At 37.8% G+C, this 144,179-nt stretch overlaps 1 protein-coding gene across 2 annotated transcripts; it reads left to right on the top strand.

The window, feature by feature from the left end:
• Nucleotides 1–29,917: 29,917 nt before the first annotated feature.
• LOC114475608 (roundabout homolog 2-like) lies at nucleotides 29,918–141,434 on the top strand. Of its 2 annotated transcripts, XM_028466574.1 has the most exons (28): nucleotides 29,918–30,467; nucleotides 35,849–36,175; nucleotides 92,887–93,044; nucleotides 93,144–93,264; nucleotides 93,364–93,502; nucleotides 96,052–96,188; nucleotides 98,184–98,195; nucleotides 98,652–98,776; nucleotides 101,750–101,921; nucleotides 106,378–106,583; nucleotides 111,202–111,283; nucleotides 111,399–111,564; nucleotides 111,882–112,048; nucleotides 112,144–112,265; nucleotides 115,855–116,086; nucleotides 121,027–121,151; nucleotides 122,108–122,279; nucleotides 125,303–125,479; nucleotides 126,294–126,320; nucleotides 126,439–126,478; nucleotides 129,689–129,816; nucleotides 130,466–130,738; nucleotides 132,849–133,011; nucleotides 133,262–133,519; nucleotides 135,501–135,703; nucleotides 138,058–138,213; nucleotides 138,359–138,610; nucleotides 139,679–141,434. In XM_028466574.1, coding segments are annotated over exons 1-28 (4,248 nt in total). In that variant the 5' UTR covers nucleotides 29,918–30,361; the 3' UTR covers nucleotides 139,681–141,434. The 2 variants fall into 2 exon arrangements, with proteins under 2 accessions (XP_028322375.1, XP_028322376.1); XM_028466575.1 differs by lacking the exon at nucleotides 98,184–98,195.
• Nucleotides 141,435–144,179: the final 2,745 nt, after the last annotated feature.

The raw sequence follows: 144,179 nt of genomic DNA, 5'->3' as shown, positions 1-144,179 counted from the left end.
TCGCCTCACTTTCATCAGGCACAGCACGAGTCATTGAAGCTTTCAGCGTGGTTTGTTTCGGCTGCGATCAAAGGAACAGAGCGAGAGAAAGGCAGGGAGGTATAGTAGCAATCTAGCCCTATTCTATATCTCCTAGATAAATGTATCAATATTTATTTAAAACTCAATATATCGCCAGGTGCGTGTAATTGTCTGTGAATGTGACCAAAACAATGAGACCAAGTCCGTTTTAGGTTATTGCTGTTATACGGTATAGGCTTTAGCAAATATGTAGGTTTTGAGTTTAGCCTTAAAGGTGGAGAGAGTAGCAGCCTGCCGTACAAAGACTGGGAGCTGGTTCCAAAGGCGAGGAGCTTGGTAGCTGAACACTCTACCTCCTGTTCTACTTCTAGACACTTTAGGAACTTCAAGAAGACCAGCAGACTGAGAGCGGAGTGTTCTGCCCGGATGATAGTGCACTAAAAGATCATGCAGAGGTTTGTAGGCTAACAAGAGGATTTTAAACTCTATTCTAGATTTTACAGGAAGCCAATACTTCAGGGCACAGTTGGTCACTACAACACCCCACAGCTTAGATATTGATGAGGGACCTCCGTCCAGGGTGTTTTCTAGTAATTCCCGTGAAAAAAATGCAAATGACGAGTTACCTCGTCAATGGCACTGAGTGTTTGTATTTGAAATGATGAGTTATCTCGTCAATGGCACAGAGTGAGTTAAGAAGGAGAAAGTAACAGCTCATCCAAGATGTGATGTCTTTAAGACAAGCCTGGAGTTTTAATAACTGATAAGTTTTGTCTGATTTCATTGAGAGATAAAGCTGTGTATCAGCTTGGTCGTAATGTTAAGAAAGCTGTAAATTTAGCATGTTATGTGTGCGTCCCGTTTTTCTCCATTTCATCTTGAAAGGTATCAAAAGTGTGCTTTTCTGAATTTTGGATGCGTTCCTATCTACAATTTGTTTGATACTTTAAATGTGCTTTGATAAGAAAATTGGATAACTGCATATAAATGCTAAATTTGTGCTCTATTTTAAAGTATTTGCCTTTTGAAGAGGATTCACTTGCCTGCAGATGCAATTTGGCTTATTAAACCTCAAAAATTTAATCTCATAAAGACAGAACTAGATAGGGATGGATGATACTGTCCGATTGCTGTTAACAATGTTCAATTGGGGGGGAGTCTTTCAATTATACTGGTATTTACTAGATAATAAATGTTTGAGTTGTGGACAGCAGAGAATATTTGACCAAAATTGCACGACCTTAATTTGTTTTGACAAAGGTGTTTATGAAGACGATACTAAAGCTCACAAGTATTCTGGGTTTTAGCAACAAAAAGCCCTGCAGCTGAATTGGGACTCTTCATCTGCCAGCTGCTTTAAGCCTCCCTGACAGCTTAGTTTTATAGTATTAGAACCAGTTCCTGTTTACATTCGGCAGACAATCGCTTTTCTTCTTCTCTTTTCCACCCAGTCATTTACTTTTGATGCAGCCTGGTCCTCTGACAACTTGACGCCAAAGTCTGAGGCAATTTTCCTCATCACTAAGTTACACGTTGTGTTCACTGCACGGTATTTGTACGACCATGACAAGTAAATCCTTCTGCTTGTTTGTCCAGCAAACAGCGTTCTCTCGGTAAGTTACCTGAGAGTCCACCAAATGAGGATATGATTTATTTAAACCATAAGAGTTTGTATCCTTAAAGTAGAGTAATTGCAAGGTTTTTTTTTGTTTTTTTTTACCCTCAACAGTATTCCAAAATAGGAAGCGACATTACAGCAGGTGAATTCCTTTTGTTCCTGAAGACAACACCATAATTTATTTATGAGTAAAAACATTTTTTTTTTCAAAATAACCCAAGAAAAGAACCTCTTTTGCAGTGAGCACCACCTCTCCTGGGAATAGATGCAAATGCCTTGAATATATTCCTTTGTATCTTCGCCGTCTATGAGTGCCATCTATTGTGTATGATGTGTCGGCTTTTCTCCTTTCTGTTTGACACCCCAAGTCTGAATAAGGTATCTGGAGGGCTGCTGGAGACTTTGACGGCTCTTGTTTTATTTTTACTTTCATACATTGTTTGGATGAAAATCATTATTTTTCATTGGAATATGAAGAAGGCTTGAATATTTAAGCATAACTGCAAACAAAGCCGACAAACTGTTTTGTTCAGCTTAGTGAACACTGAGAAGGCAGTGGCAGTGGTGCGTGCATTTGTTGCAGAAACAGATGTTTTTCCACCTACAGGCTGTCAAACGCCTCCTATAGACTTTGCATCCCACAGCTTATAAGTAGAGGGCAACAGCACAGACATTAATGCTAATTGCAGCATTTGGAAGATGACAATCAAAATCTCAAAGGGGGGAAAAAAAAACGGACAAGGCAAGATAAAAGAATATGTGTGGGTTTGTGTGCAACTGCGACAGGAAAATGCAAAATAGCTGGTGAATTTGTACGCAGATGAACTGGATAGCAGTGATGTTGGATACGAACAGGCTGCAGTACCGTACATGCCACTTCAGGAACCCAGTTGAAGATGAGAGGTAAAATTGCGTCTGAGCACGGTAAACAATTGGACACAAATATCTAAAATATGCAGTTCTAACAGCTGCCTTACGCCCACAGATGCAGAAACAATCACTTTGATTACCTCCAATAATCTTCCATGTGTCACACAAATATAGTAACTACTTCACCGTAAATGCACCTTAAGTGGCTAAAACCACTTTCTAAGTCTACGGCCAACTGTGAAGCAAAAAACAATGTAATGAATGATTTCTCAGCAGATGCTTTACACTAAATGGAAACAATCTCAATATGGCCGACTCAAACTGTGATCACACGTTCTAAACACGGTCCCTGCATGCTATACACAGGAAGTGACTATTCCACCGTGACTAATGGCAACATTTAGCGAACATTGATGTGAGGAAAAAGTACTGTAGTTGCAACCAATAGTCTTATGCTTCAGTTATTCTATTGATTTGGTTTTCAAATACATTTTGATCAATAACCACACATCCTCGTTTTTTAGGTTAGAGATTGTGGCGGTGAGTGTTTCTCCCCCACCAAAAGATTTTGCAGACAAATGCCACTTTTTCACCATCACCCTTAGAAATCCATCAATAAAGCCAATGCTTTGCATCAATACAGCTTCAATATCGAGGGGGGAAGAAATCTAGGAAATTGGAATAATCTGAGCTTTCAGTAAATCATAGACAGATATCCTCCTCCTCACTGTGGCTGGGTAGAGTTTAGTGGGAAAATAATCCTTAGCAGAGAATTACATCAATTTTTTACAATACAATACATTAATAGCTCTAAATTTGTCTGCATTTCTAAATGCTTCATGGAGCTAATCAATTCTCCTACTAAACGACACGTATCCATAGGGCCTGCATGAAATGAAAGTCACAAAATTGCTTCATAAAATTCAAAGTGAGCTGTCTACTCCACAGTTGGTATTGTTTTTTTAGTCGCACTGATCTGTGTGTGTAGCGATTGAGTCCTAAGAGTACCAGCTGTCACAATAAATCTGCCTAAGGCCTATTTTCCACACATACAAATGTTCTTCAAAACAGTGAAATTTAGCTCAGCATGCCAGCACGGGGAAATTGGAATGATTGCAGGGTGCACATTCTCCTTCCTACTGTTCACTTTGGTGATGGAAGTAATCACTGCACAACACGCGGTTTGTGGGTGTGCAGGGACAGAGAAAGGACCACTCACACTCCCCAGGGTTAAATTGGCAGGTGCAATGCATTTACCAACTGATGAGCTGGAGCTTAAGTAGGCAACAGGGACTGTTAGTTCGATTGAATTGAGGTTTGCACAAATACACGGTAACAGGATTTTCAATATCATGCATATAGTTTTATTTGCAATACAATCTGCTTTCTGAAACACAGGTAAAAGTCAAGAGTCATTTATACATATAGATGTATAGCTATATAGATATATTAATATTGCAACAACACATCATCAGTAGGGTAAAAGTACCCTGACTCACGACGACCTATTCACTATATATAAGAACTAATATGTTATCTATAATATCTTATAGACAGTGTTGTGCTTGTTACTGAAAAGAGGTAACTAGTTACCGTTACTAGTTACTTCATTCACAAAGTAAGTTTCTATTTTGATTACTTACACCAAAAGTAATGCGTTACTGGAAAAAGTAACTTTTGAGTTACTTAGAATTAAAGAATGTGTAATTTTTTTCTGGGTCATTTGTGTCCATACAGCTTCATATCAGTGCTGTAATAATATGATAATCCATTGTTGATCAACTGTGCCACTGTATTAACATTGCTTTGGATGAAAGCCTCTGATAAATGTTACTGTATCCAACCCTACAGTTTCTAATCATTTACATTCACTGTACTAAACACTGCTCAGTATTAGTCTTTACAAACACCAATCTGACTGAAGCACTGAGTATTTTTTCAACACCAGTTGAATTACCCGAGACCAGCAGAAACTGAAAATGTTACGAGGAATTGTGAAAAAAAATAAGACACAAAACAACCTGAATATTATTCAAAATCAAAGATCAAAAATTAAAGTGGCTTCAGCATCATAAAACAATTGTGTTTAGCCTGAGAATGTTCCCTTACAACTTAAGTACAAAAACTAGCAATAATGTTCAACATAAACACAAAAAACCTTCTAAAATAAATAAATGAATGCAATCTGAATAACATTTGGAATACATTTTGACCAACTCTGCTTTACAAAAACTGCTATAAAACAGCCAAAAATGATGTGCATGTAAAGCACAAAACAGCTGTTGCAAAATGAAAACTGTAATTTTTCAGCCTTAGCACAGTAATGTAAAGTATTCCAGGTGCACATTCTGCTGTTGAAAATGCTTATAAAAATACATGTGGAAAAACAAATTCACAGCATTTTTCTCAGCTACACAATGTTAAACATATCAGTCTAACGAGCTGCTTTTAGCGTTGACTCGGCAGTAGCGACTGGCTTCTTATTTACAACAACATACCGTTTTGCTGATCTGTCCCTGGATAACAGTCACATTGCGTTAAAATCCATACGCTGTTGTTTCGGTGCAGAGGCTTCCCTCACGTCCACCAACGCAGCGCTAGCTTAGCTTCACCAATGCGTCTTTTGGAGACAGATGAGTAAAATAATATGCGTATTTCCACTCTGAGAAGCACTTCCTGCTCTCGCATTGACTCGCCATGATTGGTGCATGTGATGTAAACAGAGACACGCTGACAATGTTTCTTCTTTTGTTTTATTGTGTTTGGCACGGCGTCCCGCAAAAATATGTAGCGCCACTGTAAACAGGAAGTACACTGCAGCTTGCAAAGTAACGGACAAACGCACCATATTGTAATGGTAACTGTTATTTTTTTTAAAAAAAATATTGCATTACAGTACTAGTTACTGTCAAAAGTAACGTTGGGGTGGTAACCGCCCGACACTGCTTTTAGATAACACATTGCAGGCATTTAATTCACCAGTTTAATTCTAAAACAATATACATGCATTTAATGTACGCTTTGTGTGTTTGAATGAATATCAGTATTGCGTTGAGTGGATGTGGACCCAAATGCAGAGACATTTGGAGGCAGCAAGCAGGGAGAACGTTAGTAGTAGGAGTCCATTTTTAATTAAAAAAAAAAAAATCCAAAAAGGCACAAAGAAACCAGGGAGTAGGGAACAAAACACAGCAGGACACGAGGAGGGAAACATTGACAACAAACAGCAATCATTCTGTGTCCGAGCACTCAGCTAAATAGTGCAGGAGGCCTGATTGGGAATGGGCCACAACTGGGTGCAAAACATGAGGAAGCTAATCACTCACAATCCAAACATACTGACATTACTGGGAGGTGGAGACTCGAGCCGCAATACTAGTGCAGCAGATTAGTAATCTCAAAGAAACTAAAAGAGGACCACAAGGGCTACACACAAAGCAATCACCAATCAGGAGGATTTGTTTTTTGTGATTTTTTGGAAATATATGATAATGAGCGACAATAATTCATGTTTTAAAAACAGAAATCAGCAGTCTGCCTAAAAAAAACAGACATTTACATCAAATGTAAAGCCAATTTTCAAGAGGGAAGGCTACAAAGGCAGAGATAATTTAAAGGCACACCGTGGATGGAATTTTTGACCTAAATTGTTGACCCATATGAGTTATTTTAAATGATTCCTCAGGCCAATATACAGCGCTTGAAAGTATCAATGCTCCGAGCGGGGCTTCCCTCTTGAAATTCCAAGTATGTAAGTTTGGAGGCGACGGACTGTCTTTCACCAGGTCATGTGACCTGGTGAATCCCTTCAGAATGTTTCACTTTACGGCAGTCACGTGACCACAGGCTCAGATATATGTAGTTCCCATGTGACGTCACAACCTACGGGCATTTCCCGACCCCGCGCCATTGCTGTGGGCAGCTGAAACGAGTTTAGCCTCTGTTTACACCCAAAAGAGCACAATATGGTAGTTTTGTGTTGGGCTAATGGTGCACTAATCGCCGCGATAGTTTAGTTAAACGTGGATGCTTTAGTAAGGAAAGTTGGCAAGTCAGATCCGTAACTTCGGGATAAGGATTGGCTCTCAGGGCTGGGGTGCAAAGCGGGTCAGGGCTCACACCGTGACTCCGCTTGTGGCCACTAGGGGCGCTTGCGTGAACGTTACCGGTCTAGCGCCCCTCGTGGCCGAAAGTTACACAGTGTGCCTTTAACTAATGTATGGACATCAGCTGAAGCAAGTTTGGTGATAATAATAAACAGGCCAAACATACACGTCTTTGTAAAAACTAAAAGTTCCGGCGGTAGTATGGTCAACCCCAACCACTGGGCCACAGACCAGTCTCTGGACCATTTCGCACCGGGCCAAGAAAGAAAAAAAATATATACACATTTTTTTTTTAATTTTCATTCATGTTCTGGTATTCTTTATTTTTTAAATTATCACTTCCACTTTTGTGCTTTCAACTTCTTTACTTGACTGCATTTAATTAGACTTCGACACCACCGGGAAGCGTTTTTACTCTGCGGGAGACGTTAGGATACGTCCCCACGAGACCTAGCAAAGACACGCACACGCACCGGCTCCCATCAGAGTAGCACACTTTGTATCTGTCTGTATCAAAGTTTTTGCCTGCAGTGTCGAGTTGTTTAACTCATAGTTAGCATGCTATTAGCTGTAGCTTCATGGAGCAGAGCCACAAAGCCAAGACCATCAACTCTACTGTATCCACAAAACAGGAACAGTGTTTCAAAGACCAGTGTACTGCCTAACTAGTCTTCCTTAGGCGGTTGTAAATAAACTGGAAGTCCTGTGGCTTTAAAGCTAAGTCTGCCCAAGCAGAAAGCTGTGCTAAAATGGCACTAACGCCATGCTAACTCCGCTTAAGAGACCAGTCTGCATCCTCATGGCTCAGTGTGAGCCAATTTTAGACAGTAATCTGTTAGACAACAGTGCCGGTATATGAGAGACTACAGACCATTTCCACAGTCAGTTAAACAGTGTCTGTTAGCAGCCACTCAAATGTTTATCTGCAATCATCTCTGAGCTTCAGGGCTTAGCAGCCATCATGGATGCCACTCTGCTGAGTAAACAACACTGTATGATGACGTTTACAACATGTACCTATATGTGAAAAATATAACAGCTGCTAAGTTAAAAAAAAAATCAGACAGACAAATGAACAAAACCTCACTGTGGGTCCGCCTGTACCGTTTTTGTATTTTAATTTAGTTTTGAGGTTGATGCTTTGTTTTCATGGCAGTGGCTTAGCTGAATTCAACATAGCATCAGAGCTTTAAGCCTAATGAAAGCAGAAGAAATAATCAATCTGCATGCTCATGTTATTGTCTCGCACAAAAATATCCTAATCATTGTTTGTCATACAAGTCGACTGTTACATATTTGTAAAGAGTGTTGATGAATTGCCAACATTCACTGAGCCAGGATTTAATATTGCCATGCACGGATAGGAATGACATGTTATGTTAACAATACCTGACAAAGCTCTTTGCTAGAAGAGGGTTCCTTTGTTCCTGTGCTATGGGACATCACTAAAGTTAGATGGATAAAGCTTTAATAATCCCAAAGGGATGTTGACAAAATATGCCTAAATTCAGCTGTAATTTCAGTATATCATACGCAAAAGCATCTTTGTATTAAATATGTCACGTTTGCATTCACTGTGTGCTCTCACAATGCTCTCCAAGGAAATCATTGTCTGGTCAATTTGACTTGATTTGATTGAGCACCGAGATAATGAACTTCTTCCCAAACATTGATCTCTATATTGAAGTTTTACCAAGACCTGTCTAATCTCTCCTGACCGTTCGCTATCCTCCAGCTACCTGACAGACTTTTCTATTTTGAGTTAATTGTCTCACGGAGCATACACCGTAAAAGCAGAACCCTGGGAATGACAATAAATACAGTAGTAAGAAAAGACTGTCAGCTCTAATCAATTTCAACAATAAATTATTTCCTCATTTGGGCTAATGGTAAATGTGAGCAACTCTTCTGATTAATGGCAAAAGTGGCATTGAAGTAGTTTCATTCATTCCATTCATCACATTTGCATTTTCTTTACAGGGAAATATTGTTAAGATGAGATCTGCTTGTTTTTCAGTGAATAAAACACACTTCTAAAAATCAATGCAACATTTTCAACAACAAATACAAACTGTTTACTGATCACCTAAAGTAGAATGTGCAGATGTTTGCAAAATTCTAACTTTTGACATTTGAAAAGAAAACAGTTGAGTATGAAGTGCTTGTCTATGTGCCTCCATCAGTTTAAACTGTAAAACCCTGCAGTTTAATGGGATTATTGGCCTGGTTTCAATGAATTTGTGTCATCACACTGTTTGCGTCAACATGGCACAAAACCATTTGCCTTGGGTGTCGTATGTCATTCCCTGTCCTCGAACCCACAATCCCCCCCCCCCACACCACCCTTCTCTCTATCTGTTTACTTTGGTCCAGCTCCAAAATCAAAAATGACCAAGTGGATGTTGATGATAGTGAATCGGGCTTCGTGCCATGTAAGACAAACTGGGTGTTGGTTATGTGACAGAATAGATCAGATGACATTTGTCAGCACAGCATCACAGTTCCTCAATACTGTACGTCTTGGGACGAAAAAAAAAATCTACAATACACTTCCTTTAGTTTTAGGTCAACCAAAGCATGTGTAAGGTCATCACACGCTATTAAATTAGTTACTTTTTGCCAGTGTCTTTTTGCCTTTAACAGCCTTTTTTCTAGACATTGATCCGACAAGGTGGACACCTTCCCCAGATATTTCAATACATATTGACACGCAAGTCTGTCCATGATACAAATTACTAATTTCACTCAGTTTCAAAGGTGTTTATAGGATTAAGTAAAATCTATTAAAATAAATATCAGTAAAGATGTTTTAAATTGATACAATAAACCAGTCTCATAGCCTGTGTTATATTGTAAATGACCGGAGAAGGCTAGGGAGCACAATAGATGCTTCTAATAGAAAATTATTTTATTTTCTATAAAATTATTTATCTGAAACATTGTCAAAATTGCATGTGTGCATATTATTGGTGCTTTTTAGTACCAAGGTTTGACAAACATTTTGTATTTTTATAATCCTTGAATGTTGATGATCTGTAAAAAGTGAGATATTGTTTTCATACAGTGCATGTGAAACTCTAATACTGATTTAGTTGTTTTTTTTTTTTTTTTAAATCCATGACAAAACATGAGTAATTGCCTTTTTTAATGAAAGACTGGCAATCTTAATGCAAATTCAACACAATTGGGACAATCTGTCACCAAAGTATTGCTGCCTCAAACACCCGAGTCGTGGGTCACTGATTTCAACCCGTTGAGATGAGACTCGTCTGAATGGGTTGCTGTAACAGTAATTAGGTCGACCTGACGTGTCAGCCATTATTGTTGAATAACTTGTCATTGGTTACACCGCATCCAATCATATGCACAGTCAAGGATCACAGCATTGTCTGGAACCAGGTAAGAGACACATGCTCTACAGCAGGGGTTCCTAAACACTGGTCACAGCTCAGTGCAGGGCCCTGGGACAGTACATTTTGGCCCAAAAGGAAAGCACATATTGGTTACTTTCTGTCCAATGCTCCACAAATGGAAACCTTTGACCTTTCTGTCAGTTCACATGAAATGAAGTTTACATATTTCCAGGTTTTCGAGACTCAGCCTGCTGTCTAAGAAATGTAGGCTCTATTAGGTTAACTGGAGTTTCATACATGATTAACCCTCCTATTATTCTCAAATATTACATTATCACATTTTACCATTGGGATCAATCTGACCCCAGGGATATTTGCCTTCCAAAAATTGTTGACCAAGTTTCTGTGTCAGGTACTTTGTTTATTTGTTGAATACATAAATAATCCCTTGATACTGAAACCTTCACCTGTTCTCTAGCGCCATCATCAAGGAAAACTTTTAAGTTAGAATTACTTTATCTTGAATAGTTTTCATCCAAATCTTCTAAAATGTACTGACAACATTATTGACCACAATAGTATGAACCATATTGGCTGTGGCGATGATATGACCTTTCCTGCAGCACAACCATCAGGTCAAACCTTCAGTTTTAGAGTTAGTGTATCTTCAAAATCTTTCATCCAAATCTTTTATAATTTGGGGTGCACAATCATAAATCTCTCAAAATATACCACAATGATTGATGTTGGTGACCCCACTTCCTGTCATAAACAAAACATATTTATTTCCGACTTAAGATGAGAATGCCTCAAAATCATGGTCCTCCTCAACACAATCCTTTGTCTCAGACACATTCTCCTCTACGCCACTTTTACTGTGAAAGAGCTGTTCCAAAACCTCATTAACAGTAAACCTTTTCCTAGAGGACAGTTTCAAGAGAGCGTTCAGATTGTAATACACACAGAGCACAATGAGGAATGATTTGGATAAAGTGGTACCGTTGAAAGCATTTATATTTGTAAAACATGTTTAAAGTTTAAAGAGAGAGAAGAGTGAACTAGACATAAGAGTGATTTTAAATGAAGGAGAGGAAACAACTATGCTCCTCATTAATTATTTAGTATGGTTTTTTAATCCCAAACTAATTATGACTCTCAGTTCGCTCAGTTAGCTGGTTACTGTCTTATTATCTATTATGTTAAACTTTATATTACCAACAGCCTCCTAAGAACAACAGCGTATGTGTTTGGTAGGTTTTTTTTTTGGTAACTTTTCAGCACATAACTATATTTTGCTCTCGATTTTGTCAAAGCAGTGTCTTTATGCTTTTTCCTGAGACTCAAAAATTCAGCAATTTTTTTTCCCTTAAAAATGAGAGATTTATAGACATGTTTGTCTATCCTTGCATATTATATTTATCAGTGTGTCTGTAGAAGCCCCATGTGAGAGCAGCTTGAAAAGCCTCCGAGTCTTGGCCAAAGTAAAGTAACAAATATACAGAGGTCATTTTGGATCACTGGATTCATAACTTTATCACGCACGTTATCCCGCAGTAACATGCATTTACAATCTCTGCTTTTGGGTCACTACCCATAACCCTCGTGTCCACAGGTTATAGAAAACATGGCTGACCAGAGAAGGAAAATGCTTCAACTGATTCAATAGTTCAAACTTCTATGCTTCCATTTCCTGACAGACCTAAACTTTGCTTTATGTGACCACTGAAATATGCAGTCAAGAGTTTCTGAGTAAGAATCATCTTTAGAGAAGCTGATTGAAATACAAATAAAATGTGTTCAAATGCAAATTCATGTTGCAGAAAAAAAAGATATCCTGCAAACTTGTATCGGATGTTTTGCAAAAATTAGAAACAAGGTTTCCATGGGAATCTCGTGGTGTAAATATGTTTCTGGTATTTCCTTAAGGCTTTGACTTCACATAAAGATGCTAGAGTGGTCATAAAGACATCAATCGCAGTAGAACAAGATTTTTATCCAATTTATTCTGCTCTTCTTATAAAGTGAAATCCCCAGGCTACACAATATGTCAATAGAATGACCAGGACAGCACTGTTAGGGTGTGATGGAAAGCATGAACTTCAAAGGGCTCGCTGTACTTTTAGGAACTTTATAATATTTGAAATTACTCCCATCAATCATCAACAAATCAATGTGAGACCTGCACAATGGATAACCTTCTTTAAATCCATCGCACAAAGTAATAGCTGTAATGACGTGTAGTAGAGTTTCTATCTGAAGTCCTGAAGCTCATCACATTTGGGGAATTGAAATTGTTTAAATATTGAATTCAATTAAGAAAAATAAAGGTCATCTGTAATAAATTTACGAAAACAATTGAAGATACATTTAAGAATAATTTAGCAGAAAAATCCAATGGTATGAATGTAAGAAAAAGAGGGTAAACATTAAATATACGGTATCAATATCTCATCGTAATAATAGTTTATTGTAATAACTTAATTATACAGAGGAAATCATCAAAAATGCTTTTATTGTGTAATATTTAATGTTTCCTGTATTAATGCAAGTAACCTAAATACTTAATCTTTTTGTACCAAACATAAAACTACGACAGAGATCTTGTGCATTGAGTCAATATATTTACGTTTATCCGTATCTTGGGCTTGATCACATATTTTCACATTTTTAATTATGAAGGTTCTCTCATTGAGGAACATTGTTTTTGGCAATGTGCACCACAAACACTCTCCCACCCACAACATTTCCATTTAGCACAAAAACTGCTGCTATTTTGGAGCCATCAAATAGGATTAAGGGATGAGTTCTGTATACTGTAATTCTCTCACCCAGGACTAACTGTTTGAAAGAGGCCATTTCTATGGAAATGCACGGTTTTCACGCTTGGCAGATGTTTATTATCTGCTATTTTCAAATTGTTGGTGTGCACATAGTGGTTCTGTTTTTTTTTTTTTTTTACCTTCAATGTCCCTTAGTGTTTTCCTCCTTGTTTTTCTCCTTTTCCCACCCATGCTCATCCAGAGGAACACAAATAGTGTAAATGTCCTTGCGCTTGATTAAGCACAAACCCTTTCTCTCTCTTCTATGTCTATATACTGCTGATGAGAACTCTCACTAGTGTCCTCTAAAGTACCTCTTTTTAAAGGCTGAATGGGGCCTTTTTCAACTTGAAAGCATTTAAATGGAGCAAGTGGAATATAGTTCTTCCCTGTCCACTCTATCAAGGTGAGTCAGGAGTTTAGTGGTGTTTTGTGGTGCGTGAAGGTACACACAGGAAGCAACGTGTCCACTGCAAGAAAAAAAATTAAGTGATAGTAATGCATTGACAACACCACTCATGTCAAAGGATGGAAAAACTGCATCCCTTGAGTGGAGCCGCAATGTTTAGCTTTGATTTTAAAAGTTTTTCTTGTACGTCCCCCAGAGAGACCTAAAGGACAGTTTTGTGTAAGAAAAACAAAGACATAGAAATCCAATAGCTGCCAATCATTCCTGCAGTTATATTGTTTTGGTGTTCACAGCTGGAAGGGACAAAGGCCACATACCTCGCACTTTGAAATCAGCGAGGCGTGCAACAGCATTTCATAACGTGGTCCAAGGATCTGTGAAGAAGATCAATAGGAATACATATCTATTTTTCTACTCACCTATTATAAGGATAATTGCACATGTACAATTTTAAATCCAAGTTAAAGGCACTCTTTTTCTCTACTGCGTATGTTTGAGGGGGAGATTTTTAATCATGTTATTGATTTAATGTTCTTATTGATTTTTAAGCTGTTGAATGTTTTCTGTTGAACTATTTGATCACGTAAAGCACATTGCATTGCCTTGTGTATAAAACGCGCTATACAAAAAAGTTTCCCATGTCTTGCCTTTGCTTTACAACTTTTGGCATAAAGTGCACAACCAGCAGCTAGACCACCTCAGGCAGTTAATCTATTTCATCATCAGTTGTATGAATAATCTAACATCAACCATTAAAGCTGCTGGAGTTTCTGAGAGGACATCTCGATGTCCCGCCCTCAACAGCACCAACTTCCTCCCACTGCCTCTGCAATCTACCAGAAGCCACGCCTCTACTTTTCTGCACGCTCATCGCGGAACACAACAAGGTCGCATTGATATAGGTCTGTGGGTCAGGTAAAAGCCAAAATCATATTTACCTGTTTGCTTTTGGGACGCGCGGCCTTGTTTCCGTGCACAGTTCCGCATTCACTTTGATTGACAGTGTCAAACACAGGAAGTCAAAGGCCTTTTTCTGCATTTCAAAAGAATCATGCATAAACATACATTTCTCAGAAACTCCTGATATCAGCTTTAATGTCTGAAAGAAAATCTAATGTTTTTTCCCATTATAAAAATAAAGCATTTTAACAGAGAAAAAAATAAAAGTGCCTCAAGACAAAAGGTGGTAATATGTGAAACTAAAGCAATGACATAGTGTAGAATTGTTGTTATTGTTTGTACGTGTAGTGGTAGATTCCTTCCAAAGTGTTTTAAAGTCACCTGAATGATACAACAGTAACCATTATTCTGATGCATGTCCACCTTCGTTAATAAAATACATATTTCAATTACTCACAGGTCTGTAATTGATGTTCCATTTAATTTGACAGATGCAGATTCCTCGAGTCATCTGCCAACTCATTTTTAAAAACAAAACAAAAGATGTCATAAGGGTTCAATTTAGTTCATGTTGCAAATTTCACTCATTCTTTCCAGGGTTGCGGGGATCTGCTTGTGCCAATCTGCAGCTCTCAACTAATTTACTTAATTTTAAATCAATATACTTACATTCATTCTATCCTCATGATTAGTCATCCAAAGTGATGTTGTAATTTGTTTTCTGAAATAAAAACATTCAAATAAATTTGAAATGACTTCTACAGCAGGCAATACTTTTCTGTAGACGACCTCCCTAGTGGGGCTCCACATTTATGTCAAGGCAGGAGATTTTAGGACATTTTAGATGGAGGAAAAAAATTGTAAAGAAGGTTGTAGGTATTATTAACATTGCTGGTAATCTAATCATCTTTTTGCGATTGGGAAAACCAATCTAAAGTTGTAAAATATATACATATTTGTGTGTGCCACATTCAATCCTAAATATTTCATTGAAAAGACTGGGAGCGGAAGCCCTACTTCAATTTTTGCCTGGGGTACCAAACCACTCTAAAAGCACCACTGGCCAAAAAAAAAAAAAAAATCAATGTGACACAAATAAAAAAAAAAAAGTACCATTTTTCCTAAGATGATCATTTCATGAGTACTTGATATAAAGATTAATGGCCTTGTAATAGTCATCCTATCCCAGATCATTCTGAGGTCATTTGTCCAACACAGGACTAACACAGGCAGATAGAGGCATGCTATATTCAATTTATAGACTTTCCCAAAAACACATACACGTTTCAAGACTACAAGTAGGAGTGAAATTACATTACAGATAAGGGAATAAGGGAAACTTACTCATTATCAAGATGAACATGCATAGGAACCAAGGATTTAAACCATGTTTTTCCAGCTGAGAGGCAGCCTCACTGACCCATGCTCCACAGTTTGGTAACATCTCACAGCTTACTCATTTAATCGTGTCATGGTGATGTCGTGACTACAGGCTGCTAAAGCCTGCATTAGCCTTTTACAAATGGGCCTATTTTATTAATAGAAAATGAGGCTTGCTTACACAGGTGTACAATGTTGCTCAAATTGTGTTTCACACCCATTAGTAAAGCTCAAACCCTAGAATGGATCCCTACTGAGTGTATATTAATTATCAGGACTGTGAACCAACCACAGTTGTAGAAGTAATAATTACATAATCACGTTACTGTAATTGAGTTGCTTTTTTGGGTACATTTCTAAATCTGTTATTAGGCCCTAGTGCCACGAGCTGGCTATTTCTGATTTAAAAATTGCAAAAATGTGACGCGCCGGCGCCCCCAAGTACGGCAAACATGCATTACGAGATAGGAATTGTCAAAAAAATTAATTCATCGTAGAATCATGAAAATTGACACAGAGGTAGACCATGAAAAGACAAGTAAAAAAATATTACTAAGACCATGCCAAATAATACACAAGAAGTCCAGAATCCTGAATTGAAAATTGGCTTTTTTCGCTCACGCATTTTAACGAGTGTGTTTCACTGACGAGGTTCAAAATCACTGGAGATCAGCTAGAAAAGTGGGACACCAAAAATTCTCCATGGATTTTTGATAACTTTTACTGTGTTTGCAAATGTCAATCAGTTGTTAAACTCCGGCCCTAAACCAGCTCAATGTGGAAAAACAAACATTAGCGCAGTGCGGGAAAGTGGCAAGGCGAAGGCGGCGCAGGAACAGGCGGTGCGGCGAAGGCGAGGGCCGTTTATCGCCACTTGCCGTTATAATTTGTAATTATTGTTTTTTTTCCGTTTCATGGCAAATTGAACATAATATGTTTTTAGTTGTGCCATTTCTAATAAATTTCCAACCACTGTCTTAGGTTCAGGTTGTGGTTTCTACCTATTATGTTGTTACCCGCATGGCACATTTGGCATGGTACTGTTTTAGAGTTCATAACTGTAGTTATACTTAAATCCTGAGGATTTTTTTATTTTTATTTCCAGGGCTTCTCAACCTTTTTGACCTCGGGACCCAATTTTCCAAATACAAAGTGGCCCAGCGTCCATTTAAATATTAGCACTTTCATTTCAATTGATCCGAGTCTTTGCTTGATATGTATTCAATAACTAAATCAGGTTCACTTACAGTTAAACAAGCTAAAACCTCATCTCAGACATTTCTTTTTATTGTGTATGTATAACCTGCACATACAACAACACTGAACAGGTGAGCAATTAGAACAAACAAAGTTGCTACAAGAACAAATATAAAGGATCAAGTCAATATTATTAACGAAAAAAAAATCAGAAATCCCAAAATATTTTGATTTTAATACTCCAAAAACTGAAGAAAATGTTTGATAAATAAAGTTATTTGGTAATAAAACAAATACATTCAAAATAATAACAAATTAAATAAATAAACTGTAAATAGAATTTAAATAAAGTGCAATTGAAAATATTAACTTACGACCTGCTGGTGAATTTGACAATTTAATTTTGAAGGCTTCAGTGCTTCGTTGGCTAGCGTTATCCCACACTCAACACACTGGGCTCACTGCTTCACTGTCTCCGTTCACAAAGCTAAAGCCCAAGAATGTGCCGCGGCCCTATGGTTGAGAATAACTGTTGAATTGAATTTATTGGTGTTATTTTATTTATAAAAATAATTGTACATTTTGACAAACCTTTTATTTCATACAGATGCCTTTGTGGAAAATTAATTAAGTTTCAATTGTGCAAGATTTGGTCTCTTCCTTTTTAAGTTTATACATGAGATGTTTACTGTATGCAGATTTATTACCAAAAATAAGATTTATTACCAAAAAATAAATGAGGGGCAAAGTAACTTTGAGTACTATTTTCAACACATTTTTACTTGCACATGACTAACTTGTACATATACTTGAGTAGGATATATCAGTACTCTTTACACCTCTGTCTATAGATAGCACATGCAAAAAGACTATAGGCTGTTGAAATATACGGGCTCAAATATCCATGGAGGCCCTACAGAACTGCCCAAGAAATGTTAACCTGGCACTGACACTTTGTAGCTTTGTCAAGCTAATGGTGGGACTTGCTTGACATTTTGCGAGCAAATGAACATGACCTTCAGTACATAACTGAGAACTTTCACAGATGAAGCAGAGACAGGTTTCTCTCCGAGATTCAAGCATAGAAATACCAAGATAGGTTTCATATCTTTGATTTTTTTTTAAAGTTTGGAACTTAATTAGTTGTGTGTCCAAAAGTTTGTTGAATGTACAAAAAAAACTTTACATTATAGTTGTTTTTTTTTTTTTTAATTCAATGCATACAAATACATAAACACAGGGCTTGGCTACATGCACAAATTAATCTGACTTGTAATTTCTGAGTAAAGTTTGGGTCTTTGGTCACACATTTGAATCTTAATAACTACCTAGGTCAAAAATTACCTTTAATTATTCACTACTCTGCATCTTCATGGTATGGTATGAGTTTTCCTGAATATAGAGCGAGTCATTCAACAGTCAGGGGTTTGACAATTTAATTACCAAGAAATCTTGACAGGACACTTTACATATCACCCCCATGATTATGCATATGTGTAAAGTTTGCAAAAACGAGTCTACTCTTTTCAATTATGGCTGCAGTTTGATAGAATAATGCTGTTTGTGCTTTAGGTTTCTTAAATGCATGCCATTAATAATATTATTGCTTTCATAAAAGCTCAGCCGTACTTTTTCTAATATCCATTAAAGTACAGACAAGGGAAAAAGCCAAACAGAGTCTAGCCACAGGGACCAAAACCCCTTCTTCAGTGTAATACATTAAAATATCAATTATCTGAAGAGTAGACAGCATGATGCATTTTTTTTTTTTTTTTTTTTTTTTTTTTTATTGGTTTCTGTAATATGCATCCTGAAAAAATATGGCTGAACCAGCAAGTCAAAAACTCTTTAATGCATTATTATATTGTGTGTGAGCACTTCATAAAAACAATTTTCCTCCAATATCTAATATAAATCTTTGACTTTTGGGTATATGCAGACTGAATTAAGCCATGTGGTCACGAGTGGGCTTAAGAACCATAATTGTATTTATCTCTTTTTCTAATGCTGTATATGTATTTAGTATTACTCATTAAACAAATAATAATTCAAAGTAAAAGCAAAAACAAAAAGATATTTCATATCATGTATGCACACCAAAAGATAACTTGCAAAAAAAGGTAAAGTCCCTATAGTTGTGTAGTAAGACCAGTGTTTGGAATAATGGCATTTAAAATACCGGCGTTAGGTGACGGTGTTATTCTTTCAGTAACGGGGTAATCGAACTAATTACTTTTTACGCCATTACAACGCCGTTATCGTTATTGAATGCAGTGCGTTACATGTATCGATTGAATAAACTATGATCTGAAAGCACCCCTGGTTTCATACGCAGCTGTAGTGAGGAGGTGGGTTAAAAACAAGGTGAGCGATTATAATTGGCTAAGGCGGCGTCACGTTTCATGGTAGCCAATCAGAGCCAGTGTTTTTACACGTGTGCCAGCACACGCGCCACACACACACACACACACACAAAGTTGTCATTTTTAAGGTGGCGATACAAACACTACTTTAAATGAATTGTGGTCAAAGGCAAGAACGTGCATGTGAAGTGTTCATTATATCCAGGAGTGAAGATTTTGTCGACATCTGTTGTAAGCAACTCAAATTTAATGAAGCGCCTCACAACAACACACGCATTTAAAAAATCTGAATTCTTTGACATATAGCAATTTTTTTTTTTTTTAACAGTAACGCAAATAGTTACTTTCCTTGGTAATGAGTCACTTTTATAGAGTAATTCAATTACTAACTCCGTTACGTTTTGGATGAAGTAGTAACTATAACTACAACACTGATTAAGACAATGCACTACACTGAGCTGACCACACTAACCTGTAAGATGGTAGTTTTTGCACTTGTATACAGGTTTAGACTTTGTGGTCAGGACACATGTCCACCCTGTCTACTCGCAGTACACCAGTGCAAGCCTGGTGTCAAACACACTGTCACACACACCATCTGTTACCCTCAGCGCTGTCGGCTTGGACAAACACAGCCATGAGTAGGTAATGGCGCGCACTAAACCTGTGACCTTGACACTTGGTTCTGGCTGTGTTGATCTCTGCGTGATCAACCTGTGCAGACAGAGGCAGATTGATGAGACGCAGTCTTTCCCTTGATTTTGGTTTGTGTGAGAAATGCAATTAGTCGCCTGGAAACCTCTCTGTCTCAGGGTGTGATGGGAGATGAGGTCTTTCTCTACCTTTCCTATCTTATTCAAAGAGAAATATCAAATCTGCTCAGTCGTACATTTTCTTTACATAATGCTTGACAAAATGCTGATACGAAATTAGGTCTACGACTTATGTCAAAAATACTTAACAAATTTTGGCAATTTTTAGAAAAATGTTTTAATCAAAGATAGACCTTATGCCATGGAAGATTCCATTACATTTTAGAGGAGATCTGGGTCAATATTATTCTAGATCAGTTTCAAAAATGTAAAATCCCTATCTTTTATCATTTTATCAAATCATCAAAAATTCACTTCTCAGTATTGGATGAACACAACTTTATAAAATTTTACTCATGTCAGGTTTGTTCCTCAATTGGCCATCAGAGTTTCATCAAGATTGGATCCGGATTGCGCATTTCAAAGTAATTTCTCAAAAAATGGGGTTGCCAGCCCATACATTTGGACCTTCTGTATCATTAATAATGAGGATTAGAAATGTCTTCCATGCCTTCAAAGAGTGACTAAACCCCAAAACCATTTTTTTCCCACTGAATACAAATGCATTTAGGTATGAAGTAGTGCTGTTGATTGATCCTGGTCCAACTCTCAACATTTTAGTAAAAGTATTTCAATATGGAATATTTTGTTGTAAAACGTTAGTGACTTCCCTCTATAGTTTGAAACCCAGATATTACAATTGATTTTTGCTATTGGCTGAGAACAAGAATATGTGATGTTTTGGAACCATCTTGAGTCACAAACAAGCACTGTTAGCCCCTCCCTTTTTATAAAAAAACTAGCACCTGTGGGCTCTACAATCTGTGGTGAGTAGGTTGGATTGAGAGAAGAGTGAATAGAGGTATATTGAGTAATAATTAGCTAGTTAACATAGCACAGATTGTTCAATGGAGGTTTTATAGTATAGACTGGGTGTGTCTTTACTACTCCAGGAGCCCCGCCCATAATCAAGGCATTTTTTTAAAATTATCCTCCTTGTGGCAGGTCAGAAGAAAGCAGGGATTGAGTTACCCTCTAAATCAGGGGTCACCAACATGGTGCCTGCGGGCACAGGTAGTCCACATCGGACCATGTGAGGGGCCCTCAGGGACACCAATGAATTCCATCTGAAATCTGATTTACTTTCCAGGATTCAAACTGACAAAGACAAACACATATGATAAATTTAGTCAGTACTTAATAGAGGTAAATACTGCTCCAAGTGATAAAGTTTTAGTATCAAATTAACCATCTTTAAATGTTTATTTTCTCTGAAACATTGTTACTAATGTTTTTTAAGTGATGCAGATTTGGTGTATGGGTTGTGGTATGTAATGATATTAATATTAGATACAGTGAGGAACATAAGTATTTGAACCTTCCGTGCAATGCATGATTTTAACCCATGACGTTGTAGTGTTCTACCTTTTGAAACTGTGGTTCCAGCTCTCTTTAGGTCATTGACCAGCTCCTCCCATGTAGTTCTGGGCTGATTCCTCACCTTTCTTATCATCAATGATACCCCACAAGGTGAGATCTTGCATGGAGCCCCAGTCCGAGGGAGTCATCTTTAGCCTCTTCCATTTTCTAGCAATTGCTCCAACAGTTGATCTATTTTCACCAAGCTGCTTGGCAATTGCCCCATAGCCCTTTCCAGCCTTGTGGAGGTCAACAATTTTGTATCTGGTGTCTTTTGACAGTTCTTTGGTTTTGCCCATGGTAGTAGTTGGAGTCTGACTGGCTGTGTGGTGGACAGGTGTCTTTAACTCAATGACTGCCAATGACGTCTCAAGACGTCATTTGTGTTTTTCAGCTGGGGTTGCTAGGAAACAGTGTGACGAAGCTCTCCCATAAATATTGAGCTTGTGCCATGTTTCTGAGAAGTCTGTTTATGTATGATTCTTTTCAAATGCGAAAAAATACCTAACTAGTCTTTTACTATGGTCTTCTGCCGGTGGTCATTCATATACATTAATGTACATTAGTCCCGCTTTTGTCCTATAGACCCCTATACAAATAGAAATGATTGCAGAGTGCACCCAGCCAATAGGCTTCGACTTCCTGTTTTTGAGACTGTCAATAAAAGTGCACGGAAACAAGGCCACGCGTCACAACAGCAAAAAGGTAAATATGATGTTGGCTCTTACCTGACCCATAGACCTATATCAATGCGACCCGATGCAACCTTGTTATGTTCCGCGATGCACATGCAGAAAAGTAGAGGCGTGGCTTCTGGTAGATTGGGAGAAGCAATGGGAGGAAGTGAGGCTGTTTAGGACATTTCTCAGAAACTCCAGATAGCAGCTTTAATGTGGCTACAATTCTGAATGTTTTAAAACGTTAAAATTGCAGCTTTTCTCTTCAAAAAACAACTTCATCATGCAGCATAGTTGTGTAAGGCTGAGACCACCAGATTTAACTTGTTAAAAAAACATCTTACATTGTTTCCTTTAGCAAATTGCTGAGTGAAGATTGAAGTGCCAGAGTTTTGTGCAGCCTATGTATGCTCTAATCGCCGTTCTGTTGGAACCAGAGCCCATGGGATCACCTTTCATCTAAGATATTACAATACTATGACTATATTTAGGATAATCATTCCTTAGTGGAAGTACAGTATGTGCAATACAGGTCCTGTTACAAAGGAACAACTGTGCTGACATAATAGAATTGCAAAATTGTTGTTTACACAAGGCTTTTTAGAATATGATTGTTTACACAATCACTGAATGTTTCTTTTGGACACATTTTTATAGCTATTTTAATTCATCTTGCTTTTGCGATGGCAGGTCCAAAACTCTGGAAATCATTTTCGCATGAGTTACGTGCCATCAAAGCCCTGCCCCTGTTCAAAGCAAAACTAAAGACTCACTTGTTTAGAAGGGTGTTTGACACATAGTTCTGTGGCACTTGTTGTAAATGTGATAATGGTCTGTTTTTAATTATATATTATGCCGTTTTTAAATTGTGTTTTTATTATTTGCAGCACTTTGGTCAACTTTGGTTGTTGTGAAGCACTTTAGAAATAAAAGTTGATTGATTGATTGTGTTGGAATATAATCTATTCTTATTCCAGCATGTTCGTTGAATAGGAAGGATCACAGTTCAAATTCTTACTTGACCTTTTATTTTACCTGTTGTGCAGGAAGCAGTTCAATACGAGATCTCGGGCTCAAACATCAGAACAAACCAGCAAAATCACAAAAAGCTTGAACAGCTTCAACCACTGAGGGATGAGTCAACTACAATGTTAGAGTTTATTACAGTGAACCCAAAAACAATAGAGGAGACTGTTCAGCAGCTGAATCCATCAACGTGTTGCCTTGACACAATACCCTCAAACTTCTTTAAAACTGTTGTAAAGTCAATTGTCACTGATTTGTGTCAGATAATTAACTGCTCATTCCAATCAGGCACCGTACCAAAATCCCTGAAAGTAGCTGCTGTGAAACCGCTGTTAAAAAAGAGAACACTGGATGCCTCTATACTGGCTAACTATAGACCAATCAGCAACCTTCCATTCATGGCCAAGATCATTGAGAAGGTGGTCTTCAACCAACTGAGTCAATTCTTAACATTCAACAAAATATTTGATAAATTTCAGTCAGGTTTTCGTTCTCATCACAGCACTGAAACTGCTCTTATCAAAGTGATCAATGACATAAGGTTGAACACTGATTCAGGAAAAGTATCTGTTCTCATTCTGTTGGATCTAAGTGCTGCATTTGACACTGTAGATCATACAATTGTGTTGCACAGATTGCAAACATGGGTTGGACTAAATGGAAAAGTAATGCAATGGTTTAAGTCATACTTGGAGGAGCGAAGCTATTTTGTAAGCATTGGAAACTTTGAATCTGACAGATTACCAATGTCCTGTGGGGTTCCTCAGGGATCTGTTCTTGGACCCCTTCTGTTTAACCTTTACATGCTTCCTTTAGGACAAATTTTACAGAACTGTAAGGTTGATTATCAGAGCTATGCAGATGACACACAACTATATCTATCACTGAACCCAGATGACAATGGTCCCATTGAGGTGTTGTGTGACTGTTTAGAAAAAGTAAACTGCTGGATGAGTGAAAACTTCCTTCAACTAAACCATGACAAGACGGAGGTGATTGTCTTTGGTAACAAGGAAAAGAGGACTGCTGTCAGCAATTATCTTGAGTCTCGATCTTTAAAAGCTAAAGACCAAGTCAAAAACCTTGGTGTTCTGATTGACTCAGATCTTACATTCAGCAGTCAGATCAAATCTATCACAAAAACAGCCTTCTACCACCTAAAGAACATCAAAGAGTGAAAGGTTTAATGACTCAGAAAGATCAGGAGAAACTGGTCCATGCTTTTATCTCCAGCAGACTGGACTATTGTAATGGTCTTCTGACAGGAATCCCCCAAAAGAGCATCAAACAGCTACAGCTGGTTCAGAACGCTGCAGCTCGGGTCTTAACCAGAACAAAGAGGTCAGAACACATTACTCCAGTTTTAAAGTCTTTACACTGGCTCCCAGTCAGCCTCAGAATAGACTTTAAAGTTCTGCTGCTGGTGTATAAATCTGTGAATGGGTTTGATCCAGAATATATCAGTGACATGTTAGTCAGGTATGAACCCAGCAGGTCTCTCAGATCTATGGACACAGATCAGATAGTGGAGCCCAGAGTTCACAGTAAACATGGTGATGCTGCTTTTAGTTGTTATGCTGCAAAGAAGTGGAACAAACTGCCAGCAGAGCTGAAGTCAGCATCCAATGTGAACATTTTTAAATCAAAGTTAAAGGCACTTTTTTTCTCTACTGCATATGATTGAGAGAGAGATTTTTTGTCATGTTGTTGATGTAATGATGATTTTACTGATGATTTTAATTGATTTTACTGATGATTTTAAATGTACTTATTGATTTAAATGTTCTTATTGATTTTAAACAATTGAATGTTTTATCATGTAAAGCACATTGAGTTGCCTTGAGTATGAAATGCGCTATATAAATAAATTTGCCTTGCCTTGCCTTGCCTTGCCTCAACCACACCCTTCTAAGAAAAATGCCCAAGACAGAGTCTTATGCAAAATCAAAGAGGAAGAGCCCCAAACTTCATGTGCAGGGCTAATGTATGCTTTCCACTCACGTCATCCGTTTATCAGTTATTGTGCTCTTGTGTAACCTGACTCCAATAACTAATACAGACATAAAGTGTGGTTGAGCCGTTATAATCTTTTCAACATGTTATTCAACAACATCACAGTGTTACAAAAGACATCTCAAGTAATTCAGAAAGTGAGTTTTCAACTGTTTACACAAAGATTTCAATAATGCCAGATATGGCATTGACCTTCCATCAAGTCCATTTACCATTTACCATTTACAGGGAAAAAGAGTGAGTGGCTGCAATAGCTGCAAGTGGAAAATTACAACAAAATGTTGAAACAGGACATGTTTACCTGCTGCACTTGTCTTTGCCTTCAGCAATGGTTTTAGCAATGATTATATGGTTAGATCAACACCCAATTGATTATTTAAAATCTTCAATTGATTGCCCTGCAGTGAGCACTTCAGAAGTGAGGACTTCTTGTTTGCCAAACACACAGGCTGCCAGATTGATCGATCGATCTATCTATCTATCTATCTATCTATCTATCTATCTATCTATCTATCTATCTATCTATCTATCTATCTATCTATCTATCTATCTATCTATCTATCTATCTATCTATCCATCATCTATCTATTCATCTATCTATCTATCTATCTATCTATCTATCTATCTATCTATCTATCTATCTATCTATCTATCTATCTATCTATCTATCTATCTATCTATCTATCTATCTATCTATCTATCTATCTATCTATCTATATGCCTGCCTAGTCTGTGCATGGGGCTGCTTCTGTCCCCACGTGTTTTGGCTTTTTGTTTGGTTTTACAGCACTTATCTTTGCACCACACTTTTGGTTCCCTTATAATTTATACATGAATTTATATTCCTCTTTAGTTATTGTTAATCCTTATCATGTAATAAATATTTATTATTATTGATTTCACTATGTTTTTTGGGTCATTTCTTATCTCTGTCCTCCATGTGTAAACCTCCACAGTAGTCTAGTTCTCTGTAGAGGGATTTACACATGCAACATTTCTTGATGTATATTTGCAAAGGGAAATCTTGTACCTGTTTTTTTTTTTTACTGCAAATAAATGTTACATTTACTTAATAATACTAATATAATACAATGATTTGAATTATTACTTGTTTAAACTAAACATTTAATATTTTATCATATTAATAATATTCCTATAATAAAAGTATACATATATCTGCTGTACGTGGCGTTTTAGTAGCTCATATGTTGATTTTACATAAATAACATATGTGTGTGTGTATTCAATGCACCTATCTGAAGTCCAATGGGGAAATAAGTAGGTCATCCAAAACTATTGACCGAAAGTGTGTTTCGCGTATGAACGTGCATTGTGTTCTGCATCCTGATTGGCTAATGCTGCGTTCACCCACCAGCGACACATCCAACTCGGTGAGTTTCGCTGCCTGCTTAAGCGAGGAGCTGCACTCCTTTTTCTCCTCTCATAAACATAAACCACCAGTGAAAAAATGCCGGTGTGATTAGCGGCTAATGCTATCCTGGCTCAGTGCTACAGAGAGAACTTTTACCTGCTACTACCACCTCCTCACTGATTTTCCTCCACGCCAAATCCTTCCTAGTGCGGTCCCGGTTATAAAGGCCGTGTCATACAGCTCCAGGTGGTCACACACAGCTTCTACTCCATGGTTGAATCGGTGAACAGACCGGTGTCCGTGTTGACGGCTTGACGTCATCGTCAACAAAGACTCTCAGCATCAGCGTGACTCTGAAGTGCTGTGTGTTTGAAAAAGGTGTTGAGTTTTAAAATCTACGAAGGTTTGAACTTTGAGAGTGTTTAAACAAGAGAGAAATGTTAATTCCTGTCTAAAAAAAGTGTCTAAAGTTGTGGTGAGGGGTTTTACAGCCTTAAAACAAATAATTGTAAAAAATAAAGCTGACTATTTCGCAGATTTCCCCCATTGTGGGTTATTTTTTGAACGTAACCACCGCTATAAACGAGGGACTACTGTATAATTTTCCATAAGTGCAGTGTTATAACGACACCTCTGATCTTTATAACAAACCAAACCGTTTGAAAATGGGTAGAAAATTGAGCAAGTTATTGGTATTTAATAAGTACATGCACCACTACTACACAATATTACGGCTGAGCGAGCTGACCGGGACAAGATGGCTGCCAGTGCGAACGTGCAACTCCATTGCTTTAAAGTTTGCAAAGAGGATATTTGGCACTTGGCGGAGTTGTGCACTCTATGTGCTCTTGTTTTCCTATCGGATCTTGTACTCCATGTCTATTGTCAGCTGTTGTATTAGATATACAAGGGACTTCTGTGATGTGTCGCGTTTATTCTAAACTGCTTTAAAAAAATCTCATTTTCTGAGCTGCAAATGTTGCATCTTTACTCTTGACACTTCACCTCTGAGGATCAAATCCAAATTGAACTTTGTGTTAATCGTTAAGGTGCCATTGAGCCTGCGCACCGTCCCCAACACTGATACTGACATTTTTGTGATGATAAATGGCCTCATTACTGTGCATCAAGTCCATCGGTACAATTAACACTCACAGTGTTCCCACCTCTGCGTGTTATTAAAGTTCACCTTGATGGATTTAGTGATGTCATTAAATTCTTGAAAAGCCAATTTGTGGTCACCTCTTTGGAGTTTGTCAGGGACAGGAGTTGTAGTGGTTAAGGTCACAGCAGCATCAAATGGGAAATTTTTCTTACCAACAATCCAAATGCCACATTCTCTGTAGCGCTGTCAGAGAGGATGAAGAGATCTCACAAACACTACCACTACTGCTGATGCCATGGGAACAGTTGGACCAAAAAATAAAATGAAATAATGCAGTGGAAACATCTTTGTGTGAGATCAATCCAATTTATGAAATAGTGTCCACTTTACACCCCCTTTATATAGACTCAATTTAGTCAATGCCCACAATTATTATTCGATCCACTGCCATGAACGCAGTGCCAAAAATGGTTTAATTTCACGCTGTGGATCAATAGCGTCTGATACGCCCCCTCTCATTCTCATCTCACGGTGACGAACTACATTTATAATCTTATTGACGTTATTGACCAGTATTGACAACATGGCTGTAAGCACTTGAGGCAGTGGGCAGGCATGAAATGCCATTTCTTCACAGCTGTGCACCTTTTTAATGGCCTTTTCAACCACAAGCATGGGGTGGTTTTTATCCTTGGACAGAAATGGTTGAGAATAAAAGCATCGTCTCTGTTTGGTCATATCGGTAAGCTGTAAATGTGAGTTCCAGAAGGCCACAGACTAAAGGTCGGATCGTAAAATTGTGTCTTTCTATTCAGTTTATTCACTAGCAAACAAAGAGTCACATTGATTATGAATTATTTATATTAGATTTAGCAACGCTGTACATTGTTGAAATCAAATATACACATTTAGATGTTGCAGAGTTTGTCAGTTCATAAGTTTTACTAATCATGTTTTATCTTTTCTCTTTGAATTACCTGGTGCAACGTTGAGTTCCTTTTTTTATTTTCTGTTATATTGGTTTTGGCCAATCAATTATGTATATTTTGCTCCCTTGTGGTTCAGTTTGTTTGCTCATTTTTATTTGTTTAGCCATCTTTATTTGACCCTTTTGACCTATTTGGAAATACTATTCGCCTTGAACTCGGAGTATTTTATTGTTTTAAAAATACACTGGATGATTTTTTTTGTGTCTGTGCATGACTTCCTGTCCTGTTCGAGTCGATCTTTGCTGAATTTATGCATCCAGAAAAAATAGAAGCTCCCCCTTCGATGTGTTGCAGAGGGCGCCGAGCTGGTTCCGCAGCCGTGACGCACCGCATACCCAGGCGGTGGTAATTAACACATTGACTAGAATGGAAACATATCAGCTCCATTGCTGTGTCGGAGCAGAACCACAGCCATTACGCATCCATTGGAAACTGGGGGATAGTAAAACAAAAGCATGGGGTTTTTTTTTTAAAACTGCAGGGCAGGGGTCTTTTTTCTCTTTCCAAAAATACTTGTACTGTATCTTTACCATGAACCTATAGTATCGTCTATTGTATTGTATCGTGAGCTTAGTGTTTTGTCCCACACTAATTGCTATACTTGTCATGACTGGCAGTACACTCAGCTTTCCTCCCCCTCCTCCAGCCACAGACTGTGTGATTAACCAGCTGCAACCTAATGAGGTTGTAAACAACTTTCAAAGTCGTTACTTCACCTTAAAGCTGATATCCCGAGTTTCTGAGGAACGTCTCGATGTCTGCCAATCTACCAGAAGCCACGCCTCTACTTTTCTGCACGTGCATCGCAGAACATACCGTAACAGGGTCGCATCGGGTCGAATTGATATAGGTCTATGGGTCAGGTTAGAGCCAAAAGCATATTTACCTGTTTGCTGTTGTGACGCGTGGCTTTGTTTCTGTGCACAGTTCTGCATTCACTTTGATTGACAGACTCAAAAACAGGAAGTCAAAGCCTATTGGCTGGGCGATCACGGCGCTAGTTTCCATTTGTACAGGGGTCTATAGGACGAAGGCGGGACTTATATACATGAATGTATATGAATGACCACTGGCAGAAGACCATAGTAAAAGACTAGTTGGGTATTTTTTTGCTTTTCAAAAGAATCATACATAAACATAGGATTCTCAGAAACTCCGGATACACAATTAAAATATTTTGCACTGTTTGTTTAATTGCTGTGTGTAAAAATTGTGAGAAACCAAGACAATGAAAGGAAACCAAGCATAAAATCTAGAAACCTGTGATAAATGAAGCACTGTTTTACCTGAATAAAGGGAAAGTATTGATCACCTGATCGTTTTATGATCTGAGCCGCTGAATTCAGAGTTTCACCGTGCACGTTGCTCGTCCGTGTCACAGTAGGATTAGATAGTGGCAGGAGAGGAGAGGAGGGGAGGGGAGGGGCTGGGCTGCGTGTGCTGCACCGCGCATCCACTCACCTCTGACTGACTGACTGACTGACTGACTGGATTTCGTCTCCACTCCACCTTCCATCCACTGATGTGTTGCGCTGTGAGGATGGAGGCGTGCGGCTGCGCTTGGAGCCGGTAGGAAAAGAGAGAAGGACGCAGCAGCATGGAAGCATGCGACCACAGGGAAGAAGTGTGACTATCCAAAGCGTTTCTGGGCGTCGGTGATGTTTGGTGATGTTGGGTGAATGCAGAATTTCCCAACGTGCGTCGGCGGATGGACAAACCACAGCTCACCGGTGCGCTCTTGGAGAGGAATAATAACGGACACGTGAACCTGATCGGTTTCCCTTCCGCGGATGAAATAAATACATTTGGAGTGGTTTAGGGATTTAGCTTGAAGCACTCAATTGTTCTTAAGTCGCACAAGTTTAAAACAAAACGAGAGAGATTGACGAGTTAATTGTTTTCCGTTTTACGCATGAGTAAGAAATCGTGCGTCTATAGCTTCATCCGAGGTCAATATGCCAGAATGGGTCCTCTACAATATCTCTTTCTCTGTGGACTTCTCTTCACCAAGATCAATGGTAAGTTTACGATTCACTGCTTTACTTAAATCAATGTTTTTTGAAGTGAGTGGAATACCAAACACTCTCAGATTTGACCGGAACATGCTGCCATTCTTACATCTCAAGTGCGCCAAAGAAATAGCAATGCTTGGTTTGAAGTGCAGAATGCCTTTGTCCAGGGGCTGTATTTTTGTCCTTGTGTAAGATATTTGTATTCCAGACAAGGTTTAAATGGTAAAGTTGTGTCATAAAGGTTCAACTGGCACTTATTCTGTTTAACAGTCCAGTACCTGTATTTATTTATAAAAAATATAAAAAATAAAATGACACCTTTGGACCTTTCATCATATTATATTCCCAATGTAATAATTTTGTGGTAAGCCAGTGGTTTAATGGTTAGCACTTCAGTGTTATAGGCAAGAAGGCCTTGGGTTCAAATGGTGGGATACACCTAGATGGGATGTTCTCCTCTGTCCTTTGTTAGTTACCTTTTAAGTTTTTCCCCACCAATAAAAAAAGCCAAAACTGTTTTTTTTTTCTTTTTTAATTAAATTGTGTGTGTGTGTATATATATGTGTATATATATATATATGTATATATATGTGTATATATATATATATGTATATATATGTGTATATATATATATATGTATATATATGTGTATATATATATATATGTATATATATGTGTATATATATATATATGTATATATATGTGTATATACATATATATGTATATAGGTTTGTCAAATGATCCGCCATGCTATCTGATGTGTAACTTCTGTTATATGTTCTGTGTTCTATGTACAATGACAAATTATCCAAAAACAAAACTGTTTGATTTAATATTTGTCTCAATGTTGCCTCATTGTTTTAGTTTGGTTAGTTCAGCTCATTTACCCCAATAAAACCAAAGGTGTGACCAATTAAGCTTCAAGAAAAGAGTTGTACTCATCATACAGTAAAGTGTTGTTATTTTAATATCATTATTATTATTATTACTACTTTTCAGGTCAAAGCACATATAGTGTAGTGTTTATTTGGCAATATAATAAGTAGGTTCCTGTTTCAATTATGTGCAGCCTGCTGTGCCGTTTTGACAACACAAGGTCGAGCCTATACTATTTACTCTCCCTTTATGGAGCTGCTCGAGCTTCATTTTTGTTGACATAATGTCTTGGAGATGATAAATTAACTCCTACGCTCATTTTGGCGGCTCCAGTTTACATTCCTGTCAGAGGTTGTGATTAATGTCTGGTGGAATAAGCACAATTTGACCATTATCTTGGTGATCAGTTGTATTGTTGGTCGAGTATTCCTTATTATGTCGTTTTAATCACTTCTGCTGATGTATGTAGCATCTATTTGCTGACCTGACAGATTCATTGTCATGTCTGTCCCACATTTGTGGGAAGGCGTTATTAGAAATCTTTAAATGTTATTGTGTAAATCAACATTTAGACTAGCTAGTGATCTAGTGCGGAGCCTAAGTGTTGTTTGTATTTATTTTTTTTTAGGTTTGCTGTTGTCAGGCTGAATTTTATTTGAATCTACAAAATGGTCATGGCTTTTATTCTGAAAGTGGAATGAGTTTTCACTTGCTAACACATATTGAGCTGAGCTGAATTGCTGTGGAAGAAAGTTGTCATCATAAATGGACTTGAAGGGAGTTGCCCTTGTTTGTACAAGTCCTTAAATGATGGGTTAATCTTCTACTTCAGCACCATGGACAGATCCCCATAAACTGGAATATGTGGAGGAAAAATAATGATTCTTAAGGGTTGGAATTGATTGTTTTTTTTGCTATTTAATACAGCCTTTACTATGCAAATATCTGTTTATGTAGGCAAGTCAACCTTACAGCAGCAGCCAAATCTACATATTTATTTAAAGGAATTGCATTAAAAGTTATTTTCTCTTCCACTGTTTTTATTCATTTACATATCGGGTCATGGCTCATACACTACATGCATTAAGCAGAATGTAGGCAGCAGCAGCAGCAGCTTTGCCAAATGGGATGCCAGTCCATCACAGAGCCCACAGAGTGACAGGACCCCACAGGACCCCCATCGCTGTTTGATGACAGTACCAACCACCGAGCCAGTGTGTGCCAACATAGGCCATCTAATTGAAATTCTGTTGTATGACAGCTCAGGAATCAAACTGTAAATTAGATCCAGTGCAGGATACATAATGGGACAACCAATTTGAATAAACAAGTTTGAATAAACTTGTTTGTATATGTCTTGCATAGATCATTACTCGGGGGACAAATTGAGTTTTAAAAGCATTTCCAGACATTGTAGCGCCACTGTTTGTCAGAACAGAGCCAACAAATGAAATTCAACGTTATGGACTGTCATATTAATTTGACTCACACCTGTGAGCTTATTTTATTGCTGAGTAGCAGCCAATCATCATGGCTGCCTATTTCAATCTGTACAATTTGTCTCTATCAAAGGCTCAAGGATGAGAGAGTAGGACCAAAATTCATATTTCAATATTTTTTTCTCCAAATTGTGATATACAATATAAATCTCAATCATTTTAATTCAAATAAAGTCTTACTAGAAAGACAAGTCTGTGTTACGGTAAATTTGCTGATGCAAAATGCCACACAGGCTATAATAGCATCACGGAGCTTGGTGTAAAAAAAAAAAAAAAAATACGTGTGCATTTATCACAAACATGGGAAACTATAGAGGCCCCAAAACACAAATTAACAGAGAAATACGGAAATATACACCAAAAGAGAAAAACGTGCTCAATGGAATGACAAAAATACATAAAAGAGCAACAAAAATACACAGAAAGAGAAAAAAAATGCATCATAAATATATAAAATATCAAAAATAAACAAAAGGAGAGAAAAAGACACAAAAGGAGGAAAAATACACAATGGGACAACGAAAATCCAAGAACAACATATGTACCAAAAAAATACACAAAACGACTCAGAAAGACATCCAAAAATACAAAAAGGAGAAACAAAAATACAGGAAATACACAAAAGGAGTAAAACAAATACACAATGGCACTGGGACATTAATGAACAAACAGCTGAACAATATGTGCCACTTTTGGCTTTTTCTGCTCTAAGGGACAGCACGTGTGAGTGAGTTCTGCAGTGTGGCTCGTTTAAGGGAAAGTCTGGGTTAGGACGCACTCAGTAATCCATCTATCTGAGCTTTTTAATATGAGTTTTTTTAATACAAAATAGACTATGAAAAAAACATATTTGTAATTTTTTCATATTGCCAAAATAGAAAACTCAAAATATTTTGAATCTCAATATATCGCCCAACCCTACGACAGAGTATATGTAACACCATTTCTTATTTATTTATGTCTCGTACCTCACTAACTCAGATAAGCCAAAAAAAATAATCTACTTTCAGTTCTCGGCAGTGAAACATCACAGCTTGTTGTTTTGCAAGCACACAACAGCCACAGAAGACCTTTTAACACAGATATTATTATGGTGCTCATTCACCATGAAGCAGATGAGAGTCGTGGTGCTGTAATGTTCACAAACAAACACTTTCAAACAGCGTTTGGGTTATTCCTCGGTGACATTTAGAGCAGGAATTTATGTATTAGCTTTGAACCAAGCAAAGGTGTTAGCGTGTCTGCATAAATGAGAAGAATACGACTAAAAAAAAAAGGTTGCTTGGCCAGAATGTGGTGACACAAATTATTCTTATCGTGGCAGTCAGGGATTCTAAATTCTCTTGACATTTGCTGGAGATTGATGGTTGAATAATGTGGACAGAATTTAAATATTTACTTTTATCATAATGTAAAAAAAGAAAAAAAACTCAATTATTCTACATCCCTATAGCATTACACAAATAACACGATACAGAAGTCCTCAAACAGTTCCTGAAACAACATGGTTTGATGATGTCTGTATTCATGAAAAAGCTAATGAGATGTAATGACGGAGAATGCAGTTGGAGTTTGAATGCAGTCACCACATACTGTATCATGCAGGCAGTAACAACTAACAACAATTGGTTTTTAAACCTATTGGCAATTGTGCATTAAGTAAAGATATTGGACAGTTGTCATAACAATTCTGTCCTTATCTTACTTTAATTAAAAGTTGTTGATTTTTTCCAATTTCTATATTGCACAGACCAGAGATGGGCAACCTCTATCACAGCGGGGGCCACAAAATGGGGTGATTGTCTGATCCGAGGGCCACTTTATAAACGTTCATGAAGCATTTAGAATAATGACCAATCTGAGTATTAATACAGGAAATAACAAAGAGTTTTATCTGGAATATCTGCATTTCTGTTGGTTTGTCTGTTTATGGATCATTTTGTATATTTTTCTCTACATTTTTGTGAATTTTTGCTGTTTTGTATATGCTTTTTTTTGACATTTTTGTTGTCTTGTTATTTGTGTTTTTTTCTGTACCCTTACAGTATATGTTTTGTGGAGTCTTTTTCTGTAATTATGTATACTATTGAGGTTTCTATCACAGCGAAGGCCAAAAAAAGGGGTGATTGTCTGATCCGAGGGCCACTTTATCGACATTCATGAAACATTTAGAATAATGACCAATATGAGCATTAATTCAGGAAATAACAAATGGTTTCATCTGCATTTCTGTTGGTCTGTCTGTTTATGGATCATTTTGTATATTTTTCTCTGTTGTTTTGTATACGTTTCTGATATTTTTGTTGTTGTTTTGTTATCATTTGTGTGTTTTTCTGTAACCTTATGTGTTTTTTGGAGTCTCTGTCTGTATTTTTCTGTAATTGTGTTTGCTCTTGAAGTTTCTGTCACAGCGGGGGCCAAAAAAAGGGGTGATTGTCTGATCTGAAGGCATTTAGAATAATGACCAATCTGAGTATTCATACAGGAAATAACAAAGACTTTTATCTGCATTTCTGTTGGTTTGAATGTTTATGAAGTCATTTTGTATTATCTTCTCAAAATTTTTCTTGCTTTGTCATCCTTTTGTGTGTTTTTCTGTACCCTTATATGTTTTTTTGGAGTCTTGTTGTATACTTTTGAAGTTGCTGTTATCATTTTGTTTGTTGTTCTGTTATTTTTTTTGTTATCGTTTTGTCAATAGTTTTTTATTTTTTATTGCTGCTTTTTGTATTTATTTATTCATTTTTTTTTGCATTTTGTACATTTATCTGCACAAAATCAGATGAAGGGCCAAATGTGGCCCCCGGGCCACCAGTTTCCCATGCGTGTCCCAGACTAATAATAATTCTGCTGTAACAGCTTCTATCTAAAGTCACATAAAAGTTAACTGCCCTTGCCACAAGCATTGCGTGCTCCTGCTACCTCAGCAAATCCATGAAATCATTATTAGTGTGTATGTAAACATAAGGGTTATTACTTCATCACTTCATTTCCCTTTCCTGTGCCTTCCAGGATCTCGTCTCCGCCAGGAAGACTTCCCTCCCCGCATTGTGGAGCACCCCTCTGACCTCATTGTGTCCAAAGGGGAGCCAGCTACTCTCAACTGTAAAGCCGAGGGCCGCCCGGCCCCCACGGTGGAATGGTACAAAGATGGGGAGCGAGTGGAGACCGACCGTGACAATCCACGCTCCCACCGTATGCTCCTACCCAGCGGGTCACTCTTCTTCTTACGCATCGTCCATGGAAGACGGAGCAAACCTGATGATGGCAGCTACGTGTGTGTGGCCCGAAACTATCTGGGAGAGGCCGTAAGCCGCAACGCGTCACTGGAAGTAGCATGTAAGTCTGATTTTTCAGGGCATAAAGCTATAACTGGAGTCAAAGTAATCTTACTGTTGCGTGACGGTAAAAGGAGAAAAAATCGTCCTGCAGTGTGTGTTGTGCAAACAGGGTTGGGTTGCATTTATCAAGGGTCAAGTTTGTGTTAAAATAAGCAGAACATGTTGGTGCTTTTTAGCTACAGGATCTACATATACAATGTCATCTGTCATGATTTGTGCATCGTCACCTTTCCACTGAACCCACACGTGTGTTTGTGTTGTACTGTAAGTGTGCACTGTGCAGCATGTGTGCACATATGTGTGGAAATGTGTTTTCAGACTGGCGGTGAGACCTGTTTGGATGACCTGTTCTGGTAATATGCAGGCAGAGCTGTGAATGGCTCGAGGCTGGGAGGGAAGCGAAGGCAGCGTTTTTAACCTAGCTCACTACCTTTCACTGGTTAGACTGGGAAAGATGCAGCCAGCTTCCAGCCAGTTCTCTCCCTGTGTGGGAGAGAGAGAGCTGCTCTGGGCTATTCACATTTCCATTATGTGCTAAACTGTGTTGATTTCTTGCCATGAACAAGATACGCACGCACACACACACACACACACACACACACAGTGAAAGATATTCGAGCGTGCACTGCACACACGGAAACCCACACTGTCGTTTCCTGAAGTTTTTTGTGCTCTACCTGCAGATTGGGAATTTCACGGAAGCATTTTGCTTACATTTCATATATATCTATCTTCCTTATCCTTTTAATATTGCTTATTGCTTATTTCAAAATAGGCTTGTGTAAGAAATGTGAGATTTAATAACACAACGGCAATGTTACCCCAGCATGTTGAAATAAGAGAAAGAGCTGCTCAGCTCAGATTTATGGACTTCTTTGTGGTGTGGTGACTTTGATGATTTGTCAATGACTCTCTATTCGCCTTCAAGGGGAAATTGTGAAACATAAAATATATATATATATATCGGAATAAACCATAACCTGAACAGGAACTCAGCACAAGACTCACAATAATCTATTGGCTTTCTGGTGCACCACACTATTTGATGTTATATTGCTTTCTACATTAGACCATTGTCGTGTTTTTGTGGTGATTTTTCTTTTTCGTTTCAAAATAGAGCCGTTACCTGAAAAAAAAAAAAAACAAATACATGAAGAATTACTGCACCTTTGAGAAGCCATAAAAATGTATTTGTCAGGGAATAGACACATATAGGAAGATATATAGGGGTGCATTATGTTTCATCTGTTTATTATTCATTGGTGCTGTATCATCTTATTTGAGCCGCTGTGCATTCTAGCTGCACAGTTCAGTTTGAAGATGTATTCATTTAATGCAGACAACTTCTTATAATGTTGTGGAAAAAAGCAAAATGGCTGCTTTCTTAAACTCCTCGATTAAAAAGAAGCTTACTTTACAGACATAATAACAACACACAGAGAAAGCTCTTTGTTCCAACCAGCACTAGATACATTTTTTAACAAAATGACAAAGGATTTAAATGAAATGGTAGGTAAATGTTACATTAGCTAAATCCTATTATCTCTTAGTAAATGTGTAATGGGCTTTTATCATTCCTCCAGACCTGCTTTAATGTTCGCTAAAGTAATAAGAGCCAAGGAGGATGTTTCTGCATGATGTACAATAATTTATGTATAGTCTCTTTCCTTAACAGATAATAAATGGCTTGTGTTATAACATTTTTGGCTTTGTGTAGGCTGGAGCTGATTCTTCTTCAGCTAGTGGTTCTCTAACATTGTTTCACCTGAGGTATACAGTATTTTTTAATTTCCCAACATTCCCCTAACTCACATGTGTCAAACTCAAGGCCATGGAGCCAAAACCAGTCCTTTAGAACATCAAATTCGGTGCGCAGGATAAAATCGGAATCATAGAAAACATGAATTATTGTGTAAAAACACTAAGTAATTCAGTTGTAGATATCTCTGCCCTTCCAAATACATAAATTCAATGAATATTCACAGAATTTGCCAGGATGCGCAGTTTTCCAACACTTTTATCACATGATGGCAGTCATTTATAATTGTGAAGTTTTGAAAAAGAATAGTTTTTCTTTTCAAAATCCTGCAATTTTATTAAAATTATTTCACAAATTTTGCCAAAATTGGACACAAACTAGGGCTGGGCGGTATACCGGTTCATACCAAATATCGGTATATATATTTTGGTTATGACACTAATTTTCAATATACCGTCATATCGGTACATTTGATTACACAACTTTCGGAACGCTACGCTACGCCATGTTTCAGACTGGGCCCTTTTCAATGTTGCTTTTCTAAATAGGAAGGTAAACAGTAGCGCTCTGTTGTTAGTTGTGGTGTAAATCATATGTGTAAATGGATAAGAAAGACACGATTGAAAACAGCACTCGCGGACACAGAGGCACGGTTAGCTTAGCATGTTGGCAGTAATAGACAAAAAAAATAGCAAAGGATCGCAATTTGTAATTCCTGTTTCACGAAAATAAGTCCTGGTGGAGCTGCAAACAAAACGCTTCCTTATTCACCATAACAAACCACCACACCACTGAGTATGCTGCGTTTAAAGCTAGAAATCAAGCTAATGCTGAAGCTAAGCTAGCGCGGCAAAGAGCCATTGTGCTGCTGTTGCAAACTTGTATTCACTCATCATGACAGTAAAATCGACCATCTTAAGTCACTCTACTGCAGTAACTCCTCTCTCAACCTGTAGAAAATGCCGTAAACACCTGATTATGCTTAAAAAAAAAAAAAAAAATCAACCCGTCATATACCGTGAAACCATTAGAATTTTGAAGAATATCCTGATATACATTTTTGGTCATATCGCCCAGTAGCAGTGTGACGATATCTCGATACGGCGAGATATATCGCGATATTTTTTTGCACGATTATTATCGATATGCTCGCGCTTTCGATTTTTTAATTTTTTTTCTTTCTTTTTAAATTTATTTATTTTTTCAAAACCTTTTCTGATTTTTCACTAAAATGTGCAGGTAGGTCTTCACAGAAATGTTGTCACTGTTTGTTGATGTAACCAATATATTGTTTACTGGAATATTGCACTATAATGATGTCACTGGTAAGAAAGACCTTAATATTTCCAGAAAGCACTATTGGAGATACTTATTCATTTACATTGGTGTGATGACACTTAATTACAAAAAAATGTCGCACTAAAATAGTGTCACTGTTCATAGGAAACTTTTTCAATTTGTCTTTCAGAGATAGAAAATAAAAATGGTATTTTTTCACTTAATCTTTTTTTTTCTTGTTATGTCATAGATTATCGTAGATTGATTTCTGACCAAGATATCGATAATCGCAGTATCGTCATGTCGTGAGATAATCGCTATCGTGAGCTTTGTATCGCGTATCCTATCGTATCGTGAGGTACCCAGAGGTTCCCACCCCTACCGCCCAGCTCTAACACAACTTTACAGACAATTGGATATTGTCTGTAAAGTCTATTACATTACATATAATTTTAGGGCAGAATGATGTTAAAATTGCTTGTTTTGCCGCCTAAAATTTGCGGCACCCTCCAGATCAAACTGGTCCGAATTTGAACACCCCTGCCCTAACTAAACCTAACATTAAAACTCAACTTGATTTGCCCATTGATTTGTATTTTTTTTTCAACTACTGTATATCCTTAATAGTTTTTAACAACCACGGTGCCGTGCACATGAATGTGCTGTGCAAGATCACCAGGTCTGCAGTTTAAAACCAACCTTTGTTCAAAGATGTCATTGCAACCATCAATGCAGTTATAATTGGAGGGAGGGGGGATATGGGTTGCTGCTCACCTGCTAATGACGTTGGAAAATGTTGTGGGGTCAAAGCCAGTTATCCACACCCTAACTGGCTTGTGGCAGCCAAGCGTTTATAGCAGCTTTGTGAAGCAGAAATCCCCAAGAATGGCCCCCAATTAGGAAGATAGTCTTGGACTCGACTGTCATGAGACATGTTAATTTCACCCTACTCAATAAGTGTTGATGTAATCATGTTCAAGATTTGAACAAAAATACATGTTAAGTATGTATTTAGTCATGGTTCTTCAAAAGTGGATGCTTACTTTGTTTCAGTAGGTAAGGAGTAGCATTACCATTACTTGTGTTATATGCCCCAGGAAGTGTCTAGTCTTGTTTGTGGAATGCAGGATATCATGATTGCAGAAATACTGACTGGAATCAGGTGAATTTGCATGACTGTAGCCATAGATTTCTGCAAAGCTCCAGGTAGATATAGAAAGTGGCCAGATATTAGCACTGCGGGGATAGTCTGATAGCAAGTCTGGCTCAAAATAGCGTGAGTCCACATACAGTCTCAAATTTTCTAATGGACTGTAGCATTGCGTCTCAACCAGTGGCTCAGAAAATAAAGCTAACAAGAGGGGAGCTACTCTCGAGGGTACATTTGTGTTGTACAAGCTCAATTTTGGTGGTCCGTCATGCATTATGTGAGCGTCAGTCTGACTGAAATTTGAAAAGGCATTATTCACTCTGTGTGACAGGAAACACTTGAGTGGTTAGAGATGACAGGAAAGCTTAAATTATGTAAATTATGCAGATACGCATTAAAAATCTACAGCTGGCAGCCCAGACCAGAAAGAAAAATCACCTCTTAACATTTGTATTTCCTGAAACGATTCCACATTACGACATATAGCCTGGCAGAGCATTTAACATCCAATAAATAGAAGTAACCATTAATAAGGATTACATTTTAGCAGGTCATATCAACAACAAAATGACATTTGTTTTCTTTTCTAACAGGTTTTACCATCTTAGACAGACTGATAGACAGACAGACTGATTAATTTACCTAATTCATCCAAAGATAGTTAAATATTTCACATAAGTAATTCACAATGAGTAACATTTGGTTGGAAATTGATGCAAAAATCGCATAATTTATAGTTTTGTTTTTTTTTTTTTTTTTTTGAATTTGAACCAAATTACAAAAAAAAAAGGTTTTCATTGGGCATCATTTCAGAGACAAATACCTTCTTGCTGTCTCAAAGGAAGAATGATGTTAACATTAGACAAGCCATGTCTCAAATTATAGTCCACAATACATAGTCATGAATCACCCCTGTTGGTCCCGCCCCTTTTAAAAGACTAGCATCTATGGATTTGACTCAGTTCTATTGGGTTGGTTTCTCAATGAATCTGACCAGGAATCTGTATTTCATTGCGATCTTTTGAAAAAATGGGGGTACCCATTTACCTTTTGACTTACTGTACCATTGTTCAATGGGGTAAAAAAAAATCTTCCAAGCCTTTAAAGAGTAACTAAACTCCAAACCACTTTTTTTCTTCCACAAACAAATTTATTTTGCTACCTCTGAGGCCGGTTCTGCTGGAGATTTCTTCCTGTTAAAGGGGAGTTTTTTTCTCCCCACTGTAGCTGATGCATGTTCATGTGGATTTGTTGTTTTTTTTCTTTTTTCTTAAAAATTTTGATTGCACTTCAAGGTGACTATTGTTGTAATTTGAGCTATATAAATAAAGTTGAATTGAATCGAATTGAATTATTTGGGTATGAAGTACCCCGCGACCCTGAAATAGGACAAAGCAGGTCTGAAAATGGATGAACGAATGGTTATGAAATAGTGTTATTGATTGAGAGTCTAACTCTTGACATTGTAGTCAAAAAATATTTGGGATATTGCTTTTCTAAAATGTAGATCTTACTGGTTGAAACCATGGCTATTACAATCAAATTTTGCTGTTGTCTGAGACTGGCGGTTCGTGAGATTTTGGTGGCTTCTTTACATCACAAACCACCACTGTTGGCCCCGCCCTTTTTATAAAAACTAGCACCTGAGGCGAGTAGGTTGGATTGAGAGAATTGTGAATAGAGAGGTATAGCAACTGTTGAGTAGGTAGTTAGCTTAGCAAAGCATCGATTGTCCTTTGGATACTTTGTAGCATAGGCATGTTTTAACTACTTCAGGTGCTCCGCCCATAATCAAGGCAATTATTTTCAATTTCCAGGCCTAGACGTACATCAGCCTAAACCTCAGTGTTTAGTTACTCTTTAAGGTTAGATTACTTTGATTAATGTACATGAATAGTATAATGAGTCGGAGTATCCAACCAGAGAACAGCAAATTATGCACAGAAAGAGCGGATCAAGGTTCGACTGCTTCACGAGCTTAATATCCCCCGTCACAAAGTGTGGAAGGGGGATATAGGTTTGAGTACCGTTTGTCCGTCTGTCCGTCCGCATTAAAGGGGACAGCTTTTCTCAGAAACTGTTTAAGATAGGAAAACTAAATTTGGTGTGTGGCTTCAGGGTATCAATACCTTGATGGAGTCCGAAAATGAGAAGCGCGCAGATATTTTTCTCGGAGTTATTGCCCTTGTTCCGTTTTTTGGACTCTATTCGAGGTATCTGCAAAGGGGACAGCTTTTCTCAGAAACCGGTTAAGACAGGATTACCAAATTTGTTGTGTGACTTTAGGATATCAATACCTTGATGGAGTTCGAAAATTAGAAGCCTGCAATTATTTTTTTCCTGAGTTATTGCCCTTGTTTCGTTTTTTGGACTCTGTTTGAGGTATCTTCAAAAGGGACAGCTTTTCTCAGAAACCGTTTAACATAGGATAACCAAATTTGACGTGTGGCTTCAGGGTATCAATCCCTCAATGGAGTTAGAAAATGAGAAGTGTGCAATTATTTTTTCCGAAGTCATTGACCTTAATTCTTTACTCTGTTCAAGGTATCTTCAAAGGGGACAGCTTTACTTACAAACCGTTTAAGATAGTTAGTAATTTTATATTCTGATGTGATAATCTTTACTTATGTATACATCTAAGTTCTTAGATTTAGGGCATTTAGGAAAATATTGTGAGTTATAATGACAACCAATCTGGCAGGGATGTCGTTGACTATGTCTTCTTGTTGTGTTTATTGTGACTCCTACTGCCAGCGTTTAATTCCATTTCCACCTCAATGTATGTCACCTGCTGCCAATAGGTATGACGTCTGTTGTCCAACCACAGTCACTTTCAAAAAAATATCCTACTGCAGGTGGGTACCGAGGCTGAGTGCTACTTCTTACCACCATTTGACTGGCACTAATGAGTGGAGTGAGTGGATGTTGATGGAATTCAAACGGCATCCTCAAACTATTAGGAATGGAAAGTAAGCCCTAAACAGTGATGCGTTAAATGGTTGTGTAGGCAGAGCGACAACGGATGCAAGGGTGTTTATTAGCCTGGAACTCAAGAACAAGATGAGAGGCCCTTTTGTTGACTGCGCAAAGAGAATTAGAAGTATCGTCACTCAGGCAGACAATCTTCAATTAAATCTTCCTGGTCTGAGACAACCAGCACACTAAGCAGTCACAATACCAGATAAATCCAAGGTCTGCACTGGATTTGTTAGTGCTTTCTATAGTGATTCTTTCCGATTGAATTGTAAACAGAATGGACATTTATTTCTAGTTTTAACCAAAAATAAATCAAATGAAGCTTTTGAATAATTATTTTGTGAAGTCTGAGCCATGGTTTACAATAAACATCCTGCAATTTATTACACTTCAAACATATTTTTCAAGCTGCTGTTGCTGCTTAATATGCCAAATAAAAGTTTGTGGCAGAAACACAATTTCTAGAAACAAGTTGGAAGCCAGATAGTAGGATGGATGTTTGAGGATTTTTCATAGTTAAGTCAAAATATTCTGAAGAACCTGAGCCTATTCATCACAGAAACATTCCGTTTACATTTTAAAATATTGCTGTAATAAACTGTAGTATTTAGTTTAGCCCCCAAGTCCAACTTTCACAGTTTCTAAAGGCAATTATGAATTCAGGATTGAGATACAGTATATGTATTAAAAAGGTTTCAGGGTCTGTTATCAGTGTAATAGTTTAGACAGCAGACGGACAAAAAGACATCTGAATCCATTCAGTTGACCATCATAGTCAACAACTTGGCAAAGTACCAGAAAAAAGAACAACTTGACTTTGTCCGAGTGAACACTCCTTCAGTCTGATTACTATTTTGATCTCCAGACAGGCGTGTAAAACTTTTCATGTTAATTAGGAACTTGCGTTATCTTTGGCCACCAGCAATATTTGTTTCTTCACTTGGCAAAGGTTACTCTCAGCAAAAATGTCAGCAAAAATGTCCGTCAGATAAGAATATGTAATCAAAGTAAACAATTACTTTGATTAAGACACACTGGGCAGCGATAGCAAAGATAATTAGACCTGGGGCCTGATTTTTAAAATCAGGGTTAATTTTCTCTCACTCATTTTTACATAGTTCTCTTGTTTGATAAAGAGCAAAACCATGACACATGTAGGAGGCTGCACCGGTTCTATCCAGGGATCAGAAAGCTAACACTTAGAAGTAACATATTTTAATATTGCTAGTAGGGCTGTGGTAAAAGATTATTTTTTAAACGTTTCATGTAGCAATTATTTTTTCGATGCATTGATTAATCTCACGATTAATTTTTCCAGTTCGATTCGATTACCGATTATCTCTCCATTAATTGACTAAAAGTGATTTATACATATATGAATTGTAATATATGTTTATTGCTCTTCAACTCAATATTCCAAAATAAAGTTCAAGTAACAGTATAAAAGGTAGTGGGAGTCGACAGCCTGTCAAGGTGTCCTTCCTGAACCAACAGAGGTGTGTGTGCGTGCGCGCGTGCGCTGATGTCACGGCGGGTGTTTCTTCCTTGTCCCGTCGACACACTGCCATCCGGTCACACCCAGGTAAGAGGACGAGGGTTACGGGGAACAGCTACCTTCGACGAACGAGTGCATGCCTTCACTGCCTTGCATTTTTGAAACTCGGAGGAGCCACTCGCGTTAGTTATTCTCCGGCGCCGCCATCTTTGTTTTGGTCGGACATATTTTGCGTTGACGTATTTTTTTTGCATTGACATCATCGATCACGTCGACGCGTTGTCCCGGCCCTAATTGCTAGTCTTCTGGAATCCTTTCATTGTGACTTAGTAGGGTGTTGTTTTTGTTGCATATGATACTCATTACTGCATTGCTATGCGTTCTTTAACATCACATGGAAGGAATCATTTCATCGCGTCTTTATATTTGTGCCGATTCAACACTAGTAGTTAATTGGAAGTGTATATTTACCCCTCCAATCAGCTCTGGAGATTCATAGCTGTGGTTTATGTTTTTACCTCCGACAAGGAGGGATATATTGTTTTTTCACCAGCGTTTGTTTATCTGTCACTGTCAGCAGGATCAAACCAAAATTATTTAAATGTAACCCAAAATAGACCGTATGCAATGGAAGATTCCATTACATTTTGGAGGGGATCCGCATCAACATACTTGATTCTGGATCAGTTTTCAAAAATCCTAAAAAAAAAAATACCCTCTCGTCGAAATTTCAGATCATTCATATATTTGTTAATAATTGAACAATCTTTACTAAATTTGACTCAGTTATGTCAGGTTTGTTCCTTATTTACCCCACAAACTTTCGTCCAGATTGGGTGTCCATGAATTTGGACCTACTGTGTTGTTGTTAATGGAGATAGAAATCTGTTCCAAGCCTTCAAAGTGTGAAGTGCTCTTGGCAGAGGTTTGCACTGTCTGAGTGCTCTTATTCCTTTTGTTTTCATACTATACGTTTCAAGTGAGCCATTTTAACAGTTATAACTTTCATTTATTTTTCTAGTATTATGTGTAGTGGCCTTTTCATTGAAAGCGTTATTTTAGATGTAATTTTCCTTTAAGCATGAATATCCCTCAGTTCATCCATCCATGTACCCCCTTATGTCCAACTACCACATTTTGCTCAGAATACTATGAAAAAACAACTTTAGATCATAATGATGGAATGAATGAGTGATAACACACATTTTAAAGAATCTCGTTTTGTAAATAAGTGGAAAGAAACGGTATTTAGTGTCTCATGAATAGGTTTATTTTGATAGTTTTTATCATTTATGATCATCTCGCTCCTGATGTGGGACCAGGAGAATGATTCTTGTTTTTTCAGTTAGTGTTCTAATCAGTATCATTTCTATCATCATTTTGTGTGTTATCTGTGTCAACGTGTGTGTTTCTGGTTTCATTTTGTGTATTTTGTTTTTGTGTGTGGTTGGTATTATTTAAATTATTCCATCTCAGTCTGTTTCCTATGTCATTTTGAATGTTTCTCTGTTATGTTTGTGTAATTTGTAGCAATGTGTCTTTGTTGTCGTTTTGTGTGTTGCTGGTAATAGTAAATTTTGCAGATTTTGTTGTTGGTTGTCTGTTCTTTTTATTATTCAGTATTTTTTTCTATTATTTGATGTTTTTATTGTCGTTTTGTGAATTGCTGGTAAAATTTAGTAGTATTATCATTTTGAACTAAAGAAATGAACATTATAAAACCCCATATTTTTAATGCTTTCATTTGTTAATTTTCCTTCTCTCTCTCTCTCTTAGGTACCCCCTGTAGTGCCATTGCGTACCCCTAGGTGTACACATGTACCATAACTTGAGAACTGTGGTTGAACGAAAACAACTTCACTCATCATCATTATTATCTATATAATATTTATTCCAATTATCGGAATACAGATATACATTTGTTTCGTAGTATTTTTAATTCATTATTTTTTTTTATTATTTTAATATCTCACTCAAACAAACATGTTAAGTGGTGGGGCGGCGCCCTAGCGCCCTCTATTGGCCAGCCGCCACTGGTTCTGAGGCAGTCCCTTAGTGATTTTGGATGAGTGAATTTGTTGGCTACTTTACAAGGTCTGTTGTGGTTTCAGGAGCCCTCCCTTACCTGTATTCTTCTGCCGAGCTTCACTTAAGACTCATTTAGTACATTTTGGTGCCAACCAAAATGTTCAATTTTCTGCACAAAACAATGGTTGCACAGCCACACATTTCAGATGCCAATACTCAGTCTTCACATTTGAAGAAAAACACAAAAATATTTAAAAAAAAAAAAAAAAAAGGTAATATATCTTTATTTACAATTCAAATATTTATTTTTCAAATGAGGGTATAAGTACGCTCAAGGTACAAGAAGTCATTCCAGGGAGTAGGTGAGAGCTGAACAAAAGATGGAAATAAAAGGGGCCAGAAAAGGTGTAGTAAGGGGAACTTTTGGTAAAAAAAATAAATCCTATTTCACAGTGGAGTGTCCACATAAAAAGCTTCAGTAGCACAGATTCCAAGGGTAAACCGCAGTATGATACGTTAGCAGTATACCAAAGCTCGGGCTGAATATATCTTTGACGAGGTAGTTATTATTACACAGGAAAGGGAATTGCTTCAGATGCTTTCTCTATGCAGTGCCAGCATCTTTGTGTTACTAGACAGCCTGTAATCAAACCTTCGTTCCGAGCGTCTTTAAGCATAAAACACCAAACATAATAAATAAATAAGTGACCCAAATGTGCCATTAAACGTTCTGTTTTAAAATGAAAATAACATATTATTGGCCCTGTGAGGAATTAGAGGGAGTGTGTTGCTTTGTGTCTTGATTGAACTGGAATAGGCTTCAATCCCATTATCGTGACCAGTATAACTGTATAAAGAAGATAGATGAATTGGGTTGTGTGTTGGCTGTTCTGTAGTACGGAAGAAGACTGTCAGTTTTTTTTTTTAATTTGATGAATTTACTTGGTTAGGCACACAACCCTTGAAAGGTAAGGATAAGGTTTGTTTTTGTGAAGCTTAATTCTTTAAGGATCGTCTTTCGTAAATGTGTTGAAGGCGTATCCTATATTATTATCATCAGTGGATTTTTATATTACATTTCCTGCAGTCAGATATGTTTTTCTCTGATTTAAATTGGTCTTAACAGCAAATGCAGAGGTGGCCAATCCATTCAAGCAAAACTAAATGATGCATATTTTTTGGCTGAAGACGGTAAGACGAGGGACTAGCATCTGGTGCTAACTGGACCATGCTCACTCCTTGGAGGTCTGTGCATTACGAGATTTAGTAAGTTAGCTAAGGGCTAGCATCTGGTGTTAATTGGACCATGCAAACACCTTTAAGAGCTCTGGTGCACTTTTTTACAGTTGGTTGGAAGAAACATATGCCTGGCATGAAGGAGTGCACTAACTCTAACTAATGTGGAGCAACTTAGGCGTGTTGTCTCCGTTAATAACAACTTTGTTTCTGTTTATAGATAGATAGATAGATAGATAGATAGATAGATAGATAGATAGATAGATAGATAGTAGGGATGTGAATCTTTGGGTGTCTCACGATTTGATTCCAATTTTTAGAGTCACGAGTCGATTCAAAATCGATTCTCGTTTTAACCGATTCTCGTTTTAACCAATTCTCGTTTTACCCGATTCTTGTTTTAACCGATTTTCAATTCAAACAATTCTCGATCCAAAAATGTATACAATGCATAGTGTGTTAAGGCAAGTTATGGCATCAAAACAATACAGTTTGTATAAGATAATTTTGAATAAAGTGATTCCAATGATGTAATTACACAAAAACAAACCTAAAACAAAAGGTGACATTTATTCATGCTAAACAAATAAACACACACACACACACACACACACACACACACACACACACACACACACACACACACACTCCTTGTGCTGTCCATGTAATACGCTGTAAGTTGGGATTGTGTCACTGTAAAGGTCTAGGTCAGTTTCTGTGTTTTGACCTAACACTGTTGCTGTATTAGTCGGAAGTCGCCATCTTGAAAGCACATGGCTATACTAGTCTCTACTAAGTTCTTGTATTTTGAAGTGTACTGTTTGATAACACTCCTAAGACTGTGTTTGTGAAAGTTAAGCATAAACAGTGTGTTATATAAATCACAGCTGATCGCGGTAAATGTTAGCATGAGCATATACATGGATTCTCCCATAGGCGTTAGCATAAAGCTAGCAGACTTTTTGTATAGTGGTATTTTCTTTTTATGAGATCACTAATATGTATTTGTATGTTCAGTTTACAATGTTTCCTGAGTAAAGACTCTAAGCGGATCTACTGAATCAGAGTTTTTCTTGGAAAAAAAATAAAACATTTTACTTTATGAATCGATTCAGAATTGTAGATGAGATTTTGAAGTCATTTTGTGCATTTTTGTTGTTGTTTTAGGTTTATAGATTACCTGCATATTTGTCGTTGTCCTTTACTGTCATTATGTGTGTTTTTGGAGTCATTTTGTGCATTTACTTTGAGGGTTGCACAAATGTAGACCAAGTGGCCCCTGGGCTGCCACTTGCACCCATATCTGGTTTAGGGTATATACAGTATATTAACAATTTGTGCATAGGAACATTAGAATATATATATATATATATGGCTTCTTGTAAATGACTTTCCGTGCTCTCCCCTGGATTTAATTTGTCACATAATGTAGCCCAATCATTTTCAGTATGTAACATCACCGGATGATTCATTACACGCTGCTGTCAACGTTTCAAGGTGGTATACTGAGATGCCATCCACTGTGCATCATTGACCATAATTTAATGCAGTCCTGTTCCAACATTTGAATTTGAAATATGCCCATACATCTCTTTTTAGATGAGTTGGCGCTGGCTTAAGCTACTCCATTAGCAGACCTTGAATGAGGCCTTCGCACGATCACAAATATAGCTATAACTTATAGCAGCTGTCATGTGAGGAAGCTGAGGTTCAGAGAGCATCACACATTTTTTATTTTTTTTTTTATTTTATGCAGTAATGGATCAAGATTTTATTCATTCATCTTCCGACACGCATTTTCCTGTTCAGGGTCGCGGGGGTTAGCCAGTGCTTTAGCACTCAAAGGGTGCGGCGGGGGGGGGGTACACCCTGGACAGGACGCCAGTTAATCACAAAGATTGGGAAATTAAATGTAGTATAGAGTATAAACACATTTGGGATATTTATATGATCTTAAGTAAACTAATTTGTCTGCACGAGATACTTTTATTGTGTATTTATGTGGGCCATAGCTCATTATTGCCTCTTCTCTGGGAAACAATAATGATCCATAACTGTAGCTGTGTAGTGATTGATTTGTATTTTCTGCACAAATGTGGGTCGAGGGCATTTTTACACACATTCACTAATGAAAAATAAGGAATGGCATAAATTCAATGCAGTAGTCGTGCAAAATCTATTATACATTTCTGTATGTCAAACAGCACTGGAAGCTATTTATTGTCCTGAAAAATCAAGCTTTTTATGGTGTCATGCTGCTAATTTGAGTATGCTTATTCATTGCCTAAAGTGGTCTCCAGTCTGGTTGGATGGTGATGAGAGTGAGGAACATCACCAAGCACCCTTTGGGGCTCCGTACTGGTATATTATTCATGTGACCCAACATTTCACTCGATCTAGGCCAAAGTGCTGTTATGAATGTAAGTTGCGAGGAGGATGTCCGCACTTTCATTGATTCACCCACTATGCATCAGTCAACAGCTCCATCCATGCACCCTATCCTCTGATTCACAAGAAACGATGCGTGTGAGAAAGAGAGTAGCGACTAAAGTGACATCAGACTTCCCACCATACACCTCAGCGAGTAAAAAGCGATGGAAATATCCGGAAGCTTGATTAATTTATGAAATCTACTGTCTTTCTTTTCTTCTAACCTCTTTCCTTTTACTTTATACCTATGTCGGGCTTTTTCATGCTGCATGCTCTACAGAGGACAAAGTAAGGTCTATTAGGCTTTTTTGTGACTTCCTTCTAGATTAGCAAATCCACAAAGGGCTGTTACTTAATGTGCCCCCTATTCTTTTCTTCTCTAAGGTGTACTTAAGCAGCAACTATCTGTCCCATTCAATCTGATTTATTTGCTTCGACAGAGAACTAGCCAAGTTAATACATTTTTTGTATCCCATAAGAAAAAGTCAATGTTTTTCTAATGGTAATTTACCCTTTTCATCGCTAGATACAGTGGTACTAAATTAACATAATGTAGAAGGCTGTTTTTCATTCGTTATTTCATTGGATTTTGTTGTATCATTCCATTGTTTACAGCACTAGTACATACAGTACAACATCAATTACTGGTTGTTAATAAAACCCCCACATAACTCATAACAAATGTCATTCTATTGGCTTTCTGAAAAAAACATTTTGTTAGTAGTTGGTAGGATAATTCAATCATCCAAGCAAAGCTATTGCTATTATTTTTTACTTTATTGCTTAAGTTTACATTATCTTTTTTTCTTCATGCTCTTCTCATTCTTCTCTTCCTTGTTAGGGCCCGAGCACATTGGTGCATAGGACTCACAATTTTATTATTGTTATTATTTTATTTAAGGCGAAAGCATTGCATTTTTGAGGGCCTAAACACGATCAAAAACTCGTGAAAATTTGAACGCATAATAGGACTGGCAAAATGACTCAATGGCGCCCCCTTTAAAACTCTCTACAGCGATGATGTCAGAATTCTAGTGTACTGAAGAATTATTACTTCAGTACACTGAGGATTTCCCTGATCTGGGTAAGTACTGTTATTTCTTTCTAGCACACAACCACAAACACACATTCCCAAAGAACAATGTAACCCTATTGTGTAATGATTTACATCTGTTTTATACCCACGCAGAAACAAATCGAGCACCTCCAGTTACGGTTTAACCCAACCGTCATTCATAGTCATAGCAGGAAAGTTTGTGATAGAGTTTTTCAAAATGGTCAGCTACGTCTCAACACACACAAAATTTCTGCCACGCCCTGACATGCAACACACCTCAGCGTGCGCAACGTCCCGACATGCGTGTGGTTGCGAGGGCTCATTCATTGCTGCAATTCTTCTTGTTACAACTGCCAAAAAGGTAAAATTGTAACTTAATTGATCGTGATTTTTTTTTTTTTTTTAACCAGATACACCTATGAAAAATTCCATTAAGTTTTGGAAGGAATCCAGATCAATTTACCGATTTTGCATCAGTTTCAAAAATGTAAAAATCTGCCTCTCATTATTGGCAAAATTAAAAAAAAGAAATTGTCGGTTTGGTTATATTGAATTGATACTTAAATTACCCCACCTAGTTTTATCTATTTCAAATTGCACTTTTAATTGTAATTTAATTTATTTTTTATTTTTTAAACGGGACTGCCTATATACCTTTGGACATACTGCATTGTTATTAATGGGGATAGAAATTTCTTCCAAGCCTTATAAGTGTGATTTATCATGGTACCATGATCAGAATCTCTGATCCAGATAAAGAATATATTTACGCTCTCTGTGTGCTCTTGTTTTTCCATGTTGTTTTCTGTCATTTTGTACCACACCAAATATGTTTTATTTCTGAATTCTTGGATAGTTCTAACCTTTAAGACAACTAATACTTTTAGATTTAGTAATTACCTATAAGGTTCACTTCTTATTCAGTTTCTTGCAGCACTTTCTCATCCCCACCATAGTTGTCTACTTATTTGAATTTTATGAGCCACAGAACTACTAGATTTAGCTTTTGGGTGTGCATATTTAAAAAAAAAAAAAAAAAAACTCTTTTTAGCTTTTTCGACTGGCATTGTGATAATTGCTTTACAGATTTTGTATATGTCTATACTGCAAGGTTCTATACGAATGCGGCAAAAATCCCCATATCCAAATTAATAGTGATAGGAAGCCCCTGCTACAGGAGCTACAGGAGCCTATGACAGCTTAACTTCAAACTTTAAGACACTTTTGCAATGGTTTACAATAAGTGATGGCATGCCGTGTAATTACTTTTTTGTAGAACTTAAACGTTTAATTCGGAAGGCTCTCCTGTGTCCTATACTGCGATAGAGGAAAAGAGGCTTTGTAGAGTGGATTGGGTGTAAATGGATTGTACTCACAACAAGGTACGGTGGACATTTCACAGAAGCCAAAACACTTTGCAATTTTTACCTTGTACTTTATTGCCCTTGAAGTTACCACTTCACTCAACAGCCATGTGCAAGAAGCAGCAAAAAATAACACGTTTGGCTGACAAAAATAAGAGTTGTAAGGTTTGCTTTGTACAATCCAAGATGTAATATCAATTCTGTGATTGAGGGTGTTTCTAAACTAAACATTTAATGCAGAAACTCCCATTGTATAAATACAACCGCACCCCTGCTTGTAGTATGACAACGCAGCGCTGGGTGATATAGACCAAAACTCATATCTCAATTTTTTTTTTCTAAAAATGGTGATATAGGATATAAATCTTAATAATTTTAATTCAAATAAAGTCTGACCAGAAAGACAAAATGCCACAGAGGCACATTTATTAACAAACAGTTGCACAAAATATGCCATTTTTGGCATAGGAACAGGAACTGCATGTGAGTGAGTTCTTTAGTGAAAAAAAAAAAAATTATATATATATATATATATATATATATATATCATTATGCAATATTGTAATTTTCTTTATCACCAAAATGGAAAATGCTATATATCTTGAATCTCAATATCTCACCCAGCCCAACACCACATTAGTTAGTGGGTTAGTTTGTTGCCACGCTCCAGTGGGTAATGTGCACTAGTCCATTGCTCCATTGCTGCAGATGTTGTCCATGCGGGGACATGAACCAAGGAGTGACCAGCAGAGCTCAACATGCTGAGGCTCGGACAGTGCGTTCCAGAACAGATGTTTCCGTTCTTTGTGCGTTTGTCATTTATGCTTTAATCTGGTCATTGAAGGGCATTAGAGTCTATAGGAGTCAAAGGGGAAAGATGTGGCATGCATGGCAACCCCAGCTGTCGACGCCCTTGCAAAGACCACCCCCCCCCACACCCTCTGTAAATCCTAAATTCAAAGGCCTCCAGATTTACATTCAAGGACACACAGAAAACTAAATCCTGCACATTTTGTAATTGGCTCAGAATTAGGGCACATGGTGTATTGTTGAACCTGTGGAGATTATGTGTTATGCTTGAATCTGTGGAGATTATGCAGCGCTGGGATATTATGCCTCCATTTTCTCTGATTGCCTCTTTGTATTTTTTTCCTCTGCCTTCCTCATTGGTGAATATTCCACTCATTTCATCCTATTTTTGCTCTACTCAGTAATGTTGTATCTCATTTTTATTTCACTTTCCTCTCAATTCCATTCTGTTCTTTTCACCCTCCTTCTCTCTACTCCTGCTACACTCTTGATTTCCCCATCTTCACCTCTACCCCCCACTCCCTTTTCTCTGTTCCCTCTCCTTAGGGCCTCTGGCTGTCTCCCCACAAGTGATGTTCTCCTGGCCAGATGATGCATGCATATCTCTTGTGTCTCCTTGATGCTAACTCACGTCGACGTTTGCACGGCATTGTGGGATTCTGCTCTCGGTCATATTTCATGTAATGATGAAAATGATGATGGTGATGAGGAATCGAGGGGAAGGGGGGGTGTGTTTCTATTTTCTGCCCATGTCTTTACTTCAATACCAATCAATGTAGCGAGACATTAGAGGAGATGATGGGATGATGCTGAAGTGTAGCGGGGTCTAACAAGTTTTGAGTTTAATTTCTAAAACATTGCTAACCAAGTTAGTATATACAGTAAAGACGTTTCTTTTTGTGTGATTTGTGTGCACATTTTCCAGTAGTCTGAAAATCCAGATTTCCAAGTTGTCATGAAGGTAGCATTACTTCTCCTTGAGTTATTGTTTCGTTTCAAGATATTTGCACACCCCAACCGCTCTACCCCCCTACGCTAAACACGTGGTCGCGATTGTAGCCTGATGCATCGTATCCAATCCCTTTAATGCTACTGGTGAAAATGATTATCATTAGTTTATTGAGAAACAGTTAAGTTTACTCTTGCGCAGAATTTAAAGGAGCACAGGAACTACAAATCATCCTTTATCCAGCATTAGTAGAACAATTGCTCTGTAGCTAAAACAGTGAGAAGAGGGTTTCATTATTGGATGAGTCACAAAGTCAGGGCAGGTTTTGGTTCTTCCTGCTGTTTCTCCCCCGTGTATACAGTATGCATGGTGCAATATTGTGTGTTTGTGTCAGAAAGAGGCAGGTGGCTGTGTGCAGTATGCAAAGCTGTGTCAGTGGATATATAGCATCTCTGGAAAAGGAGATTTTTTTCCCCCAGTCTTCGCTACACCCTAATTAAGCTGCTTAAAGCTGCTAGGCCTGTCTTCGCCACTGTTTTCACAAATCAGAAAAGCCAGGCGGCTCTGAATACAGCCAGGATTTTCTCCATGGATGCTGGTGGAAAATCGCTCCAGCCTCTAGAGCTGACAGCTTTCTGTCAGTGTGTGCAAAATTGCATATAGAGTAGAGACAAACATGCAGCTCATAATTTTTTGGTGATGGTTGCTGAATGGGAGGAAGGCGGATATCACTGGGGGGTCATAAAGCCCCACCATCTACCAGGCTATTGGATTATATTGCCTCCCTGAATCCACTCCCTGTTTATGACAGACACCTCCATAGCTAACATATGAAGCAATTTATGGTCACTTGTGTTCCGTTAGCCTTGCCCCAGGCTGGTTTTGATCTTGTTATTCAATGATAAAAAGGGGGCAAAGGGGGATTGCTTGTGTGTGTGTGTGTTTTGTTGGGGGCAACAGACTGTACTCTAATCTTTATTGGTTGAGAGCAGCAGCATTATTTAGGGCTACAATCCCACAATTTTAAATGTCTCCCTGCTCAAACACACCTGGTTCTTATAAAGAGACACCAACGAGGCAATCCTTAGAACTACTGGTACATTATTTAGATTTTGGTGCAGGGAGACTTCTAAAACCTGCATAGTCATAGCCCTTTTGATTTGGACCCTTGGTCTATAATCTGATCATTACATTTAGAATGCAGTACAATATCTATAAGGAACTATTTTTAAACAATAAAATGTGTTACTTCAGTGCTAATAACTGTTAAGCATGAGTGCAACACATGAAGTATGTCAGACCTATGGTATCTGACATAGTTTTTCAAAGCAAGTGTTTTAAGAAATAAGTATATGTTTAAAAAATGTCTTGATAAGTTGGGTCAAAATGAAAATTCAACTATACGTGTTCTTTAGACTGAGTATTTTGACATTTTTTAAATTGAATATTTTTTGAGACATAGAAGTAAAGATCTATCTATAAAATAAAAAAAGGCGTGTGTGTGCACGCGTGCGTGTGTGTGGAGCAAATTTCTCCCCGACGCGACCTGAAACTTAGTCAATGGGTTCCAAATACCTCCAAGTGTGTGCACCTGTTATTTTGGAGTAATTTGGTGTTGCAAAACGTTCAAAATGTTAATTTTAAGATTACGGCTCTCTCAATAATGAGGTATTGAGCGCGCTACTTCCAGGTTCGGGTTCATGACGTCACTGTGTCGCAGTTTGTTTGGGTTAAAAAAAAAAAAAGAAGTCAATATTAAAAACGTTTTTGTACTGATAAAAGTTATTTAAGTTAATATTTCATGGTTATTTAGAATTATCCACGTGATCCCAAACTTTTAAAAAAAAAATACACTTCCTTTTCTGTTTCCATCTCTGTGCCTGCCATGCTTTTGTTGCCTCTCAAAAGTGGGAGCTCTCTGAATAAATCATTTGAAACCGTCAGCTACTGGTGTCTTTTAGCGACAAGTTTCCCATTGTTTAAACCTCATTACTGTCCGTGTCATTGCTCACTAACGCGCTGTTTCACTAGAGTCGGTATTGAACTCAACCCGTTCAATACTCCATCTGGAAAACTGTAGATTCTCGGTGGTGCCGCGCATGGAAGTTAAGCTCTGATCACTTGGTTCAAAGGTAAACAATGATTTTTTTAAAAAAGACAGCTTTTATTTACTTACTCGTAGTTTAGAGCTTTACATTTTGTTTTGCGCAGTTTTTTTGTTTTTCTGATTGGCGCTACAATGGCTATGGGGTTTTGTTATCAGCGTCTCAAACATTTCACGGGAACACACACACACACACACACACACGGTATTTATTTATAATAAAAATATACTAAATAAGTAAAATAAAACAAAAATACTAAACAATATTTATAAAAAAGTACACAAAATGACTCCAGAATCACGCTACAATGGCAACCAAAAACAATTATACAAAAAATGCACAAAAAGACAACTGAAAGATAAAAAAAAATACACATAATGATGACTCCAAAAAACATACATTACAGAAAAATACAACAAAAAATATGAAAATGGCTCAAAATACACAAAACTAAATATTTACACAAAAAATACACAAAATGACTCCAGAATGACACTACAATGGCAACAAAAACAATTTATAAAAAAATGCACAAAATGACTCCAGAATGACACTACAATGGCAACAAAAACAATAATTATACAAAAATGCACAAAAACACAACAACAATGACATTGTACAAAAATGCACATAACTCCAAAAAACAAAAAAAAACAAAAAAATTAAAAATGAAAAAAACAAAACAAAAAAAAACAAACATTTATTCAAAAAAATGCACAAAAACATAACAGAAAGATACACAAATACACATAATGACTCCAAAAAACATACATTACAGAAAAATACACCAAACAAAAAGAATCACACAACAATGGCATCAAAAACAATAATTATACAAAAAAAAATGTACAAAAACACAGCAAAAATGTAAAGATACAAAAATACACGGCTCCAAAAAAAAAAAATGAAAAAAAAAAAACAACAAACACATTTATCATGCACATGTCCCATAGAATTAAACCACGAAAATTGCACCCACATTTTGCACCCGCACATATACCTCTTTATAATAATGCCAAATGCTTTTCCAATGCCCACAGAAAATATTTTTCAATGCTTAAAACTTTTAACTTGTCACCAAAGAGGAAACAATAAATGTTCCCTAGGTTGAAATAATACATTTTGTCTGTCTCATTTGCACAAATTCGCCCATGGCACCTTTATTTGTCTGCAAATAACTTTGTCATCGATTGTTGAAGACAAATCGTTTCAGTCTTAAAGGTAGGGTAGGTGATTTTTGAAAGCTAGCATGACTTTGAATGTAGCTTCCCCGACGGCTCCGCCTTTACTCCCCTCCCCCCTCCCCATGTGCTCCGTCTCACTCACATGCACGAGCACCACTGCTTCAATAGCAGACCTCAGCTTATCGCTTGTATTGTGTAGCAACTTTGTCGTCCCATCTCTCATTCAGCGTTAAGTAAACACTAAACTTTTTCATTATATGTGTTCAAAAAAAGTGACTAAAAACTGCGTTTGAAGTCCGTCACCGGTGTGGGCTCGTGCACGCGAGAGGTTGAGAACAAGCAGAGAGACAGGGAGACGTGATTGGTTCAAAACAACGAACCGTCTTTTTTCATTGGTCAAAGTTTTTACAGGTTTACAGCTGCTACAGATGATAGATTTTCTACGTTCCTTTTTCAGAGCACATAAGATCTTAATTTCTGTCAGGACGTAAAGACAATTTCAACCAAAAATTAAAAAAATGTATCTGGAGAAAATCGCCTACCTTAGCTTTAATCACCAGTAACCAGTATCGTCACTGCTGTAAACTGTGTGCGTGCCACGCAGCAAAATGTGGCAGGGGTGATGAAAACGCGGTCTGATCTGAAGGTGGAAGCCAAGAGGAGAGATTGTGGGTTGATTGTGTGCACCTTTTATGGTTTTTGTAGGCCTACACTACCACTACATGCTTTCATTTTCACTCGGAGCCTTAACATATTCGCATACACAGCAGTCTTGGGTATTTAAGATTATGCAAATTTAGAAGTTCAGGACATTAAAGCTACTATCTGGAGTTTCTGAGAAACGTCTTGATGTCCCGCCCTATAGCCTCACTTTCTACCAGAAGCCACGCTTCTACTTTTCTGCACGTGCATTGCGGAACATAACAAGGTCACATTGATATAGGTCTATGTGTCATGTAAGAGCCAAAATCATATTTACCTGTTTGCTGCTGTGACGTGCGGCCTTGTTTCCGTGCACAGTTCTTCATTCACTTTAATTGACAGTCTCAAAAACAGGAAGTCGAAGCCTATTGGCTGGGCGCAGTCGGCGATTGTTTCCATTTGTATAGGGGTCTATAGGACGAAGGAGGGACTTATATACATTTATGTATATGAATGACCACCGGCAGTAGACCATAGTAAAAGACTAGTTAGATATTTTTTTGCATTTCCAAAGAATCATACATACTGTAAACATAGATTTCTCAGAAACTCCGGAGGAAACTACATTTGTTACTTTCTGACCCTTTTTGTTGGAAAAGCAGCGTACACACATGAATCAGGCTGTTTTTCTTCCAATTTTTCCCTTTCCTGACAAAGGACGGTAAGATTATCTTTTGTCTTGTGTCTAAAATTATCCTATAAGATTATCTTGTAGTCTGACTTGTGTTAAGAGATAATGTGGATGGTGATTTAATATCCATTAAGTGTTTGGTGCAGCGTGAGAGGGCATTTATTTCCAATGCTGGATTGGTTGAGTTTACCTCAGATAACCTGATGACGCTGCCATGACACAAGTCTATAGTCTGGTGCAGTCATGTGCACACAATGTTTATCATCAAAAAAAATTTTCCTCGTCTGGTTTATTTAACTGGATTAATTCATGTTCTGCCAAAGTTTGTTGAAGAAGCTTATAGGACAGATTTATACGTAGGAACATTTTTTTCATCTAAAGACAAAGACTTTTGGTTTAAATTCTGTCACAAATTTTGTTCATAAGAGTCAAGTTAAGTTAACACAAAAATGTGTTTCATTTTGAATTTAGGAAGTATTGTTTTTTAGCTGATGAAGGGCTCATTAAGATAATTTATGTCGTCTAATGTGACCTAATTTCTCAAAGATTTTTTTTTTTTTTAAAGCTTGGTTAGGTCGTCTCGTCCATGTTTCTTACTTCCCAGCTGCTCCATTGCATCAGGTGCAGCTCTCATCTTCTATCTTATTCATAGGCCAGAGGTGATCAGATATTTAGTTTCACCATCGCTATCCTTAGAGGTAACCTTGCCTGCGGCAGTGTAAATGGCCGTCAAAGTTAATTCTGACTCTGATCTACTGAACTCCCCATCTTTTGTTCATAATCATATTGTCTTTGCCTTTTATTTCCTTTCTTTTTTCATCAACAAAGGGCTCACTTAGCTGTGTGCTGTTACTGTCCTTGAAACGTCTCTCGTGGGAAAAACATAAGACAACATTGCTAAATTTCTAGTCCCTGTTGAAGGTTAATGCAGCCTTTCTTCGAACGTGTCGCACATCACAACAGCTCGGTTTTGTAGAACTGCAGAGAAAATGCACATCATGAGAGTGATTTCACAGCTAAATGCAGCACTTTGTGTGTTTTTTTTTTTTTTTTACGCACAAAAACACAAACTTACCGTGAATAGAAAAGGCAATCAATTGAATGACATTTTAATTGGAGTTAGCATAAATGCTAAAGGAGTAGGCTACAATTCAAATACCATCGCGCTCCTCCTTGTGTGTTAGCTCAATTAATCCCTGATTGGAGCTAATTGCTCGTACGAAGTGTATCTGAAATAAGGATGGATATAAAGTCGACTGTGCAGACTTGGCTGTGAGTCGTGTGCACTTTAACACAGCCTTTCTGCCAAACAAACCAAATATTTGATGAGTTTGTGTCTAATTGCCTCCGTTCTATCTCTCGCTGCCTTCCCTTGATTAACAAGCACAGGCAGGTGCACGTTTCCCCATGTTTGTGTATGCATATGCAGGCTGTGTGAAATTTACATTCACACACTGCCATGTGTACATTGACACTGCAATAGTTCTTTTTCTCAGTCAATAAATTACCATCCTTGTGGGCCAGTAGTCATACTTGCTGTTTTGCAGCCATTAAAACACTCAGCTCGGGCTTCACTCAAACCATTAGAAGCTGTTAAGCATGCTGAATAAACTGTGAGCTAATGATGAGAATGCATCTGCGAAATCTGAACTGGATTGCACCACAGTTAGTGACACTTAATTAATCATAATGGATTTTGAAATAAGCCAGCCAAAGAAATATCTTATCCATAAATTACTTTTCTTTTGCTCCGTACGATGCATTGCCACAGAGCAGTCCCATGAGATGCTTTAACCCAGAGTAAATGAATGTATGTATTCAAGCATGTGGGTGCGTGCGTGCGTGTGTGTGTGTGTGTGGTGTACTATACCCTTTTTTAGGTATCGGTTGCGGTTTGCTTCCCCAGGAAACAATTTTGTTTACCACAATATTAGCTCCTTAAGTCACCATCATTTTATATCCAACTCATTCATCACCTGAATTCTGCCTCTAAATTTTCTAATTAATAGCATTTCCTTTCAATCTATATCCTCTGATTTTGGGAAGCCACAGAAAAGGGTCACAAATTCCATGAGTGCAAGCCTAGCTTTTTAAAAAGACGGCTTTTCATTGTTGCGTCGAAGTTGCAGTTTTCAGTTTTTTGCAAGAGTGTGTTTGACTGTGTGTGCGTGTGCGCGCGTGTGTGTGCGTGCATGCATGCTCAGCGTCTGCGACAATGTTCTTATCACCTCTTCACACACCTGCTTCCCTCCAAGACTGAGCCCCCCCCACTCTCCTCATGCCTCCTCATCAAAAGCCAGATCCAGTTTTTGCTTCAATTTCCCTTCCGTGCCACCCAACATCCTAAACCCCCCCTTCATGTTAGAGGGGCTTTTGCTTACACATATCAGCCACTGCTCCGCTGTTGTTTTGACCAGGCAATTAGACTCTGCTGGTATCATTCCCATCCCGGAATGGTAATTTATGTTGCTTCGTGGCAACATGTACAGGAAAGTACAGGTGTTGTAACACCTGGAAGAGCTATTAAAGATTAGCCGGTATGTTAATCTGCTGAAAGCCCGGAGTTGCTGGCAATAGATGAAACTGTGCTTATAACTGCAGTTTAAGCTAACAAAGTCTCTTTCATGGAATGAGCAGCATCTCTGGTGAGCTATCAAGTTTGTGTGACTAGGAATACAGTCATGATCCATATGTGGCCTGTGATTTTTCTTTCTTTCTCAAAAATTCCCAAATTCTGTCTCGGGTTAACACATTTGTCCATTTCCTTTCCATTTATTAACTTCCCAAACATGCTGAATAGGGTTAATAGAATAGAGTTAACTACTGTTAGTCACTGTACTTTTTGTATGCTTCAGATGATTTACAAAAACGGGATAGTTATGCTGAAATAACGCAAGATTACAAGTTAGCCACACTGTTTGACCGTCAGGCACCCGTTTCACAGGAAAATCTCATAGGAATCCGTCATATGGTCCCAAAACATTCTTTGTCAAACCTTGATTTTTTTCGCCGATCGCCAAATCACCCTCGCGTCTTTCACAAAACCACCATGTGCACGTAGATGCTTCTGCCAAGATGAGTCACCTGATAAAACGACCACCAGTTCAACTAAAGGTGCGTTCACACCAAATGCGACCTCGGCGACTATGCCAATTGGATGTCGCGACACAGCGTCACTCAAAGTCGCTTTAAAATGTTCAACTTTGAGCGACTTCCAGTGACTCGGATTGCACAAGTGAGTGGCTGGATACGCGCAAGTTCCATCACCCGAAGGGAAGCTGCGTCATTTACATTGATTTTGAATGTAATCTAGTCGCCAGAGTCGCTGAAGGTGGTGTGTTTGGTGTGAACGCACCTTAATACACATCTTTGTACCAGTGTTTGAATAATAATAATAATAATAATACATCAATTTTATATAGCGCATAATAATCTGAACTGCCTGTCCATCGCAACACATTAAAAAACACACTTCAGATGATCACTTGGTTTACCGTAACACGTAGCAAACAGGATTGACGGAGTTTTGGTCAGAATTCGACATAATTTCTGATGCATGTAAGTGGCTGATATTGTCCCATAAAATGCACGTTATGTATTTCTGTTGGTGCCTAATTTTAAATAACAAGAAAGTGAGAAAACAAGTGAGAAAACAAACTGTCAGATTTATTTTCCGTGTCAGGTGGATTTCCTCATTTCAGATCATGAATTCTGTTTTTTCCCTCCATTTTCTGTGACCCTATGTGTATGTATTCATTGCAATCTTTTGTTTTGTTTTTTTTTTCGATCACGTGATTAAGTCCTATTTGATTAAGTGGTGCGCGTGTGTGATTATGTGGGTGTGCAGGTGGCTGGTTTTTCCAGTCAGCCTTTTTGTGCATTGTTGTACACAAACCCTTTCGAAAACAGTAGCGGAAATTAAAGCCACAAATCCAAAGCTAATACACAAAGAATGAAAACAGGAAGTACTGTAAAAACGTTTAATGTCATTAAAGAAATATTTGGTCTCTACATCTTCTTATAGTTATAAATGATTCACCTTGAATATTGGTTTAGGGCAGTTTTATTGTTTAAACCTGTCATTTATATATGTGTGCCTTTATGGAATTAATCTACTGTCTGTTTGTGCCTGCCTCAGCCAAACATCTACTTTAGTCATCAGGCAGACGTTAGCGACTACGGCTACAAGTCACACAAATGTATTGCTTTTCTATAAGGTTGCATTTGGATGCATCAGGGTGCAAGACATAAGACATGCCAAATCAACTCATTTAATTCCACCTTTTTCCACACTCTCCTCTCACTGTTCCATTTATCTCAGCGTAACACTCTTTGGAAGTGGCAATTGTACTCTTTCTTCATCAACTCATTTCATTAAAAAAAAAAAAAAAAAAAAAAAAAAAGAGAGAGAAAAGTCTCTGGGTTTCTAATTAACATTGCGTGGGTGAGTGTTTTGGAAAACGAATAACAAATCCCTAATCCTAATTTCTTGTTTCCCTTCAGGCTGAGATTTCTGTAGCAATTTAGTTTTATCTCGATGAGCATCTCTAGCTATGTTGTCATACCGTCTACTCTCTTGATTGTTTGATAAAAGCAAGGTTTGAACGATTACCTTTTAACGTTTCTTAATCGTAGATGTGCTATTGTACAACTCATTACTTGATAAGTAGGTTTCTGTTTATTAAAAGAAAAAGAAGTTTCTGGCATTTATGTAGTGTAACGACTACTGCTGCCTCCAGTCAGACTTTTATTCCAACATCTGCGTACGGTTTGCGTCCTCACCACCTCCCCGTTGCTGCCTCCTCCCTCGAGAGCCGCAGCATTAATAACTGTAAGTGGATAATGCCTTTGCTCAAATTCCGATCAAGGTTTAATAAAAGCATGATTTAGTCGGCCGCTGGTAGGAGGCACTTTGAGTGTGTGTGTGTGTGTGTGTGTGTGTGTGTGTGTGTGTGTGTGTTCAAAGGCTTTTGTGGTCTTTTTGAACCAACCTTTCGCCAAATGATTACAAATATAACCTGTATAATCCCCAAACATCCATCTGTGAGGGGAATTGAGAAGATGGGAATGGTTTCCTCCACTCTACAGTATATTCTTGTCTTAATAGGTGACTAGTGGATTGTTATTTTTGCCTGCACTGCTGGCTTCATGTTCCCGGCTACATGGAGCTTTATTGTGACTCCATATAAGATCCACTGCTGTGCAGCGCCGCATTGGTGGTTGGATAGATGCAGCTAACAGAGGTAATCGGAGCATTGGTTGGCTTCTGTATGGGCTTGCTTGCAGCAGTTAGTTATCTAATACAAACAGACTAGTCGGAATGGCAATGGTGAAGAACATCATCCGTTACACCCGAAAGAACAGGGACGTATAAAGTGTTCTGTTGCATTACATTTAAAAAATATAGTAATGTTTCTATGTTTTATGCAATATTAAGTTCCCTGTAAAAGCCTTGGGAGCATTATTAATGTTGTGAAGATGTGTGTTTTGCTCACGGTAGGAGCCATTAAACATGCTATCTGTTCATTGCCATTAGCTCCAAATGCTCTAGGAGGAAAACCTGACTGTATGAGTTAATCCTCTTATTCAGAAAAGGACTAATGCACGCACGAGTGTATTCCACGTCTGACAGGCAGATTTCTTTGTTAACATCCACATAATGGCCCAGTATCGATGAGTCCCATTTGTTGTACTCCCCATCTTTGTTCCTGACTCCCCTCCACCCACCAGATGGCCTCCCCTCCAACAGAGAATTGCCACCAGATGTGCAGCTCCAGTGTGGACTCGGGGACCAGCTGGGCTGTGTGTGCCATTGGTTCTGTTAATGAAAGTAACTGTGTGTTTATGTGTGTGTGTGTCTGTGTGTGTTGTTTACCATAGTTCATTGGCATGTGACAGTTGGGGGAACTCTGTGTGGGTGAGACTCAGTCATAGCGGTGATCAGCACACCCAGATTCAACGCAAACCCTTCACTAGCTGGCTTTTGTGTTCCATCTGTCTGTCACAACCTGCATCTTCCCTCGTAGATAATTATATATTCATCCCTCTAACCTATTTAGCAGCAAAGGGATCACTCTGCTTATTACTAATTCATATGTGCTTCCCTAACAATGAAGTAGACAAGGTCTGTGGAAGACTTTGCTGAGCTACCATCAAAATTGTACCTTTTTTTTTTCTAAAATATTGCTCCAATTTTGCCTGCCGCTAATGCAAGGTAGGCCTACATCCCTAGCCTGTGCAAATGAAGATATTAGCTAACGCCGTACATTTATAAATTTGCTCCAAAACAATTAAATATGACCAATCTTCTCCTGATCAATTAAAAGATAATGAAACAAAGCACTTCTCTTTGCCTGCCATTTATCTTGGCGTCTTCCATAGCATGAAGTCCACACCAGTTAATTGAAAATAGTAAGTAGGGGGGGGGGGGGGGGGGGGAAAGAGTACTTTTTCAGTAAAAAAATAGATATGGAAGCTGCTTATCTGTGATAGCTCAGATATCCATGATAATTGTGTTCTGCTCCTACCCCTGAGAACCGAGAATATGAGAGAGGGCAGCTTAATACATTTACCAAATGGCTGACGAAGTAGATTTTACTTTTCCATCTCGATCAAGGAAGCCTCCTGCTGTATAATGAATCATACTCTCCTAATTATTATTATTATTTTTTTTCCTGGAAGTCCTCTATTTTTTTTAAATTTTGCAATATGTTTTTAAGCACAGGTTGAAAAGTCAGGGTTCCTTTAGGCTGATAGAGATGGACTTCTGATTCTGCCAACTCTACAGTACTCTATCTGGATGCTTTATCACATGAATAGTTCTCTGTGGACAGTAAGTGATTAATAATCCTCAGGTTCTACAAGGCAAGGCACATTTATTTGTATCATGCATTTCATACAAAGGCCAATTCAATGTGCAAAAAAATATACATTAAATCAACAATAAAATGATTGAAAATCCCTTTCAGTTGTAAAAATTAGAGAAAAAAAAGGTAGAAAACTTAGATTTAAAAATGTTTATGGCAATTTGTTCCACTTCTTTGCAGCATAACAACTAAAAACTGCATCACCATGTTTACTGTGAACTCTGGGCTCCACTATCTGACCTGTGTCTATAGATCCTGAGAAACCTGCTGGGTTCAGACCTGACTTACATCTCACTGATTGTTTTCTGCACCAAAACCCATTCACAGATTTTTACACCAGCAGCAGAACTTTAAAGTCTATTCTGAGGCTGACTGGGAGCCAGTGTAAAGACTTTAAAAGTGGACTAATGTGCACTGACCTCTTTGTTCTGGTTAAGACGAGCTACAGCGTTCTGAACCAGCTGCTTGATTCTCTTTGGGGGATTCCTGGTCAGTGATTTTTAATCAAGAGACTTCATAATAATAATAATAATAATAATAAATATAAACAGCCCTCGTTGCGCCACCTTCACCACGCTGCCTTCACCAAATTGCACCGTGTTTGTGAATATGTGCCGCCTTCGATGCACTGCCTCAAGTTCATACAAAGACATAATATGACCCGAAGAGAAGTGCGTTAAAATAGGAAATTTGTCCCATATTAAATTCTATTCACGCTGTAGGGGGCGCTAACACACCATGGTCCGTTTTTCCACATTGAGCTGGTTTTAGCGCGGAGAGTTTAACAACTGATTCACATTTGTCGCAAATTGGAGTTTGTATGTGCAAATGGGAGCATTTTCCCAAAAATGTGTAATTTTTGGCCAAAATTCACGTCTCCACCCTGCAAACATGGTAAAAGTTCTCGAAAATTTGTGGAAAAATTTTGGTGTCCCACTTCTTTAGATGATCTCCAGCAACTTTGAGCCCTGTCGGTGAAACGCCTTAGGAGAAATGCGTTAAAATACAACGTGAGCGAAAATAGCAATTTTGCAATTTTCAATTTTCATTTCAAGATTCTAGACTTGCTGTATGTTTTTTTACTTGTCTTGTCATGGTCTACCTCTGTGTCAATTTTCATGATTCTACGACGAATCTGTTTTTTTTTTTTGCCAATTCCTATCTCGTAATGCATTTTTAGCGTTTTTGGTGGTGCTGGCCAGAAATTAGAGAAGCGCGCGATTGAATTTTTGAGACTCTACATTATGATTCATTGCGTGAAAAGTAGGTGAGTTGGTTCCGACACCGGGAAACAAAGAAAGAATAATATTCCAGCACAAGAGCAATGTACCATGAACTATACATTTTCGGAAAGCGAGTGGGCATGCCTACGACATGACAAGGGTCCCTGGATACTGACGGGCACGTGGCGTTTGCATGGGCTCCGCCCCTTCCGTTGTAGTGTGGCCACTACAAGAGCAAGAGGCCCTAATAATAATTCATTAAATTTAAAAAGCACCTTTCAGGCCACCCAAGGACACTTTACAATAAAAACAGAATATTAAAAACAGTGCACCACATTAAAAACAGTCCCTAAAAGAATACAAAAAAGAAGAGAAAACAAAATGCAATGTCGGCGAATTTAGGAATGATAATTTACAGATAATTTACAGATTTACACATTCTGTGTCATGTCAATTAAATCTAAACATGTGATTTTATGTTAAGTGGAAAAATTAAGTATACTGCTGCAAAACTTGTCAATTGGTCATAATTTTGTCAGTTTTAGTCATTTTCTTTTTGGAATTTAGTTGTAGCTTTAATAAACCTTTTTTTAGTTTCAGTTTGTGACTAAGGATGTTTTTATTTATTTATTTATTCAACCTTTATTTGACCAGGAAAGTTTCAATGAGATTAAGAACTGAAGTATTTATGAAATGAAAGCTTAGAAAAGCAAATATTTATTATCGTTTGCCATAAACTAATTTTTTATGTCTTTATCATGTGTTTAAGTTAGGGCTGAACGATTTTGTAAAATATTCAAATTTTGATTTATTTATTTTTCCTCAATATTGCGATTGCGATTTAATATGCTATTATTTTTTTCGAGGGCCTCTTGTCATGCATTTTTCAATGAACACAAGCAATAAATCAATCTGTTTCATAATAAACAATTTTAGATTTATTTAAACTTTAAAGTAATATAAAATATACATTTTAAAGCACAGATTACAACAATGAAGCAAACAAGTCTGTGGCTTTACCTCTAACTGACTTCACGTTTCATGAAACAGACATGTAAACATGTGCACTGCACTTCTTAAACACACACTGAAGTTAACAGGACAAGAAATAAAAGAAAAAACGAAAATTGTAACCTTTGTTATTAGAAAATCACGTTTTATGATATTGTGATAATACCATATTTGGCTAAAGTTACGGTTGCCTAATATTGAAGTTAATAGTTTGAATCATTGCAAAAATATATATATATTTTGAATTTGAAGAAAAATCCACAGCACAAACAGAATAATAAATTGTGCATAACATTCCCTATATATAGGCAGGCAGAGGAATAACCTGGATTATTTTGTGATGTTTTGGTTGAAATTTTGAGTCTTTTTCAGGAGTAAAAGTGTGGGGCTGGAACACTCACACACCTACATGCACGATCACACACACACCCAAAAAATGTGCAAATGCATTCACACCTCATTTGAGAGTTTCCAAGTCACCTGACGCGTACGACCTTGGACTGCACGGATAAAAGCAGAGTTCCCATAGGAGACGTGCTGACAAACTGGGAAAAAAACATGCAAACTCACTTTGTGCCTCTACTGTTTGGTTACAGTGTTTACCACTTAGTCCTCACTAACAGCCTTATTCATGGTGGCACAGAGCTCACACTTAGTGGATCTCATCACAACACAAGCCACAATATCAGTTATTACATTAGTAACAAATGGCTGCTTTATGACGCGTAAAAATGATTCATTTGGTGATTTGGGAATCAGATTATCCTTAAAACACTGCTTGGATGTAATGTTTTTACACTAATTTTACACTAACTTCCAGGGAAAATTACACAATACAGTTTTTACTGAACCATCTCTGAAAATTAGAGATGACACAAGTAGCTATTTAGAAAAAAATATACCAAATTAAAGCAACTATCTTATCATAAAATTAAAAACATGTTTTGGTATTGATTATTCCGAGAATGAAAGTACAGTGTTTTATAGAATAGTACACAACTTTTTAAGACTTTTTTTTTTTTACCTTAATGGTTTTAAGGTTTTCTTTTTGTGAATCTGCTAATGGGCTTTTTTTCATTATGTTTTCCAAGTGCGTCATTGGAGCACATTAGCAGTCAGAAGTGGAGGTTTTATAGTTTATTTCTAAAACTTTGTAGTTTAGCGAGGCACTTAAAGATTTATAAAAAAAAAATTAAAAAAATGGACACCTCACTTTTATTAACCACATCTTCATCCTGTAGTTTTCCTTCCTCTTTTCACATCAGGAATATGTTGGTACTTATCTCAGATTTGATTCAAAAGAGCACAAAAAAAGAGCACAGGTAGAAAACAATATTATTTATTATGTACATTTAAAGATGATTTCACAACAAAACAATGTAATTGTTCATCTTTTTTGTGTTAATAATACTCTCACAGTAATTGTTACTGAAATAACAGGAAGATTTTTGCATCAGTATCATAAAATATAAGAGTTTTTGACTATTATATTAATTATTTAGGGTATAATCTTAACTTGAGCGTCACAGTACTGTTGTGTTTAACACCTCACATGAACTCACATCACCATGTTTTTTTAGTTCTTCTTCTTCTTCTTCTTCTTCTTCTTCTTCTTCTTCTTCTTCTTCTTCTTCTTCTTCTTCTTCTTCTTCTTCTTCTTCTTCTTCTTCTTCTTCTTCTTCTTCTTCTTCTTCTTCTTCTTCTTCTTCTTCTTCTTCTTCTTCTTCTTCTTCTTCTTCTTCTTCTTCTTCTTCTTCTTCTTCTTCTTCTTCTTCTTCTTCTTCTTCTTCACCACATACCAATTAAGGGGCACCATTTTTTGATTATATTATAAAATTATTAAACAGTTAGTTAATGTTTAATAATGTCTTAACTAACGTTAATTAAGGGACCCCTATTATAAAATGTTACATGTTTTGTGACGTTAAATAGCTTGTGATGGAGCGGTATCCTAGCCCTGTGTACAATAAAGCAGATTAAAAAAATCTACATTAAAAAAAGGTGATCCTGGGAGACTCTTTCTATGATAATTAGATTTTTGTTTAATGTTTTTTATCCACATGATTGAAACTTTCCGCATGTTTCCGAGCTAGAGAATACGCGTTGGCATCTTTTGCCCGTGCCTCCATCTGTCAATCATTCTTTGCACGTATTACAGTCGTGACCTCTCCACTTACTGATACGTGACACAGATGCTGTCTTGTCTCTCGTCTCTTTTGCCGATCTGAACACAGACTGTTGGCTTTGGCACGTGTTGTCGTATGCAGATCAGACTGCAGAGTCGGTGCAGACTGGCTCCAGTTTGTCAGTTGCGGAGACACGATGCACTTGATACTGTGGAGTCAGCCTCTCGCTGCAGTCATGCTTTACTATGATTTAAAAGGGTTATTATGTTGCTTGCAGGAAGAGAAGCATCCCTGTGTTGAGTACTGTATTTCAGTGGGGAGCACTTTGAGATGAGTGATGGCTATTCAGCTCTGGTTGACAGGTTATATATTGTTGGACAAATATGATTTAAAAAAAAAATATATATATATATATATATAGGCGTACAATCACAGCATTTTGTGTGTCAAAAAAATATCAGTTTTCGATGGCTTGTCTTACAATACATCCTACAATGAGGGAAAAGGGGGACAAAAAAAATTTGATTTGCGTCACTCATCATAATTATGACTTTCTTCTTCATAATTATGACTTTCCATAGTGATTTATTTATTTATTTATTATTATTTTTTTTTTTTTAGTAGTGGAAACTGGCCTCCATCACTCATACACTAGAAATGGCCATACTTCATTATTTGTTCACTTTTGCCATACAAAGTCAAAGCCCAAAATGATACTATTATTCAGGCACAGACACTATACTACTACTGTACGACCCATTTTGATTAATGATGCATTGTTTGGAAATGAAATTGTAGCAAAGAATACTGGGAGGGAGAAACATGATTATATAATGTATCCCCACTGTAATTTTAAGTACAGCTGCATAATATTTGCACTTGCTGATAAATGGCATGATGTCATAGCAGAGTTACATTGCATTTCCTTAATGGTTTAAATCAGACATAGGCAACTGGTGGCCTGGGGACCAAATACAGCCCTTGGTCTAGTTGTGTTCAGCCCCCAACAGAAACATAGCAAATGACTAAAAGACAAGAACAAAAGTACACAAAATGACTCCCAAAACACACCAAAATAACACAATATTATAGGGATGTCCCGATACAACTTTTCTCACTTTCTTTTTTTTTTTTTTTTTTTTTTTTTACCTTGTCTGCACATGCTTTCGAAGGTTAACACTACAAGAAGTGCAATCTTTTGACAGCAATGCATATTTTATTATTGCAATTAAATAAATTTATTTATTTCATTGCATAATTGTGACCATCACCAGCCCTCCCTAGGGAAGGGTAAGAAATACTTTATTAAAGGGAGGATGTAAAAAAGAGAGGGCAGTGTTACACCAAGGTGAGGGGTTGGAGGGGGGTGGGGAAGTTAGCAGGGAAGAGGGATACAAGATAGGATATGGAATGGGTGAGGAATAGTTTTAAGTGATGCGATGTGAAATTGTGGTTGTGTATATTGTGTTTATTGTTGTGTTGTCAAGCCAGTTTGGTGACCAGTGTGTGGTTTAGGAATAATGGTGGTGGCTGTGAACAGAGGAAGAGGTGAGTGGAAATTCCATAAAACAGGTATTTGGGAACAACGTGTCTAAGGTTGAGCCCAGTATGAGTGTTATCCCACAGCCCAAGGCCAGTGCATCCATGACAAATGTATTTCCAAGTACCGCCACTGCAAGACCAAGAGCCGCCCCCGGGCCCGAAGAAGCAGTCAGGCCAGCAGCAAGAGCAGGCAGCCTAAGGGCCCCCGGCGACCACCCCACGGCCAAGCAGTCCCCCGAACGCCCCCAAGATCCCAAGCCGAGAGGCAGCCATCGCCCCCCCATACACACCCGAGAAAGCCCCAAGGAGCCAAGGACCCAGCGCACCACGCCACCGATCCCACCCCCAACCCCCAGACCCCCCACCCCATCGACCCCCCCCACCCCCCCACCCCACCCCCGCGCCCAACCCCCCGAGGGGAGGGCCCAGAGAACTCCCTGCCCGAGGCCCCAGCGGAGGAGCCGAAGCCCACACCCAGCAGACGACCAGAACCGCGCCGAACAGGCAGCCAGTGGGCACCCGCCGGCGAGCCCAGAGCCAGCAGGGGCCCGACCCCAGGCCAGAAGGACCCGGAACGGATGCAGCACCAGGAGCAGCCCGCCCAGGGAGGACGACCACACCCCAAGCCGCATAAGGCACCAGGGGGCCGCTGGGAGTCTCCCCGCCGGCCCCCAGGCACCCCAACCTAGCCCCCCACGGCGCCCCAGATCACCCTTCACTGATGCCGCCCGCGCCACGAGCTTCAGTTCTTTTTTTTTTTTTTTAAAGCCAGGGCCCCCTCAAGGGCCAAGCCAGACCGCCCCGCCGGGATGTGGCCCCCTATTCCGGCCCCCGACACCCTACCTCACGGGGCACTGCCCAAGCAGGGGCCGCACCAGTAGGTACGCAAGGGCGCGGCACGCGCCACCCGCCCCGAAAGACCCCCGCCAGGACCGGCCCGGCCAGCAGGCCAAGCACCCCGGGCCCCAGGAGCACCCCCCGGGACCAGGACCCCCCAAGGGCAAGCCCCCGGGCCAAGCCCCCCGGGACGCATCCCCCACCCCCGCCCGGGACCCGGCCACGGCCCAGCAGGACCGCACAGCCCCGGACAGCCCACGGCCAGCAGCCCAGGGCCCGCCGCCCCCCGGACAGCGCCAGCCACGGAGCAGCGCCCCCCGCCGGCCCGCGAGCAACCGGCGATCCCCACCGCGGGGACGGAGGCACCCCAACGGCACACATCAAGTGCGGGACAGCAGCCCCCAGCCAAAGATGCCCCGGACCCACCCACCAGTCCGCAAACGGCAGGATAGACCCACCAGGCGGCCGACAGCAACCTCCACCACCGGAACAGCTAGCGCCGCCCCCCAGTAAACAGCATCACCCCGAGGCGCCAAGCAACCCCGCCCCAACCCCGGCGAGGACACCAGCACCCCCCCAGCACACCCACCCCCCAAACCGGCGAGGCAGGCCGCCCCGGGCCCGCACACCGCGGGGCCCGCCCCCAAGGCCACCAGGAGACAAAGCAAGCACCAAGCCACACCCAAGGGGGAGAGGCACCCCCGCGCCCCACCCGGCCGACACAGCCCGGAAAGACCCCGCAAGGAGAGACCCCGGCAAAGCCCCCCCGAGACCCACCGCCACGCCCGACCGCACCATCTTGATGTGCTTTTGCTCTATGCAGTGGCCCAGCCACCAACAGAGGGGCCAGGCCCCCACCGGAGAGGCCCAAATATGTGTACCAACCCACCACCCTCTTATGGTGCCTCTCCATTCCCCAATGGAGAGGCACTTCCCGATCCCCTGTGTGAATGTGTGTGTTTGGTGAATGTATGGGGTGTAATTAAAAGAAGGGGGATGGAGGGGAGCGGTGCTCCCCCTCCAGCCTCTGTGGATTTATGTGTATGTGGTGTAATAGGCCGGAGGGTGTAAAAGATGATACACCCTCCGGGGGGTGACATGTTGAGATGCGATTAAAATTGGAGGGATTAGTAGGGCAACTAGAGGTGGGAGGGCCGCCCCCACGCCACTACATAGTAACACAGGTGGCGGCCCCCTCCTCCCCCAGCCCCACCATCCAGCCCCCCAAGGGTTGGGTATTGGTGTGTGGTGCATTTTGTGAGTGAGCCAGACCAGCTGGGAGTGGGGTGAAGTGAACATGTAGGAGGCCTGTCCAGTGTGAGCCGGGCCCGTCCGCGTGGCGGGCCACGCGAGAGGGTAGATGGCGCAGACGGGCAAGTGGCACTGCGGGCCCCGGAACAGCACAGCCGGAGACCCCCCCCCACGGCACCCCCCAGACCGCGCCGGCCCCGCGGAGCACGGCGACACCCCCCACCCCCGGGCACAGCCAGGCACCAACAACATCCCCCGGCACCCCAGGGGGCGACCCCCGCCGCCCGCCGGCCCGGAGCAACGCCACCCCGCCACCAAGGGGAGCGGCCGAGCAGGGGGGAGGCCCATGCCCGCACCAGGGCCAGCACAGGCCCACCCGGCGCCACGATACAACACTCTCCACCGGGAGGCGGCCCCGGCCCCCCCGACGAGAGAGGACGCCATCCACCGCCAAGCAGGGCCATCCCGCCAGCCACGGACCGGCAAGCCAGAGTACCGAAGCACCCCCAGCCCGGAACCGCCCCCCCACACCAACGGCGCCAATAGAGCCCCCCCCCCCCCCCCCCACGGAGGCAATCCCCGACGACCCACGCACCGGCACGAGACACCCCCCCGACGCCAGCACACCCCAAACAACAGCGGGCCCAAGGCCACCAGCCCCGCCCCGCCAACTTTTCTCACTTTCGATACGATACCAATATTGCAGCCTTGTTTATTGGCCGTTATCCATCCGATACGATGTCAGCACAAATCATACATTCTTTTATTACTTATTTTATAGTGTGGAATATTAGAAAAGGATCAAGTGATGTTATAGCTACAGTATTCTACAATCGAGTAAATATAATATATATTGGAGATTTTATATGCAGTCCGATAAAATATAATATTCCTTTTCTGGCTGATATATATACACTATTGGGTCAGGACACCCCTACAATATTACAAAACAATAACCGAAATACGCAAAAATGACCCCAATACAAAACTGTAAACATAAATAAAATACACAAAATGAGTACAAAAACTTTTAAATTACAGAAAAAGATACAAAAGGATAACAAAATTACACAAAAGAAAAAAAAGGAAGAAAAGAATACAACAAAATATGCACAATTAATAAAAAAAACACACATATATATATATCGCAAACAAAAACACATAAGAGAAAAATACAAACCCTTTATCATTTATTATATTAATGCTTAATTAATGCTTATTTTTCATAGTGTGTGGCTCTCAGATCATACAATAATCATACACTTCTGTGGCCCCCACTGTAAAATGTGCCCATTCCTGGTTTAAATCAACAGCCTATTTTTATCCACCCATGTTTTCTTTGTTATGTTACAGTAATCTCTTGGCAGAGCAGTAATATGTGCCTGTTTGAAAAACAATAAAACAATGAAGAAAAAAAAAAACAAACAAACTACATTTAATATGAGACAGCGGCCGTGCCAATAATGTAAAGTTTAAAGCCAGTATGAATCAACTACAAAGGCTGTGCTGTTTGGTGTCCTGGACCCACAGATTCCCAGCTTATCATGTTGGTAAAGTGAGCATCATGCCAGTGGGCTGCTGCTAGCCCACTTGGCAGCCTGGTGGCTGTTGCTCATCTGTCCCCAAGCCAGTGTGAGCACATCACCGATCTGGACCAGGATTAAAGGACCTAATACTAGCAGCTGTGCTGAGATTAGCTATGTCAGTATTTACAGTTATTTTGTCCACCAGCACACCACACACTGTGCTCAAACAACAAACACTGATATTTTAACTATATTTGGTACTTTTCAGTTTAAAATTGACTATTTTTTCTTTTGTGTGTAAAATACGTGATGGGAAAGATTCTACGTTTATAAAAAACACCCATTCCAAACATTTGTGAAGCTATAGAAGGAATAGAATAGAATAAACCTTTACTGATCCCCATAGGGGAAATTCACACATTACAGCAACACCATAGAATAGCAAAAATAAACAGTATGAACAAAAAAAATAAATACCAACATAGAATAATAGTGCAAATATACCACTGTGGGATGGACATAAATTACAAAAAGATAAAAAAAATTAATAAATAAATTGTAAAAATAAAAACAAAACAACAATGCCATAAAAATTGTATCAATGTGCAAATGAAGGAATGTGGTTGTTACAGTTATAGAGTTAAACAGTGATGTTGAACAGTCTGATGGCAGTGGATTACAAGTTACTGTAAGTGAGTTGCATTAATGGCTACTTGTACTTTTTTGAGTATCTTTCAAAATCAGTAATTTCACATGAACTTAAGTACGTTTTAAAAGAAGATAAGTAATATATTTCCTTTCTACACCCAACCATTAAAGTAAATTATATGTTTTTTGTTTGTTTTTAAAATGATCAACTGATGTTGTAAATCTACAAAAAAATGAAATGACCAGACAACAACATCATAGCCAACCGACCAGATTAAACGTAATGCACGGCATGATAATGAATTACAATTATGGCGTAATTGTAATTGTAATTTTAAAAATATGTTTAATTTGTAAATGATTTGAGATAACTCTATGTACAGTTCTACACATATTTAGTCAACAATCAATACAATATGTTTCATATCAAGCGTTACCGCATTTTACCATAAATAAATAAATAAATAAATAAATAAATAAATAAATAAAGGGGAACACTGACACAAAAAAGGCTCAAACGCCTGCACAAAAAAATAATAAAACCTATATTTTCAGTGATTAGGAAACCTAACAAGGTAATTAATAGATAGGAAATAAATTAGATGATAAATATTAGTTTACAGCTGATTTAGGACCTGTTATCATAAGACATGCTAACAGAAGAGGAAGGCTAACTTTTATTAGGTAATTTATTTCAGGCTTAGTAATTGTGTTTAATTGCAATTGAGAACTTCATTGTGATTAACTTTGTGAGGATAAAAAATAATTGTAATGTAATTGCAATTCGAAAAAAAAAAAAAATGCTGGTCGCTGTAATCGTAATTAAATTGTAATTGAACATGGATGAAATGAAAATGTGATTGTAACTGATAAATGTAATTGACCCCAACCCTGGTAACTAATAACTTACTATTTAATTGAGCCACTTTTTACTTATATTTGAGTATTTTATGTATGACTTACTTGTACTTTTTCTATTGAGTAACTTCTACTTGACTAGGATATATCAGTACTCTGTACACGTCTGGCTATACGACACAGATTGCTATCAAGGGGGGAGGACGAGTCGTATCAAATTTACTCCAAGTGTGGGGATGGCTTTCCTTTTCCTTCGTTTTCTGAAAAGCTGTAGAAAAAGTAGAAATAAGTGGAGAAGACGGAGGAATACTGAGGAAGGAAGGATGAAGTGGGGGATTATTCACTTGTGAATGTGAATGTCTGCACATTCGAGATGTCGACGGACTGTGTGTGTGTGCGTGTGGGCGTGTGGAGAAGTAGAATGTGATTGTGTTTGCCCATGTACCTCCCAGTGTGTGTGTACCTTCACCCGCGAGTGCATGAATATGCATGCGTGTGTGTGTGTGTGTGTGTGTGTTGACTGATCACCATATGATGGGCTATCACATGCAGGAAGATTGGACTTATTCCCCATGTCATTTTCTTTTTTTTTTCTTCATGGAAATGTCATGTATAAAATATTGATGCCATTTTCTGAAGTGGCACCATAGTTTTTCCGTCTGATGGATCGTGCGTTTTAATCTAGTTTGATGCTTCCTGCGATTGGAAGGCGTAGAAATGAGTGGTGGGAAGGTGTTGGAAGCACCAGGGTCAGCGACAGCCTCTGACAGCTGCTTTCTTCCCAGCACAGGAGAATATGTGCGGGGTGGCCTTGAGATTACCAGGGGCGGAAGGGAAGGGGGGGGCGGGGTGGGGTGCGTAGATGTGATTACAGAGATTTGGGGTGAATAATCTTCTAAGCTGCTCAGCGAAGCGTTGGCGGTGGGGGTTGGGGTGGGAATGAGAGGAGTGTCATTTTGCTGAATGACATACCTGAATCCCAGTTTGATTTTTCTGGATTTGACTCATGACATTTAGACGCCCGAGTGGTTAGTTTTTTAATGGAAGATGCATTTAGAGAATTGGTCATGTAGAATCACTAAATATTTTTGAATACAAGATGTATGGTGTCATTTATGTTTTTTAAATGAAAAATGCATTTGTGAGAGTATTTAGCACCTAATCGTACAGGGAAGTAGGTACATGCTCATCATTGGGGGGAAAAAATGTGTTTGAGAACATAATCTTAATCCAAGGATATTCAAACGAAAAACATGCTCATCTGATGTCCTTTGGTCAAAAACTGCGTTACACATGAAGTAAGCTGCATTAAACAGCTGAAAGGCACTTTATTCATTACTCATGTGCATTCAAGACTTATTTTATGTTTGTTTTAAAGACTAAACATCAGTATGGAATTTTTATGGAATTTATTGTCAATTAAAAAACATTTTTGGTAGATTACTGTACATATTTTTAAAGCAGTAGCCCAGATAAGTTGAATAAAATGGCTTAAATGTATTGTTTTTTTATTGTTAAAAAAAAAAAAAAAAAAGGATTTACAGTTTTCAATTGTATAAATATCTATAAGGCAATGACAATAACATAGATGAACAATTACTCTGAATTAAAAAAAAAAAAAAATACATGAATAATAGGGAAAAAAAAAAGTTTAAAATCATCTTAAAGTTAAAGAAATGAACGTTTCTTCTATTATTTTTACTGATATATTGAGTTTATTTGTCTTGAGTTTATTTGTAATCTAGTTATGCATGGTATACCTGGTACTTAGAGCTATACTAACATGCAATACACACCAATTACACTTTCAATTACTTGTGGAATTATATCGAATTTACATTTTGAAAAAAAAAAAAAGCATATGCTACGAATAGAAATATACAAGGTTTGCAAAATAAAATATATATAATTTTATAGTTTATGTAAATGATAAATGATTGAATGAATACATACATGAATTGATAAATAAATACTACATACTAATACATAACCTTCCTATTAATGGGTAATATTTAACCAATATCTAACCTTCACTTAAAGTCAATGAGACCTCATACATTCTTGTTGATTTCTCATTTCCACTGTGTCTTTATATCTTCCTTAGTTTAAATATGCATATTCCCCTTTCAACCAAAGATAAACAGATTAAATTATTGTACATATCTAGACATGAGCGCCGTGGGATTTTTGCTGTTTTTGTGAACAGAACAGGTGCACATGTTATCTTTTATTGCATGTACTGTATATCAGTCCCATCTATGTGTATAATAGGAGTTTGAACACAGACTAAATCTACAGGGAATGGAAGATAATCAGAACCCTTGTTAAATAACCTCAGCGGTAATCAAAAAGCCATGTATTTTCTGTTCGTATTGCCTGTTCACCAACCTGTGAGTTCATCTGCTTACATCACACAAACCATGTGTTCTACGCTCACATTCGACCATTTCAGTTCATTTTTTCCCCATTTTTCAGATCAAAGGTCAAATCAGTGCAATCAAAGCAACCAAGCCTACCATACATTATCAGTTAATGTGGTAGCATGACATTACCATATTCATTATTTTGCTTTTGTGCCGAATGCCAGGAGTAATAGCGGAGCTGTGACTTGATGCGTAGCTCCTAGTATTTATTCACATGTCTATGCATATATCTATATATGCTAGTTCAACATGTCTATCTGTATTAACCTATGCTGGGTTGGATTTTTATCAAAACAACATATATGGTAAAGCTCAGTGTTACCGGTGCTGCAAAATAAAGACATAAAAGGAGAAAAAAAGCAACTGCAGAGAGTAAAAAAAAAAAAAAACAGATTATGTCCTTTAACCACTAAAGGTCTGCTAGGAGAGCTCATTTAGCTTCTCTTAATTCTCTCGAGTAAAGGCAAGACGTAGCAGTGAGCAAGATTTCTTTCAGAGATGAGGGTCTGTAAGTAAGCCCTCTATTCCTCGGCGACCGCTGCATTAGTCAAACAAGGCAAATAAAATGCAAGAATCTGATCCCTGACTCATTTTCCAGCCCATGCCGCATATACCCGCAATACCGCTGTAAGGGTTTATGATATTCATGGGCTTTCAGAAGAAAATCCCATCCTTCTATTTCTGTATGTTTCCTTATTTACGTGTTTGTTAAATACGCAAGAGGAAAGGAGGGACAGAAGACTGCGATTAATGAGGTGGAATTGTGCACTCATGCCTGGAAAATTGTTATTTAAAGCCATGTTCACTGTGTTTTATAATGTGTTGTTTCTGGATTTGCAGGTGTACACAGATGAGAGTGTTGGATAGCAGAGGAGAAACAGATTTACATAGGATAGTCTGAGAGATAAAACACTGTGTTCCTGTGAAGAAATGCATAGAGACAGGGGTAATTAATTATAGATGTAGAAATGCAGTCTGAGGGAATGCTGTTACACTAACTAGAGGCAAGGAAAGTGCGAGACGAGGCAGGAGATGGTCCGACTGTAGCGTCCTTTGACTTCAATTTCCATTACATGACAAGAGCGAAGAGGTTATTTAAGCATGACAATGGTAGGGGCTTTATCGTGAACTCGCCATGGTGGTTGAGTGGCTCATAACTCAAAGGCCAACGAATGCATTACAGACAATTCCTTGAGGTGCAAGTGTAAACTCATTCAAACAACACTGGCCACGTTTACATGGGAGCTTTAATTCAGAATAAAAGTTAAATCCTCTTTAAAATGACCTTGTTAACACTTAATTCCGGATGCAAATTTAATTCCGAATTAAATTTAAATCCGAATTAGGTGATTAAAATTCCGAATTAAATAATTCCTCTATCTTCTAAACGTTTAATTCCACTTTATGTTAATTCCGGTCATTTTGCACATGCTTGGCTAGTTGTGATGACGCGCTTTAACGAATTAATCCAAGCTGGCAGCCCGGACTAGAGCCGAGACTATTTATTTAATAAGAACCTGAGAAGACATGGATGTAATGAAAAGAGTGGATGGACGGAGGCGTAAACATGTGGACATTCACGCGGACTTATTACGCACACACGGACATCGGGAAATGGAACAAGCTTCGCCGGACAGGTGATTCTAAAACCTGGAGACGGGTTAAATGCGTCTCCGTACTGCTGCACAGGCTGTGATATCACCAAGATTATCATTGTACTGGTTGTTAGAGCTACTATCTTTACCAGAGAGCAACTACTTATTGTTTATTGTTTTCCGTAGTTTTACCAGGTTTTATTTACCGGTGATTAGTTCTTATCTCCTTCTCCTGCTCCGTGAACCAAAGTGAAACCGTGTTATTGTCGAGCTGCTGCTTCAAAACTACAATAAAAATAAAAGTGAAAACACTTCTCATGTGGTCTTGGAACCAACAATAAAACGTTTGTTGTGCGTTTTTTCCCGATAGACGCGAATACGCCACATTCGCCCCCTGTCCAATCAGAACCCTACCCAACCTTCAGACCTAAAGAGGATTTGACAAAAGCCGAATAAATGTGTTTTCCATGTAAACCTCAATTTAGAATTACTATTTCCATGTAAGCACGAAGCAAAACACTTTCATTCCGAATAATTTAATTCGGAATAATTAATTCCGAATTAAAAGCATAATGTAACCGTGGCCATTGTAAGCCTAGTGGTAAAACAGGGTTGGGGTCAATTACATTTTTCAGTTACAATTACGTTTTCAATTACCCCCGTTCAATAACAATTCAGTTATGATCACAGTGACCAGCATTTTTTCCAATTACAATTCAATTACAATTATTTTTTATTCTCTGAAACTCAATTAAAATTACGTTGTGAATTACTTACATCAACCATAATTTCTGAGCCTGAAATAAATAACCTAATAACAGTTAACCTTCCTCTTGTGTTAGCTTTTTGTTAGTGTATTTTATGACAGACATAGGCAACTGGCGGCCCGGGGGCCACATGCGGTCCTCAGTCTAATTTTGTTTGTCAGTCCTGAAATTGTAACACAGGAAGTTGGAAGTTACATGAAACCCAATATAACATACAAACTCCAGAAACACAGAAGACGACAGCAAAATGCACAAAATGTCAACCAAAGTACAGACAATGTTAACAAAGACACAATAAACAACCACTTAAACACAAAAGGACAACAAAAACAACATATGCAAAAGCCCTTCAAAGATACAAAATTCCAATGATACAAAGAAATATAACAAAAACACACAGAATGACTCCAAAAACACATAAAAAGACATCAAAAATTGACCATATTGACAAGAAAATAGATCAAATGACTACAAAAACACACAAAACATCTAAACACTTGAAAAACACCTAGAAAACAAAAGGACTACAAAGACCAAACCCTTTGTTTTTTTCTGCATTAATGCTCAGATTGGTCATTATTCTAAATGCTAACATAAATGTTGATAATGTGGCCCTCGGATCAGACGATCACATTTTTGTGGACCCCGCTCTAATAGAAGTTGCCCATCTCTGTTTTTTGATAACGAGTCCTAAATCAGCTATAAAATAAACTACAAACATATATCTATCATCTGATTTCTTTCCTATCTATTATTTACATAGTTAGGCTTCCTAATCAAGGAAAACGTCGGTTTTAATATTTTTGGTGTGGGCATCCGAGCCTTTTTTTGTGTCAGTATACCCCTCGATTTATTTTATTTTTAAATGGTAAAATGTGGGAAAGCTCAAGCTTATTAAACATAGTTTAATAATTGTTAACTACAAATGTGTAGAACTGTACGTAGAACTGTATCATGGTTCCCCAGTTTAGCAATAAATTATAATTGACCATTTTTATAGCATTTTCATGGCAATTACAATTACAAAGTCAATTATCTAAACTCAATTACAATTTAATTCTGATTACGACAGCAACAGATTTGTAAAATTACAATTATAATTACGCCATGTTTGTACACGATTACAATTATAATTGACTCCAACCCTGGTGTAAAATCAAGCTTTTTGAAAGTTTGAATCGTGGTTAAAAAAAAGGAATTAAAAACTGCTCATAAGTAAAATCTTGTATTTATTTTGTAATTTTTTGCATGTGCTAGCTAATGTCACACAAAACTAAAGCTAGATTTTTCCTCGCCAAAGGCCAGCTCATATTTCAACACACATTTATGTCTCGGCTCCACAGTGACGCTAATGAGAGCAGCCACTAATGATGCCGAAAACGCAACACAAAGTGGCGTGAGGTTCACAAGCAGTCTGATTATATGGTTGGAGACTGCTGACCTCTGTTACCTTGCCACCAGATATTGATGTAGAGATTTACGCTGCATGGTCTCAAATATTTAAAGTAACTTGGGTCAAGAAATTAAAAAAAAAAAAAAAAAAAAAAATCATCAGCCCAAGCAGGAAGAGAAAATGTATTTGAGAATAAGTTTAATTTAGATTCAATAAAGTGTTTTTTTTTTACTCTTTGTTGATATGATTAAAATGCTTCTGTATGCTGGCTACCACATTATTTATGTAAAAGTGGGTTTTAATTACCTCATGTTGTGTTGTGCTTTCAGGAAGTCAGAGTTATAATAGGTAATGTAAGTCTGCGCTGGGCTCTTTGCCTCCAGGGATACTGTGTAAATGCTCTTCATCTCCCTGTTGATCGGAGTCCTGACTGATTGCTGATGACTTTTTTAGGACACCGACATGCTAAGTTATTTATTTATTAAAAAAAAAAAAAAAAAAAAAAAAACAGTCCGTAATGCAAATTGTACTCTTCACTTGACTTTTTTTCTTTTTTTCCCCCCATTGCCTCGATTGTGCGTCAGCATATCTGTCTTTGTTTGAGTCTGTGTCTCCAGAACAATGGTGATGTGTGTGTGTTGTGGTCATCAGCCAAGATGGTGATAGGAGAATGTGTGTGCGTGTATATATTGTCAGTGTAGGTTTTCTGTATCTGACAGATATGGGACATCCTTGAACGCCGTTATGAAAGTGACACACCCCTACAGGCTATATCATGTTCAAAAAGAATCTTCAGCAAACTTCACAGGAAATCACTGACTGGACACTGGATGATGATTGGGAATAAACACGTTCGTAAGCATTTCAGCAGCACATGCGGTACATAGGAACCAATATTTAAGTTTTTATTTAGCAGGTTTGTTGTGTGTTTTTATTCTTCACATCTTCTCTCCATGTGTCCCCAAAGGAAGCAGAACCATCTGGTTCCTGTAACAGCTCACAGGGTTAGCGGTTTCATCTTTCCTCTTTGCTCATAGAATATTCCTTTTCTTGTTGTCTCTATGGTGTTACTTTATCTGTGATGGCTGTCTTCTTCTTCTTGGTAGGTTTGTGATGTACTGTATGTATGTAGCAGTTTTATACAGAATACCCAACCACGTCTCCTCAGAAATGTCTATTCATCAGCTATAATATCGTAGTTACACATATAGATAACGCATTTAACACGAGGAGTGTGACGATATCTCGATATGGCGATATATCACGATATTTTATTATTTTTATTTTTTTTCGCACGATCGATTATTGACATGCTCGTGCTAAGTACTGATTTTTAAATTGTTTTTAAGATTTTTTTGGGGGGGATTTAAGATTTATTTTATTATTTTCAAAACTTTTTCTGATTTTTCACTGAAATGTGCTGGTAGGTCTTCACAGAAATGTTGTGACTGTTTGTTGAAGGAACCAATATATTGTTAACTGGAATATTGCACTATAATGGTGTCACTGGTAAGAAAGACATTACATTACATTGGTATGTTGACACTTATTTACAGAAATAGAAAATCATTTTCTATTACACTAAAATAGTGTCACTGTTCATAGGACACTTTTTCAATTTATTGTCTTTCAGAGATATGAAATAAAAATTGTATTTTTTTCACTTAATCTTTTTTTTTTTCTTGTTATGTCATAGACTATTGTAGATTGATTTCTGACCAATATATCGATAATCGCAGTATTGCCACATCGTGAGATAATCGTTATTGTGAGCTGTTTGTATCGTATCGTGAGGTACCCAGAGGTTCCCACTCCTATTCAACACTGTTTTAAAAGTGAGGGTGTTCTACGTCAACTTAATTAAGTTTAATAAATTAATTTACTAAAACCATGATTAAGCCGTTATTAAGTCAGGGATACTCAACATATGGCTCTTCATGTCTTAATTTTTTTATTATTATTTCCCCAGAAAACCTAAAAAGGGGAAACTTTTTAACACCTTTTTACCTTTTTTGGGCCATTTTGAAACTTCCTTTGTCCCATTTTTGCCCCTTTTCCCAAAAAAATTACACTTTTTAGTTTTTTTTTTTCAGATTTTAGCTTCCTTTTTGCCAATAGATAACCCTTTTTTCTCATTTTTGTCCATTTTTGCAAGTTCTTTAACCCTTTTTTTCCACTTTTCATCAAAATAAGCTACCTTTTGCACAATAAATAAACATTTTTGCCCCCTTTTCACTATTGTTTGTCAAATTTTGCTCATTTAAGCTACCTTTTGCCATTACATACCATCTGTTTCCCTTTTTTATCAATTTTTTTTGCCACTTGACTGCTTTTGGCCCATTTTATTCACTTTTCACTCTTTTCTTGCCACCTGTTACCCATTTTTTGTCATTTCATTTACACTTTACTCATCGCTGTTAACTCTTTGTTTACTTTACTGTGATTGGCTTGATCACCATTCAATCAATCTAACTGGACCAATATGTTTTCAACTAGGAATCCCTCTGTAAAAAGTGAGGGGGTTGAATTTATTTTTATTTTTTGTGTTGCATCCCCCGCATCCCCCACGGGTGAGACGCACCTGGTCGGGTGTGAACTAACAAAAGAAAGAAAAAAAGAAAAGATGTGAACTATATTTTAGCTAAATGTTAATGATAAGTAGGAAACCTTGATAACTGTTTCAGAGCATCTTCAGACCTGTGTTCCCCAATCTACCTTTGCCACTATCTCAAAAAATGAGGATGTCATGCCTTGAATGGTCAAGTGCCAATGATGCATTTACAAAACAAATATTTTTACTTCTGTGGTCCAAGCAAACATATTTTCCACTGTATTTAAAAATGCTGAGAATTCATCCATGCTCATGGGCGCTGTGTTGCCACTCCCCACCCATCGTCAAATTTTAATTGCACCTCATAAATTCACCCACAACTACTCCCTCTGTTCGCTCTTATCTTTATAGCATCTGAGCGTTGGGACAATTCCCCCCTAATATTCTCTCTGGATGTCATTACAGGCATAACAGGATTCATTCCACTGCATAATAGTAGCAACACATAATAACAAAAGCTCCATCAAAATGGGACAGCGCTCATTCTTCTTTGTCCTGTCCTCCCTAACCCCTTTACCCCTGTATGTTCCCCTCACTCAGGTGTAATGATACGTGGTTTGTTTGCTTCCTTTTTCCAACTATCACCATATGTTGGTTCCACCTACCACTTTCGTTTATAAATGAAAATTATGTCTTTTTATTCATATCTAGGTCAGAATTGATTAAACAAAAACAAACAAAACCAATGTACATTAGATTTACGAATTACGAAAAGGAGTTGTTTTATCGTTAAATGCAGAAAAGAAAATATTTTTGTAGCTTTGGCAAATTATCTAATTAATGAGAAATATCAGATAGTGCTGCTTTTTTTCCCCCCTTTATTTAAAGCTGCAGTATGTAAGTTTTTTTCTATCTTCATTTGGTCAAAAATCCATCCTAGTCTAACAATTCTACATACTGCAGCTTTAACTCACTCACATAAACAAGGAAGCCCAAACCCACAAGTCAAGAAAACGACAGAACTGATATCCACTACCCGCCATGTCCAGACATTAAGAGTCTTTAGGCGCCAATAAAAGTCCCTACTAAGCTTTGTGCCAATCCATGATTTTAATTTTGACATAATTTTAAAAAAAAAAGGAGTTTCAGGTTGCACTATATTTTTAGATTACCGTCTTTTTTGAAGGATATACAACACATTTCATTTATGTATTGACTTGTTGAGAAATGAATTCATTTCTTTAAATTGTATTTTAAATTGATTGACAATTCATGATTGCACACTACTAGTTACGTCTTCTGCTATAGCATCCTATGACTGAGTCAGTGTTATTAACACTTGTTATCAAACGTTGTTAGAAGTATATAGTATAATAATATCAAAGACATCAGTGTTGGTATATTATGTTTTGTAAAGAGTAGAATAATACCAGGCGTTGCCTAGTCTGTATTTTTTCTTTGCCTAAAAGAATACATTGGGTGTTTATGAGCATGGTAATATTATTATTATTAATAATAATAATAATAATAAAATGTTTTCTTTTCCTTTTGAGTCACAATTACTCGCATTCATTTCTTGTGAAAACATTGAATATTTTAAGCACTAAAGCTTTGTTGACGATCATTGCAAGTAACCAGAAATATTATCTTTACCGACACACATTTATGGTGATCATATAATGTTGTATTGTCCCCCTCGTCTATATATTTTTAACCACCCATTGTTTCATGAAATGAAATTCATTTACAAACTTAATTCATCTGATTTTTATTTTATTTTTTTCTTTTGTAACCAACAAATGAGTAAGTACCCTGAATGCCTTGTTTGAATAATTGAACAATAGTCAATCAGACAGCATCAGCCCAGCAATATGAAATAATTGGCAACCACACTTCACCTTAATGAAGCCGCCAAAGGATTTTCACATTTCACAATAAGAGATTAAAATAATACAGCGTCTTAAATGAAGAAATCTACTGTACGTGGACATTTCAATAGGAACAAAGGGGCGGGGACGGAGCAGCTAATGTAGTTTGGGTGGAGGAGCGTGGAAGAGCTGTCAATTTTTAGTGGGGTAATGCATACTGTCAGGGCGTAAATGATGCACCGCCATATTGAAATATTTAGACACCCCAACCTCCCACTCTCTTAGCTTTCCAAATTTACTGCACTCTATTACAAAGAAATTGTGCATAATAAATTCACTGACAAATTAGTGAGACACAGTTTATCATGTCCACCATCATTCAAAGTAAAAGAATACTCTCTACATGCATTTTACTGATTGTTTTGAAAGATAAATGATGTTTGAATAAAGAGTATCAATTATTGTCACATGATTATGAGGCAATTGATTAAATGCACAGGGAAAATACTACATTTGAGCTCAAATAAGTATCATGTGGTGTAATTTTGACAATTTTATTCCATTTATATGCTTTAAAAAAAGACATTGGAAGCATTTTCATTTTGATTTGTGTTTACACTGTTTTAATAATTTAGGAACTACAGTAGTGGGATAGTTTTTTTTTTATCAAAGATGTTTGATATTAGCTTTTTGCCGATATTGTCCAACACCAAATTTTCAAATTAAATTTTAACCAATGCTGATATATGCAAAGACCCTCCTCCCCCACACCTGATTTAGGTCACATTATGTATTATCTCCATTTAAACAACAGGTTAAGGCTACTTTCAATGTGTTGCCACCCGGGATTTATTAATATATATATATAATAATAATATCAATGCATTGGATTTTTATAGCACCTTATTTTGGTCACACATCATTTGTGCAAAATAAGGATACTTACTCAACTTTATTAGGGGTGTCCCGATCCGATATAGACATCGGATATCGGTCCGATATCAGCCTGAAAACGAATATTGGATATCGAATTCAAATTTCCGGTTTCTTTTTTTTTTTCAATTCATTTTTTATTTATTTTTATTAAATTGTAGAATACTGTAGATATTATGTTGAAGGTTAAAATTCATGTAAGCAATTGGTTAAACATTCCACATTACAAAATAAGTATTTTTTTATTAAAGAAAAAAAAAGAAAAAATGTAAAAGTATGCATGATTCATGCTGATATCGGATCAATATCGGTATCGGCCGATACGCAAGGCTGCAATATCAGTATCATATCGGAAATGAAAAAGTTGTATCGGGACATCCCTAAACTTCATAGTGGAAACAGTGCCATATTTGTTTTTATTATGTTGTGTCAAACAACAGCACTTTAAACAGTTTTCAATACTGTGTTTTTTTTCTTTACTCCTGTATGTATCTGTATTTTTTTTGTATTATTATTATTTTTCATTTTGATCTTTTATTTATTTTTTTGACTATAATGTGTGCACTTGTATTTAATTCATATTTAATTAACAGTCTTTTACTTAATTATGTATGTTTTCTTTTTTTCTTTCGTTCCTTCTTTGTTTAGTGTTTATTCTTTTCATTTGGAATATTTGTCAAGCCTCTGTGACATAAGTGATTTCCCCCTGGGATAAATCAAGTATTCCCGATTGTGTCTCTGATTGTCCAAATCAGCTTTTTCATGTGTGAGCTTAGCTTGACAAGCCTCTTGGGAAACACATCATACAGAAACACCTTCAGTGTGACAAGACATGGACAGGGAAGTGTTTGTTGGACTGGATGAACACAGTGTTGCTATGACAGAATGGCTAACAAAGCGTACAGCATGGAGTGAAAAGCAGCCAGGCATGGCTTTGCCAAAGAAGTGTCTGCAACTAAGTCTCATTTAGTTTGGCTTGAGTGTGATTGACAGCATTGAAAAAAAAAAAAAAAAAGGTCTCTTTGGGGACTTTAAACCTACACGTAAAAAATATAATATCAAGTTTTACAACTCTCCTTATTCAAACTTTGATTTGAAAAAAACTTAAAACTAGATCACTTTCAATTTCACATCCCACAATGCAATGCGTGAAAATGTCAACAAACGGTTTCTTTTTAGCTACCGAACTCAAAATGCCACTCACTTTGTTCTTGTTGTTGTTGTGTACACTAGTTAAAATCATTTATTTTATTTATTTATTCAGTTTATTTCCGACATGGTTACATTCACTTTTTTTACATTTTTTTTTTTTTTTTTTTTTGTACATGCCGAAAAAGGAGACGAGAGAAGCAGTTTGCTTATCTAGGTCCCGTCCTACTCCTCTGTTATTTGTGAACGGATCGGGTTGAAATTTGATAGCTACAGTATAATCTATGGATGTGTATGCATCGTTGCTCGGAGCCCGATTTTTGACTTGGGGCCCAGGAAGACCCAAATAAGCCACAAAAACCAAAAAAAAAAAGTAAATTTCTCATTTATTTGTGAGTCAAATATTACGACGGTTGGTGGTACAGAATCATTTGCACATACAATATATACATTTCCAAATGTATGGGAACATAGTCGTGTGATATATTATTTCAAAGGGAAATCAACGTAGATTCAAATTATGACTCGCACAATTAAATTTTTTGGCAATTTGTATTAAAGTTGTTTCCTCTTTTAATTGTGAGTTAAATATTGCGACGGTTGGTGGTACCACATCATTGACACATACCAATATATGAATGGGGCCCATCACTCCTTATGTGTCAAGGGGTCCCATTTTTCAAATAACGACTTCTCCGTTAATGCTCGTGGAATCTGGCTGTAATTTGACCTTTTTGTACTCGATGGAACCAAGTCATTTGACTGAATTCTCAGGAACGTGTTATGAGATGTTTCTTGGGCCCGGCCATAGTTTATCCAAACTTGTTGAAGTAAATGATGTTCTATTCATTGATCTATGAGGCATGCATTATAATTTTATAAATAACAAATATTTCACTCAAACATGTTTTGACTGAATAAAAATGAAACTTTTGGGAATTGTTAATTGAAGGTTTCTCATGATTTTTGATTTTTAACTTTTTTTTTTTTTTTTCTCAAATGAGCCTGCAGCTCGAGTTTTTAAATTTAAAACAGCTTGTCATAATCTATTAATGCAAAACGGATGTACCTTACTCTGTTTATAATCTCTATTTTTAACTATAAGCCCAGTAATAGGATACAGTACAAGTTATCCCTGTAGATACTTAAAGCAACAATGTTTGAACCAATATTTGAAATAACAGTTGTGACAGATTGAGGGACTTTTGAAGCTCTAACCTTTCGACACCACCGCAGTTTGCCCAAACATTTGTTCAAAACATATAAATATGGCTTTTACAGACGGCGTTTGAACTTTATTTTGATATGTTTGCTTTGAACGCGCAAATCAAGTCCAAATATGCCCGTCATGGATAAAGTTGTTGACAACCGTGAAAGAATACAAATTTAAAGTGCTTATAAACAGAATTTTAACGAACAGAATGTGTGTATATGCAGCAAGATGTTAATGAAAGTGGCATAATTCAGCTGCTGCGCCTTATGCAGCTGTCATCGTTTTAAGCTGCTGGGTGATTTTTTTTAATTTTTTTTATTTTGGCTATATTCCAGTTATTTATTCCTCTTATGAAAGCAATGAAAAGTTTTATAGATACTTTAAAAAAAAGTTGATTTTAAAAGTTTCAGGACAAGCAGGTTATTTGCACTATGCAGAGGTGGACAACTTTTACCTTGACTGAAAGTACAGATACTCCAAAACAAGTAAAAATATCTCAGTAAATAAATTACTTAAGTAAAAGTACTGAAATATTTGAATAAAAGAAATACTTAAGTATTGAAAGTGATTATCATTATATGTGCAACACTGACATTTTTATAGTAATACACTGCGTGATTTCTCATTAACTACCATAACATTTAGGTTTGTGTTTGTAAAACCACATGAAATAAACCAAATTACAATTATTCACAGCCAACAGTTTACTTTTTAGAAAACATTAAGCATAGACCTGAGGTTACGTGATCCTCTGCAGTTTTCCTAACTGCAAGAACCAAGGAGACTCCAGTTTTTGCATGTGCTCCCTGAACCTATGGAGATTCCTCTAACATTGTGTTTCTCAAATGGGGGTATGCGATGGAACTGTAGGGGGTACTTGAGAGAGAGAGAGTGGAAAATTAACAAATAAAGTGTTGGGCTTGGTCCCACCCCAGGCGTGAGATGACTGGAAATGATAAAAACTAAAGCGATAGATCTATTCAGGAGCCACTAAATGTGTTTTTCAACCTTGTGGGATCGCCTGAAATTTCTGAAAAATGAAAATAGATCTTTGAAATTTTTAAAATTACTATTTTTTTTTTTTATTATTATTATTATTATTAAAATAATGCACAATCTTAAACAAGCGTATCTCTATACTTTCACTTTGTGAAATATAAATCTAGTTCAGCTCAAATATGCAGTAAAAGCAGTAAATATCTGAGCTCAATCATGATCAAAAATGAATTCTAGAAAAAAATATCTTGGTGGTGGCCAGAAATTCTTGATATCAAAATGGGGACACGATCCAAAAAAGGTTGGAAAGCACTGCACTAAACACTGTTTCTTTCCACTTATTTACAAAGTGAGATTCTTTAAAATGTGTTATCCCTCATTCATTTCAGCATCATGTTCTATAGTTGTTTTTCAATAGTTTTCTTTGCAAAATGTTGTCGTCGGACGAAGGGGTGTAGTTGGATTCAGAAATAAGAGAAAAGGAGGTACTTGAGCCCAAAAAGTTTGAAAACCACTGCTTTAACAGCCTAAAAGTCCACATGTTTATTGAATTATGGTGTGGTTTCATACTGGTTTTTATGTCTTCTCTATATGGAAGTGTTTTTGTGTCGTTTTTATGGTTTTAAATCAGTATATCCAGGTTTGGATTAAAGTCTACCACATGTGACCAAACATTACATTTATCTGCTAAGATGTCAACCATGTGGTTAAATTCAGTTACTAATGCCTTTGTATTAATGGCTGTAATAACCTCTGCTCCTTTATTTTTTGTCTTCTAGTTTTACGCGATGACTTCAGACAGAATCCACAGGATATGGTGGTAGCAGTGGGTGAGACGGCTAATTTTGAGTGTCAGGCTCCACGTGGTCATCCTGAACCAACTACCTTCTGGAGAAAAGATAAGGCTCGTCTTGACCTGAAGGATGACCGAATCACGGTGTGTTAACCTGAAGGCTGGAGGCATTTCTGTGCTTCAAATCCCAATGTTTTCCCAAATCCACATTCATCTGTATCGAATAACTCCCTTCCCCCTCAGGCTCGTGGAGGAAAGTTAACCATCTCAAACGCTAAGAAGACTGATGCTGGGATTTACGTGTGCGTGGCGGCCAACATGGTTGGAGAGCGAGAGAGTGAAAAAGCTCACCTCTCAGTGTTTGGTGAGATGTTTTCCATATATTTTCATCTGATGTTATTCTGTGATTTATTCAAAGTAAAGGTTCGATATTTAGATTCCATTATCATATTCTCACATGCAGAAAGGCCCATGTTTGTGCAGCGCCCTGTGAACCAGGTCGTCTTGGTGGACGAGGGTGTAGAGTTCAGGTGTCAGGTCCACGGTGACCCTCCGCCCACGCTGCGCTGGAAAAAAGATGATGTGGATATTCCTCGTGGCAGGTGAGGACTCTGAATTGATGGGTAAAGCAAACGCCCTCAGTTTCATGAGAATGTGCAATGATGTTGTCTGATATTACAGTGGTTAGGTATAGCCAGGAGGTGGATTAGGACTACTACATTATCATTGGACGCCATGTAGATGCCGTATTAAGTCAGTAATGCTCCACATATGGCTCTCTGTCTTCATTTTAATTATCATTCCCACAGAAAACCTTAAAAAGGGAAACTTTTTAACCGCTTTTTACCTATATTATATTATTTCAGATTTTAGCTACCTTTTGCCAATAAATATCCCTTTTTTCCTTTTTTGTTTCTTTTTGCAAGTTTTTTTGACATCTTTATCCCTTTTTTGTCCTTTATTAAATTGTTTTCCACTTTTCATCCAAATAAGCTATAAATACCACTTGTTTCCTTTTTTCCCTTCATGTTGCCTCTTTTTGTTCCACATTTTTTCCCTTTTTCACTATTGTTTGCCACATTTTGCCCATTTTTGCTATTTTTTGCCACATTTTTGCCCCTTTTTCAATATTGTTTGTCACATTTGGCTCATTTAAGCTACCCTTTGTCACTACATACCACCATACTCTTTATTTGCCCATTTTTTGGCCACTCTTGACATGTTTTCCACTCATTTTAGTCACTTCACACTTTTTTCTTGCCATGTTTTTGCCACTTTTAGATCATTTTTGACCACCTGTTTCCATGTCTTTCACCACTCGCTCATCAAAAAAAAAAAAAATGTAGCAGACTGCACCAGCCCACTTTGGGTTGACAGTGGAGAATTAACGTCTTCTTATCTGCATTGATGCTTTATTTTCTGGTAAAGCTGCCTTGTCAAAACAGGAAAAAGTCAGGGATATTTGTACTTTTTTGTTCGGAATTTGTCAAAAAATGTACAATAAAGTATAAAACCTTGTGTGATTTATTATCTATGCTCTGTGATTATTTAATCAAATTATTCTCTTTTATGATCTCACCTAAAAATTGCTGAGAATCATTCATTTAAATGACATTATTGTGGCAGATCGAAACATTGATGTATAACAAAATGTCTTTATAAAGTAATTTATTGTTTTTAACAGACAAACCATTTACATTCCTCTGTATGTGAGACAAGACCCAAGGGCTGCGGACACCTTTAGTTTAGACCATCAGGGGAATATTGACGTGTATAAGTTAGCACATCATAAACAGTAAGAACACTTATGATCAATACAATTATGACACACCAAACTTGTTGCTTTTTCTCTCCTTCAGAAAAAATATAATAGATAAAACAAACCCATCAATCACAGTGCTGTAAATTAGCACATCAAAAATATCATTGTTCATCACAAAATAAAGTACTGTAATCACTGTCCTAGATTATATCTCATTGTTTAAATGTAAGGACAAACTGACTAAAGGTGACGCTTCAGAAATCCTTCACCTGTTAGATGCATGTGTTTACAAGCAGTAAACTAGTAGAAGTAGTTCTATTATAAAGAAGGCTATAGAAGTGTCTGCCTACCTGTGATAAGGTAGTTACCTCGTCGCCCTTTTGACCTCAGTAACCCCCGTCCTACACTCAGTACAGCCTCACCTCATCTCCCCCGTCCAATCCCTTCATTCTTTCAGTAAACCTGTCATCCACCTGGGAAATCTCTATCTGGGTCAGAGATGTGCTGTGAATGGATTCCTCAACCAGAGTCTGGACACTCCCCTCCATCCACATCGATATTCTGCCCACACCATTTGTAACATCTCTTTCGAATGTGCCTTTTTCTCACCCCTTGTGCCATTTCCATGCCTGACTTGTCTCCCTTCTTGGAATCAGTATGGCTGGCTAGACAATTTCACAGGATCTCTCACGCCAAAAGGGACCCTTGAGAGGGGAGAGCCTGACTCCCTGCTCCTCCAGCCATTCTGTTTGTGGCCCCTCTGAGGCGCTTATCTGAACTCTGGTAGCTGAGATGTTTTTCTTTTTGGAACTGTTCCGCTGTTGAACTCAAGTACGCTGCACCAGTAGAGACACAGTCATGCATGGAACATCCCTATGAATTAGTTATTTCTTATACTCCTCAGCTCATTCATCAAATTCAGTTTGTCAGACTCTGCCACTCCCTTACTCTCAGACTGTTTGTCTATTTTCTTCTTCCTTCCGTCCTTTAGTTCCTCTTTATTTCGCTTTCCTCTCTCTCTCACACACACACACAGCTCTTGCATATCCGACACCGCAGTGGGTGGCTTGTCTTTATAAATATTGAAATAGTGGAACAGTCAGGGTTCCAGCTGAAAGCACCTTTCATTTTTCCATGCCTTCATCTCAGCATGATTGCTCTCTTCTTCCAACCAGTGTTGCAGCTGCCTCTTTTTTTATTCCCAATCAAAAACACATCATCTTCTATCTTTAAGAATCCACACACAAGTTTGCACAAGCTCCTTTTAATTGATATGCAATGTTTGTATTTACTTATCAGCAATGAGCAGGTTTTTATGCCTTTTGAACTGCCAGTTTTATGAAATCATCCCCTAGATGACATGATATCACCCCTGCTGTCTCTCACCAGGTATGACATCAGATATGAAAAAGAAGATTACCTTCTGAGGATAAAGAAAGCTTCAGTCAGCGATCAGGGAACCTTTACTTGCTTCGGCGAGAACCGCGTGGGTAAAGCCGAGGCCTCGGCCTATCTGACTATACGAGGTGGGTAACGGCTTGTGGACTCACAAAGCTCATAACCGATCCTTCATTTTTTTTTTTTTTTTGTTTCTCCCAAAGCAGGCCAGAGAACAATCATGCCTTTATTGCCCACTTTATGAGGGTTATTGCCCCCATGCTGAAAGGCTGGGTCTGGCTTCAGCTTTTCTTTCATATAGCGGGGCCCGTGTATTTAATTGCTCTGGATCTCCAGCTAGGCTAGGAAATATGAACAATCTAACAATATTTAAGTGAACTTTTATGACCTCTCAAGGGGGTTTTAATTTTTCATCCTCCCCCACTGACACCACACTGGCTCTCTAACAGCAGGAGGTCGTTATATTACTTCAATGTTAATAGGTGAAGATGCTAGATTCAATCGTTAAAAATGGAATTTCATTTTGTCCGATTGTAACTTTAATGATGAAGCTTTATTTATACTGATCAATGACTAACATTACCTAACTTCCTTATTTATGCTAAAATCATAATGCATTTTAAACAATGTATTCTTCTTTGCTGCTGTATTTATCAAAGTTGGAGCAATATATTGTGCAAGAAAACCAAATATTAAATAAAGATGTATCGTTGATGGTATGAATGGTATTGCAGTTGGGTCATACCCAGAGTAGGTATATCCATACTAAAAAAAAGGATGTTTTATTTTCCAACTGCAATTAATTTGGTATTTTTTTTCTTTTCAAAAAATATCGTATCATTATCACTAGCCCATTATTGCCTATCGTATTTGAACTCCATGTATCGTCCCACCCTAATATTTATGTATGGAAACATTTATTGTCTGCGATCATTGCAAGAATTGATCTTTGTCTTAAATCAGATTTGCATGTCTGTGAAAACATTAGGGTTATTCTTGCTCTTTTAATTAAGTGTGAATCGATACATATCAGGGTTGAGGTCAGTTATAATTGTAACGGCGAAATTGATCATTAATTACAATTATGACGTAAGTATAATTGTAATTGTAATTTTAAAACAAAAATATGTTGCTGTTGTAATCATATTTGAGTTGTAATTGACTTCAGATCATTGAATGTAATTGCATGAAAATTCTATAAAAACTGTCAATTACAATTTAATGAAACGCAAACCTGTGGAATAATTACAGTTCCATGGCTTACACAGACGTAGTTAACAATTATTAAAATATGTTTCAACTTTTCCCACTAATTGTCAGTTCTCCTGAGGATTATTTAATAAAATTTGAAATGGAGGGATATACAGTACTGACCAAAAAAAAAGGCTCAGACACCTACACCAAAAAATATTAATACCAATATTTTCATTGATTAGGAAGCCTAGCAAGGTAACCAAGAGATGAGAAACAATTTAAAGGATAGATAATATTTGTTAGTATATTTTACAACTGATTTAAGACGTGGGTCAAAACTGACCAGTTATCGTAAGAGAAGCTAACAGAAAGCTAACACAAGAGGAAGGTCATGTTTTAAGGGGTCATTTATTTCAGGCTCAGTAATTGTGATTAATTGTAATTGAGAACATCATTGTAATGGACTTTCAGGGGGAAATAATAATAATTATAATTGGAAAAAATGCTGGTCAACGTAATCAAAATTGAGTTGTAATTGAACATGGATAATTGTCGACGTAATTGAAAAATGGAATTGACCCCAATCCTGATACATATACCATAAGATTTTACCATTATCGCTTTATTTAAGTTTTAATTTAACATATAACCATAAAAGTGATTTATCTAAGAAAACTTTGCCATATGAAGTATGTTTCCCATGCCCGCTGTTGTTACCATTGGGTACCATTTTCTCAAGGCTCGTGCCATCACCCGCTTTGGTTGGAGCATTTCCCACCCTTCCTCTTAACCTCATGGATGGAAAACCCAGCTCCATCTCATTCATGTCTGATTTCCATTTCTTTCTTTTTTTTCTGTTCAACTCCTCTGCTGTCCTCTCCTCTCTGTGTTGCGTGTTAACCTCACCCACATCATTGTCGTGTAACCAGCTCGCCCTGTTGGTAAGTAAGAGCTGAACCCATGGTGCATGTATTGCTTTCTCTGTGATCACATACATCAGCAGCAGTATGCACGTACTGTGGTGGCATTTCACAAACACTGTCATCAAACTACGGTAATATTAGACTTGCATATTTGCGTTACCCTTGCTTCCCCTCGTAGATCCTTGTAGATTTACCACTTCGCTTGTTTTTAAAATGGGCTTCAGTTGACTTTAAAGTCCAGTATAGATGACAGGTTAGAGCCCAAAAATGAGTTTATAACATTCATTCTGATGAATGAATGACTTGTGTAACTACATTAAAACAATGTCTTCAATAAAAGTGAAGATCCAATGCATGTGCCACTTTAGCTTTAGCTTATAGTTGATGTTTGCTTGTTGATTGTCACACATAAACCTCTTTGTATCACTATTGTTGTATGTTTCTTTTCTTATTTTTTTAAATACGTGAATTCAGAGGCACCTCAGTTCATAGTGCGACCACGTGACCAGATAGTGGCTCAAGGACGGACAGCTACGTTTCCCTGTGAAACAAGAGGCAAACCTCAGCCTGCAGTGTTCTGGCAACGAGAGGGAAGCCAGGTAATTTCACCACTTCTGACCCATGATTACTTTACAGCTTAGGTATCTGAAATCTTGAAATGTGTGAAATTGGTTAAGCCATGGTCACCTGAGTGAGGTTCCTTTCCAATGCATAATGCAGTGTTGAAAGTCATGTGCTGCACGAGACTCATTAGACATAATGAGAGTGGGCTTGTGCCCTTTTCTACCTATCAGCTTGTCTGCCTGTGGTGCAGAAACACAACACCATGCCTCAATGTCATCATCATGACCACAGGTTAGCACAGCAGGACTATCTCTGGTGGACCATCACTGGTCCCCTTCCTGACTTAATGTAACTGCTTGGATTTGCTGCTTTATTAGTAAAGTGCTGTACAAACATTTCAGTATCATCCCATCCAAAGAAAACATGGAAAGACAGTCACAAATAACATGGGAGACAAGAATGGAAGAACTGTGGGTCGCCACGGGCATTGGGGCGCCCCGAATTTAGATGAAAAATGAGAAAAACATAAAGAGAGGTGAGGGGAAAAGGCATGTTTTGAACTGACCTCCCTATTGAAGAGTAAAGTACAAAACAATGAAAAAAAAACCTCTTGGCATACATGCATTAAGTAAAAACAGTCAAGAAAACACAGTCACGAAAACCATAGCACATAGGCAGTTGGGGTGGGTGGGGGGTTATCTAGCCACTGGGTGGGCGCGGGTGTGCAGCCTCTCTAGGCGCTCCTCCAGCCACCTTCCCTGGGCAAGAGGGGAGGTAAAAATGGTAAATGGACTTGATTTATATAGCGCTTTATCCCCACACTGAAGCAGTCTCAAAGCGCTTTACATATCAGCTCATTCACCCAATCACTCTCACATTCACACACCAGTGGGACAGGACTGCCATGCAAGGCGCTAGTCGACCACTGGGAGCAACTTAGGGTTGAGTGTCTTGCCCAAGGGCACTTCGATACATAGTCAGGTACTGGGATCGGGTGGAGCGCCAGTGAAGGCGTAGTCAAAATAAACTTTGATTACCCTCTGATACAGTCAGATATTATGGTTCAGAAGACGAGAGTCCAGATGGCAAATGGGGAGAGGAGGTGGGGAGGAGGAGGACGGAGCGTCAGATCTGTAAACATCCATGATGAGATTGGGACCCAACCCTGAGCTGGCGTGTTGGGGGAGGCCAAGTGGTGATAACAATTTGTTTTAAATTCAGGCTAGCTCTCTTTCAGTAGCCTTTAAGTCTCTGGTCACAGTAAATCCAGTCGTGTGGCATCTAACAGCAGTTGGCCGAGACAATCCTCTCCATGCTTTCCAAGATCAATTTGAATCCACTCAAATGCTCCAATGTAGCCTCCTGCTTACTTAGTTAATTCATTGTGATAGTCTGAGAGATCTCTGACAGTTCAGTGCCCTACCCCATCCTTCAGAGATGACTGGCAGCCTTCCCAAAACAGCTGCCAACGTAATACAGACTTTCCGATAGATCAGAAAGCCACCAGCTCCAATCAACAGCATCCCTGCTACCATAATTCTAATCATGTATATATCCTCAGCATCGTCAATGAAAAGTCAAGACAGACACACGACCTTCCACTTGTTCCAAGAATCCATCGTGTATCCGGCTGCAAATGTTCCATCCGGACATGCAGGCTCACCTTGGCCTGGTCTTCTCATTAAGAAAATTTGATCAATAGTATTAAGAGACAAGCTAACCAAATCCATACTTTAGGGTTTTGGAAGAATGCAGAGAGAGTTTCCTATTAGCTTCACAAGACAGCAGACAAAACAAGCACTGAGGGAAGATAATGGAGGAAAGCAGGAGCAGAAAAATGTGACCGCCTTCACCAAGAAGCAGAAGAGAAAAGGGAGTAAAGTTTAACAGTGCTTAGTGATATTAAACAAACAACATGGATGGATGGGTTATCAAAATTATTAGTAACACTTTAGTGGAGTTTTATACATAAGGCTGACATTTCGCTGTCGTTAGCATGAATAAGGTGTTATGTAGGCTGTCATTGAAGTGTTACCCTATTACCCTATACCCATTAACCAGAAGTGAAAGTTCCCACGTTACTGTAACTGAGTTGCTTTCATGGGTACTTGTAGTTTTTTGAGTATATTTCTAAATCAGTAATTTCACTTGTACTTAAGTATGTTTTAAAAGAAGTAAAGTAATTAGTTACATTTCTACACCTAACCGTTACTAAGTAAATTATTATTATTTTTGTTTAAAAATGATCAACGTACCTTGTGAAACTCCAAAAAACGGAATAACCAGACAACAATCAAATGCAATGAGAAAATAACCAGCATTGAATGCTGGTTATTTTCTCAGTTTTAGTAACCTGGTAATTTTTTTTGTTATTTTGAATTGAATTCATTAGTGTTATTTTATTTGAAAAAGAATTGTATATTTTGACAAACTTTATTTGTTTCCGATGCCTTTGTGGAAAACAAATTAATTTCCATTTCCATTTAAGCAATATTTGGTCTCTTTATACCTGAGATGTTTACTGTATGCAAGAAAAATGTGACCAAATGTATTACCAAAAATACATGTGGGGTGTGAAAGCATAGTAACTTTTACTTTGTGTAATATTTAATTGAGCTACTTTTTACTTGTACTTTAGTATCTTATGTATGACTTACTTGTACTTCTGTTTGAGTACAAATCAAGTAACAGTACTTCTGTTTGAGTAAGATATATCTGTACTCTTTACACCTCTGACTCTACTTAACCCTTACCCTACGTAACATGACTAGATCCCACCACCTAACCCAAAAAATGACAACATAGCTCCAAAAGTGTCATAATGTGAGCCTTATATTAACCTTCAAGTAATGTTACGAAATGAGTTAATAAAAATTCAATGTATGGTCTGTAACACATCACTTAAAAATGTGTATATGTTTTGAATAATATGGAAATCTTTTTTTTTTTTTTGAACATCTCATTCATATTTGACATTTTGAATTACCTCACACTTTCCCTCCCCGCAGGATCTTCTGTTTCCAAATCAGCCATCTCAGGGAGAGAGCCGTGTTTCAGTGTCTGTGAGCGGAGAGCTGACCATCTCAGATGTACAACGCTCTGATGCTGGGTATTATATCTGCCAAGCTCTCACTGTGGCAGGCAGCATCATGGCCAAGGCTCAGCTTGAAGTAGCAGACGGTAAGACAGGATGCAACAACACATGCACACTTACTACACAACACTTAACTGTGTGAGTATTATAGTCATGTACTGTGGCTAAATATAGAAAGTTTTTCTCATAAGCACCACAATGATTGAATAGCGCAGGCGCAATTAGTCATTCCTAAGCACCGCCAGAACTACTTTGCGCTGTTGTGAAATGGTAAATATTATTTATTGCTGTAGTTTCTTTCTTTTTGCATTATTTGAAAATATAGCAGCATTAAAACAACATTTTTGTCAGTACATGTTACATTCTGGTCCGTCTCTTCGAAAGATGAATACTTTGTCTTTACAATCGATTAAAACGAGCTCATAAGCTTTCTGCTTTTTCCGGACAATAAAAACTGACTCATCAAAAACCTTTTATCCCACCACATTTCTAATGCCAATGAGGCATCTGGCATCTGAACGCACTAGAAACCAGCCAGCCCTCATCATTCTTTTCATTTTCACTTTATCATTTGTGAAGACAGAGAACAATGAAACTGTGCAAAATAAAACTGTCTACTTGATGGAAAGACGCTCAACACTTCCTTGACAAAAGCTTTAATGTCAGCATTAAGTGCTCCGCTGCTGCCAGCTGGAAGATGTTTATACCCTTTTCTTCATTCACTTCTTGGCATTTTCTCCCACACATTATTAAATTAACATCTGTTGAAGTGTTTTTTGTGAGAGCAAATGACTGCTGCTCTTTCAGTCCGAGGATACGGATCAATATCAAAATGTTAGGTGAAGAACAGCCGAGACCAGACAAATGACTTAGACAGGTGGAAAAGATGGATGGAGTTGGTGTCGTGCCAGGTAGAGGGTTTCAGAGCCCGCATCAAGTCATCAACAGATTTATAGTTCAAGTGTTGGTTCTCCCTGCAATAAAAACTTGATAAAAGGTCAGATATGACCTCTGTTATGGCCCTCACCGAGACAATACCTCAAAGTCTGGTTGGGAGAGAAGACCGCAATATATTAAGAACGTCAGATAACTTACAGGAAATTCAACTTAGATATACAATCAAAACTGACAATGTTCTGATGCAACTTTTTCATTTCCCATATGATACCGACATTGCATTCTTGCGTGTCGGCCGATACCGATATTGATCCGATATTAGCATGAATCAGACATTTATTTTGTTGTGTGGAATGTTAGAAAAGGCTTGATCAAGTGATGTCACTCAAACAGAGAACAATAGTCAGCAACAGTAGGTATGAGAAAAACTGACCCATTTATTATTAACCAATTAGTTACACACGTTTTAACCTTCAACATCATATCTACAGTATTCTACAATCGAATAGAATAAATAAAAAATGAATTGAAAAATAATTAAAAAATATTGGTAAATCCAGAAATTTGAATCCGATATCTGATATTCATTTTCAGGCTAATATCGGCCCGATATCAATAGTGAATCGGGACACCCCTAATCAAGACAAAGGAACGGATAACTATAAGAGGCCCTATAACAACACTGAACAGAAATAAACATTTAATCTAAATCCGACATCAAAACAAGAGCACTCAGAGGGCACAAACTTTTACCAAGCACCAAATATCCTCTTACCCAGGGATCATTAAATTAATTTGGATTCTGATTCTTATTATTAGTTTTATTGTAAACACATTCCCAGTCTTCCATATTCTTTTTTTTTAGATATTTCTGGAATGCTTAAAAGCAAGGGTTTTCAAGTACTCTACTGTAATTGAGTTGCTTTTATGGGTACTTGTACTTTTTTGAGTATATTTCTAAATCAGTAATTTTACTTGTACTTAAGTTTGTTTTAAAAGAAGATAAGTAATATATTACATTTCTACACCCAATTGTAAGTAAATTATTATTTGTTGTTTTAAAATGATCGACAGACATTGTAAAACTAGAAAAAATGAAATGACCAGACAACAGTTAAATGCATCACATCATAGCCGACCAATCAGATTAAACGTACGGTAATGCACAGCGCCAAAACAGCATTGCATGCTGGTTATTTTCCCAGTTTTAGAGTATGTAAATGTAGCTATGCTTAGATCCTCAGATTTCTTTTTTTTATTTTGAAATTTTTTTTTTTTTTCAGAATTAAAAAGTTGATTTTTACAAACCGTTTATTTTGTACAGATGCCTTTGTGGAAATTTCCAATTTTGTAAGATTTGGTCTCTTCCTTTTTAAGTTTATACATGAGATGTTAAATAAACATGGGGGGTGAAAGTAACTCGTAACTTTTACTTTGAGTACTATTTAATTGAGCTACTTTTTACTTGTACTTGTGTATTTTATGCATGACTTACTTGTACTTGACTACAATTTCAATAAAGTAACAGTACTTCTCCTTGAGTAGGATATGTTCGTACTCTTTACACCTCTGCTTAAAAGTCGGAGATTGGAATTTTCACCTCAGAAATGCAGAGTTCGAAGTTTCCTCGAACACAGCATTAATCTAGACCTCCCCCTCCCTGTCCTGATTGCTGAGTGGAATCAGGTGTTCATCTGAGAGAGGAAGGAAAGAGAGGAGGCACCAGCTATCACACTTCTATCCCTAGACTTCTACGGTTACTACATTTTACAATTTGTATCTTTATTAGGTGATTGTGTCCTTGGATATTAAAAGTCATACCTTTTTGAATGTTGGAAAATAATATATTCAATTGAGACTGTTTCACAAAGTTGATTTATCTGTGTGATAGTTCAGATAATGTCAGTAATATCTAAAGACCAGTAACCAGTTCTTAAACCACTATTTATTTAAGGGATACACATTTAACGCTTTAGAAAGCTCACATTGTTCCTACACACATGCACACACAGACACAATAACTATTTTACTTGGACTTGGGAGTTGGTAGGGATTGTTATTGGAAGTGTGTCTATGTGGGGGAAACTTATATATATTTTATTATATATTTATTCCAGCACATTAGCTGTAGTTTCTGGGTTCCCAAAGTGGGGTACGGGTATACCCGGGGGTACACAAAAAGTTTTAGGGGTTACATGAGTACAGATTAAAAACAGCATAACAAAATTGGAAACTAGAATATAAGTAGACCAGCAGTCAGGAGTCTCCATGCATTGCCACAACTGCTTTAGTTGATGTGTTGATCAAGTACAAAAACCGTATCGTCTGTGAATGAAGGCGGGCTGAAGGAAAGGAGGTGGTGATGCCATTTTTTTGGGCTGTCTAGAAATCACGGAACATGGAATTTTCCCAATGCTTGTAAATGTCATTGAAATCTGTGAAAGTGATAGTTTACTTTTAATTTGGGAAGAGTTTCTGGTCCATCCTCATTCGTATATGACACCTAGTTTCAATCTGTAGTGGATCAAACTGCGACTGTACGTTGGACATAGTATGAAAATAGTTGAATCACTGTGACCAACGTGGACGGAAGTTTGCATCAGTCAGAGTTTTAATTAATCGTCCAGCAGCAGCTGAGTGACGCACAAGTCCGTGTGGCTTCAAATGTAACTAAGTCCATATTTCTAGTGCAATATGATGTTTCACCTTATGGGGGCGCTGAACTTATTCCAGGGTTAGAAGCACATAAGAGGAAAAGGATTTACGCACACCTGAGAATGCGCGTAAAGCCAGATTTGAATGGGAACACCCACATTTAAGGGCTGCTCCACCCACAGTGCGTAACTGGGATGAACACTTCACTTCACTAAACAGCAACACTAGTTTTATTTTCCCACATATTTTGGCTTATATTAAAGCTGGAATATTTCATTGTCTTTCTGCTTACAGTAATGTGCTGTGCCTGATTGTTCTGTTATTCTGCATGATGCATTCTCATTGTGCTTAAGGAGGTTTGACCAAAGATAAGGCAGAGAGAGCCTGCAGTAAAAATTCATGTCAATGGCAACAGAACAAATACCAGTGTAGAACAAAAAACAGTATAGAACAAAAAACAGTGTAGATCAGCTCCAAAGAAAGACATGAGAGGTAGATTCCAAGATCTTGCCTGTCTAGAATGCTGTACGTTTTTTTGTTTTTCCCCCTATACTATACTCTACTGATGTCAACGTTTAGTTCTTGCATGAGTTTTGTGGAAGGTCAGCTGCCTCGCTAGTGAAGATGCGCGGCCATGAGCCACCGTAGGCACACAAATGTCAGACAGAAATGTGTTGAAAAGGTGTTGTGAGAAAAGTACAACAATTTACACTATGGGTAAAGCATTGTTGACCGTCGCATTGTAATTAAAGCTGGAAGGTGTGATGAAGTGCCGTGGGCACAGTGGCCTGATGTGTAAAAGGATCACAAAACAGTCATTTTCTGACATAACAAATCCATCGTCAAGTCCTAACATCTCAAGGCCATAACTAGCGATATAAATAATCCCATGCACAAATTATCACCTTCTAAGGTCATATTAGATCATCCCTTATTTCACATATAAAGGGGGAAATGACCATGACATCACCTGTTTGTTGTTTCTCCTAGCCCTAAAGGACCGCCCACCACCTATCATCCGCCAAGGCCCATCAAACCAAACACAGGCACTGGGAAGCGTGTCCCTGCTTCGGTGTCAGGCATTGGGGGATCCAGAGCCCACAGTCACATGGCGTAAGAATGGGGCCAATCTGCTTGGAAAGGATCCTCGGTTTTCCTTGCTGGAGCATGGCAGCCTGCAAATCCAGAGCACCAAGGTTGGTCACAAAATAAGAACGAGACCACAGTTCTTCAAGGAAAACCTAATATTATATAGAGCAAGGTTTAAGGTGCTCTTGTTTTTCTAGAAGAGTAGAAATGCTACTTGGATAAAACGTGTACAGAACACAGTCATGCCATCTTTAACTCATTCACTGCCATTAATGTAATATTACGTCATTTCAAATCCATACACTCAGTGCCATTCACGTAATATTACCTCAATTACGTTTTTTTCCCAGAGATTGATAAAAGACACACAGGCGGAGGACCCTCATCAATATCTAAGCTGTAGTGTGACGTAGTGAGCAACTGCAGGTGGCAGCAGCACACCTTTGGATGATAGATTAGCCACTGGTGCTACCATTAGCTAAGGAAGGAGAAGCAGGGACGAGGGAGATTATGGCAATATCACAGAGTGATATTGGGAAGTATCAAGCAGGTCACAGCACCACATGCTTACACAGAACATGTGTGGACCTGAGTAGATTATTGATAATGTCGCGATCATAAGAGATAAAACCATCAACTAACCGGGCCAAATGGGTCATCTCTGCGTGTCAGGAGGAAGAGGAAGTGACGTCTGTGTGTTTGACGGGGGGAGGAGATATAAAATACAGTAAGCAAAACATTCCACTGTGAGCCAAATAGCAAAATAATAATAATTGTGCCATCAAAAGCCTTGTCTTGTGTTGTTATTTTTTTTTTTTAGAAAGAAACCAATGTTCAGATGTTATAGTTTTATAAAGTAGACAGATTTTTTTTTTTTTTTTTTTTTTAGAAAAAGCTGTTTTTCTCAGCTTTTTACTTGATTTGTATAAAACTTGATCTATTCAACTGCTGATTATGGAAGAACGAATCAAGCTACAAACAATTTTCTTTTTCTAATCAAAATAGAAACTTTAATCTTTCAGAATCTGGTTTCAGATTGTCATTGTACAAAACATTTTGTCAAAATGCTCTAAAATGGCTGGCACTGAGGGGGGTAAAAATTCTGAAAATGGCTCGCACTGAATGAATTAATATTTTAGAAGCAAGGACAAAACTATAATTTCATCTAATTTGATTATCTAGCATTAGATATGCCTACATAAACAATTATTACCAAATAGGTAATGTTTTTGCTAGTCTTTATTTACAGTATTTGTTTGTTTGTTAACAGGATTACGTCAAAGCTTAGCAAATGTTGACCAAAGGTAAACCTTACTTACCTTATGGAAGATTCCATAAAATTCCGTCGGGGATCTGGATCAGTTTGAGGAATCCAATATTCTCTATTTCTCCTTATTGCCGAAAGTTTAAAATTTGTAACTGACCGATCTTTAGGAATTTTGACTGACTTATGTCGGATTGGTTCCTCATTTTTCCCACCAGGTTTCATTCGGATCGCATTCAGATTGCACATTTTATTGGGATTTTTTAAAAAAAAAAAATGGTGGTGCCCCTGTGTTTGGACAAATGTGTCTCATCATTAATGGAAATTTCTTCCGAGCTTTTAATGGTGAATGATCATTGTAACATGATCAGGATCACTGATCCAGATAACTGCCAATATCTGACAAAGAGGATAGTTGGCGCTTGGCGGAGGTTTGTGCTCTCTGAGTGCTCTTGTTTAATTGGTTTTTAAATGAACTTTTAATAACTTTTAAATAATTTACAAGTCAAATATGTGAAAAACATATGATGGTAACCCTTTTTAGGGGGAGTTTCTGATGGTTTTTGTTTATGTAAATAAACTATAAAAATATAAAAATATGACCATATCCATAAAACCTTATTTAATATTTAATACTTAGTCTTGTGTTAATATAATCATCGTCTTGGGCTCTGTTTACTTTTATTTTTTAACCATGTATGTTTCTTTTCACCTTGTTATAGTTGGAGCCAATGTAACAAAAGTAATTTCCCCCTGGGATTATTAATGTAGATTCTGATTCTGAAATTAATATCTGGCTGAGTTTGATTTCAATCAATCCTTGAGGTTAATCCTAATTCTGATAGAATAGTGTCAGACTACTGAAAGTAATGGGTTACAAGTACTCACGTTACTGTAATTGAGTTGCTTGTATGGGTATTTTTTTTTACTTGTACTTAAATAAGTTTTAAAAGAAGTAACACAATTACATTTCGACACCTAGCTGTTACTGAGTAAATTATTATTTTTTTGTTTTAAAATGATCAAAGGACCGTGTGAAACTACAAAAAATGAAATAACCACACAATCAAATGCATCACATCATAGTCGACCAACCAGATTAAACATAATACACGGCGCCAAAAACAGATTTAGACTTTATAAATATAGCTAAACTTAGAGCCTAAATTTTTATTTTGAATTGAATTAATCGGTGTTATTTTTATTTATTTTTTTAAATTGTACATTTTGACAAACCATTAATTTTAGACGAACGCCTTTGTGGGAAAGAAATTAGTTCAAATTGTGCAAGATTTGGTCTCTTCCTTTTTCAAGTACTGTATGCAAGGGAACTGTGGCAAGATTCATTACCTACATTTTTTTTAATTCTGCTACTTTTTACTTGTACTTGACTATTGTATGCGTTACTTACTTTTAATTGTACTTATACAACTTCAATCAAGTAACAGTACTTCTACTTGAGTAGAGGATTGAAGCTGCATGAATTATTTGACAGTCCATAATGTACAGAGTAATGGAATGATTCTGGTTTGATTCCACTTTTTGTTTTTATTTAACATGGAGGATTTTGTTACGCTTTGATACTCGGCACAGCATTGCACATTGTTGCAGATTTCTTATCTTGGTCTCATAGTTCCATGTCAAACCATTTAGGCATCTGTTGAAAGTGCTGGATAAATCAAGTTCCCATTGCAACATAAAGGGCATAAAAAACCAGCCCACTTTCAGATTTGTTAAAGATTTCTTAATGTGTACTGAAGAAAACACACAAATACAGCAGAAAAAAAACAAAAAAAAAAAAAGTTCTAAGTCCTATTTTCATGGATGAAGGGACAACAGTCAGGGTGTTGGACCATGTAATTTCTCCTCATCCAAGGTGCCCAGCTAAAGCCAAGATTGACTCAGGGGAACTCCCCTGTAGACTACGGTGCAGAGGGCACACAATGTCCCCTCCCATCGCGCTTCCAAAGCTTCTTTCTCTTCCGAATGACTGCTCTCAACCTCCTTGTCTACGCTGTCTCCCAGTGAGCTCTCAGATTAAATATTGAATCCTGTTCTACGGTATTTAGGATTGTTTAAAAGTTTATTTGATCCTGAATAAATGAAGAAGAAAAAAAGAGCAGAAGCTTTACATTAGTGTTTTAGATTACTTTCTATGGCTGACGTGTGCGTTCAGTGTATTATTGCACTTAGGTCACATTTTAGCAGCAACGCAAACATTATTTTCATGATAAGATATTGAAATAATTAGATTCAAGTTGTACACAAATCTCAAGGATTAAGTCTCTCTTACAGCACTTCCATCATGTAATGTGATATGATTATTAAAATGAGTTTATAATTAATCCTCGCGAGGATGTCAGTGGAAAAAAGATTATTTCAACTCGATAGGATATCAGATGAATATCTTTAATTTTTATGCTCAACTGATTATACTGCACACATCCCACTTTGTGCTAACCTGTAGGTCACATTTACGCTTTTAAACATTTCCCCCACTTCCATGTGACAAAGATGCCATCCATTAATTAAAAAAAAAAAAAAAATCAATCAATAAAAGGAGAAGAAAAAAAAAAATCTGGTGCACATCAACTTTGTTTATCTCATTTAAAAATGAAAGATCTTTTTTGGCTAAATGATGTCATTTGAATGCAAATCAAATGGACCAGTGCAGTGAGCTTGGCTTGCTTTTAAAATGTGAATCATAAAGTATTGACTTTAGTAAGTTGTTAAACGCAGTGATTTAGTTGGAATCCCTGAGCAGCAGTTACACTCAAGGACAGATACTGGGTGTGAAGGGTCGAATGGTGAAAATGTTAGAGTGTAATGTCACCATGTCAGTGTCACATTTTTTTTTCTCCCCCTCTTGAAAAATAGCGTATCCATTTTTTTTTTTTTTTTTCTCAAGCCATTATTAACTAAGTCTTCATATATTGTTCCTCCCGTGTCGGCACCGGTATGGATAATGCTGATGGCCTCTGAGTGACCATTATTGGAGGAAATCAATTAGGAAAATTAATGTAAGCTTTTACTGGCATCTCTTTTTTTCATTGGCCAGTATTAAAGTTTTTCTCATCCACTCTCAAGCTTTACTCAAGCCAAATGTAGGCCAAAGGAGGTTAATGTGTTTTTTTCTGTACGAGCTGCAAACCTTCGTCAAAAGCCCAGACTGACGTAAGACTTGGAGAAACCATTTGGGACTTACCAAGGATTCAGTTAAACAGCGAGAATGGGGGGTGGGGGGTGGGACAAAGAAATGCCTTAAAGCTATTTTATTTTTTATTTGGATCAGCAAAAAAGTCATCATGGGTCAATTAATAAACATGGCGTCCTCCAACTCCTTGCTTTTTAGTGCTGAGTTGTTTCCTGTAACGACCTTGATATGAGCGTAATAATGAAAGTTGCACACTAATGGATGTTGACCGTACTGAAGATGTAATATCATAATCTGTCTTTTATAGTTGTCTGACTCAGGGTTGTACACCTGTGTTGCGACTAGCTCCAGTGGAGAAACATCGTGGAGTGCATACTTGGATGTCAGAGGTCTGAGTTTCCCATTAAAAATTAACAGTATATTTATCGATATTAATCACAACACTGCTTTCATATCTTTTTGCTATTCGGAGTAATAATAACTGTGTCTCTCCTGCTTCCTCAGACTCCACTGACCTCGTAGACTTCATGTCTCTCAATGCAACCGCCCTCCCAGGGCCCCCCTCCAAGCCAGAGGTCACGGATGTTACCAAGAGCAGTATCTCGTTGTCATGGGAACCAGGGCCAGAGGCGGGCTCCCCGGTGTCCTCATATGTCATTGAGGCTTTTGGGTACGTCTGTAACCAGTGGCCTCGGGTAACATTTAGTGACCCCAAACTTTCATTGCAATAACAGATGTGATTGTGTCCTTGGGCTGTGGAGGGACTCTGGGAAGGTTCAAATATAATTTCCAAAGACATTTATACTGTATGAAATAAAGACTTGACCCAGAGTTTCATTATAATATAAAACAGTGAGTAATTGAACTGATTTTCGAAGATCTTGATTGAATTTTGTGTAATTGTTGCTGTATTTGAAACATTTTCTCCCTGTTGTTAGGCTAGTACTAATTACTGTATGTGTCTGATTGAATATGTTCCTTTTACAGTCAGTCGGTGAGCAACAGCTGGCAAACGCTAGCAGATCATGTGAAAATCACCGGGTTCACTGTGAGGGATCTGAGACCGAACACTGTCTACCTGTTTATCATAAGAGCTGTCAACGCTCAGGGGCTTGGGGACCCAAGTCCGATGTCTGAGCCAGTGCGGACACAAGGTACAAAAAATAACATTTTTGGTGTAATGAGTAAGTAATGATAAATGACAGCTTGAGATCATCATGAGAGTAAATGTTTCTCTTTCCTTCTAAAGACATTAGTCCTACGGCTCAGGGAGTGGACCATCGACGTGTGCAGAAAGAGCTCGGGGATGTGGTGGTCAACATGCATAATCCTGTAGTTCTTAGTTCCACTTCAGTGCAGGTGACGTGGACGGTGAGTATTAGTCACAGGTTTTTCGAAAAAAAATATAATTCCGTGTAGCTTTTAGCTAATCAGATACAGACAGTCTTTGCCTCATAGATCAATAATAAATCATAAGTCATTTGAAGATGTAAAAGGGTAAACTAGCCACTTGAGAAGACTGTCTTCATCTTTGCTTGTCTTTATCCTTTAAATGATCTTAGTGACGTTTTTGGACATGTTTTGCACATTGCATTGTAAAGTGTGGAGTCCCAGCTTGATTTCTTGTATTTCCTTGCTAGACAGGAATCAGAACCAGAAAAACCTTTATTAATCACTGAGGGGTAATTAGAAAAGCAAAAAAGTGGCATATTAAAGAACAGCACTAATAGTAATAATATTAATATTAATAATAGTAATAATAATAATGCACACACAGAAAACAAGGGGCAAGACAACACAAAGAGGTTGTAATGACATGGTGCAAATGAATAAGGTGCAATGATGGCCATGAGCGTTCTAAATGTTTATGTACACATTAAAAATACTAAAAATTATAATAAATAATACAAATAAAATAAAAGTATATACAGTATGTAAACACATTTTTATTTTATTTTAGGACAATAATTGGCTTGACTTAATTTTTGTTCAAATTAGTTCCCTCTATTCCCCGTGATACAGTATCCCACCTTAGCAAAACACCAGAAATCTGTTAGGGAGTCAGTAAGCAAAAGTTCTTGTGGGCACACACAAGAAATCACAACAATGGCATTAAATGGAGTGTTTACATTTGTGATAAAGATGAACTTTTGAGCAGCAATTTCAACCTTTTTTTTTTTTTGATTGATAATTTGGTATTGAATAATATAAGATCCACCACTTTTCAGCATTCACATTATAACAATGTGAAAGAAATTAGAAAGAAAATAAACATTGGTACTCCCAACCTTCAATAGTATATGTATGTATGTATTTATATATATATTTAATAACAAATCCTACTAAAGTAACACCATTTCCTCCCATGATACTTTTGGGAGTTACATTTATTTAAAAGACGAGAACTAAAGAAAAGAAAAAAATAAAAAAAACAATACAAAACAATAAAAAAAATGTACACACACTTCTCTTAAACAAAATTAATAATGAAAATAATAGATGAGAAGGGAATCAAACAAACAAACAAAAAGCAATTTCAACCTTTTACACATATTTTCTTTGATTTATTGATCTATGACGCCTTCACTATGGATTTTCATCTCCAGCAGCTTCTAAATGTTTCTACTACTGTTACTTTCAGAGTAGTGCAGCACATGTGGTCTAAGTTTGCTCTGGAGCTTTCCACTTTGCATGTTGTCTTGGATTAGCTGGCGCATGGACGCATGGAATGCAAACACATTCATTGTCCCAACAGCTGTTGCTATATAATTTTAATTTAGCTTGTGGTGAAAGGGGAATCACGAGTAATGTTTGTATTCCGAAAGCATTCATCAACATTAGGTGCCACAGGTGTCACTTCTGGAAGCAGCTTGCAGTCGGCGCTCGGTTCAGAAGTGTTGTTTCTATTTGTTGGCGCAGCGTCCCATGTTTTCTACTGCTGTCGGCTAATAACACACCTTGGATCGAGTTGTACTCCTCTGCTATTTTATGTTTGGCAGTATGATAACTATGTACTTGTATACAGCTTTTAGACCAGAACAGTGACAAGATAAACTGTTTGTGGCCGATCTCAACGGGTCCACAGTCATTATTTGAACTGTTTCCATTTGTTGAAAGAGCACTCTTTTATTATCTGCAAAAAGTTCCTTTAAGTGATTTGTAGGTCATAGTGAGTTGGAATGATTTTCCAATTGTGCATTTTGAATTTCCTGTTTCGGATTTGGTCAGTCCACTTTAATTGGACAAGCTGTCACACTTTATGAAGACAGTGCAACGACAGGAACGATTTCTCTTCTTTCCAAGTTCTTCTCCTCTCTCCTTGCTTTATGCCATCTCTAGATGGGAGCTGAAAATTGTGTTTATTTTTTTGTTGGGAAAAATCCATCCAAAAATAACCAGAAATATTCCTTTTGTTTAAAAAAAAATAGCTCTTTTTTACTTGAAGCTTTATATCTACATGATCACTTACGTAAGTGTGGAGTAAATTATTGAAGACAGCTGCTATTTGTGAGCTTTCTAAAGTCACAAATACGTTTTGATGAAAGTGTTTGTGCGTAAAGAGAAAAACATCTTTTATGCCTTTTTGCTTTTTTATGGCGCCTATAAAAGGGTTGTCATGATTTTACTCGTACCTAAAAGGCTTTTGCTAAATGTTTGCTGATTACATATTTACTTTATTATCAGAATCCCAACAGCAAAGGAAAAAACACGACTTTTCAAGGCTATGTTTTGCTTCCTGGGTATTGAAGTTCTCCTACTACACAGAAGCAAATACATTATGGTTCCTGGTTCTTAGCTGCTAAATAAGCCAGAATACTATAACCATGGATCATACCTGTCAAGTTTTAGATTTGAAAATAAGCCATTCCACCACCACAACCAATCTCCAGTATCCCTTATATTTTAATACAAGCGTACAAGAAATCTAAAATAGTTAAATTTGCTGATACAAAATGCTACACAGGCACATTTATTAACAAACAGATGCACAATATGTGACTCTTTAGTCTTTTCCACCTGTAAGGGACAGCACGTGTGAGTGAGTTCTGTAGTGTAGCTTGTTAGGTGGAAGATCTGGGTTAGAATGCACTCAGTGATCATCTAACTGAGCTTTACAATGAGTATTTTAATACAAAATCTATTATATATACAAATATTGATATATGCGATATCGCCCAGCCCTAATTCCTACATTATAATACAGCCTAAATGAAAACATAAATGGATATATGAAGCACATGTGTTTATTTAATATACTTACAGTTCATGTACAAGTCAACACGTTGCATATTTACTGTTAATTTCATGTTGCTTATCTTTAGGTTAGACATTTACATTTTATTTTAATTATATGTTTTCTTTTAATTTCTCATGCTCACTTATGTGGTTCTCTGGTATTCACTAATGACTTATTAGACACATTTATTACAGACTTTACCTTCTTTAACACTTTTTGACAGGAGTGAATATTTGTGGCACTTGTGATTGGCTGATTTCTTCATGCTGACTTGCGTGGTTCCTTCCCCCGATGGAAGACGCTAAAATCTCAGTTACTAATCTTACAGAACATTTAACTGTGTCCCATCCTGATGCTCTTTAGGAAGGAAAAGTCTCCGTCCCATTTTACAAGCTATTTACACGAATTCTTTTTTCGCTGGAACGTCTTTCGCCACTCAGGCCACTTCAGGTGGCAGTTGTCTCGACTCTAGTGACAGCTTTCAGTTTAGTAAGGCAGAGGAATGTTATTATTTATTTATCTGTTAATTATTGTTACATTAAAATATGGGATATTTACGGTAAAATACTAATACGGGACGATGGGGGAAAGAGGGGTAAAATACGGGAGTTTCCCAGCCAAAACTATACTTGACAGGTATGCCATAGATCCACTATATACGTGATCCACTGTATATTTACAGTCTTCTTCATCCCACACTCTCTCCATCTTCCCTTTGCCCAGGTGGAGAATCCATCCCAGTTTATTCAGGGCTATCGTGTCCTCTATCGGCAAACGTCAGGGTTACCCTCTCCAGGGCCGTGGCAAACAAAAGACCTGAAGGTTGCCTCGGAGAGAGATATAACTCTCACTGATTTAAAAAAGGGCATTGTGTATGAGATTAAGGTGCGGCCGTACTTCAACGAGTTCCAGGGTGCAGACAGCGAATCCATGACTGCGCGCACCATGGAAGAAGGTAAGAGTCTGATTTGTACACATTTCTGACACAAAAATATGTTTCTGCCAAATTGGTTTTGAGAGAAAATGAAAAACACTTTAATATCACTAGACCCTTTGGTGTGCACTTTTCTACCTATCGTTGTTTTTTATCAAATAATGGCTTAATGACCAGACAGTAATGGATGGTGGCATTTCATGTACACCCTCCCACACATTATTACTGCTGCAGTGCTATCTCCCCTGTGTGGGGAAAAAAAAAACAGTTCTCCCAGATAACGCTGCACGGTTTTATGACAACCGGAGGCTCTGTAGTTGGTGAGCAGAGAGGAAAGGCGGGAATTGTCTCGGCTGATTCACTGTTTCACCAATATAACCAACATTTAACCAAACAATTTATATTTAACATTGATGGTCAACACAAAAACAGTTAAGACCCTCGGAAATCAAGAAGAAAAACTGAAACTAATGAGAAAAAGGCAGGTAGGTCATAGTAACTTTGGATAACAGATAATCTTGAAAATGTTCAAAGATCAGTAGCATTCAACCCTAAGGTGTAGCATAGAAGGTTTCTGCTTTGAGGTTGTTCAAATCAGAAGCTGCTTGACGTTTTAAGACAAGACTATTGATGTGAAAGTCAAAGCATCCATGTTTCATGATGAGAGGATCGTAGCACAGCATCTTCCTCCCTGTAGGTGTTCAAGGAAAGCTAAGAACAGTGAATGCAGCAAGTAGAGAACCCAATTAAAGTGTTAACACGGGATATCTAAAGGTCTTCTAAGGCGTGAGGAAAAGCTTTCATTTCTTAGAAACGTAGAGAGGGGATGTCATGGATTTGGTAAGAATTGGCTTGACCCACTGATTCTCTGGAGATGTCTAATGCAATGCTGCAAACTTATTTGAAAAGCAGTTGAGAATGTGGAATGTGTCTTGAAGAGATGCTTCCAGAGGGTTTTCTTGGGTCCTCTGATGTCAAAACATCTAATATCTCCCATTGCTTGAAGGGCAAGAAAAGGATTGTGTATTAAAACTAATGATCCTTACAACTGTTTAGTGATGAATGCTTTAGCAAGCCTGTTGGTGCTGTCACTGTCGTTTATGGCTACCTCAGGGTTTCCGCCTCCTGTGATCATAACTCACACGCAAAGTTGTTAGGATCAGAACGTGCTGTACACTGACACCCCATGCATTTGGTATGCATTGCAATATAAACCTCAAGGCGCCATATAAAATCACTTTACTTTAGATATAATCATAGCCTAAATAATCAACAAATATACATTGTTTGAATGAATGGGCGTTAAAACACTAATTACTTCTATAAAAACCAAAGAACAGCATGTTGACGTCATATCTGACCTATGTAGTCTTTAAAGCTGGGGTACTCAATTTATTTTCTTCAATAAAAAAACATGCTTATTTGCATCATATAGTATATTGTAAAAGTAATCATTTATAAAAAAGAATTGTACATCTGCATCCTGTCTGTGCCTTATAATTAATAATTTTAGTTAATAAAACTCTAGAAGACAAAGTCTTGGCAGTCACCCCCTCCAGCTCCAATCACCGGATTTAGAGATTTGTTTTCCTTCTAGACAGGTCATCTAATGTTCCATTTTCCTATATTTTATGTGCATCCTTTTGTGTGGCGACGTGTTTTACCGGTAGTGCACGTTTAGCTCTTGTGCACGATTTCAAGCACTTTCGTGGGAGACTGGGAGGGATTATCAGAGTGGGGGACGGGATTTACCCAGCCGGATTTCCTCTTATCACGCTAACTTCCGGGATTTATTCGGTGTGTCCTGCACTACGACGCTGGCTATCTTCTTACGGAGCTAAATCACCATGGTAACTTAGGCTGAACACCTAACCTGGTCGGGACCAGGTTGAGTGTTGGATAAGGTCTGCGCGAGTACAAAAGTCCTGCCTTCGGACCAATCAGTTCTCTTGGAAAATGACCTGCCCATTGTTAGAAGATTCTGGTTGGTGCAGATCTGACATCTGCGCTGAGGAAAGATAATATTATTAATGGGTAAATACAATCCTTTCATTTACTGATGACGTCCTTTGGGGAAGATATAGATTTACATTTGATGAAGCCTGTGTCAGGCACTCTCCGTATCGCAGACGGATCAAGTAATTCTTTCATTCATTCATTCATGCATACGCTATAGACGGAACATACTACAGTGAAACAATGCACTCACATCGAAGTGTGTGTGTGATAAATGGAGGAAGACTACCTGAATAGAAACACTTCTGTGCTGTAATAAGTGAAACTGATCATTGCTGTCCATTTATCATCCAGTGGATTATTATTGTATAATCTCACGCTTTTACGCATTAACAGTGTCTGCAGCTTCCTGCCTGCATTCCTTTCTTCCTGCTTTTTCTGCAGCAACAGTGTTGTTTTTGGTCTGAATCATGGATTTTAATTCTTCCTATTTTTGAAGAATTATTCCTCGGTTGCTCTACACAGTTGTTCCGTGCTTGTGATTGGTCAAACGCTTCAAAGAACCACTCCTGTCACTTCAGCGCGCATGTCGCCAGGCTGACATCGCCTCGCTTGAGTAAAGGTGTTTATATCCAGCTTCATAGTACTGGGGCTCTCTGACGGAGAATGTTTGGATAGGTGAAGCCCGCTAACGGAGAAATATCCCTGATATACAAGCTTATCCAGCTTCATAATACAGGCCCCGAACAATTTGTTATATTGACTTGTTTTTCAAACCACAACAAACATTAAGTGCAATTACAGTTTTGCGTTATTTTAAGATGAAGTGGAAGTAAAGCAATTTTATTGTCTTTAATGAAGCTTTTTTTTTTTTTCCCCACATGTGTAAGTTGCGGAACAATATGGAAAAATCTAAATTAGCAAATTCATGAGTAGCCATAATTTATTCATGCATTAACATATTAGGTAATGTTTTTCTTCCCGAAGCTAGTATAACGGAACAGGAAGCAGTTTAAGTGGCCTTCTGTTTAATTGCACATCAAGCTGTGCGTTAAAACTTCAACCATTCCCTAACTATCGATGCATAAACTGCCTTTAATTTACTTGCAGCTACATTATTCATCAGCTTTCTATTGGTCATAATATTACTGTAATCTTTGACCTTTCCCCTTTTCTCTGACCGTTTATAGTATTGTTTGCCTGACTCATTACTGGTATTGTTGCCATTATGCATCCTTTGGGGATTGTTCTTCTGCATATGGAAATTGCAAAAATACCCTTAATGGTTCCCGTCTTCTCCTAATGTAAAGACTGAACTGACATAGATGGTTCTGTCTGTTTGCTGAAGCAGCAAACTGAAGTGTGACATCTGGGAAACGGAAGGTTACCTGATGCCAAGTAAGGCACTTTCACATTAGCCTTTGACTGATCATTATGCATAAAACGAAATATCTTTGAGGTTTGAAAGAATAATTTCCATCTTATGACCCTGATATACGAGCTATGAAAGCTAATATTTCCATATCTGTGTTGAATGTAAATTCAAGACAGCCTCTGTCCTCCCTGTCCTGCTTTTATACATTTTTGCACTGTTTTCCGAGACTTTTTTCTTTTTCAGTTCTCTGCATATATTTATGTAATTAGCTATCTTAACTTTATTCTACACAACGTGGATCAGCAGCAGTTCATCTGGGAAAATCTGATGATAATTGCCTCAGAAAGTAAATAGTCTTTGGGGGGCTTAATATAGATATTCACAAACTGATTTGACATTAATTGTAGGATGTAATAAAAACAGCTGTCATTGGGCCAGTTAAATTCCTTTGTAGTGAATGGCTGTCTGGTCTTTTTTTTCTTCTTCTTAGCAGACATGCCATATTTGTTTGGAGACAGTTTTAAATAACGGGCCACTTTATCCACAGAGGTTTATTCAGCTGACGGCCGTGGTTTTATTTATTTTCCTTCTATAATTTAAATCCAAGTACATGACATTCAAATACTAAAATACAGTTACTCATGTCTGACTCCCCCTTTTCATCTGTTATTTTCCTTTTTGTGAAAAAACGCACATTTAGTGAACCAAGCCCATTTGAATAGTTGAATTTGGTGTGCGATATTTGGTGAAAAAGGCAGTTAATTTAATTAATTTATTAATTTTATTTGAATTTTTAAATATTTTTTGTGACCACTTCAATGATTTAATTTTGACCAATCTTGTTATTTTAATGAAAAAAAAAACTCAAATCCCTTATTCTTTCTACTCTATACATTTCTATTTAAAAAAAAAAAAAAAAAGTAAAACTATACGTTATTATTTTAAGGGATCATCTGTAGTTTCTATTTTGTAACAGCTGTGTTGTGTACTTCCAAAAAAGCAATAGATTTAAATATAACTTCAAAAGGTCAATGTACAGCTTACACTAATGTATTGATCTCTGATTGTAATTTAACCCACAGCTATTATTGTACAAACTAATTATTGGCTGAAATACAGTATCTTGTTACCTGATTGGAAGTAATTGCAGATTAAATATGATTTTTTTTTTTTTTTTACATATGAAATATTTCTAAATCTTAATATTTTGATATATCGTCATCCTTAATGTTAAATATGTCAATTATGAGCCACAGAGCATCAGTTCTGGAATTAAAACTGCATTTTGATTATTATTTTTCCACTGTCTAAATGCTGTTTTCCTAATTTCTTCAACAAAGGACACATTTTTTTTTGCATGACAATATTGTAGAAAAGTCCAATAATACACTGTAAATTTGAGTTTAAGGTGCAGCTCCTTCATTTTTTTTGGAGGGAAAAACCAAAACAACAACCTTGTCATGTGGGTCTGAATGAATATAAATCGAGAGAGGTGTAGGCAGGTCATTTTTGGAATGATAAAAAATGCAAGACATTCCCTTTTTCTATTAATAATATGCTCAGACCTGTTCTTTTTCATTGCATTTCCCTTTAGTTAATTTGATGTTTTTATATCTGTTTGACCCATCAGCACCAGGGGCGCCTCCACAGCAGGTGACAGTGTTGACAGTGGGAAACCACAACAGCACATCCATCAGCGTGTCATGGGACCCTCCTCTCTCTGATGAACAGAATGGCATTATCCAGGAGTACAAGGTAGACTGTGCTTCATCTGGACTGAACATTTAACCCTCGGAGCATCTTTGTGACCAAAAAGTGACATTTTGGGTTTTTTTGTTTGTTTTTGCCTCTCAACATTCCTGTCATTTTAAGGGCTAGTTGTAAGAAATTTTGCCTCTGTTTTTTTTTTTTTTTTTTTTTTTTTTTTTTATTGGCTTAATTCCGAAGTCCTGTGTATTGGACATGTATATAAAAGGAGATAAGCATCATACTGATACTTAGTAACCTTGTGACCAAATTTGCCCCATTGACTCCCATTATTATCACATATTTTTCATATACAGTAATCGTGACATATCATAATGCTTTTTTTAATTAATACCTAATAGATCAAAGCCTCTAGGTTCATAATAAAAGGAAAACATGTTTCAGGTGTAATGACCCCCTACCAACCAGAGACCATTCCATAAAGTTTTAGGGAAATTTCAGCGAAAGCCTGGATTTGTTATCTTGCAAAATACACATGGTGTACAAGTGTCATTTTTAGTTTAAAACTGTCCCTGTGCCAAAAAAAATAATGCAGTAAAATCAATTATGCAATGAATTAATGGCACGGTCAAGGCTATAATATTTTCATCAAAAACGTTTCACTTTGGCCCTCATTTTTTGAAAATACTGCATATTTAGTATTTTTTCTACTGAAAAAATTAGAGATTTGTGTGAAAAAAGTCCATAGAAACATAAAAAGGCTTTGAAAATTATATTACATGCTATATATGGATAGGTCTAAAATAGTTAAAAAGATCTGATGCAGTGGAAGTAAAAATATAAAATTAATTCAATACATTTGTATTGCACTTTTATGAGACGGACCGTTTGTTCACACAAAGTGTACACGTGTGTGTGTGAATTTAAAGGAGTGCACAAAGGTTAAGACACGTGGAATACAAATGAAACGCACACTCAACTGTTTGTCTGTCTGTCCCTGTCAGATCTGGTGTTTGGCCAACGAGACGCGCTTTCACGTCAATAAGTCAGTGGATGCAACCATCCGCTCAGTGGTCGTCGGGGGTCTGCAGACTGGAGTCCAGTACCGTGTGGAGGTGGCTGCAGGCACCAGCGCGGGTGTGGGGGTCAAAAGCAAACCCCAGCTCATCATCCTGGGTAATCCACTCACACACACACACACACACACACAACCAACCCTGAGTCTTGAGTCAAGTGAAATGACCTTATAAAGGCTGACCCAGGGTCTGAGAGTCTGGGAAAATGATTTATTAATTTATCGCGCTCGAAGAAAGAAGATTGCGTTTTACAACACAGACGTCTATCGAGAAATCAATAGCGGCTCATTGAGTGTAGTGTCTGGTAACGCCGCGCCGAGTAGTGCTGTTAGCTGAATCAACACTTCTCAATATGTGGGCAGCTGCTGCTAACAAAGTAAGCGGCGTTTTTGCTGCACCGAATCGGCCTTTCACATCTTATGAAATGGCTAAAAAAAACGCTGCGGTGTGTAAGCCCGGAATCAATGTGAGAGCCCAGACCAGCTGCTCTTCATCTATGACTTTTGACTGATATATAATAACACCTCTAACGTCCAGAGTAAAGGGGCGAGTATAGACTGAAGCCTAATGATGGGGAGGCTGGGCTGAGGCAGTGGGGTGGGTGGGGGGGTGTGGGGGTTCCTGCTGGAGACTGTGAATCTAATTTCACAGCACAGTAGCCGCAACAGAAAATCAAACTCTGTCAGAGCTGCTCTGTCAATCTCATGTCTTGCAGCTCAAGTTGATAAGTGCACTGCTGAATTGATTAACTCTATATTGGATGCACTGATGTCGTTTATTTATTTCCTCATTCGTTTATTTTACCTGGGTGTTTTTATATGCTTTCACTGTCACCTCATACAGCTGCAGTTTGATATGCTGGTATTTCCTATACAACACATTTTGAATGACTTTATCTTGCTGATTTTTTTTTTTTTATAGCTGTGTTGTCTTAAAGCAAAGACAGGCAACTTGGCAGTCTGGGGCTCAGTCCAATTATATGCTGCCCACAAAAACACACAAAATGACAGAAATTGATATAAAATGACAAGAAAAAGACACTAAATGAGAAAAATACTAAATGATTCCAAAAACACATGAACACAACTCACAGATAAACAAAAGCGCACAAAATGAGAGAATAAAATGAGAACAAAAACTCACAAAATGATTAATAAAACACAAAATGAGAAGAAAAAAAATTCTAATTGATTCAAAAAACAAAAAAATAACAGAAATACACCAAATGAGAGAATCGTAAATGATTCCAAAACCACACAAACAACAATACACTACAAAAAATTTAAAAAAAAAACCAAGTAATACTAAAAACACACAAACAACAAAAATTCACAAAATGACAAATTTAAGACAAAATTAGAGAAAAACGCAAAATGATACAAAAACACACAAAATGAGGCAAAAAAATAACAACTAAATAATACTAAAAACACACAAACAACAACAAAAGTTCACAAAATGACAAATTTAAGACAAAATGAGAAAAAAACGCACAATGATACAAAAACACACAAACAACAAAAACACACAAAATGACAGAAATTGATATAAAATGACAACAAAAAGACACTAAATGAGAAAAATACTAAATGATTTCAAAAACACATGAACACAACTCACAGATAAACAAAAGCGCACAAAATGAGAGAATAAAATGAGAACAAAAACTGACAAAATGATTAATAAAACACAAAATGAGAGGAAAAAAATTCTAATTGATTCAAAAAAAAAAAAAAAAACAGAAATACACCAAATGAGAGAATCCTAAATGATTCCAAAACCACACAAACAACAATACACTACAAAAAATTAAAAAAACAAGTAAGTAATACTAAAAACACATAAACAACAAAAATTCACAAAATGACAAATTTAAGACAAAATGGGAAAAAAAACTCAAAATGATACAAAAACACACAAACAACAAAAACACAAAATGAGAGAAAAAAAATAACAACTAAATAATACTAAAAACACACAAACAACAACAAAAATTCACAAAATGACAAATTTAAGACAAAATTAGAGAAAAACGCAAAATGATACAAAAACACACAAAATGAGGCAAAAAAATAACAACTAAATAATACTAAAAACACACAAACAACAACAAAAGTTCACAAAATGACAAATTTAAGACAAAATGAGAAAAAAACGCACAATGATACAAAAACACACAAACAACAAAAACACACAAAATGACAGAAATTGATATAAAATGACAACAAAAAGACACTAAATGAGAAAAATACTAAATGATTTCAAAAACACATGAACACAACTCACAGATAAACAAAAGCGCACAAAATGAGAGAATAAAATGAGAACAAAAACTGACAAAATGATTAATAAAACACAAAATGAGAGGAAAAAAATTCTAATTGATTCAAAAAAAAAAAAAAAACAGAAATACACCAAATGAGAGAATCCTAAATGATTCCAAAACCACACAAACAACAATACACTACAAAAAATTAAAAAAACAAGTAAGTAATACTAAAAACACATAAACAACAAAAATTCACAAAATGACAAATTTAAGACAAAATGGGAAAAAAAACTCAAAATGATACAAAAACACACAAACAACAAAAACACAAAATGAGAGAAAAAAAATAACAACTAAATAATACTAAAAACACACAAACAACAACAAAAGTTCACAAAATGACAAATTTAAGACAAAATGAGAAAAAAAAAAAAAATGATACACAAACAACAAAAATCCACAAAATGACAAATTAAAGACAAAATGAGAGAAAGAAAAACACAAAATGATACTAAAACACACAAAATGAGAGAAAGAAATGCTGCATGATACCAAAAACACTAATAACAAAACTACTCAAAATACATAAAACAAAAAGTGTATTTTAAATGTTGTTACTTTGCTCCATGTCAAGTATTAAACTATACCTTTTACTTCTGATAGTTCTTGCATTGATAAATTTTTTTAGATGTAACTGATATTTTTTCTCATTATTTCACACAATTGTCATGCAAAATTGTATCAATATACTGCAAAAGTATATAATAAATACCTTTTTATTACAATTTGCTTTAAAATATGTCTGTTCCTCTGTGTATGATGATGTATGTACTGTGTGTGTGTGATGCCTTCAGGTGCAGAGCTTAGGGATGTAATGACGGGATCAGAGGGAAACAATAGCATCTCGGACGTGGTGAAGCAGCCAGCCTTCATCGCTGGTTTGGGAGGGGCCTGCTGGATCGTCCTCATGGGATTTAGTGCCTGGCTTTACTGGAGGCGGAAAAAAAGAAAGGGACTCAGCAACTATGCAGGTAAAATCATTTTCACAGGGTCTCCATCCAGCAGATGCTGATGTCATCACAGTTTGACTTCAAGTGCAGAACAAAGGAAATATATATTCACTGCTGATGGAAATAAGCCCTATTTACTTTAATTCACTGTGCACTGATGTGCATCAACCAGGGCGGGTTTCATCAGCCGCACACCTCAGTACCCTCACACATTCATGGGAGATAAGTAATTTAACATCCCTTTCTATTATCAAGCAAAAGCTGGTGTTGTTTGCACTTTTCCATATGAGGTATGTCAAGGGTTGGCTATGAAATATTCTTTTATCCCACTGAGAGTGAAGAGTATAGCTGTTTGCAATTATCATAATGTGCATTGCAGATTTTATTGTGGTGACTTAGGGGGGGTAAGAAGAAGCACAGTGTTATTATAATTCAATAGGGATTTATAGGATTGAGGGCTGTTTGTCTGATCCCTTCCTGTCAAAACACCCAGAAGTTCAATTTCAAAATTATTGCCATTTTTTTTTTTTCAGTTCAATTACTTTAATCATAATCAACACTGGGCTTTAGCACAATAAACCTTTTTTCTAGGTGAAGCATTTCGTTTTACGCCCAATGTAAAATTCTCAATGTAATTTTCTTTTGCCTTTTTTTATTGAAAAATGCTAAAAATGTGTTCTACTGGATGTGTTTCATATAAATCAGCTCTTGCATATCATCAGTGCTACGCCACATGATATATCTGCTCTGTTTTTTTATTTTATTTTATTGTTTTGTGACACCATCATTTCTTCTTATTTGTGATCTGTCACACTTTCCTCTCTCTACATTGCAGTTCAGTCCTTTACCTTCACTCGAGCAGGTATGTTCATATATTGTTTCTTTATACAGCATTAATATGCTTTCATTGATTTATTTAGAAGTGCAGTGCATTATTATACTGAGTTTGATTCATTTTCTCTCTATATTTGCCTTACCAGTAACTTTCCAAAGAGATCGAGGCCTCATCCGAAATGGAAGGTAAGAATTCATCTCTGACAACAAACAGAGCCACAGTCTAAGTCAGGGCCCAGGGGTGTCAAACTCATTTTAGTTCAGGGGCCAAATATGAAGTGGTTTGATCCCAAGTGGGCCACAGATTTCAGGCGGAAAAACAAGCAATTTCAACAATTAACGTCACCAAGTTTGTCGTATAAATGATACATAATGTACTGTAGGTATGGCACCAACAATATCCAGACAATAAGTGACAGATATCAGTTCCTGCAGGATTTTGTCATTTAAATTTCATTGATTTTGTGACCAATTTTTATATAATTTGGGGAAATTATATAAAAAAAAAAAGAAAAAAAGTTGAGGTTTAAAATGAGTCGTGATAATTGCCATCCTCCAAATATTGTGGAGTTTCATTAAAAAAAAAAAAAGTGTGTATTTAGAAGGGCTGAATTATTTGCTCATTTAGACCAGTGTTTCTTAGATGGGGGTACGCAATGAAACTACAGGGGGTATTTGAGAGTGAAAGAGTGGAAAATTAACAAATGAAAGGATAAAAAATGTGGGGTTTTATAATGTTTGTTTGAGTTAAAAATGATAATAATAATGAAAAACAAATAATCTTGACTAGGACCAGTGACGTGCCGTGAGCACGAGGGTTGGGTAGACAAAGTGTTGCAAATGGAGACCAGCAAGGTCAACACCAATGACAATTTCATATGTTTCTGCTGGCAAGTGTTAATCTAACAAAATCAACATCGTAAAACACCATCAAAGAAACTATTCAATAGCAGCCTCCATACTCTCCCAACAAAATATATCTCATGACATGTCAGCACATCCGTTGTTTGTGTTGGAAACACAGAAACAGGGAGAAAATGACAACAACAACTCAGAACAGCCTCAATGAGGCGCATCCACAAAGCCAATCCTTCCCTTTGTTCCATTCACTGTGGAAAGTACAAACTATGTTCTGACCTTTCCTTTGCTGAAGGTTTGGTAGCTCAGGTGTTGGTCTCCCATCTTTTAAAAGCTGTCGTTTTTCCTCAAAAGAAAGTTTATCTATCTTTTCTGTCATCCTGCCTGTACCGTTATCCCGCCCACTAGCTAGAAAACGTAGCAGCAGCGGCCACGCTGTATCAATTCACTCATGCATTGTGAACTTACGTATAGCATTTAGCATAGCACGGTTACATCGAAAGGCAGCGTAGCGATCTTCCTTTTTACGTACAGTAAATGGCTTTCCTCTTGGTGAACTGACTGCGCATGCACAAACACATAAAAACACACTATGGGAACAGAGGCAGAGCAGCAATGTGCTTTTGGGAGGGGGTGTGGCCTCCTCCTGCCTTAGAGCAGTGTGAGACTGTGCAGCGTCTCTGCCGTACCAGGAAATAGCGATGTTTAGTCATTTGGCTTATCAAAAGCACAAAATGCTGACACTTTCAAACTTATAGGAACTGTAGGCTATCGGAAATGAAATTTATAATTATATTATCATTAAAACACCCTTGGGTAGGAACTGCCTACCTTGCCTACCCTGACTGCACGTCACAGACTAGAACATATCAAGATTATGACCGGAAATGATGAAAAAAAAACAAAAAAAAAACTGTAGAAATAATTGTATTCAATCTGCACTAATTACTGTTTAATTCCACTTATTTACAAAATGGGATTAATTAAAATATGTGTAATCACTATTGTTGCTCTATAGTTAATTTTGTTTTTTAAGTCTTTTTAACTATCTCCTGCAGGCTGAATTGGACGGTCTAAGGTGTGTCCTAACTCATCAATAAAAGTCCATTGTCTAACCTAGAAGGAAGAGTTCTCCAGATTTGAATGAAATTTGCATTTATCAAATCAAATCAATCTTTATTTATAAAAGGTGCTTTTCATACAAAAAAAAATGAAGCTCAAAGTGCTTTTTTAAAGTAGACAAAACCCCATCGACCACACACAGACTGCATACAGTATAAAATAAGGACAAAAATAGTATGTTGGTGGAGGATTTGCATTGTTGTTCACTTAATGAAATCATTAATCACGCTTCTGAAGCGAGTGTTGGCAGTTATTGCAGGTGGGCAGCTGTTTTATTTGCTGGGTCTCTTTCAGGCTCAGTGTGAGGTCACAGTAGAGAGGGGCGAGGTGATGAATGCACTGTTTAAAAAAGCTTGGCATGACCTAAACCCTCACAAGTCATATATACAGGGACAGACACACATTGTGTTGGAGTGTGAGACTTGGTGCTCGTTGCACAATAAGCATTGGTCAAAGGAAATCTCTTTATATTGGAATAAAAAGAAAAGGAGAAAGAGGCTACTTTGCTTTTTTTTTTAATTTCCACCTCAGCAAACCGAGCCTTTTAGCAAATGTATAGCAAGTAATGAAGAAAAAAATTCCATGTTTTGTTTTGTTTTTTAATAGAAAATATATGTAAATATATGTATAGGCTTGTGTAGTTTAGAATGAAAATTATTGGTGTAATTGTTTGAACACCTTTGAGCCATCAGGAAGTCAGCTGTGAACAAATCCCTGGGCACTCTGCAAATCAAGCTTAGCGGAAAAATCACTGTGTAGCTGCATGTTAAGCAAACATATGCAAGCGGCAAACATGTTTGCCTAATGTGGTGGCATGTGGATGTCGTGCAGTCTTTTATGACGGCTAATACAAAGGGGGAGTTGTTGTTTTTTTGGTCTGCCACATTTGCCGCCTACAACTTTCCCTACCTTGGAGTCAAAAACCCCGTATTCATTTGCTGCTGTGTTTCTCAAAGACAAAATGACACGGTAGCTTTCCCAAACCACCTAATGGGCTTTTGCTGCCTCTGTTGCTATGGAAACAGTGCACTAGTGAAGCAGATCTGCCAGAGGCTGTCCATGATTCTCAATTTAAAATGTAAATTTCTGTTGTGCTAAGGCTCTAAAGTGGATTTAGTGTGTATTTAGGTCTGTCTTGTTCCTCCGGGGAGAGTTAGGGGTGGTTGAGTTAAGAGGAGGCAGAAGTCTGATTTATAGACTCTCCATTTTATGTCTCTCTGTTGTTTATTGTTGTTCATGTGCCTGGCTGCTCCGCGGGTGAGAATATACTGAATGAGATTTCGCATCAATTTGTTGTTGAGGCAGCAGAGAGAAAATGGGCAATACCGTCATGGGGTGGGTGGTGAATATTTAACAATGTCATTGGTTTTCTCCCCCACAAACATACCACCTTTCTTCTTGTTTGACTCCTCCCAGTCGTCCGGGGCTCTTGAAAACCGGCGATCCAGGCCTGCCCTGGTTGGCTGACTCCTGGCCCTCCACAAGCCTCCCAGCCAACGGCGGCTTAGGAAGTCCGAAGGGCGGCGGCAACTTTGGCCGAGGAGGTAAAGTAAAGAATTGCAAAACAGGCAGGAGGGGGAAGAAGAGTACGGTTTTAGCAATGCCACGCTGGACAGATTTGACGCTCATTTGTTTGGATGCATAGTGACAGGGCATCAGCAAGCACGCACACACAGATAAGCTAAGCACAAAAAAACAAGCAAAATTAGCCTTTGAGGGCTTTATTTTTCTAATCCTACTTGACAGGCTTGATATTTAATTTAAATTGTCACGCGTGATGAACTTTTTTCCATGACATATCCTTACAAAACATTGTTTGTGTATCACAAAAGGTTGTTTTTTTTATTTTTCTGTTTTGTTTTGGGGTTTTAAAGAATCCCTGTTGAGTATAGCAGGCTTTATATGAGCATGATAGAAAAGCTGAAGGTTAGCGCTGTTTGAGTATCCCTCAAGTGAACACTTCAACCAGCTCCCACAGTGTGTTGCATGATAATTAGAGGTTGTTTATGATCACTTTCATTTAAATCTGGTTCATTTGAGACCTTTACTTAACTAACACTGAGTGCCAGAGCAGCAGGAAGCATTAATGACCTTAAAGATCGTTAACTGTGTGTCATCTTATCTTTTCCTGATGCCTTCTTTTCTCCCCATTTCCTTCCTTCTCCCTTCTGTTTTCATACTCATTTGTCTCAGATGTTTTACCATCAGCAGCGGTGGAGAAAACGGGCACCATGCTGTCTGATGGTGCTATCTACAGCAGTATTGACTTCATGGGAAAGGCAGGGTACAGCAGCCCAGCAAGAGGCAGTCAGCCCACCCCCTACGCCACCACTCAGATACTGCAGTCCAACAGCTTTCACGAGCTGGCAGTGGACAGACCAGATCCTCGCTGGAAGGCTTCGCTCCAAGCCCAGCAGGAAATAGCAAACCTGGGCTACTCACTGACTGACAGACGCCCTGGCAGCGGTGAGAGCCATGACTAACTGAGCTAGATCCTAATTTCAGCTCGCTTTCGCTTGTGGTGTGATGTTTGCACTTTTGGAAAATGCTGACAAAATCCCTGTGGAATGTTTCTACCAGGGTTGGGGTCAATTACATTACAACTCGATCAAGTTTGCCGGCATTTTTTCCAAATACATGGATCATTTTCCCCCTGAAAGTCAATTACATTAATGTTCTCAATTACTAAAGTTCAATTACAATTAATCACAATTGAAACATAACCTTCCTCTTGTGTAAGCCTTCTGTTAGCATCCCTTATGATAATGGGTCAGTTTGAGCATGTCTTAAAGGTATTGTGAACAATGTTATTTTGGCTTCTACTTCCGGGTGGATCATCTTAACTATTGGTCCTCCTATTTGTCAATTATTCTGATGATATGTTTAAATAAGGACGTCGTACGTGCTCGTGCTCATCCCCGGTGCGCATCGGGTCCTTTGAAAATTGACGTAGAGTTTTGCGCATGTGCAGGGGTTGTTTTTTTTCTAAACTTCGTGAAAATCGTCCTCATCTCATTTTGTAAATAAGTGGAAACAGTATTTAGTGCAGTGGTTTCCAACCTTTTTTGGATCGTGACCCCATTTTAATTCCAAGCGATCCCAAAGTTGAAATGCACTGATTTAGTGGCTCCAGAATAGATTGGTAGTTTTTATCATTTCCGGTCATCTCACCTGGGGTAGGACCAAGACTGACACTTTATTTGTTAATTTTGTTCTTTTTTTCAAGTACCCCCTGTAGTGCTGTGTACCCCCATTTGAGAAACACTGATCTAATTTGGTTACCTTGTTAGGCTTCTTAATCAATGAAAATATTGGTATTAATATTTTTGTGCAGGCATTTGAGCCTTTTTTCTGTCAGTATACCCTTAGATTAATATTTATATATATATGTATATATAAATAAATGGCAAAATGATCGAGAACTGACAGATAAACTTAATATGAAACATGTTTTAATAATTATTAACTACATATGTGTAAGCCATAGGACTGTAACATGGTTCCATAGGTTTGCGTTTAATAGCGATTTATGCATTGGGATAACAATTACAATTCAATTATAATTACAACAGCAACAGATTGTTTTTTTTAATTACAATTACAACTATAATTACATCATAATTGTAAACAGACTCAGAAATACTTTATATATCCCGGGGGGAAATTACTTCAGGTTCAAGACATATCACAAATAAAAAGAATAAACACTAAACAAAGAAGGGGAAAAAAGGAAGGAGAAAAAAAATATATAATTAGATAAAAGACTGGTAATTAAATAACGATTAAATACAAGTGCACACATTACAGTAGAAAAAATAAATAATAATACAAATGTACAAATATAATTAAATAATTGTTAATTATGCAATTACGGTTATAAGTGACACCTACCCTGGTCTCTACACATGTATTTCCTTTTGTCATCACCTGTATTGTATAGCTAAATATGTGAAAAATCTAATGAAATAGAAGGAATTTACTTACATACCCGCAAAAAAATAGACCCTGAGGAAAATGTTCTTAATTACCCTGCTGTCATCGTCACTATTCTACCCTGAGAGCTTATCTAGCCCAGAAATGTCAGACAATTATGACACATTTCTTTGAGTTAATTTAAGTGGTGGTGGCAGAAAAGTCCCTCAGTGTTCTCATTTGTTGATTTTTATATATATATATATATATATATATATATATATGTTTTATTAGCTTACATACATTTCGTGAAGTCATGGAGGCATTTCTCTCCTCACTTTTGAGGTTTGGCACAATAGGCTGCTTGCACAAGTTAAATGTCAGGCTTACCAGAGATAAGTAGAGCAAGTGGGGGAGCTGTATGGAAAGTACTTAAAGTGGTTTTCCTGCAGGTTTTGATGCCTCCTTAAGAAATGTCAACATTTCAGAAAAGTCCTCATTTGCTGTCTGCACACCGAGGGGAGAAATATTCAACACCAGGTTGGAGACAGCTTAGAGAAAGTTTAGATAGCAGGGAAAGATGTGAGATCGCTTTGAATGCAAGGTGGTGTTTGCAAATGTGGAGGACTGATGTGTGGACAAAAAAAATGTTTTTGTCCCTCAGGGGCAAAGGCTGGAAAGAAAAAGAAGGTGAAGGGGGGAACAAAAAGCTCTAAATCCAACGGGTCATGTTGGGCCAACATGCCACTGCCTCCGCCGCCAATGCACCCTCTCCCTGGTACTGAGGTCGACCTTGACCATTACCCGCAGGACAGCCACGGAGGAGGGTAAGACACATGCCCCATCAATCTCTGCCAGGAAACACACACACACACACACACACACATACACACAGGCAGCACAAACAAATGCTAACTTACAGGCAGTGGTGTCCATTGTTCTGCCAAGGGTGTATTTGTCTCTCCATCTACCCTTAAGGGAAAATAACAAAAGATTGTTTTGTATAGATATTTTCACGCGTCAGCAGAAATGTTTCTGGCGAAAGAGAAAATGAAATGGATTTTTGTTCCATCCCAGGTACGACAGCAACAACTGGGCCCCACCCATCCCCGTTCAGTCGTACCGTCATCAGAGTTTGGACAATGGAGGAGAGGAGGAACGAGGTCCCACCCCTCCCCTCAGAGGACGGTCCTCCTCACCCGCTGCCGCTCCCTTTGGTCAGCCATCGTCCTCCTCTCTTAGCTCTACCCACCATGATGAAATGCAGTCCATTTTGCAGGCACATTTGGATGAGCTGACCCGGGCCTATCAATATGAAGTGGCCAAGCAGGCATGGTAAGGATTTTTCAATCAAAATCCAGTTCCCACATCATTTTATTTGGCCAGCATGCAGGGTCAGCCCTAGATATCTTGGGGCCCTAACAGAGATACTTTTTGGGGTCCCCACACTGCCAATTATAGATAGCCATAGCTTAATAACTGCTCCTCAGTTTCAAACATCATAGATGACATTCATTCTGATGAACCACTTTAACCTTGTGGGTAAAATAAAAGTCAGAAAGTGTCTATTTGTACGGTTGCCGTACGGACAACCCCTGGTGCTATTGGTACGATTACCAAAGTACACGTACGTATAAGTGTAAGTATCAGACGCTACGTCTTAGGGTTAGGGTTAGATTATAACCCAATATCGTAACAATTTTTAGGGTTAGGTTTAGGGTGAGGTTTTGTCTTAGTCACGTGACCTAAACTGGCCAAATAGGGGCACTGCGTACGGATAGTGTCGGTATATTGATACGGCAACCGTACGGATAGCCACTGTCTAAAATGTATGTAAAGCCACTCTAACGGAAGATTAATAAATACAACAAACAAAAGCTTAAAGCCTGATTTTAAATGCATTCATAAATTATAAGTTTTCATAAGCCAATAGTAATTTATTTGCATAATGGATTCCTTCAAGTACACTATTCTATTTAGCAGAATTACAACTAAACAAGGTAATAACTGCAAATAGACATGTTTTCTTTAAAAAAAAAAAGCTAAAGATGAATACAAATATGAACTAAAAAAAAATAAAAACACTCATTGAATAGTATTTAAAAGCACACATTGTGAGTCAGGCAGCATGGACTCACAATGTGTATTTTTGTCTTTATAGACCACAAAATAATGTTAATCCAAAATTTTATATCTTCAGTCTATTTAGAATTAAATATCCACGCTACATTATATTCGGTAAGATTACTAACGCATGTATTAATCATTATGCGCAGTGTTATCTACAAAAATGTAAGTAATAATAATAATAATTAAATAAATACCGGGAGGCAGGGGTGGTGTTGTGTTAATAATGATTCTAATAATTATACATACCACCCAAGGACAATTTACAATAAAAAAAAAAACATAATAATAAAAATAAACAGTGCAAAACAATATAAAACATAATACTACAAAAAGAAAAAAAGAACACGTGACTGCATGGGTTTAGTAAGCTTTATAAATAGATGTGCTTTGAGCATTAGCATGAAATAGAAAATGCTTTCAAATAAATAGTATAAACTAATTTATTACACACGTCAATTATAAATACAAAGAACCGTTGATTGATAACCACAGTGATTTCTTCAGCTTAAAGCTTGGCATTACCAAACAGCTCTGCAATAACAACCATGTGGTATTTTACAACTGGTATTATAATTATATTTGAATTGTTTTGGTTTGCAAAGGCTTGAACTATGACCTATAACTTCATCCTAGTTATTCACATTTTACTCACATTTTGCAGATGAGCAGTTGATGTTCGAGCATCTTTTATTGCTGGTATTTGTTTGTCAGGCCAGAGCTGCAATCCTGTGGTCTTTGTTATACGAGGGATAAAAACATCCCTGCATTGATTATACCTTTGGCAGAGAATTGGAGAAAGCTGACAAGTTAGTGGTGACATGTGTTGAAGGGTAATGAGTAGGGTTAGTCTTACACGCTGTTCTGACATCAGTAAATAGAGTCAGTAATTATGCATGCATCTCCTCTATAGCAGGATGTAAGCCATCCTGGAGGACAGCTGTGCACGAGATAACAGGCATGTTGGTGACAGCTCTGCCCATCTCGCTATCTTTTATCAAGACCAATTACAACTCCATTGTGTTTGCACAATTCACCAGTGCAGGGAAAGCAATCAGTAAAATCACTAAAGGCATTTTTAGTCTCTGCACACTGTGAATAATATACTAATTAATGCTTATTTCCCCAATATCTTCTTCTTCCACTTTCTGTTTATTAAACTAAAATGTGTTTCCCGATATTCAATCAGGCATATGAAGAGCAGCTCAAATGTGTCTAACAGCCCGATGGACTTTATGTCGACCGCTCTGAGCTCGGATCTGGGAACAACGCTCATTTCTGAAGACGAAGAGGAGGAAGATGTGGAGGAGGAGAGATATGCTATAGTGTCAAAGAATCTGTGTGGCTTTGAGTACACTCCTGGACATAGCATGGATAACCTTGATGGCTCAGGTATGTACTAAAAGGAATCCATGTCACTGCCTACAAATAAAACCACTCTTTAAAAATGCTGTTTTCGTTTCATCTCCAATTTTTGCCAACTGCCTTTTATGTGAAAGTGCTGTTCAGACCTACAGTATATGAAATACAAACTAAATACACTGTACTGTTCATTTTGTGCACATAAAAGATCTAGAACAATATGCGGTTTTTGCTCAGGAGTTACAGTTTGAGTAGATTATAATAATTCAGATATTTCTGTATAAACCATGAGGGGCCTTTTATGACAATTTCTCTGTAAAATATTCTGACATGCTTTGAAGTCATTTGTGAATAGACTTCCAAGCAATAACATAGAATATTTTAACAGCTTAAGTAGGTCTCAGCTAAAAAGTAACACATCTGAGATTTAAGGTTTGATGCATTTATAAATAGGTTTCTGTCGGTTTCCTTAGAGAAGATTTGATAGCTTCTCCCACAAGGGCAGAATGGTATCATTTTTATGTGCTTTTGTTTGATAGGTGAAGCTTATGCATTGGGATAACATGATTTAAATACACATTGAAAACTGATAAAACAAAAAACACAGCAGGCCAAGAAGCAGGTCACTGACAATCTATAAATATCATGGTTTGCAATTATTTCCTCATTTCAGACACTCTGTCATTTCATTTTTGTCGCTGTTTCAGTTGCACAGTCCCAGTACAACTAAATAATTCCATCAAGCGATTCAACCAAAAGAAGAGTAAAAGTAAAAATACAGTGGCACCAAACCACCAAGATCTTGGTTAATATATCAGAAGATATCAGGACATTCTGATGTAAATAGGGCCAAGGTTCTCATTGTTGCTGCAAAGTCCTTTGATCTCCTTTTGCTTTGGCCTCCTGCCAATTCTCTACAATTGCTTTACATTTTAAGAAACCATCTAAGCAGATACTACAGCTAATCAGCTGTTCCCTGAGTTCTCTTGAAATCTACATTCAAAGAGAACAAGTATCAGAATGACAGGACAGAGAAAAAAGGGACAACCAGGCGAATGTTGAGGTGGACATTGATCCAGTACACATATCTTAGTAATCAGTTTTAGATTTCTATGGCTACGTTCACACAGGTGGTCTTAAAGCACAATTCAATTTTTTTGAGGAATCCAATTTTTTTGTATGTGCTTGTTAAAGCAGAACTAGCGCTTCCCCAAAGGTCATTTTTGGTTATGTCACTGTCGTAAAAACTCCTCACCCCCCCGCTGCCTGCCCCAACCGATCGCTGAAAAATCTTAATACAACAGTGTCACTTTGGGTGCTTTCACACATATAATCCCATGTGACCATGTGAACAGTATGAGGAAGAGAGACAAGTAAAATAAATGAATGATGTGGGACTAATACGGAAGGGAGTGTGGAAATGTGTGTAATGTGTTAGCGTGCTGACAAAGCGGCTCTGAAAATGTATGGATAGATGGATGGATGGATGGATGAATGGATATTTGTGTGTGTGTGCTGCCTGATGGAACGCTGGGTTGCGAGTGTGTGCGAGCATGTCTGTTGCCGTGACAACGGTACGTGATTGCAGTGCGGCCGCTGAGCTGTCACTGCATGGAGTTGCTCCATTCCTCGGACAAAGGTCTTCTCTGCCTTTTTTTGCTGGCTCCGCCATGATATAAGTTTGAGAAAAGTGAATTTGTAGACAACCGTGTGCAGCCACGGGGCTGGTCATAATCTAGCATTAGTTTGTATTGGGCTGCCGTAAAGCAGTACATCTTGCCACTGGGTCAGAGGCAGGGAAGTTGCAAGTGCGGTTTTCTGGCAAGAGACAGCAGTTGGAGATGAAAGACCCCCCCCCAATCACCCCATAAACACTTGTATTACCCTCACAGGGACTACGAGAAGGATTTATTAGGGTGAAAAAATTGCTTAGCTTTACTATCACATTTCAGATATGAACTGAATGTGACCCTGAAGTGAGTCACATGCACTAAAGAGGTCCAGAGGTACCACATGACCACACAGACATGCACTGTGTTTTACGGAAGTAAATATGGAGGTGTATCGGCACGCGTTTGGCACTCGTAAAGTTTCTGTACAAACAAAGTAACTGTCAACTCATTTTCAAAGGCCAGGTTCTGTCCTTCTGTGATGCAGATTATCGCATTTCAATACCGGAAAGGCCGGGTAAATGCAACCTGGCCATTCATAAGACCACATATGAAAGTGACCTGGGTTGGATTGTTAAGAAAATTGGATTTGTCGCATATGCCAGCAGTCTAAGTCTCACAGATTATTTCGAAAAGACTTGAAAGATAGTGCAGAAACTTTAGCTCCGAAGCCCAGTCTTTGATGTTAATATGAATATAACTGATTCTTTGTAGGTAAAGCCTCCCAGCAGTGCCATAATTTTGGCACAGCAGATCAAGGTCCACCAGGCACACACAGCCTTGGACACAAGAGAGCGCCACTCACTGCCCACAAACCTCAATCGGAAAAGGTTGGAACTCTTCCCAGACGAGGAGACGTCAACGCAGACTGTGAGTTTGGACTAAACTACTCTTACAAATGATCTATCAAACAAACCTGCTTATAATATTTTTAAAGACCATCTTTCCTATGATGATAATTCAATTGTTCTATTTGGGATATGGGAAATATTGCTATTATTTATTCCCCCTACAGCCCATGCACCAGCCATGAAGTCCCTACACGGTATAGGTCCCCACATACAGAGCTCCTGGGCGGCTGTAGCCCCTGATCCCTCTGAGGAGTGCATGGTGACTGTGTCAACACTTGAGCAGCAGCATATGGTGCCTTGGAGTGGCACATCATCATCTGGCAGAGCCACCCTGGGTAGAGGCTCTCACAGGAGAGCCGGCACAGACCATCACAACAGACATCCTTCTACAAATGGCACAGAAAAGAAGGAACACTGTAAGTGGTGAACCTCATGAGGATATGTCAGCAAGCACATGATGGATGATTTTAATAAAGAAAATGCTGCATCTGTTCTGTTGTGTCCAACAATAAGATCTCTAGCTGGCTTTCCATTGCAGATTTTAGCAAAATAAAAGAAATATTTCTAAATGTCGACAAAGTATAATTGCGCTTTGAACTTGTTTCCATTGAAGGTTGTTTTGGGCAGGAGCCTCGTAATGCCCCTGAAATCTCATCCCATGAGACTTTGCTGCAGGAAGATAGATGCTCCAAACCTCTTTATAACTCTACAGTTATTTGTTGTTTCACGTCTAAAATGGCAGTAATAATTTTAAAGTATAATGCTAAGGAATGTTTGGTTTACACGTACCGTGCCATTTTTTCTTGAAAAGAAGTGGTCATGTGACCAGGTACATCACTTCATGTGACCTAGTTCGTCATACTCTGTGACGTGTATTTGCGGAAAAAGTGTTTCCATCGCTCTTTTGCGAAATTCCTACTCATGAAAGCGTAAAAACTTCTTTGCCATATGAGTGTTTTTTTTTTTAAATGATGAGAGTACACTTCCGGGGTCACGTACTTTGGCCAATCAGTAATGGAGAAAAACGGATAAAGGTGTTTGTTTTTTTCTACGGAAGAAAAAGAGCTTGAATTTGAAAAACAAGGCGTTTAACGTTTTTTTATTTTGGTTTTGGAAAGAAATATAAAATGAGTGTTGTTTTTTTCATTTTTCATGTTTTTGTTACATAATGAAAAACGAATGAACGAATGATACACGGATTTGTTTCCATTACCAGTTTCTATTGCGTTATTTAGATTTTGCGCATTTCCAAGGGTAATGGAAACCCAGCTATTGTGTGGTATTTGTACTTTAAGATGTTATAGTGTTTAGAGAGATATCGTCAATCAAGCTAAAACTGCAGGGTTTTTTTTTGGCTTGATTAAAAGCTTTCTACTTATCAGATACATTACAAAGCTGCCAAACATAGATATACAGTCTAGACGTGAAGTATCCATCTTTGTACCAGGAACTACATTTTTCTTTTTTCCTTGCTTCTTTTTCAGAGTCTACTTGAAGCGGCCTGTCACAGGACACCTTATTTAATACCACCGTGAGATTCCTTCTCAGTGTGCGAATGATGATTGGAAGTTGGAGGTGAAACAGAGTGAAGACAAATTGTGCAAGATATGATATGCATAGCTGTAAATGTCATGTACAGACACAGACATCACTCTCACTTTGTTATTTTCATCCCGCTTCCTTACAACCAGTAAAACATTTTGTTACATTTATTTTCTTCTTCTTCTTCTCACATCACGTACAACAGTTCACACTTTGAGAATGACGAAGAAAATTCAACCAAGTGACAAAATGAAGAGGGACTTGCATAATTTGTAAATAATATTTTGTATTGTTTTCTTTTTGCTTTGCTATGCAAGCCAAACCTATCGTTGTCTCATTATGTGATTGATTACTTTGAAGTGTTTTCCATTTAATGCTCAAATTGTTGGCAGAATTTTTATGAAGCTACTGTATTGTTGTACTTTTGCACAGAACGTTTCGGTAAAATTAAGCACAAACCCGTTGTCAGCTGAGCTGCGGAGGGGAATCAAAATGGCAAAGAGAGAAGACTATGTCAACAGAACATAAGCAGAGAATACAATATGTCGCTAAAAGTATTGGGACATACTGAAATGTATCAAATCAGGGACTGCTATTAGCCTACTTTTTTTTGCCAGTGGTGTATAAACTCTAGAACGTTATCATGTAGATTGCTTCAACAAACATTAGTGAATGTGAATCACGAGGTCAGTGAATTCCAGTTTTCTGTCTGCAACAATCCTTGCCTGACTGAATTGTGCCAAGTGTAAAGTTTGCCGAAGAATGAGTAGAGCATGTTGTCTTTTTTTCAGAGGCTTGGCTTTGCCTTTTAGTATCAGTGAAAGCATACTAAGGAAGTTTGGCCAATTTTATACTCCCAGCATTGTAGTAGGTGGATGTAGACCAGTGCTCAAAGCATAATCCACCCTTTGTGTCCCACATGCAAATATCCCAATACTTTTGGCTATGTAATGTATATACCTAAGTTTACTGTAATTGTTTTCAGAAGTGATTACATTTCGGGGGAAAACAAAAACACAGCTGAATACTTGGAACTAATATACCAAATTAGCTGTGTTTTTTATAGATTGCTGGGAATCCTTTTTATAAAGACTTGCTCTTATCAAAAGATTACTGGAACAATTTTATATTCTAAGATAGCAATGCATCCGTTGTGAAACCCAAAGCGAAGAAGGATTAAAAAAAAAGAGAGATGCTTCTATCAGATTCCCAAAAGCAACTTGGATAGATGGTTTCTTTTCCAGTAATTCTACTCACTTGATGATGTGCAATATTCCAAAGACCTGCTGAACGGGACTCAGTCGGTTATAGGTCATGCATTACCTTAATAGGGTTGAGGCGTAGGTGTTAAAACCACTTGGAAATAAAATGCAAGATTCAATGACAGCTTTATGTCATCTTAGGATCAATGAAATTATACTCCTGTAATTCATGAATGTGGGCTGCACATTACTGAATGAACTAACACTGTTGTCTAAGGAAAGTAGTGTACAGACTCGAAATCAAGCAATGTTTCACAAATGTTACTTTAGAAATGATATCTGATTCACATTTTCTGCCAATGAGATTCAGAATGCGATGTCTTCACAATGTTTGGAAGGATATGTTCTGATCATTGTTCTGGTGATGGCTCTCCCTTTGAAGAATCTAAACCTGCCAGACTGATTTGCCCTCAGGAAATACACAGCCACTTACAGAAGGGCATTTTGTTTTTCATTTCTTTGATGCAAAATAAAATGTGTATGTGAAAAAAAAAAAAGTGACCTTTTTCTCTTTGTATTTACACAAAGATGTGAAGACACATAGCAAGTCATATTTTGAAGAAGCATTGTAGGGATTATATAAATGGCTTTTGTACATCATATTTACCAGTGACGTGCTGTGACCACTAGGGTTGGGTAAGCACGTTGCAAATCGAGACCACCAATGTTGACACCAATGACAATTTCATATGTTTCAAGGCTTAATGAAACAAAATCAACGTCGGAAAACACCATTAAAAAACATGAACAATTTTTCAATACAGCCTACATACTCTCCCAACAAAATATATCTCATGACACGGCAGCGCATCCGTTGTTTGTGTAAAATGACTCAGAACAGCCTCAGTGAGGCTCATCCACAAAGTCAATCCTTCCTTTTGTACCATTCACTGTAGAAAATACATACAATTTTATGGCCTTTGCTGAAGGTCCGGTAGCTCAGGTGTTGGTCTCACATCTTTTAAAAGCTGTCGTTTTTCCTCAAAAGAAAGTTTCTTTATCTTCTCAAGCGCTGCCATCCTACTTGTAGTGTTATCCCGCCCACTAGCGAAAGAACGTAGCAGCTGTAGCAGCCACGCTGGATCAATTCACTAATGCACTCTGAATGTACGTATAGCATTTAGCATAGCACAGTTACGTCCAATGGCAGCGTAGAGAGCTGCCTTTTTACGTAAATGGTTTTCATCTTGGGGAACTGACTGCGCATGCGCAAACATAAAACATAAAAACACGCTATGGGGCCAGAGGCAGAGCAGCAATGTGCTTTTGGAAGAGGGTGTGGCCTCTGTGCAGCTGTACCAGGAAATAGCGATGTTTCGTCATTTGGTCTATGAAACGCACAAAATGCTGACATTTGAAAATAGTTTAAATTGCAATCTTGGGAAAGCATGAAGGAAAATGTTTTATGACGTCACTGGGTCACAGGTTCAATGCAGATATTCAACACAATCTCACGGGAAAATGGGGAAACGTCACACTTGAGGATGGGAATCGAAAACCAGTTCCTGTTTAGAATTGGTTCCCAGTGTTTCAATTCCTTAGGAATCGTTTGCCAAATGTGCAAACGATTCCTACTATTTTAAAATTTAGAATAATACCCTATAATACAATACAATATAATACTGTCAATGCAATGTCTCAAGGGAACAATAACAAAAATAGTGCAAAATCCAAAAGCAATGCAAAACAGTGCAATTAAAAGTTAAAATATGATATAGAAGTGTGTTTCACGTTTATTATACCTTTTTAAATTAATATTTTTAAAAAAATTGGGGGGTGCAATTTGGCAGGCCGCAAGATGCGTGGCAATGTCATTCACCAGTGCAGCCAGCAGGAAACATGGCTCCCAAGCTCAGAGCTGGCAATACTCGCTCCGGTTCACGTCATCTGCTTCTAGCTTCTCTTTTTAACGAGGTAGGGAATAAAATGACCAGCCAGGATTGACCAATGTCACCGAGCAGTTAGTCACTGACTAAGTTTGCCAATTGACCTGTTTGTGCTCCTTTTTTCCAAACCAGAATCCATAGGAGAAGAGATAGATAACCGAATTGTGCAGCAGAATCGAAAATGAGATCGGATTTGTGAAAAATTGATGAATTCCCATCCTTGGTCACACAGTCCAAGAATTATAAGTTTCCCGTTCGTGCATGCCAACGCAACTTTCGCATGTTTTAGAGCTGTGCAACACTACTCATTGTGCTTTGATTGAAAGTTATTTTGTGAAATTGTATCGTTTTACAACACTTGTTGTTTTGTTTAGGTGATAACTCCCATTAAATTGCATCGCTTGGCAATCCTATCCAGGAGGTGCTAAAACATTTTGTGACGTGCAGCACAAATAAAAAACCCAGTATGTAAACACAGTATGTAAATATGTGCTATGTAAAATAAATATTGTGCACTGTAGCACGTAAGAGGTAAAAGGGAATTCACAATGTTAAACTAAACTAGCTTTATTGAAAATCCTTTGCACAGAAAAACTCACAAAGTTTGTAACACTGACACGAAATGGAGTCAAAGGAAGGTTGAGACTATGCCCCATGGCAGCATCACGCTACCTAAAGATATACTGTATTAGTGATTGCTCGCACAGATCAGCTGTGGTAAGAGCAGCTTCAGGTGCAAACTGTGGCGTTTTGCATAAATAGCAGTTCCTATTAAAACGACAGACAATGATTTGGATTGTGTGGAGATAACTGTGCACACAAAGAGGACAGGATAGAAAACTGAAAACTTTTTTTTTTCATTTTAGTTTTTTAATTTATTTATAAGTGTAGGCACGTAAGAGAAAGGGAGCTGTATCATCATTTGTGTTCTACTCACACTTTTGCCCTCCTATTACACTATTACAGAGACGTTCGCCTTGTCACGGCCACTTTCTAATTTATCCAGCTTGTAGTACATGAGAATTTAATGGAACAACACACATACATTAGAATCCACAGAGCCCAATTACAGGGTTCTACCTGCATTTTTACAGCCACGGTTTGTTCTTTTAAAGATGCAGCTTAACTTAAAAGTCTCCAATGAGTATGCTGACTTTGTGGTTTGTTGTGGTTTTGGTTGGGTGAACAACAGTTTTAATGCAACAATTTATTGCTGAGGTGCTCGTTTTTCTTAGCCCTCGGGGAGCAATTTGGCTTCAAACTGCTTTATTTTTTTAACACACTTCCAAAAAAAA

This window comes from Gouania willdenowi, chromosome 14 (assembly GCF_900634775.1).
Source record: "Gouania willdenowi chromosome 14, fGouWil2.1, whole genome shotgun sequence".
Classification (NCBI taxonomy): Eukaryota; Metazoa; Chordata; class Actinopteri; order Blenniiformes; family Gobiesocidae; genus Gouania; species Gouania willdenowi.
The sequence above is the reverse complement of the archived record's forward strand: the minus strand, read 5'-3'. Positions and strand labels throughout refer to the sequence as shown.

Bases quoted from the DNA above. Each gene is read 5' to 3' on its own strand.
- LOC114475608 (XM_028466574.1), top strand. From the start codon at position 30,362: ATGAGTAAGAAATCGTGCGTCTATAGCTTCATCCGAGGTCAATATGCC. The intron at 93,045-93,143 runs GTGTGTTAACCT...CTTCCCCCTCAG, and splicing joins TGAAGGATGACCGAATCACG to GCTCGTGGAGGAAAGTTAAC. The intron at 125,480-126,293 runs GTAAAATCATTT...TCTACATTGCAG, and splicing joins GGGACTCAGCAACTATGCAG to TTCAGTCCTTTACCTTCACT.